At 33.1% G+C, this 144,179-nt stretch overlaps 5 protein-coding genes and 3 pseudogenes across 9 annotated transcripts; 5 read left to right on the forward strand and 3 right to left on the reverse strand.

Annotated features, from left to right (window-relative positions):
- The first annotated feature begins 4,112 nt into the window (after window positions 1–4,112).
- LOC118036723 (uncharacterized) lies at window positions 4,113–100,300 on the forward strand (annotated as a pseudogene).
- Window positions 27,246–30,458, forward strand: LOC118036689 (uncharacterized). Of its 2 annotated transcripts, XM_035042475.2 has the most exons (3): window positions 27,246–28,597; window positions 29,767–29,900; window positions 30,098–30,458. In XM_035042475.2, the coding sequence occupies exon 1, from the start codon at window positions 27,369–27,371 to the stop codon at window positions 28,473–28,475; it is 1,107 nt and encodes a 368-aa protein (XP_034898366.1). In that variant the 5' UTR covers window positions 27,246–27,368; the 3' UTR covers window positions 28,476–28,597; window positions 29,767–29,900; window positions 30,098–30,458. The 2 variants fall into 2 exon arrangements, with proteins under 2 accessions (XP_034898366.1, XP_034898367.1); XM_035042476.2 differs by lacking the exon at window positions 29,767–29,900.
- On the reverse strand, window positions 64,295–65,388 carry LOC118036690 (uncharacterized protein At5g64816-like; annotated as a pseudogene).
- LOC118036726 (small nucleolar RNA R71) lies at window positions 93,872–93,982 on the reverse strand (annotated as a pseudogene).
- Window positions 100,301–108,510: 8,210 nt separating the features above from the next.
- Window positions 108,511–111,032, reverse strand: LOC140955636 (uncharacterized). The gene is made up of 5 exons (XM_073409408.1): window positions 110,360–111,032; window positions 109,796–109,891; window positions 109,489–109,681; window positions 109,030–109,049; window positions 108,511–108,860 (listed from the first exon to the last, which is right to left on the reverse strand). Exons 1-5 carry the CDS (start codon window positions 111,030–111,032, stop codon window positions 108,511–108,513), a joined length of 1,332 nt encoding a protein of 443 aa, XP_073265509.1.
- A 9,047-nt stretch (window positions 111,033–120,079) lies between these two features.
- LOC118036691 (uncharacterized) lies at window positions 120,080–124,895 on the forward strand. 2 transcript variants are annotated; one of them, XM_035042480.2, is made up of 9 exons: window positions 120,080–120,363; window positions 120,794–120,966; window positions 121,088–121,179; window positions 121,264–121,306; window positions 121,432–121,488; window positions 121,622–121,676; window positions 123,392–123,477; window positions 124,123–124,337; window positions 124,432–124,895. In XM_035042480.2, exons 2-9 carry the CDS (start codon window positions 120,817–120,819, stop codon window positions 124,499–124,501), a joined length of 768 nt encoding a protein of 255 aa, XP_034898371.1. In that variant the 5' UTR covers window positions 120,080–120,363; window positions 120,794–120,816; the 3' UTR covers window positions 124,502–124,895. The 2 variants fall into 2 exon arrangements, with proteins under 2 accessions (XP_034898371.1, XP_034898369.1); XM_035042478.2 differs by having other exon boundaries at window positions 120,081–120,363; window positions 123,963–124,337.
- Window positions 124,896–127,754: 2,859 nt separating this feature from the next.
- Window positions 127,755–131,049, forward strand: LOC118036693 (beta carbonic anhydrase 5, chloroplastic). 3 transcript variants are annotated; one of them, XM_035042484.2, is made up of 10 exons: window positions 127,755–127,928; window positions 128,023–128,165; window positions 128,273–128,325; window positions 129,290–129,451; window positions 129,545–129,593; window positions 129,712–129,825; window positions 129,897–129,950; window positions 130,050–130,132; window positions 130,238–130,337; window positions 130,415–130,619. In XM_035042484.2, the coding sequence occupies exons 1-10, from the start codon at window positions 127,913–127,915 to the stop codon at window positions 130,421–130,423; spliced, it is 783 nt and encodes a 260-aa protein (XP_034898375.1). In that variant the 5' UTR covers window positions 127,755–127,912; the 3' UTR covers window positions 130,424–130,619. The 3 variants fall into 3 exon arrangements, with proteins under 3 accessions (XP_034898375.1, XP_034898373.1, XP_034898374.1); XM_035042482.2 differs by lacking the exon at window positions 130,415–130,619 and adding an exon at window positions 130,626–131,049 and having other exon boundaries at window positions 127,760–127,928; XM_035042483.2 differs by lacking the exon at window positions 130,415–130,619 and adding an exon at window positions 130,626–131,049 and having other exon boundaries at window positions 127,767–127,950.
- Window positions 131,050–140,623: 9,574 nt separating this feature from the next.
- Window positions 140,624–142,287, forward strand: LOC118036694 (AT-hook motif nuclear-localized protein 17-like). The gene has a single exon (XM_035042485.2). It carries the CDS (start codon window positions 141,165–141,167, stop codon window positions 142,080–142,082), a length of 918 nt encoding a protein of 305 aa, XP_034898376.1. The 5' UTR covers window positions 140,624–141,164; the 3' UTR covers window positions 142,083–142,287.
- Window positions 142,288–144,179: the final 1,892 nt, after the last annotated feature.

Genomic DNA, 144,179 nt, shown 5'->3' on the forward strand with positions numbered 1-144,179 from the left:
GATCTGAGTTTGTGAACGACTTTCCGTTTCGTGTTAAAATCGCGATTTTAACAACCATGGTCCTACACTTGGGAGAAGACATCAATCTTTTGGCCGTGTCAAGTTTTTGGCGCCGTTGCTGGGGAGGTAAATTCTTGTACAAATTAAAGTATTTATTTTATTTTCTCTTTTCACTTTTCTTGTATCTAACTTTGTTTCTTTTCTTTTGTTTCTTTTTTTTTTGTTTTCTTCTTCCTTTTATTCTTTTTCTACACGTGCATGAGTGTTTGGTCACGTACATTAAGTGGTAGACTTTGTAGGATATCATCATCATTTTCAGAAAATATGGTCGAAGAAGATAACCAGTCACTTCATAATGAGAATAACCGAGTTAGAACACTTAGAGACCACATGAATCATACAAGAACAAGTGCATCCTCATGTATAGTTTTCCCTCCTGATGCATCCTATTTTAATTTTAAGTCAGGCATTATTCAACTTTTACCTTCTTTTCATGGCTTAGATTTAGAAAATCCATACTTGCATTTGAGAAAATTTGAAGAAGTTTGTAACACCTATAATGACTTAAATTGTAGTAGGAATACCATTATATTAAAGCTTTTTCCTTTTTCATTAAAAGATAAAGCTAAAACATGGCTACAAAATCTTAGGTCAAGATCCAACCCTGGTATGAGAAACCACCCAAACTTAAGTTGGAAGAGTGATAAGAATAATGCATAAACTTCACAGCCACCGTTTCAAGCACATTATAATTTTGAAAATTCTCATGGATATGCACCTCCTTATGCTCCACCTTCTAGAAGAAATCTTGAGGAAACATTACATGCATTCATTGAAAAGCAAGAGGCAATCAACACTCAACTTGCTCAAGGCATGATAGATTTTAAAGATACTCTTGCAAAATTCACATCTGCTCTCAGTTTTCAAGAGAAAGGTAAGTTTACATCTCAACCATAGCAAAATCCAAAGGGGCAATACAATGCAAATGCAAGTAGTTCTGGAAGTCTACATATGGATCAAGTCAAATCAGTCATCACTCTTCGCAGTGGTAAGGTTATTGAAAAACCTACTTTTGAACCTTATGAGAAAGATGATGAGTCAATCTCTGAGGGTAAGGAAGGGGTTGAATTTGAACATTGTAAAGAAAAGACTGATTCTCCGCCAGCACTTCCATTTCCTTAGGCCATGACCAAATAAAGGAAAGTCAATCACAATTCTGAAATCCTTGAAACTTTCAAACAGGTAAGGATCAATATACCTTTGTTGGATGCTATTAAACAGGTACCTTCCTATGCTAAATTTTTGAAAGATCTATGCACTATGAGGAGAAAACAGAATGTGAAAAAGAAAGCATTTTTAGCCGAACAAGTAAGTGCTATTCTTCATAACAATTATGCTTTGAAATATAAAGACCCTGGTTGTCTTACAATTTCTTGTTTTATTGGAGAACATAAAATTGAAAGAGTTCTTTACTTGATCTTGAAGCTAGTGTGAATTTACTTCCATATTCGGTTTTTCAAAGTCTCAATGTAGGTGAGTTAAAACCAACTTCCGTAACTCTTTTACTTGCTGATAAATCTATAAAAGTGCCTAAAGGAATAGTTGAGGATGTGTTAGTACAAGTTGATTAATTCATATACCCTGTAGATTTTGTTGTCTTGGATACACAACCTGTTGAAGCATGTAATTCAATTCTTGTTATTTTAGGACGTCCATTTCTTGCCACTTCTAATGCATTGATTAATTGTAGGAATGGATTGATGAAGCTATCATTTGGAAACATGACATTAGAGATGGATATTTTCAACATTTGCAAGTAACCTAGAGATGATAATGATTTATAGGAAGTTGACTTTATTGAAAAATTAGTTCATGATCAATTTCAAACCACTTCCAGTGAAACTGAGATTGATGAACATGACGAGTTGCAAATGATCTATTTTCAGGAAGAAGCAAAGGCATGTAATTGGAGACCACAAATTGAAGAATGGCCATCACGATCAATTGAGTCCATAGTTCAACCACCAAAACCTAATTTGAAGCCATTACCATTCAATCTCAAATACTCATTTTTGGGAGAAAATGAAACTTTTTTGGGTTTTCAAAGTCTCAATGTAGGTGACATACCTAATGATGTTTTATAAGCAGTTCGATAAGCCCAAAGTGCATCATTAAGTCTTAAAGACCGGTCTTTCCGGGTTATTCATGAAAGTTCTTTTAAGGAATGGCGTGGGTGCTGTCCAAATGACATCAATTTTTTTTTCCTGGAAAGCTAAGAGAATTTCCTAGAAATTTCATAAGTAGATATGGTTCCAGTTCTGATGTTAGCAATGATGTTTTATTCAGACAAGAAGATAAGGATTTTCACCAAGTCAAGATGTGGCCACCCACTCAACAATTTTTCATCAAATCAATAGTTCCAAATTTTGGCCTATAAAAGAAGGCATTTGTATATTTATTTGTATAATTATGTTCTTATCTTGTTTATTTATGTTTCTTTCTTTCATTATGTTTAGCTAAATCTATTATGTTAAGGTGAAAAGGTTACAATAAAGGTGTAAGAATAAATATAGTATAAACTCAACATGGACTTTAATGCTTGATAGTAACATGTTTTATATTTATTATCTTGCTTACTCTTAATACCTTGCTTGTTAAATGGTTAGTCTAGATTTGTGTTAAACAACCTTTGGTATAACAAATGTTTGGCACTTTTATAGCCCAACTGTATGGTATAATCTACATCTGTGCTATGAAAGGAACTTGATTTGTTGTTAACATAAGTTATCACCATGAATACCTGATAATATTTACAAGTATTGGCATTACTCGAATAAGATAATTAATGTAATCATGTTAACAATTATAATCTGATTGGAACCTCCCTTGTGTGTGGTTTCTAGTTGAATAATAAGAGTTTATACTATACTTGTTTGAAATATCATTAGTGGATCCTCTAACCTTGACATTTATTTTTATTATTGTTTAATCTTTACATCAAGCTTACATCTCAAAGCTCTCTTTATTATTACTATTACTATTATTAATATTAGTACTACTACCACTACCACTACTGTTATTATTGTTGTTGTTGTTGTTGTGTTGTTGTTATTTATAATTTATATAGTTAACCTCCCTATGGTTCGACCTCAGTCTTTCTAGGTTATACACTCCTGCACTTGGGAGAAGACATCAATCTTTTGGTCGTGTCAAGTTTTTGGCGTCGTTGCCAAGGAGGTAAATTCTTGTATAAATTATAATATTTAATTTATTTTCTCTTTTCACTTTTCATTTTATCTAACTTTTGTTTCCTTTGTTTTGTTTTGTTTCCTTTTCTTCTCTTTTCTTTTCTTCCTTTTATTTTCTTCTTACACGTGCATGAGAGTTTGGTCACGTACATTAAGTGGTCGACTTTGTAGGGTATCCTCATCATTTTCAGAAAATATGGCCGAAGAAGATAATCAATCGCTTCATAATGAGAATAATGAGAATAACCGTATGAAAACACTTAGAGACCACATGAATCCCACAAGAACAAGTGCACCCTCATGCATAGTTTTCCCTCCTGATGCATCTCATTTTAATTTTAAGCCAGGTATTATTCAACTTTTACCTTCTTTTCATGGCTTAGACCTAGAAAATCCATACTTGCATTTAAGGAAATTTAAGGAAATTTAAGGAGGTCTGTAATACCTATAATGACTCAAATTGTAGCATGAACACCATTAGATTAAAGCTTTTTCCTTTTTCATTAAAAGATAAAGCTAAAGCATGGCTATAAAATTTGAGACTAAGATCTATTCATGCTTGGGATGAAATGGAACAACAATTTGTAAAGAAGTTTTTTCCGTCTCATATAACAAACTCTTTCAAAAGACAAATCATCACTTTCACTTAAAAGCCAGGAGAAACATTTTACCAATGTTGGGATAGGTATTGAGACTTGCTTAATACTTGCCCTCATCATGGTTTTGAAACATGGAGATTGGTTTCACATTTTTATGAAGGTTTAACACCTAGAGATAGGCAAATGGTTGAATTGATGTGCAATGGAACTTTTGAAGATAAAGACCCTAATGAAGCAATGGAGTACCTAGACTTGCTAGCCGAAAATGCTCAAAATTGGGACATCACAACTTATGAGGCACTAAATAAAACTCAACCTCATACATCTAGTGGAGGTATGCACAACCTTAGGGAAGATCATGACCTCCAAGGCAAGTTTGCATCTTTAGCTAGAAAAGTCGAAGCACTTAAATTGAAAAGGAGTGGTTAATTAAAATCTGTTTAAGACATTGTGTGTCAAATCTATGAAACCAAGGAACACTCAACAAATGATTGTCCAACTTTGCTTTCTTTTAGGGAATGTCTCCATGAACAAGCCCATGCTTTAAACAGTTTCCAAAGGCCCAACCATAACTCATACTCACAAACGTATAACCCTGGTTGGAGAAATTACCTAAATTTTAGTTGGAAGAGTGATAGCAATAATACACAAACTTCACAGCCACCGTTTCAAGCACACCATAATTTCCAAAATTCTCATGTATATGCACCTCCTTATGCTCCACCTTCTAGAAGAAATCTTAAGGAAACATTGCATGCATTCATTGAAAAGCAGTAGACAATCAACACTCAACTTGCTCAACACATGACATATTTTAAAGATACTCTTGCAAAATTAACATCTGCTCTTAGTTTTCAAGAGAAAGGTAAATTTCCTTCTCAACCACAGCAAAATCCAAAGGGGCAATACAATGCAAATGCAAGTAGTTCTGGAAGCCAAATATGGATCAAGTCAAATCAGTCATCACTCTTCGTAGTGGTAAGGTTATTGAAAAACCCACTCTTGAACCTTGTGAGAAATATGAGGAGTCTATCTTTGAGGGTAAGGAAGCGGTTGAACCTGAACATTGCAAAGAAAAGGTTGATTCCCCGCCAGCACTCCCATTTCCTCATGCCATGACCAAACAAAGAAAAGTCAATCACAACTTTGAAATCTTTGAAACTTTCAAACAGGTAAGGATCAATATACCTTTGTTGGATGCTATTAAACAGGTTCCTTCCTATGCTAATTTTTTGAAAGATTTGTGCACTGTGAATAGAAAACTGAATGTGAAGTGCCATTCTTCAGAACAATAATGCTTTGAAATACAAAGACCCTGGTTGTCCTATAATTTCTTGCTTTATTGGGGAACATAAAATTGAAAGAGCCTTACTTGATCTTGGAGCTAGTGTGAATTTACTTCCATATTTAGTCTTTCAAAGTCTCAATCTAGGTGAGTTAAAACCAACCTCTGTAACTCTTTTACTTGTTGATAGATTTGTAAAAGTGCCTACAGGAATATTTGAGGATGTGTTAGTACTAGATGGTAAATTCATTTACCCAATAGATTTTTTTGTATTGGATACACAACCTGTTGAAGCATGTAATTCAATTCCTATCATTTTAGGACATCCATTTCTTGCCACTTCTAATGCATTGATTAATTATAGGAATGGACTGATGAAGCTATCATTTGGAAACATGACTTTGAAAATAAATATTTTCAACATTTACAAGCAACCTGAAGATGATAATGATTTACAGGAAGTGGACTTTATTGAAAAATTAGTTCATGATCAATTTCAAACCACTTCCAGTGAAACTGAGATTAATGAATTTGATGATTTGCAAATGGTCTATTTTCAGGAAGAATTAAAGTCATGTAATTGGAGACCACAAATTGAAGAATTGCCACCACGATCAATTGAGTCCATACCTTCAAGTGTTCAACCACCAAAACATGAATTGAAGTCGTTACCATTTAATCTCAAATACTCATTTTTGGGAGAAAATGAAACTTTTCCGGTAATAATCTCTTCCAAACTTAATACACATCAAGAAGGTAAGTTATTACAGACTCTGGAAATGCATGGAAATGCATTAGGATGGACCATAGTTGACATAAAAGGAATTAGCCCTTTGATTTGCACACACAGGATTTATTTGGAGGAAAATGCTAAACCCTCTAGAGAAATACAACGAAGGTTTAATCCTAATATGAAAGAAGTAGTGAAAAATAAAGTCATTAAGCTTTTGGATAATGGAATCATTTATCCTATTTTTGACAGCAAATGGGTAAGTCCTACCCAAGTTGTACCCAAAAAGTCTGGAGTCACTGTAATAACAAATAAGAAAAATGAGTTAATTCCAACTAGGACTGTTATTGGTTGGCGCATGTGCATTAACTATAGGAAACTTAATTCAATGACTAGAAAAGATCATTTCCCTTTACCTTTCATGGACCAAATCCTAGAAATAGTTGCATGTCATGAATTTTATTGTTTCTTAGATGGCTATTTAGATTACAATCAAATTGAAATTGCATTGGAAGATCAAGAAAAGACTACTTTCATATGTCCATTTGGTACTTTTACATATCGAATGATGCCTTTTGGATTATGTAATGCACCAGCCACGTTTCAAAGATGCATGCTTAGCATATTCAGTGATATGGTTAAATGTTTTCTTGAGATTTATATGGATGATTTTTTTTGTTTTTAGTGATTCATTTGATGATTGTTTGACTAACTTAGAAAAGGTTTTGAGCAGGTGTGAAGAGAAGAATCTTGTACTGAATTGGGAAAAATGTCACGTTATGGTAACAAACGGCATTGTACTTGGTCACATTGTTTCATTGAAAGGAATTGAGGTTGATAAATCTAAAATCGAGTTAATTGCCAACTTACCAACACCAAAATCTATTAAGGATGTTAGATCATTCTTAGGACATGCTGGTTTTTACAAAAGGTTCATCAAAGAATTTAGTGTAATATCTAAGCCTTTGAGTAACCTTCTAACAAAGGATAATATTTTTGAATGGACTGAACATTGTGAAGAAGCCTTTATTAAACTTGCTTACTTCTGCTCTTGTCATTCAACCTCCTGATTGGTCATTACCTTTTGAAATAATATGTGATGCCAATGATTATGTCGTGAGTGTTGTCTTGGGACAAAGAAAAGATAAGAAACCTTATGTGATTTACTATGCAAGTAAAACTTTAAATAGTGCTCAAATGAATTACACCACCACTGAAAAAGAATTACTTGCAGTAGTATTTGCATGTGATAAATTCAGGTCTTATCTTGTTGGCTCACTTGTTGTTGTTTTTAGTGGTCATGCAGCATTGAAATATCTTTTTTCTAAGAAAGATTCTAAGGCTAGATTGGTGTGGTGGATTTTGTTACTTCAAGAATTTGATATCATAATCAAAGACAAGAAAGGCACCGAAAATGTTGTCGCAGATCATTTGTCAAGATTGACAATAGATTCGAAATCTGACATCACACCAATAGATGACTACTTTCCCGATGAATCTTTACTTTCCGCTTCTACGATGCCTTGTGACACGACCAAAAGATTGATGTTTTCTCCCAAGTGCAGGAGTGTCGAAGTAATAAATAAGTCGGCAAGACCGGGGTCAAACCACAGAGAGGTTAATTGTATAAATTATAAATAACAATACAATAATAACAAAAACAATAATAACAATAATAACAATAATAATAATAATACTTAGTACGTGGCGTTGTTATACCTGAGAATAATCTAAAAGATCGAGTCACATGTTTCCAGCCTATATACTGATTTTATGAAAAGATCAAAGAGATATATTATATAATATAAACAGAATGTAAATAATAATAATAATAATAATAATAATAATAATAGTAAAAGAAGAAGATGAAGAAATTAATGAGAACTTTGAGATGAAAGATTAATGTAAGGATTAAACAATGATAAAAACAAATGTCAAGGTTAGAGGATCCACTAATGGTATTTCAAACAAGTATAGTATAAACTCTTATTACTTAATTGAAAACCACACACGAAGGAGGTTCCAATCGGATGATTTTTCATTAATAGCTAATTATAAATTGTTAACATGATCATATTAATTATCTTATTTACATAACACCAAACTTTTAAATATTGTCAGGAATTCATGATGCTAACTGATGTTGACAACAAATTAAGTTCCTTTCATAGCATATGTGTAGGTAATACCATACGGTTGTTGATACGGTTCAGCCTTATGATACGACCCAAGTAAGGTCAGATTCAGATTTTGGCGTAAAAAGCGCAACAGTCCAGGTTCACGGAAACAATCATAATTCTCAATCCGACTGTTGGATCGGGCTAATATTTTATGTGGACTCTCCAAACATGTTCTACTACCTTGGGTTAAAAATTCAGGTCAATTGGAGTTTGGGAAAGAACCGCAATACTGGTCAACGGAAGCTGTACGAATTTTGTTGTTTACTTCCATTCGACTTGTGGGCTTCCTATTTGGTTAGGATTCTTTTCCTACAAGGATATGGCAGCTGGTTTTGGGAATTTCCTAGTTCCACAAGGATCTTTAATGAGCTGCAATATAATCTACAAGTGTGGCGGTGATTCATTAATGTTTCAGAATCCTTTTCTTATAAGGATTCCTTATTCATCCTAGCTACACAAGGAAAGAAGAGCTGGTGGTATTTAATGATAGATTAGTTATTTTTATTATTTTCTTTAATGTTTGGGCTTAATTAAAACTTTGTTTTGAGCTAGGGTCTAAAGCTTGTTTAGATCAGGTTATGGGCTTTTCAGTTTAGGGTTTTGGGCTAGTTTTGAGTGGACCTTATATAAGTCCGCATAAGTGGTCCATTAGGGTTAATTTTTCAAGAACTATTTAAACTCATGTAAGCCAAAATTTCGGCAGCTTTGATGAATATTATTCTGAATTTTTCAGTTTTAACGTGTGAGAGTGATTCTTGCATTCTTCAGTTCTTGAACGAACTGAATCTGACTTATCGAAGATTAACTGGTTTCGTGGCATCATTCTACTTATTCCAATAGTGTTGGTGCCTTGGGGCAGGTTTCCATTGTGTCACACTCTTATCAGACCTCTTTCGGCTTTCCGGGATCAAATCTCAATCTTGATTGTGGGTTACGTGACCACATGATCACGAGGTTTGCATCAGTTGGTATCAGAGCTAGGCTCCGAAACAAGGTCATATCCTTTTGTGTTTTTCAATTTTTTTTAGCGTTCCTTTAAGTTTTTCAGTGTTTTCGCCCATCTTCTTGTTCTTCGTGCCTATGTCATCTAAGAAAAAAAAAAGGTTATATTTTATCTTGTTACTGTCTCCAATCATATCAGTATATTAAAAATAAAAGAGAGAGAGAGAGAGGGATTAGTTGAAATTTGAAGGATCATTAAATTTGTGACGCAGAAACACAACTCTTGGTGAACTTTAAGCAAACCACCTCAGAATCAATTGAAACTTTATATTCCGTCTATTGGGAGTGAGATCACATCATATTTCAAAATTAGGCTTATTCTGATGTCTTTTACTTGAGGTTTTAATTCGAGATTCAATTCTACCACAAAAAACCTACTTCTAGTGAACCATAAGAAAACCATCTTGGAATCAATTGAAAGTTCATTTTCAGTATATTAGGGGTGGGATAGCATTCATATATCAAATTTTTTCTTTATTTTGATATTGTTTACTTGAGGTTTTAATTTGAGGTTCAATTCTACCACAAAAACACTACTCTTAGTGAACCATAAGCAAACCACCTTAGAATCAATTGAAACTTTATATTTTGTGTATTGGGGATTATATTGCACAACATATTAAATTTGGGCTTATTTTGATTTCGACTTCTAGAGGTTTTAAATGGAGGTTCAATTCTGCCGCAAACTAATCATACAAAGGGTTTTGGCACCTAGACATAATCTAACACCCTATAAAGTTTGATTTGTTGTTTGTTTAGTATCATAATACTAAATATCAAATTCGAGGTCAGTTGGATATCGGTTTCTTTAGGTTCCTGAATTGGGTCTTGTTTTGTCGTAACGGGTCTATTTGGTGTTATCTTGCAAAACTTGTTTTGTTTCTGTTGATTTCGTTCTTGCCATTTTACTATAATCATATTTTGATATTTGGTTGTTGTTTGAGTCATTTTCATCACTTTCACATTTGTTTGTCTTTTTTGATAAGTTCTGGTCCAAACAAAAGTCAGATTCCTAATCTCGAATCTAAATAACTATTCTTCTTGTTATAAACTCTATTCTTCTCGTCGTCTTCTCGTTGTTTTTTTTTTCCTATCTGTGTCATGTATTCACCAAGGGAGAGGGAACAAAGGAGGATTGTAGATCAACGATGCGAAAAACTAAGCCATGCTTTAGGGGTTTTAGAATGAGAAGTTGGCAAGTGTAGAAGATTATTCTATGATCTTCAAGCTTCATGGGAAAAAGAGGTACAACGCCAAAAGGATGAAAGACGAAGGAGAGTCGCTGTGGTTATCATTCAAAAGTATGTACGCAAGTGGTTAGTACGGCGTGCTTATTTGAAATTTTTGTTAGTCACTACTTCTATACAGTGTTGTTAAAGGAAGGTGTTAGCAATAAGGGGATTCCAAAGGCTTAAACAAGAGGCTACTGAAGTCGCTATTAATTATATTCAAGATTCGAGGGCGAATCTTCTTGAAGAGGGAGGGAATGATACAGTTCAGCCCTATGATAGGACCCAAGTAAGGTCAGATTTAGAATTTGGCGTAAAAAGCGCAACAGTCCAGGTTCACGGCAACAGTCATAATTCTCAATCCGACCGTTTGATCGGGCTAATATTTTATGTGGACTCTCCAAACATGGCGGTGATTCATTAATGTTTCATAATCCTTTTCTTATAAGGATTCCTTATTCATCCTAACTACACAAGGAAAGAAGGGCTGGTGGTATTTAATGACAGATTAGTTATTTTTATTATTTTCTTTAATGTTTGGGCTTAATTAAAACTTTGTTTTGAGCTAGGGTTCAAGGCTTGTTTGGATCAGGTTATGGGCTTTTCAGTTTAGGGTTTTGGGCTAGTTTTGAGTGAACCTCATATAAGTCCGCATAAGGGGTCCATTAGGGTTAATTTTTCAAGAACTATTTAAACTCATGTAAGCCAAAATTTCGGCAGCTTTGATGAATATTATTCTGAATTTTTCAGTTTTAACGTGTGAAGGTGATTCTTGCATTCTTTAATTCTTGAACGAACTGAATCTGACTTATCAAAGATTAACTGGCTTCATGGCGTCATTCTACTTATTCCAATAGTGTTGGTGCCTTGGGGCAGGTTTCCATTGTGTCACACTCTTATCAAACCTCTTTCGGCTTTTCGGGATCAGATCTCAATCTTGATTGTGGGTTGCGTGATCACGAGGTTCGCATCAGTTGTGCTATGAGAGTGACAAACATTTGTTGTACCAAGTGTTAAACAACACAAATCTAGATTAACCATTTAACAAGCAAGGTATTAAGAATTAGTAAGATAAAAAGATAAGACATGTTAATATTAAACATTAAGGTCCATATTGAGTTAACACTATACTTATTCTTACACCATTAGTGTAACCTTTTCACCTTGACATAATAAACTTAGCTAAACATAATGAATAAAAGAAACATAAATAAACAAAACAAGAACATAAATAAGATACAAGTTAACTAAGGAAAGGAAAGGAAATGAAAAGCATAAACAAGAAATTAATGAAAGCAAAACTTAAGAATTACAAAAAAAAAAATATAAAGAGAGAAATAAAGAGCATGAACTTGATATGAACAACCAATCCTCCAAATGCATGGCAAATGCCTCCTTTTATAGGCCAAAATTCGGAATTATTGATTTGATGACTAATTGGTGAGTGGGTGGCCAACTTTTGACTTTGTGAAAATCCTTATCTTCTTGTCTGAATAAAACGAAAATGCTAGAATCAGAACTGGGTCCACTTGAAAACATGAAAGTTGTAGGAAAGTGACTCAGCTTTCCAAGAAAAAAAATGAGAGGTGATTTGAACTTCTAGAACTCCAAATATGGGCCAAACACTGAATAGTATTCGGGCTGCAGGACAGATTCAGACTTCTTCGTTGTTGCTATAATTTGGACTTGCAAAAGGCCTTCTTAGATCTTGATGAAAACATGAAAGTTGTAGGCCTATGTCTTACCAAGTCTGTGGAAACATTTGAGGTCATTTGGACATCTAGAACTCAAGATATAACCCAATTACCGAACAATGTTCCATTTTGGACTGCACCAATATCTCTTTTCTAAGCTTCACCCTCTCTTTGTCCTTTCAATTTCTATACTTGAACTCATCAATCAATCCTTTGATTTATATGATAGGCTTGCATTTAAGATGAACATTTACCATATATTAAGGCATTTTATAGTATTAAACTTGTTATTATAAAGCATGCTTTAGTTAAGGAGTTATTGATACTTTAAGTGCAAAATGATGATATAAAACCTTGATAAATATGCACTTTTAAGTACTAATCACACCCTCCGACCAGCTTATTACTAGTCCCTAGTAATCAAAGCGTTAAAGTAGAAAAATAGTTTGCAAATTCCATGAAGCAAGACATTCATCATTCAACTTTAATTTATCCAGATAAACAATATCTCATTAAATTCATATATCTGCTCAATACCTCTTAAACAAGATATTACTAAACCTTTCTTTTGTGCTCAAAATATCAACATATAGTTATGGGGCTTTACTTGGAAGAAAAATAAATTTTTGTTCTAATATTTAAGGCTAACTTCCTTAGGTTGGGATTATTATTTTTTATTTATTTATTTATTTATATACACATACAACTTGAAACATAATGTATCTTTGACCCATGTAACGAGTTTTAGGCTAATGACTCTCAGACCAGTTGGTCTTAGGGCATTAGGTGTTGAGACACCCGTACGAGCTTAGCAACTCGGGTTGCAGATACTGATACGTAGATAGTGCAATGTTTGATTCCTTTAAGCTTTTCTCCTCAACCCATGTAACAAGCGTTGGGCCAATAGCTCCCAAGTTAGTTGAATTTAGGGTATTAAGTGTTAAAACACTCCTTCGGGCTTAATTACTTAGGTTAGGGAGGTTACGAAACCAAACTTATCTACCTTTTTATTATCATTGTGTTTTTTTTTGTTTTTTTTTTTTTTGCAAATTATGTACTATTCCTTTCCCTTAGTTGTTACCTTTAACAAAAAAACATAAATAATGTAATAATCTAATGTGCAACCCACAATCATATGTTAAAGTGTGTGTGTGAAAATGAAGATTTAAAAATACTTGTTAAATGAGCATATGAGCATAATCAAGTGCTAACAATACAAGAGTTTGTAAACCTGAATATTTCAAGAAGTATTATGATAGACCTTGTTAAGAATGTTTACTAAGAAGCGTCTCAAGAGTCACTTTAACAAAAGAACTCCTTTTACTCTGTCATCCTAGTAACAACAGTTTTGCAAATAGTTTATGAAATAGAAAACACATTTTTTTTTTAATATCAACTACTACCCTTTCCCCCAACCAAAATGAGACATTGTCCTCAATGTCTTAAGGTAGAAAGATAGAGTATAGAAGACATCACCTGAAATAACGAACACTGACAAACTTGAAACACACTTAAACAAATATAAGAAACAACAAAACACAATAATAAAACCAAAAGACACAAAGTTCTTACAAACGAAGGCTCAAATCCAATCTAAGCTTTTTACGGCTTTCCTTAGTTGACAAATTTATGCGACTCGTGGAGGGATTAATTATAGGGATGAAAGATTGTAATTGGTCAATCAATTGTTCAGCAATAGCAGCAGAAATTCCTGTTCCACAACATGATCAAGAAAAGATAACAACTTATCATAAAAATCATTAACATTTAACAAACCTATGGGTTTATGGTGAATGTGCAGTTGGGCCCAAGAGAAAATATGAAAATCTCTTCCAATGTGCCCAGACCACCTGGTGAGGCAATGAAGGCATCAGTATGGTTAAACATTGCATTCAGCCGATCATACATTGTGGGGACCTGTAATTCCTCTCCAATTGTTTTTCCAATGATGTCCCCTTGTGATAAAGCGTTGGGGACAACCCCCAAAACTTGACTACCTCCTAAAAATGCAGCTTTTGGCACTCCCCCCATTCACCCAAGGCTGCCTCCTTCATACACTAAATGAATCTTTCGCTCAGCTAGTACCTGACCAAGATGATTTGCTAATTCTAAAAACTCTTTTTCTTTCCCAAGACTGGATCCACCGAAAACACAAATATTGTTTATGTGATGACTTGAGGAACCTACCATTTCTACACACTTTTATATTTGATGAATGTATGGGTTGAGTAGAAATGAAGGGAAGGAAGGGAAGAATTTATAGATGAGAAATTGAAATTGCAATCATACCACCTATATGTAGGCCAACCGTAATCTCACAATCTCTCTCTCTTTATTTATTTATTTATTTTAAAAAAACATGTGTATGTACAGGTAGTTGTGATTGTGGCTCACATCTTTCCTTGGTTTTACGTCCAAGAACGGCTTAAACACCCTTTATGGGTTGGGGATAGGCTTCCCATCTAGTTTTCTTAAAAACTGGCAAACAGGGTCTTTTTTAGTCAGATTCCTAAGACTAAGTCGAGCATATTCTTTATGAAAATGGAGTCATAAGTCATGAAATGCACAATGCACATCTCCACCAGGATATGCCTCAAAAGTCAATAGAAGATTATCTAAAGATTCCTTATGTTTTGAAATGAATCCTGACTTTTGACAATTTTCACAAGTTTTGTAGAACACATATATGTCTTTGAACATGGTGGGCCAATAAAATCCACATTGTAAGATTTTTGCAGTCGTCTTTTTCGACAAGAAATGACTCCCACATGCTTTAGAATGACAAAGTTTAATGACACTACTTACCTCATTGTCAGGAATGCATCTTTGAAATTTTTTATTATGACAATATTTGAATAAATTAGGGTCATCCCAATAAAAGTTCTTCACTTCGTTCAAAAACTTTCTTTGGTCATCCTAATAAAAGTTCTTCACTTCGTTCAAAAACTTTCTTTTGTCTTCAGTACTCTAGTGAACTGGAAAATCTCCTGAAGCAAGAAAGTTGATATTTTTAGAAAACCAAAGCATTGAACTAAGACAAAGTAAGGATTCATCAAGAGAGTAATCATTGATTGGTGGGATCTCAGATATCAAATCTGTTGTCACTCTTGACAAAAGATTAGCATCAATATTTTTGATGAATTTTTCATCCGTGATTTCTTCCTGAGAATAAATCATTTGCAAATCTTTAGATTCATCCGACTCAATTTTACTCAAAGTAGATTCAAGTTGATCATGAACTAATTCTTCAAAATGATCTACTTCTTGTAAATCATTATCATCTCTAGGCTGCTTGCAAATGTTGAAAATATTCATCTCCAATGTCATTTTTCCAAAAGATAACTTCATGAGTCCATTCCTACAATTAATCAATGCATTAGAAGTTGCAAGAAATGAACGTCTTAAAATAACAGGAAATGAATTACATGCTTCAACAGGTTGCGTGTCCAAGACAATAAAATCCACTGGATAAATGAATTTATCAGTTTGTACTAACACATCTTCAATTATTCCTCTAGGCACTTTTACAGATCTATCAGCAAGTAAAAGAGTTACAAAAGTTGGTTTTAACTCACCTAGATTGAGACTCTAAAAAACTGAATATGGAAGTAAATTCACACTAGCTTCAAGATCAAGTAAGGCTCTTTTAATTTTATGTTCTCCAATAAAGTAAGAAATGGTAGGACAACCAGGGTCTTTATATTTCAAAGCATTATTGTTCTGATGAATAGCACTTACTTGTTCAGCTAAAAAGGCTTTCTTTTTCACATTCAGTTTTCTCTTCACGGTGCATAGATCTTTAAAAAATTTAGCATAGGAAGGTACCTGTTTAATAGCATCCAATAAAGGTATATTGATCCTTACCTGTTTGAAAATTTCAAGGATTTCAGAATTGTGGTTGACTTTCCTTTGTTTGGTCATGGCATGATGAAATGGAAGTGCTGGTGGAGAATCAGTCTTTTCTTCACAATGTTCAGATTCAACCCCTTCCTTACCCTCAGAGATTAACTCATCATCTTTCTCACAAGGTTCAAGAGTGGGTTTTTCAATAACTTTACCATTGCGAAGAGTGATGATTGATTTGACTTGATCCATATGTTGGCTTCCAGAACTACTCGCATTTGCATTGTATTGCCCCTTTGGATTTTGTTGTGGTTGAGATGAAAACTTACCTTTCTCTTGGAAACCGAGAGCAGATATTAACTTTGCAAAAGTATCTTTAAAATCTGTCATGCCTTAAGCAAGTTGAGTGTTGATTGCCTCTTGCTTTTCAATGAATGCATGCAATGTTTCCTCAAGATTTCTTCTAGGAGGTGGAGTATAAGGAGGTGCATATCCATGAGAATTTTGAAAATTATGGTGTGCTTGAAACGGTGGCTGCGAAGTTTGTGCATTATTGTTATCACTCTTCCAACTGAAATTTGGGTGATTTCTCCAACCAGGGTTGTATGTTTGCGAGTATGGGTTATGATTGAGCCTTTGGAAACTGTTTAAAGCATGGGCTTGTTCATGGAGGCATTCCTTGAAAGAAGGCAAAGTTGGACAGTCATTGGTTACATGTTCATTTGTTTCACAGATTTGACACAATGTTTTGAACAGATTTTAATTGACCACTCTTTTGCAATTCTAGTGCCTCGACTTTTCTAGCTAAATATGCAAACTTGGCTTGGAGGTCATGATCTTCCCTAAGGTTATACATACCTCCACTAGATGTATGAGGTTGGGTTTTACTTGGTGCCTCATAAGTACCCATAGTGTCCCAATTTTGTGTATTTTCAACTAGAAAGTCTAGGAACTCCATTGCTTCATTAGGGTCTTTATCTTTAAAAGTTCCATTGCACATCAATTCAACCATTTGCCTATCTTTAGGTGTTAAACCTTCATAAAATTGTGAAACCAATCTCCATGTTTCAAAACCATGATGAGGGAAAGTATTAAGCAAGTCTCGATACCTATCCCAACATTGGTAAAATATTTCACCTGGTTTTTGGGTGAAAGTGGTGATTTGTCTTTTGAAAGAGTTGGTTATGTGAGATGGAAAAAACTTCTTTAAAAATTGTTGTTGCATTTCATCCCAAACACGAATGGATCCTGACTTAAGATTTTGTAGCCATGTTTTAGCTTTATCTTTTAATGAAAAAGGAAAAAGCTTTAATCTAATAGTATTCATGCTACAATTTAAGTCATTATAGGTGTTACAAACTTCTTCAAATTCTCTCAGATGCAAATATGGATTTTCTAGATCTAAACCATGAAAAGAAGGTAAAAGTTGAATAATGTCTGGCTTAAAATTAAAATGGGATGCATCAGGAGGGAAAACTATGCATAAGGGTGCACTTGTTCTTGTGGGATTCATGTGGTCTCTAAGTGTCCTAACACGGTTATTCTCATTATTCTCATTATAAAGTGACTGGTTATCTTCTTCGACCATATTTTCTAAAAATGATGAGGATACCTTACAAAGTCTACCACTTAATGTACGTGTCCAAACACTCATGCACGTGTAGAAAGAGAATAAAAGGAAGAAGAAAACAAAAGAAAAAGAAACAAAAGAAAAGAAACAAAGTTAGATACAAGAAAAGTGAAAAGAGAAAACAAAATAAATACTATAATTTATACAAGAATTTACCTCCCCAGCAACGGCGTCAAAAACTTGACATGACCAAAAGATTGATGTTTTCTCCCAAGTGCAGGAGTGTCGAAGTAATAAATAACCCAGCAAGACCGGGGTCGAACCACAGAGAGGTTAATTGTATAAATTATAAATAACAATACAATGACAACAACAATAACAACAACAACAACAACAACAATAATAATAATACTCAGTATGTGGCGTTGTTATACCTGAGAATAATCTAAAAGATCGGGTCACAGGTTTCCAGCCTATATACTGATTTTATGAAAAGATTAAAGAGATATATTATATAATATAAATAGAATGTAAATAACAATAGTAATAGTAATAGTAATAGTAATAGTAATAGTAATAGTAGTAGTAGTAGTAGTAGTAGTAGTAATAATAATAATAATAATAATAGTAAAAGAAGAAGATGAAGAAATTAATGAGAACTTTGAGATGAAAGATTAATGTAAGGATTAAACAATGATAAAAACAAATGTCAAGGTTAGAGGATCCACTAATGGTATTTCAAACAAGTATAGTATAAACTCTTATTACTCAATTGAAAACCACACATGAAGGAGATTCCAATCGGATGATTTGTCATTAATAGCTCATTATAAATTGTTAACATGATCATATTAATTATCTTATTTACATAACACCAAACTTTTAAATATTGTCAGGAATTCATGATGCTAACTGATATTGAGAACAAATCAAGTTCCTTTTATAGCACATGTGTAGGTAATACCATACGGTTATGCTATGAGAGTGTCAAGCATTTGTTGTACCAAGTGTTATACAACACAAATCTAGATTAACCATTTAACATGCAAGGTATTAAGAATTAGTAAGATAAAAAGATAAGACATGTTAATATTAAACATTAAGGTCCATATTGAGTTTATACTATACTTATTCTTACACCATTAGTGTAACCTTTTTACCTTGATATAATAAACTTAGCTAAACATAATGAAGAAGAGAAACATAAATAAATAAAAAAAGAACATAAATAAGATACAAGTTAACTAAGAAAAGGAAAGGAAATGAAAAGCATAAACAAGAAATTAATGAAAGCAAAACTTAAGAATTACAAAAAAAATATAAAGAGAGAAATAAAGAGCATGAACTTGATCTGAATAAACAAGCCCCCAAATACATGGCAAATGTCTCCTTTTATAGGCCAAAATTCGGAATTATTGATTTGATGACTAATTGTTGAGTGGGTGGCCAACTTTTGACTTTGTGAAAATCCTTATCTTCTTGTCTGAATAAAACGAAAATGCTAGCATCAGAACTGGGTCCACTTGAAAACATGAAAGTTGTAGGAAATTGACTCAGCTTTCCTGGAAACAAAATGGAGGTGATTTGGACTTCTAGAACTCCAGATATGGGCCAAACACTGAACAGTATTTGGGCTGCAGGACAGATTCAGACTTCTTCGTTGTTGCTATAATTTGGACTTGTAAATGGCCTTCTTAGATCTTGATGAAAACATAAAAGTTGTAGGCCTATGTCTTACCAAGTCTATGGAAAAATTTGAGGTCATTTGGACATCTAGAACTTGAGATATGACCCAATTACCAAACAGTGTTCCATTTTGGACTGCACCAATATCTCTTTTCTAAGCTTCACCCTCTCTTTGTCCTTTCAATTTCCATACTTGAACTCATCAATCAATCCTTTGATTTATATGATAGGCCTGCATTTAAGATGAACATTTACCATATATTAAGGCATTTTATAGTATTAGACTTGTTATTATAAAACATGCTTTAGTTAAGGAGTTATTGATACTTTAAGTGCAAAATGATGATATAAAACCTTGATAAATATGCACTTTTAAGTACTAATCACCTTGGTTTGCTAATATTGTTAATTTTCTTGTTTCAGGACAATTGCCAGCTCATTGGAGTGCCCAAGACAAAAGAAAGTTCTTGAACGAAGTGAAGAACTTTTATTGGGATGACCCGTATTTATTTAAATATTGTCCTTATCAAATATTTCAAAGATGCATTCCTGACAATGAGGTAAGTAGTGTCATTAAATTTTGTCATTCTGAGGCATGTGGGGGTCATTTCTCGTCAAAAAAAGACAACTGCAAAAATCTTACAAAGTGGATTTTACTAGCCCACCATGTTCAAGGACTCACATGCATTCTACAAGGCTTGTGAAAATTGTCAAAAGTTGGGATTTATTTCAAAACGTCACATGATGCCTTTAAATCCTATTCTTGTCATTGAGATCTTTGACTGTTGCGGTATAGATTTCATGGGTCCATTTCCTCCATCATTTGGTTTCGTGTACATATTAGTTGCAGTAGATTATGTTTCAAAATGGATAGAGGCAATTCCAAGTCGAAACAATGATCATAAAATAGTGATAAAGTTTTTGAAAGACAATATTTTGAGTCGATTTGGAATCCCTCGAGCCATGATAAGTGATAGTGAAACACATTTATGCAACAAGCCATTTGATTCATTAATGAAGAAATATGGAATATCACACAAAGTTGTCATTCCTTATCACCCTCAGACCAGTGGTGAGTATTTTAACATCAGACTGGTCTTTAAGACTGAATGATGCACTTTGGGCTTATCGAACTGCTTATAAAACATCATTAGGTATGTCATCTTATAGACTAGTCTATGGAAAACCTTGTCACTTATCAGTAGAACATGAACGTAAAGCTTATTGAGCTATTAAAGCATTCAATTCAAGCCTTGATGATGCTAGTCAGTGCAAAAATTACAAATAAATGAGCTTGAGAAAATAAGAAATGATGCATATGACAATTCAAGAATTCATAAAGCAAGAATCAAAGAGTTTCATGACAAGAGAATACTAAGAAAAACATTCAATGTTGGTCAAAAAGTCTTACTTTATAATTCTCGACTCCAATTATTTCCTGTAAAACTAAGATCAAGATGGAGCGGTCCTTTTATTGTGAAACATGTGTATCCATATGGGGCCTGTGATATCAAGAATCCAAAGAATGACGATGTTTTCAAGGTAAATGGGCATCGTTTGAAAGTTTATTTTGATAATTTTTCAATTGAAAATGACTATTGAATTGAGTGATCCTGTATATAAAGATTGATTCTTTTTCTCACATTGTTTTGTGTTTTGTTTTAGTGTAACTTTTGTTTTGCTAGTCTCTCTCTCACCCCGGTCAAATGACGGATAACGATACTTCGTGACTTAAGTCAGTACTTTCAGTTTCCCATAATAACTGATATTTGTATATATTTGTACAATTCTTTGCTCTTTCTTCTTTCTTTGAATCTCCTCTCTAATTCTCTTTTGATAATGGACACCACTCTTGAAAAATTGAAAAAGTATTTTCCCGCTCTGCCTCAGAATACGATTACAAAATTTTACCGTGCTAGGTGTGAAAGATTGAGGTTGTTAATGAACCATGGAATTCTTGAAGATATTCGTTGGCTGATTGAAGCAAAGGTCCGATTATCAGGTGAGTCCTCCAATTCTTTCATTTCACACATGCCTGGAACAGGTAAAAGCACTTTTGCAAAGAAATGTCGTGCAAAACGACTGAAAGTCTGTCACAGATGTGCCAGATGGACTTGTAATGCGACATGTCATTCTTTAGGAATGGTATCTGTAAACTGTGAAGATAAAATACAATTCATAAAGGATGGCCTGAGTAAGGGGTCTTTAGATAATCTTTTGTTGACCCTTGAGACGCATCCTAGTGGAGATATGCATCATGTAATTCATGATTTATGGCCACAATTCCATAAAGAACATGATCGACTTAGTCTTGGGAATCTGACTAAAAAAGACCCTGTTTGCCAGTTTTTAAGAAAACTGGATGGGAAGTCTATCCCCGACCCATAGAGAGCGTTTAAGCCGTTCTTGGACGTAAAACCAAGGGAAGATGTGAGCCACAATCACAACTAAGGAAAGCCGTAAAAAGCTTAGATTAGATTTGAGCCTTCATCTGTGAAACCTTGTGTCTTGTGGTTTTATTAATAGCATATTATTTTGTTTTGTTACTTCTTATATTTGTTTAAGTGTGTTTCAGGTTTATCATTGTTCGCTGTTTCAGGTGATGTCTTCTATACTCTATCTTTCTACCTTAGGACATTGAGGACAATGTCTCGTTTTGGTTGGGGGGAGAGGGTAGTAGTTTAAAAAAAAAAAAACTAACTACCTAACTATTTTTGTTTTTAAAAAAACCATTTGGCAAAACTGTTATTACTAGGATGGCAGAGTAAAGAGGAATTATTCTTGAGACGCATCTTAGTAAAAATTTTCTAATGGTTACTTGCAATATTCATAACAAGGCCTATTAGAATACTTCTTGAAATATTCAGGTTTACAAACTCTCGCATTGTTATCACTTAATTATGCTCCTATACTCATTTAACAAGTATTATTAAACCTTCATTTTCACACACACACTTCAACATATGATTATGGGTTGCACATTGGATTATTACATTATTTATGTTCTTTTGTTGAAGGTAACAACTAAGGGAAAGGGATAGTATATAATTTGCAAAAAAAAAAATTGATAATATTGATGATAATAAAAGCGTAGATAAGTTTGGTTTCGTAGCCTCCCTAACCTAAACAATTAAGCCTGAAGGGGTGTTTTAACACCTAATACCCTAAAGTCAACTGACTTGGGAGCTATTGGCCCAAAGCTTGTTACATGGGTTAAGGAGAAAAGCTTAAAGGAATCAAACATTGCACTATCTACGTATCAGTATCTGCAACCCGAGTTGTTAAGCTCGTAGGGGTGTCTCAACACCTAATGCCCTAAGACCAACTGGTATGGGAGTCATTAGCCTAAAACTCGTTACATGGGTTAAAGATACATTGTGTTTTAAGTTGTATGTGTATATAAAAATTAAAAAAAAAAAAAAAGAGAAAAAAAAAGTAATAATAATAATAATCCCAACCCAAGGAAGTTCACCTTAAACATTTGAACATAATATTGTTTTCTTCCAACAAAAGCCCCATCATCTATGTTTTCATATATTAAGCACATAAAAAGAAGGTTTATTAATATCTAGTTTAAGAAGTATGAAACAGTAATATAAATTTAATGAGAGTTTGTTTATCTGGATAGATTAATGGAAGTTGAATGATGAATGCCTTGCTTTGTGAAACTTGCAAATTGTTTCTCTATTTTAACGCTTTAGATTACTAGGGACTAGTAATAAGCTGGTTGGGGGGTGATTAGTACTTAAAAGTGCATGTTTATCAAGGTTTTATATCATCATTTTGCACTTGAAGTATCAATAACTCCTTAACTAAAGCATGTTTTATAATAACAAGTTTGATACTATAAGATACCTTAATTTATGGTAAATGCTCATCTTAAATGCAGGCCTATCACATAAATAAAAGGATTGATTGATGAGTTTAAGTATTGAAAGTGAAAGGACAAAGAGATGGCCAAACTTAGAAAAGAGATGCCGGTGCAGTCCAAACCAGAACATTGCTCGGTAATTGGATTATATCTGGAGCTCTAGATCTTGGATTTAGGTCTATTTTATATGGATGGAAAGGTAAGACAAAGGCCTACAACTTTCATTAGGAGCCCAAGATTTAAAAAGGCCGTTTTGAAGTCCAAACTGAAGGAACAACGAAGAAGTCTGAAGTTGTCCTGCAGCCCAGACACTATTTAGTGTTCAACCCATATCTTGAGTTCTAGAAGTCCAAATGACCTCATCTTTTTTTTTTGTTGGAAAGCTAAGATAATTTCCTAGAACATTCTTGAGGATTCTGGGAAAATTATGATGTTAGCAATGACGTCTTGTTCAGACAAGAAGATAAGGATTGTCACCAAATCAAGATGTGGCCACCCACTCATCAAATAGTCAACAAATCAATAGTTCCAAATTTTGGCCTATAAAAGGAGGCACTTACCATGTATTGAGGCATCTTGGTTTCCAGATCAAGATCATGCTCTTGCTTTCTCTCTTTGTATTGCTTATGTTTTGCTTTCATTAATATCAAGTTTATGCACTTCATTTCCTTTCCTTTACTTAGTTAACTTCTTTCTCATTTATGTTCTTATCTTGTTCATTTATGTTTCTTTCTTTCATTATGTTTAGCTAAGTTAATTATGTCAAGGTGAAAAGGGTACACTAATGGTGTAAGAATAAGTATAATATAAACTTAACATGGACCTTAACGTTGGATACTAACATGTTTTATATTTGTTATCTTGTTCACTTATAATACTTTGCTTGTTAAATGATTAATCTAGATTTATGTTGTATAACACTTGGTACAACAAATACTTGGTACTTTCATAGCCCATACTGTATGGTATAACCGACACCTAAGTTATGAAAGGAACTTGATTTGTTGGTAACATAAGTTATAATCATGAATGTCTGCCAACATTTACAAGTATTAGCTTTATTCGAATAAGATAACTAATGTAATGATGTTAACAATTTATAATCTGATTGGAACCTCCTTTATGTGTGGTTTCCAATTGAGTAATAAGAGTTTATACTATACTTGTTTGAAGTACCATTAGTGGATCCTCTAACCTTGACATTTATTTTTATCGTTATTTAATCCTTACATTAATCTTTCATCTCAAAGTTCTCATTAATTTCTTCATCTTCTTCTTCTTTTTACTACTACTACTACTACTACTACTACTACTACTACTACTATTATTATTATTATTTACATTCTGTTTATATTATATAATATATCTCTTTGATTTTTTCATAAACTCAGTATATAGGCTGGAAACCTGTGACCCGATCTTTTAGATCATTCTCAGGTGTAACAACACCACGTACTGAGTATTATTATTATTACTATCATTGTTATTGTTGTTGTTGTTGTTGTTGTTGTTGTCTTGTTATTTATAATTTATACAATTAACCTTTCTGTGGTTCAATCCCGGTCTTGCCGGGTTATTTATTACTTCGACACTCCTACACTTGGGAGAAGACATCAAGCTTTTGGTCGTGTTACTAGGCTTTATTCTAGTAGTTTATGGACATGCCAAACACTTTGGAAGGTCGATCCATAACTTCAAATTATTTCTTTGGACAAATTGATAAAATGGTGTGAAATTTAGGACAAAATATTTATTATCATGTGTAATATTAGACTGTTTGGATATTTATTTGGTTTGATGTGTGTTTTGATTTTGAAATGATTTGATTATTTTTGTGGTGGATTTTGAGTTTACTTTCTTAGAATTATGATTTCTAATTGAACGTTAATTCTTAATTCACGATTTGTGCTTGTGTTTGTTTTGATTTATTTGAATTAGCATGCACTTTTAATATTATAGTTCATGAAGTTAACAAGACTTGATGTTTGATTTTTTTTTTTTTTGTATTGTTGGATTTCTGTTGTTGTTTAGTGTTGAATAAATAGTTTGCATGGAGTTTATACCTTCATTGAAATAGTCTGATTAAAGCACATTATTGCATTTTGCTAAACATGGTCTTAGTCTAAATTTAATATTTTTTAAAAATTTTAGAAGATCATCTTGCAATTAATGTTGAGTTTGCTATATATTTTTTATCTTTGCATATTTCATATTTGAAATTATAAACCACACGCAAGGCACCTTTTCAGTATTAGATGAATTAATTCCCTTCCACAAGAAAACAACAAAAATCTTTTTTTACAAAAAAATACAACTATATTTTAAAATGCATATGGCCAAGTTTCTCAAAAATAAAAAATATACAAGGCATGATTTAGCATCTTTAAAAATTTTAAAAATATTTTTATTGATATTTTTCATGTAGTTTTGGATTTAATCTATAAGAACTTGACACACATTTTAAAAAAACATAAAAAATATTTGGTTTTTTTTAATATACGAGATTATAAACTTTTTACTTAAAATGTATTCTCAATATTGAATAAAAAAACACTTTTTTTTGTCTATATTTTTTGACATTAGAATAGCTAGGTTTTAACGTAATAAGATATCTCATTACCGTAAATGACATTTCTTAAACCTTAGACAAACCAACAATTTGAAAACACAACAATACATCATTTTATATCAGACAAACAAACAATGAAGCTTATCTTAGATAAGGTGTACTAGGGGCGATGAATCCTCTCTATACACAACAAGTCTCCTTATGTAGTAGACTCTAAGACTAGTTAGGGTTTCTAATGATCAAAATACTAGGTGACAATTCCATCCTTGTTTTACTAATAAAAAACAAGAATTTCTTATTCTTTCCGCCCATCACCACGAAGATCTTAATACGGGAGGATGATCATCGCGATGCCGTAGATATGCAACAACATGCTTAGTATCTTTTTATCATAATTTTTTTTTTATCCCAATAGTAGAATGGCGTGGAAAGTAACCTAATAAACTCAATAAAATATAACCTTGAACTAATTGATTATGTGTGCTTATTCTATTAAAGTCTCGTATATTTATTGAGAAGTAGTTTCTTTTTAAAAAGTGATTTTTATAAGAAGTAGATTCTTATAAATTTGATAAAAAAAAAATTTATGTTTGATAATGTATTGATAAATTAATCAAAAAACACTTTCTAGTGTTTGGCTATGCTATGAAAAATAAATTGAAAAATTATCTATTAATATTTTTTTTTCAAGTTTATCTAACATATATAGAACATTAAATATAACTATTTGACTACTTATAAGAAAAAAATTATATAAAAAAAAGCGTGATGGTGGAATTGTTTTTTTTTTTATATTATATTATATTATATATTTATATATAGTTTGTTTTATAAAATATTCGAATGTATTTACTATATAATATAATATAAGTATTTTAAATATAATATTATAAACATATAGCTATTTTTTTGGTGTCCGAAGAAGATTGAAAATAAACTATTCTAGTTTTATAATATAATTTATATGATTTAAAATGTATGATTATTGTTAAATATAATATTTTTGTATTTGAATGTATTTTCTAGCAATTTTATCTAAATTAAAATATTATATGCACTAATATATTAAATTAATATACTTTTATATTGTATATTAATATATCCTAATATGTTATTTCTTATATAAATATATTTTTAATTTATTATTTTTTAATAATATTATATTTTAAAGTATTTTATTTATAATAATAATAATAATAATAATAATAATAATAATAATAATGTATCATTTTAGTTTTTAAATTTTAATGAAAAGTAATTTTATTTTTTAAATAAAAAACACTTTTTTTTCATTTAAATTTTATGTTTTCTTTTAACTAAACTAATTTTTTACAATATAATGAAATATGAAAAAGTTAAGAATTGTATTTTATAAGGGGTGTTTTGAAAGAATGATAGCGATTATTTTTTAAAGTATTTTTTATTTAAAAATAAATAAAAATAATATTTTATTATTTTTTAAAAATTATTCTTAACATCAGCATACTAAAATAATATAAAAATACTAAAAAATATTAATTTAAAATAAAAAAAATAATTTTTAAAATTTTTTTCAAATAATGTTTTTAAATAAAAAAACAAACAGCCTATACATTCAGAAAAACAAACACGGACAACTCGGTTGGTGTGATAGTTTATCTTTCTCATTGAGTTGTGAACCTTAAAAGACTAAAATACCCATGCTCATTTCCACGCCATTTCCCTATAAAACTCAATAGTCAAGCCCAATTCAGTCCAATAAAGAAAAAGCATCCAGCCATTAGCAACGAGCATGTACCTTTTCAATCTCCTCCCTCGACCATTTCCTCACCTTCCATAACAAACAGTTAAAACCAAAAACAGCATCAACTCCATCAGCCAAAATGAACGAAAATCCCAACAGAGCCGAAGCCGAGCGCCTTCTCGGAATCGCTGAGAAACTCTTACAATCACGAGATCTCAGCGGCACAAAAGACTTCGCAGTTTTAGCTCAAGAAACCGAACCCCTTTTAGAAGGCTCAGATCAGATCTTAGCCGTTGCCGATGTACTTTTATCAGCCGAAAAACGCATCAACAATCACCACGACTGGTACTCGATCCTGCAAATCAGCCAAAGAACTCACGATTCCGAACTTATAAAAAAGCAGTATCGTCGCCTCGCATTACTCCTCCATCCAGACAAGAACAGGTACCCATTCGCGGACCATGCCTTCAAGCTTGTCGCTGATGCTTGGGCTGTTTTGTCTGATACTTGTAAAAAAACGTTGTACGATAATGAATTGAGTTTGTTTTCGAAGATTGATTTGTCTACTTCAGGGAAATTACCGGTCAGGAGAAGCCAGAGACCGGTTGGCCATAAAAAGGCTGAAAATTTGAAAACTAATGTCAATAACGTGAGTAATCAACAAGAAGGGCAGGGACAGAGAGCTAAATTATCCTCGTTCTGGACCGCATGTCCGTATTGTTATATTTTGTATGAGTATCCTAGGGCCTACGAGAATTGTTGTTTGCGGTGTCAAAACTGCCAGAGAGGGTTTCATGCGGTTTTAATACCGTCACTGCCGCCTCTAGTTCCCGGGCAGGAGTCTTATTATTGTTGCTGGGGGTTCTTTCCTTTGGGGTTTACACTTGGTATTGCAGGGAGTGGGGAGAAAAATGGCGGGGGAGGTGCGGGGTTTCCCAATTGGATGCCGCCAATGTTTGGAACAGAGCAGCTGCAAGGAGGTGATAAGAATTGTATCAACGTGGCGGCAAATGTGGGCGGTAAGAGTGGTAGCGGTGGTGGCCATGGTGGCGCTGGTATGAGGAGTAATGCTGCATCTGCCACGCCAGTGAGGGTTGATGGGGAGAGTAAGGATGGAATGGTGGAGGCTTCTGGTAGGAGTGCAAAGGGAATGTCTGGGAGTGCAACGGGCATGGCTGGGAATTCAACGGGGATGGCAGGGCCCAGGAAGAGAGGAAGGCCTAGGAAATATCCTGTGCAGGCTTAGTTTGTGATGTCTGATGTGTAGTCAGTAAGTGCAATGTGGTGGAAAGGAATAGAATGTGAAGGTGATGACGGCTGAAGGATGGTAGTCTTTTTGGCAGCTGGCTAAGTTTCGGGACTTCGTAGGTATTGTTGTTGTAACCTTTTTACTTTTAGTTGTTTTGTAGAGTTCAAATGTTATGAGGCAACTGACTGCGTATAGTTGATATGTAACATTTTATGATGTGTAGCAATGTCCTTTCAGCAGTTTATGCAATGTGTCTGTAAAACTTGTTCCGTGTTTCACTAAATGTACATTTTGTACGATGGTTATCTGTTCTATGCTGAACACTTTCGGCATTTAGTTTCAAAAAATAAAATAAAAAATGCAGGCATTCTATATGAAGTCAATGATTTGTAATGTTGGAATGTGCGAGTAAATGTAGGTAAATGCTACTTGAAAGTTCAAAGTAATTAGTAATATATTTTTTCATGACTATAGATCTATATGTCTGCATGCATACTTATCCTATCATCGAACTATGCCAATACTTTTAGTTGTCATCAACATTGCTGCGTGTGTTTTAAATTTTCTCCAGATATGTCAATTGATTTACTACGGTTCTTATTCATATTAACTAGATGGTCAAGTTCCTGCTCCTATGACTGAAAGTCAACTAAACAACTGTTCTTACAGTCATCCTGTAGAAATTGGATGATCTTTTTAGTCTTCTCGTGCATTATTTTAATTGCATTTCAGGGGCACAATATACTAAAATCTTGGAGTTCAAAAGGTCTAGCATAATATTGGTTCAAATGCAAATCATTAGAAATTGTTTCTAGCTCCTTTCATCAGAATAGCTCAATATTGGCATTGTCCTTGTTTAGTAGTTGTTGGAGTCTTTCCCATGATGTCTTGGTTGGGATGTCCATCTCTAGGCACCGGGTTTTGTTTCTAACCATTTTCTGTTTATGCTGCATAAGCTCTTTTATTCTCTTTACCTGTTCATTGGGGATTGCATGCTTGTCCTCAGAATTGGCAAAGAATGTTTTTAGGTCAATCTCCAAACATGCTCTATTCTGTGTGTTTCAAACATGGTTGCTGGATCACATTGTTGGTGAAAAGCCCAAATGAAAAAGAGACTTGTTTTAGTTCAAGTGGAAATGGAAATGTAGAACTTAGGTCATCTGGCCAGATTTTAGGTTCTTCCTGATTTTCTTTTCTGTCTGAAGTAGTATGTGTAATCTTTATAATCCATCTCTGGTTACCGGATCAAAGCTGAATAGAAAAATGAAGTTAAAATTATTGTTAACAGGCATCGAAGTTGTCAATGTTCGTCGATGATGGTTAAGACTGTTTACATTATTGTCCCAGCTTGATTCACTTTGGCGTGGACAGCTTATCTGCTGTAGGGTTTTCTGACATCTTGTGATCCTGGAAGTGAAGAAGGTAGAGCTCCTACAGTGCATGTTTGGAAGTCCGATTGAACTGTCTTTTAGCTTTGATTCAATTGTGGCAGGCTTGATTTACTGATTGAATCAGAGTTACATACCGAGAATTCCCTGACTAGTTATCTCAGATATACATGGTCTCAATATTATCTGCTTTCTGTATCCGTTCATTTAAACTTGTCTATACTGCCACAGGAGACTGGGAATAAAAGGTCTAGGTGGTCTACCAACTTTCTAGGTTTGGAGCCTTTGATCGCACAACGGTTAGTTCGGGGATGGTGAAACTAGACAACAGGTGACACAAAGCAGCCAAGGCAGTCATAAATATTGAATTCTACTGCTGCCGCCTCGACTTTCTCCTCATTTACACCCCTATCGAGTGATTTAGGAACATGTCGCTTTGACAGTTTGACAAACATCAATTAGATTGAGTTTGTAACTTAATTGTAAGAATTATATTACAATTACAAAAAAAAAAACCTAGGCATAGATGTTTTCTACAGGAATTCATGGTGTTTTTTTTTTTCTTTCAATTTGGTAATCAATTTTTTTCTCATTTAATTGATTCTTTTATTGTCAAATTAGTACTCAATTGCCTCTTATTTGTTAAGAAATGGTCAAATTAAAAGCTCGAGAATCAAAGTGAAAAAATTAGGTGGTGATTTCAAAGTTGTTGTGGAATGATCATTTTGATACACAACTTCATATTTCTTAATTTTCAGTTCTTTATTTGAAAGAGGAGAAAGAGTTGTTTAGTTTTAGTAGTTGAGAAAAGACGTTGACTAGCACCAATTTCATCCAAGAAAAACGATGATTTTGGTGTTAATAGGTTCTATTCAATAAATTTTGGTTGATTTTGAGTTTTTGGATTATTTAAGGTCATGTATGAGTTTAACAAAATGCCTATAGCATTTTCTAGGTGTTTTGGTTAAAAATGAGTTGAAAATCAAAATTTAGGCTAAAAAAACCTAAAACCTGATTTTTCGACTAGTTTTTGGTCTCCAGAAACTAAGCAACAAATGACGTGGTGTCTGTGTTTTTTTTTTTTTTTTAAATTAAATGGTGGATGACACATTGTCAGCCTTTTAATATTGAAAAAAAGAAGAAGCCTAGAACGTATGTCAGACCTCTTTTCATGAGCCATGTTTTTTTTATGGGTCGTGTGTGGATAAGCCCACACACCTGGCTTATTTGTTCTTTATATATTTAGAAAAAGATATCATTTCTTTGTTATTTTTATTTGTTTTTTATTTCATGCATTACCTGGTTGGTGTATAATTAAAATAAAAAATAATTTGAAAAATAAAAGGTTGTTAAATCTAATGGGATGCATGACCCGAATCGTAAGTTTGACACAGGTTAACTTGAGTTTTTTTTTTTTAATTTAGTATTTATATTTTTAATTTCATCATTTAATATTAAGTTGATTATGAATTGAACATTATACATTTTTTTTAGTTTTTTTTTTGATAAGGTTATCATAATCTTATGATCCAGGTTGTAGATTTAGTTGATTCACTCGTATTTATCTAGTTTAATCCAATATGTTACCATTTTAATATTTTTATAAAAAATATCATTTAATTTGTGTTAGATTTTGAATTTATCATTCGTTTTTGTTTTTCTCTTAGAAAACATATTAATGATGCCTAGATATTTTTTATATGTCTAAAAAAAGATTAATTTGATTTTTTTTTTTTTTTTGCATGCTTTTTAACTATCCAATTTAATAAAAAAGTGATTCCAAGAAATAAAGTTTTTAGACTATAAAAATCAAAATTTTCTACCAATCAAATCTTGTCATGTGTTGTTTTTATTTTGTTTTTACATGAAAGGATAAAATAAAATTGAAATAAATAACATGGAAAATAAATGAGGCTTCATATATTTCTTGGCCAATGAAAAATTGACACATGAGATGAAATATTCAAGATATCTTGTCATAAATGCAAGATTCCATCAATAAAATTATGTCATGTAGCATTAGAAAATGACTTGAAATCCCTTGCAAACCTCTATAAATAGAGGGCCTCAACCTAGAAAAAGAGGGGAGGTTTCTTGGAGATACAAATTTTCTTCAAGATAAACTCTTCAAGTAAAGAAGCTCTCTTAAAAACTTTCAAGTCTCCTTCATTTACGTTTGAAGTCTACAAAGAACAAGGCTCTATTGTTCAAGCCTCAACCTAGAAAAAGAAGGGAAGTTTTTTGGAGATATGAATTTTCTTCAAGTAACTAAACTCTCCTGAAAACTTTCAAGTTTCCTTCATCTACGCTTGAAGTCTACAAAGAACAAGGCTTTATTGGATCAAGCCTAAACGCCCCCCATTAGAGTTCTTCAACAACACTTTGAAGACAAATCAAAGATATTTTTCAAAGTATCAAATCATCAAATCTTGCTTCACAATACACCTCCAAATCTATGATTTTACAAAGCACAAATCTTGGTTTGATTTTACAAATAAATCAAATCACTACATATCAAATTCAAGGGAGGAATCAGAGGATTGTTTATTCTTTTTGTAAGAATATTTTAAATAGAGATTGTACCCAATCATATATTTAATAAAATAAAATATTTTTACATGTTTGCTTTTCTAATTTCAGGTGGTCAAAATTGTGTCTACAAATTTTTGGTAACTCTACTAGGGATTTCTCTACCTCTCATCTCTTCCCTTTAAGAAATAATTTTCAACGTCCTCTCAATGTCAACTAGGAAGAACATGATCACCATTGTCGCTTCCAAAAGAAACAAGGCTACTAATTCAAGTCGTTGACATACCATTAAAGATTATTCAACCCTACCATTGAAAACAAAATCTATCGCCGGGTTGTATGCACAAACTAAATCGATTCTGAAGTTGACATCAACTTCGAATGCAAAAGACGCATGAGAGCTCGCTCCAAACTTGAAGCTACAAGTAACTCCACTACAAAAGTCAAGTGGGGCGCGTGGAATTTTCTTCAACACTCAAGATGACTACTTTGACAATTCACCCATGGAAACTTTCCCATGTCAATCATCAAAGTATGGCTTCAAGTTTTGAGACCATGTTAGTGATGACGACTGAGACTATATTTTTGAAGGATTAAGTGGCGAACTTGACAAACCTCGTCAAGGGGCTTTCAACTTCACTCAAGGAAAAAGACCATGAGATAGTAAAGTTGATGAACAAACTTAGAAGCATGAAAGAGGGAGGCCAAACTTTAGCTACCAAGGCTTTGTAAGTAGATCAACTAGATGTCATTGAAGATTTTACAATTGGAGCTACAAGAAATATATGTGGTATTACTAATGATATTTTCACCACGAATCAACTGAAAGAACTTATCAAGGAAGCCATTATGAACAAAGTAAAAAGCTTAGTTTAACCTATTTATTCTTATACAAAGTCATACACCCAAAGAATCAACCTGCTAAGGATGCCTCTGAGTTATCAATCACCAAAGTTTCAACAATTCGATGGTAAGGCAACATATAGCTCACTTTATGGAGACTTGTAACAATATTGGAAGTGATGGTGATCTCATGACAAAACAATTTGTTTGTTCCTTGAAAGGTAATGCCTTCGACTGGTACACTGACTTTGAGTCTAGTTCAATCGATAGTTAGGAGCAATTGAAATGCGAGTTTCTTAACTGCTTTTATAGCACTTTTCATGTGGTTAGCATGATTGAACTCATCAATGCATGTCAATGGAAGAAGGAGTTTGTCATCGACTACATTCATTGATGGAGAAACCTTAGCCTTAACTATAAAGATTGGCTTATAAGAACTTCCATGCTAGATATGTGAATTCAAGGGATACATTGGGGACTACATTATATTTTACAAGGCATCAAACTAAAGTATTTTAAAGCATTGGCTACTCGAGCTCATGACATAGAACTTAGTACTGCCACAGCTGAAAGCTTATTATTACCTATGTAAAAGCCCAAGAGAAATAAGCCTAAAGATCATATATTCTGAAAGAGAGCTCTAAAGATCGAGGGAAAACAGTCTATAGTAGTTAACTTTGCTGTCGTAAAGGTACCATTAGAGTTAAGAGATATGATCGTGCAACATTGATTACTTTTTACAAGGGTGAAAGAAAAAAGCGATCCTTGAAAAAGCAATAAGAAAAAGTGTATCCATTCTCAGACTTAGACATATCTAGGATGCTAAATGATCTGCTTGAGAAAAATCTCATCGAGTTAATAGAGGTAAAACATCTTAAAGAAGCAAACCAAGTAGACAATCCCAATTATTGCAAATACCATCACTTGATCAACCATTCCATAGAGAAGTGTTTTGTGCTGAAAGACAAGATCACGAGGCTACAAAAGAATAAGGATATCATTTTTTATGAAGAAATAACAACCTCTAATATCATAACCATGGTCAATTTAGGTCCACACCATTTGCCCCCTACAATGAGTTTTGGCTCCTTTGAACCTATAGAATTTGGTGTCATTTTGCCTACAAGCTTCACTGTATCCTCAAGTCAAATTTCATGTATAACCCTAGCACCTCAAGTTAGCAACTTGAAGCTCGATTCACCTGAAAATTATGACCATAAAGGATGGACTTTAATCATGTGTAGAAAAGGAAGGAAGAAGTGCTTGCAAATGACAAAGCTAACTATAATGAGAATCTCGATGGCGAGGAAGGTAATTGATGAGTTAATACATTGAAAGATTTGACAAATGTCTATTCTAGTTAGAGAGAGGGTTTTTCTAGCTCAAAGCTTAAGAAAACCCATTACACTAAATGAGTACTTGCTAGAGGAGTTGAGAAGGATGGAAAATGTATTTGTTACTTGCTATCATGTTAATGAAGAGAAAACTTCTACTGAAAATGTCATGAAAGAAAGTCATGATAACTCTCCAAACTTACCTCACGATGTATGCACAATGAAGATATCCTTTAATGATGAAGACCTATTGGTTGGATCAAAACTCTGTAATCATCCTCTTTTTATTAAAAGATATGTCGATGAAAAGATAGTGAATTGTATCTTGGTGGATAATGGTTTGATTGTCAATATACTACCTCTTAAGACCATAAAAGAGCTTGGGATTCCTATGAATGAACTCTTTCTAAGTTATTTGATGATACAAGGCTTTAATCAAGAAGGGAAAAATGTTATAGGAAAGATAATACTTGTGATACACATAGAAGATATGGAATCCAATGCACTTTTCCATGTAATAGATGTTATTGTGATGTCGTGGTCCCACAAATTAATTACCCTAGCTTAAATAAACAAGATAGTATAGAACAAGCAAGGAGTTGATTCCACGAGGAAGGTTTAGTTCAGATTTTTATGCTATATAATATGCAACTGGGAGTTTTTAAAGTTATCTATGCTATGCTATAGTAAACAGAAAGAAACAATTAATGTTAAATAAAAGAATGATCTAAAAGATCGGGTCACAAGTTTCCAGCCTATATACTGAGTTTATGAAAAGATGAAAGAGATATATTATATAATATAAACAGATTTCTGATGCGAATGAACAAGGCAAGACCAACAATGTCAGGATCCTTAATCAAACATAGAGCATACTTAACGTACATATAATATAACAAGAATGTAAATAATAATAATAATAGTAGTAGTAGTAGTAAAGAGAGCTTTGAGAGGTAAGATTGATGTAAGGATTAAACAATAATAAAAACAAATGTCAAGGTTAGAGAATCCACTAATGGTACTTCAAACAAGTATAGTATAAACTCTTATTACTCAATTAGAGACCACACATAAAGGAGGTTCTAATCAGATTATAAATTGTTAACATGATTACATTAGTTATCTTATTCAAATAATGCTAATATTTGTAAATGTTGTCAGGCATTCATGATTATAATTTATGTTAACAACAAATCAAGTTCCTTTCATAGCTCAAGTGTCGGTTATACCATACAGTATGGGCTATGAAAGTGCCAAGTATTTGTTGTACCAAGTGTTATACAATATAAATCTAGATTAACCATTTAACATGCAAAGTATTAAAAGTGAACAAGATAACAAATATAAAACATGTTAGTATCCAACATTAAGGTCCATGTTAAGTTTATGTTATACTTATTCTTACACCATTAGTGTACCATTTTCACCTTGACATAATTAACTTAGCTAAATATAATGAAAGAAAGAAACATAAATGAACAAGAATAGAACATAAATAAGAAAGAAGTTAACTAAATAAAGAAAAGGAAATGAAGTGCATAAACCTGATATTAATGAAAACAAAACATAAGCAATACAAAGAGAGAAAGCAAGATCATGATCTTGATCTGGAAACCAAGATGCCTCAATACATGGTAAATGCTTTATTTTATAGGCCAAAATTTGGAACTATTGATTTGTTGACTAATTGATGAGTGGGTGGCCACATCTTGACTTGGTGACAATCCTTATCTTCTTGTCTGAATAAAACGAAAATGCTAGCATCAAAATTGGGTCCACTTGAAAACATGAAAGTTGTAAGAAATTGACATAGCTTGGAAATGGAGGTCAAACTTGAAAATGGAGGTCATTTGGACTTCTAGAACTTCAGATATGGGCCAAACATTAAACAATGTTCGGGCTGCAGGATAGATTTGGACTTCTTCGTTATTGCTATAATTTGGACTTGAAAACGACCTTCTTAGATCTTGATGAAAATATGAAAGTTGTATGCCTATGTCTTACTGAATTTGTGTAAACATTTGAGATCATTTTGACATCTAAAACTCGAGATATGACTTAATTACTGAACAGTGTTCCAGTTTGGATTGCACCAACATCTCTTTTCTAAGTTTGGCCCTCTCTTTGTCCTTTCAATTTCCATACTTGAACTCATCAATCAATCCTTTGATTTATGTGATAGGCATGCATTTAAGATGAACATTTACCATATATTAAGGCATTTTATAGTATTAGACTTGTTATTATAAAACATGCTTTAGTTAAGGAGTTATTGATACTTTAAGTGCAAAATGATGATATAAAACCTTGATAAATATGCACTTTTAAGTACTAATCAAAGGTATCACGTAAAGCCATAGATAGTACTATGATATATCCTAGAATTAGCAAGAAAATAGGGTTAATCTTATTTTACTAAGGATAGAGAGAAGATTAACAAGCGGCTTAAAAACTTGACTTTGCTAGCTACTAATCTTGAGTTGAACAAGGTGTCAAAACCTTTATTAAAAGGGTTTGTTCATCAAACTAAATTGATGGTTAAAATCTTGAAGGACTCCTTAATAAACAGGTGAATGGCTTCGATTTTAATGATATAAGCTTTTAGCTAGGGTTGATTATAGTCATAAGAACATCAATAAGTTAGTAAAGGATGATGATATGACTCAAGCCAAAGGTAAACCAGTTTCTACAAAGACTAGGAAGGCTTGGAGAGAGAAGAAAACTTTTGGCAAAACTTTAAGGGTTGGTCTTGGATACGAGTCTTCTACAATGCTTCATTTTAAGATCAATAAAGAGGCCTCACAATACATAAGTGTGGAATAAATGAAGGACAAACAACAAAGTCAGTCTACACCTCTTAGAGCTTCAGTTTGGGATTGTCTTGGTGTAACTATGACTCTTGCTTCCATTTTGTTAGGATTGGAACCTAAACGAGTGGAAGGACACTAAAACAAACATTAGTCTTCATAAGACATTGACAGTCTAAGTCAAAAGATGACAAGCATGTACTCAATCATCCATCAAATTTGATGAAGGGTTCAAAGGATTCTCATAATAAAATACCTTCACGCATGAAGAGACAATGTGAGTGTGTGGTGAGTGCTAAGGTGACATTAAAAAGGAAAAAGCATATGATAGTGATCACAACCCCTTTTAATGAAGAGAAAGAAGATAAAATGATGTATCTCACTTCAAATAACATCACCATTGAAGAGGATGGTAATGATGAGCTTATCATCAGAGAAGATGTTGAGGAAGCTTTGCCCACCTTTGAATAAGAAATTAAACCTATAGTGGATGAGCTTAAAGAGATTAACGTAGGCATTGTTGAAAACCCATGCCCAACCTTCATCAATACAAACTTATCACTTGAAGAAGAAATGGATTACATGGAACTTTTGATGGAGTATCGAGATATCTTTGCTTGGTCCTATGATGAAATGCTAGGTTTAGACCCAATGGTTGTTGTCCATCAATTAAAAGTAAAAAATAGAGCTAGACTTGTAAAACAAGCCCAACATTGCTTTTGTTCTGAACTCATCTTATAGATTGAGGCTGAAATCAACAAACTTATCAAAGTAGGTTTCATTCGTAAGGTTAAAAATCCTACATCGATTTCAAATATTATGCTGGTAAAAAAGAAGAATGGCTAAATCCATGTTTGTGTGGATTTTCGAGACCTTAACAATGCTTGTCCTAAAGATGACTTTCCATTTCCAATCACTGAGATCATAGTTGACGCTACTATAGGCCATGAGAGATTAACCTTCATGGATGGTTCATTTGGCTATAATCAGATTTGAATGGCACCCAAAGATGAGGAGAAGATGGCTTTTTGGACTCTGAAAGGGATATATTGCTATAAAGTCATGCATTTTGGCTTGAAGAATGCAGGTGACACTTATCAAAGGTATAAGATTTTTGATGATATGCTTTATCAACATGTTGAATGCTATGATGATGGCCTCGTATGGTGAAGTGAAAAGAAAAATAAAATTATTTGCAAGATCTTCATCTAGTATTTAAACGGTTACACCGATTTCAACTAAAAATGAACTCGCTAAAATGCATATTTGGCATGTCCTTAGGCAAAATCCTAGGATTTATAATTCAACATCGAGGAATTGAGATTTACAAGTCTAAGATCGATGACATCCTAAAAATGCTGGAGCCAAGAGACATCCACGAGTTGAAGAGTCTCCAAGGAAAGTTGGCCTATATACAGAGATTCATTTCTAACTTAGTGAGTCAATGTCACCCATTCACCCATTTGATAAAGAAGGATACATCATTTTATTAGGATGAAGCTTGTATTAATGCTTCCAACGAGATTAAAAAGTACTTGCTAAATCCACCTATCCTACAAGCACTAGTACTAAGACGTCCATTTATCCTTTATATTGTATCTCGAATACATTTCTTAAAATTTTTATTGGCATAACAAAGTAATAAAGATAAAGAAAGTGTTATATATTACCTTAATAGGACGTTAAATACGGGGCTGTAATAGAGAAGAAATGTCTAGCATTAATGTTTGTGATAAAGAAGTTAAGCACATTTAGTACAACTAATCTTCTAAGCTGACCCTCTTAAATACATCATCTCAAGGCCAATACTATCGGGAATAATGGCAAAATGGGCTTTATTGCTTCAAGAATTTAAAAATGTCTATGTCTTATAAAAGGCGACCAAGGGGCAAGCACTAGTTGATTTTCTTGCTAATCATCCTATTCCCAATGAATGGAAGTTCTCTAAAGACTTGCCTAATAAAGATGTTTTGTTTATTAAAATGTCAGAACCGTGGAAAATGTTCTTTAATGGTGCAGCATGACAAAATGGAACTAGAGTTGGGGTAATATTCATCATACTAGAAGGAGAGGTCTTGCTTTTCGCATTTTCACTTACTGAATGTTATTCCAAAAACATGGTCGAATATCAAGTTTTGATTTTTGGGCTAGAAATGGCAATGAATATAAAAATGTCTCACCTTAAAGTTTTTAGAGATTCTCAATTAGTCATCAGATGACTCCTCTCACTTTATGAAGTCAAGAAGCCAGAATTCATCTCATATCACAAGTATGCATTAAAATTGATGACATCACTTGATTATGTGACTTTAAAACATGTACCATGAAAAGAGAATAAGCAAGTCGATGTCTTAGTAAATCTGGCGTTAACATTAGCATAATGTAGTGAGGAAATAAAAGTCTTTGTGTGTCAAATATAGGTCAATCCATCAATAATTCATAACGTAGAAGAGAAAGAACAAGTAGGTGCAGTTTCTATTTATGAGATTGAAAAAAAAAAAGACTGGCATTAGTCACTTATCGACGATTTGAGACACTGTAAGCTATCTAAAGACATACTCTATAAGATAGATGTGAGATGAAGAGCTTCTTTCTTCATATACTTCCAATGCACTCTTTATTGATGCTATTTTGATGGAATCCTTTGGCGTTATCTTGGAGAAGAAGCTATAAAAGAACTAGAAGAAACACACTCTAGGATCTATAGAGTGCCTTATTGGGTTATAAACTTCACTTTTGAATCAAAAGAATAGGGTACTACTAGCCTATAATGGTGAAAGACTACACAAACTAATTTGATCAACCAACCACTCGAGCCTTTACACCTAACAATTGCTTCTTGGCCTTTTGATGCATGGGGACTTGATGTGGTATGGCCATTATTGAAAAGCTTTGGGGGGCATCTTTACATAATGGTCACAAAAAATTACTTCTCAAATTAGAAGATATAGCATTAAAATAGAACAAGAAGAAGACAATTGTAAACTTTATTCGGACAAACATCACCTACCATTATGGGGGTACCGATACATATCACAACTGATAATGGAAAGGAGTTCTACAATACAACAATAAACAAGTTGTGTGCACACTTACAACATAATTCTTCTATGTATAATGCTCCAACTAATGGCTTAACGAAAGCTTTTAATAAGACATTATGCAATATTCTCAAGAAGATGGTGAATTGCTCGAAGAAGGATTGACATGATAGAATTGGAGTAGCACTATACGCTTATCGTACTACATTTTGAATGCTAAATCAAGTTACTCCATATTACTTGATATACATGGTAAAAGTTGTTCTTTCACCATAATGTCAAATTCCATCTTTAAGAATTAAAATCCAGGAAGGACTCTCAACAAAGACAATGTTCTTCTACACCTCGAAAAACTTGAATCTTTAGATGAGAAGTGTCTTGAAGCATAACAACTATTAAAATGTTATCAAGCCTGACTTTGCAAAGCTTTTAATAAGAAGGTGTGACTGTACTCATTCCAAGTTATAGATCTTGTGTTGGCAATATGATGCCCAATAATCATGTCAAAATACATGGGCAACAAGTTCCTCCTCAAATAAGATGGACCTTATGTGGTCAAGAAATCTACACCAATAGAGCATACAAAATTATCAATGTGAATAGATTAAGGATTAGGCATATCAATGACAAATTCTTAAAGAGATACTATGCTTGAAATCTAATATAGCTCTTAGCCCACACAAGCTAAAACTACAAACAACATAAAATAATAATAAAAAAATGAACTATGTTAGGACTTGATCCCTTATCCACAAAGGTACATGGGGAACTTGGAAACTTTTTCTAAGTACAATAATGCAAAAAAAAAAAAAAAAAAACCTTTAAACTATGTTATGACTTGATACTTTATCCATAAAGATACTTAGACAACTTAGAAATTCTTATATAGTCACACCACCCCTTAAAAACTATCTAGACCTATATGATTGTTCACAAAAAAAATACTTACAAAACCTTTCATACAAGAGGAAAGTTACCAAGGCATTTGTATTCGCTTGTCTTTGAGGATCAACAAGTAGGAATTATTTATGGTGAAAGACGAAGTGTTGCAATTAAGATTATAAGCCTTCATGAACAAGGTGCTTCAAAATGTTTCATTGATTAATGTAATGCCTTAAGAAGTGTAAATTATTGTGGTCTCCTAAAGATCTTCATTGCTTGTTCAACCATTGATCATCAAGAATACAACAAATTACCCTAACAAGAAAGTTGTTACAACTACTCTAAATATATGTTTAGCATTTATTTTTTTCTCTCTTCTAGTGCAAACTCTCTCTCATTAGATGTGTTGCGATAACTTTGCAGTGCTCCATGGATTTGAAGGGGATTTTCATCTAGAGAACAACAGTCTAGAAACAACTCTCTTGGAACATACTAAGGTGAAGTTAACTTGTTGTTGCTGCAACATCCAAAGCTCACCTTTGTTGGAAAAAAAGGATAGGGTGTGGTAGCTAATTTATAAGAACAAAACTAAAGAATATGAAGAAGAATGCAAGGAATAGTATTTTATTAAGAATTTTCTCAAAAGATACTTTATGCTCTTCTCTATATCTCTCTATACTTGTGTATAATGCTTAAGATTACAAGCTTATTTATAGGCCTCAAGTCCTAGATAATCAAGGAATTAAACTATTCAAAGGAAATTCTAATCTAATAAGGAATCTAGTGATTAATACTTAAAAGTGCATGTTTATCAAGGTTTTATATCATCATTTTGCACTTGAAGTATCAATAACTCCTTAACTAAAACATGTTTTATAATAACAAGTTTGATACTATAAGATACCTTAATTTATGGTAAATGCTCATCTTAAATGCAGGCCTATCACATAAATAAAAGGATTGATTGATGAGTTTAAGTATTGAAAGTGAAAGGACAAAGAGATGGCCAAACTTAGAAAAGAGATGCCGGTGCAGTCCAAACCGAAACATTGCTCGGTAATTGGATCATATCTGGAGCTCTAGATCTCGGATTTAGGTCCATTTTATATGGATGGAAAGGTAAGACAAAGGCCTACAACTTTCATGAGGAGCCCAAGATTTAAAAAGGCCGTTTTGAAGTCCAAACTGAAGGAACAACGAAGAAGTCCGAAGCTGTCCTGCAGCCCAGACACTATTTAGTGTTCAGCCCATATCTTGAGTTCTAGAAGTCCAAATGACCTCATCTTTTTTTTTTGTTGGAAAGCTGAGACAATTTCCTAGAACATTCCTGAGGATTCTAGGCAAATTATGATGTTAGCAATGACGTCTTGTTCAGACAAGAAGATAAGGATTGTCACCAAGTCAAGATGTGGCCACCCACTCATCAATTAATTAACAAATCAATAGTTCCAAATTTTGGCCTATAAAAGGAGACACTTACCATGTATTGAGGCATCTTGGTTTCCAGATCAAGATCATGCTCTTGCTTTCTCTCTTTGTATTGCTTATGTTTTGCTTTCATTAATATCAAGTTTATGCACTTCATTTCCTTTCCTTTACTTAGTTAACTTCTTTCTCATTCATGTTCTTATCTTGTTCATCTATGTTTCTTTCTTTCATTATGTTTAGCTAAGTTAATTATGTCAAGGTGAAAAGGGTACACTAATGGTGTAAGAATAAATATAATATAAACTTAACATGGACCTTAACGTTGGATACTAACATGTTTTATATTTGTTATCTTGTTCACTTTTAATACTTTGCTTGTTAAATGGTTAATCTAGATTTATGTTGTATAACACTTGGTACAACAAATACTTGGTACTTTCATAGCCCATACTGTATGGTATAATTGACACCTGAGCTATGAAAGGAACTTGATTTGTTGTTAACATAAGTTATAATCATGAATGCCTGCCAACATTTACAAGTATTAGCTTTATTCGAATAAGATAACTAATGTAATCATGTTAACAATTTATAATCTGATTGGAACCTCCTTTATGTGTGGTTTCCAATTGAGTAATAATAGTTTATACTATACTTGTTTGAAGTACCATTAGTGGATTCTCTAACCTTGACATTTATTTTTATCGTTGTTTAATCCTTACATTAATCTTTCAACTCAAAGTTCTCATTAATTTCTTCCTTCTTTTCTTTATTATTGTTGTTGTTGTTATTATTATTATTATTATATGTTCATAAATTCAGTATATAGGCTAGAAACCTGTGACCCGATCTTTTAGATCATTCTCAGGTATAACAACGCCACGTACTGAGTATTATTATTATTATTACTATTACTAGTACTACTATTGTTATTATTATCGTTATTATTGTTATTGTTGCGTTGTTATTTATAATTTATACAATTAACCTCTCTGTGGTTCGACCCCGGTCTTGCCAGGTTATTTATTACTTCGACACTCCTGCACTTGGGAGAAGACATCAAGCTTTTGGTCGTGTCATCTAGCATTCTAATTAAAAAAGAATTATAATAAACTAGTCTATTATAAATCCTTCTTCATCAAGGATTTCTACATTAATTAGGATTCCTCCTTTAACTATTATTAAAACTCTTACAAACTCTAAATCCTAGTAGCCTAAATCCTAGTTGATATTGAACTTCAACATTGCCCCTCAATATCAACTGTCATCATTTTTCATAACTCCAAGCATATCTCTCATCTTGCAAAAAAACATCATATTTGAGTGATTTTGTGAAAATATCTTATACTTGGTCTTGAGTCTTCACATACTTGACTTCAACTTCCTTATTTGCAATGCAATCTCTTGGATAATGAAATCTTGTGTCGATGTGCTTACTTTTGTCATGAAAAACTAGATTTTTAGGTAATGCAATGGATGATGAGTTGTCCATATAAATCTTTATAGGCTTCGCTTATGGAATTTGCAACTCCTTCAATAATGTTCATAGCCATATGGAATGACAAACACAACTACATATTCATTTTCACAAGTAGATAATATGAAAATAGATTGCTTCTTTGAACTCCATGTGAAAGTTATGCCTCCCATGTAAAAAATAAAACCTGTAGTGATATTTATATCATCCATATCTCTATCCCAATCACTATTACTATAACCCACAAGATCAAAGCTATTAGAATCATCATAGAATATGCCAAAATACGGTACCTTTGATATATCGTAGAATTCGTTTCAAGGCTTTGAAGTGAGTCATAGTTGGTGTCTCCATAAACCTACTCACAAGTCCTACTCAATAAAGACTATTTTGATGAGTGCATGTCAAATATCTCAAACTCCCAACTAAGTTCTTGAATGTTGTAGAGTTTATCTTCCTCTCATTATTCTTTGACATCTTCACTCCACACTCGACTAGAGTATTCACTTTTGCATAATCCTCCATTTTGAATTTCTTGATAATCCCCCTTACAAACTTCTCTTGATTCAAAAAGATTCCATCTTCTCCTTGTTTGATCTCAATCCGTAAGTAGCAGGACATGAGTCCAATATCTGTCATCTCAAACTCCTTGATCATTGCTTGCTTGAAAGTCTACAAACATCTTTGGATTATTTCCTGTAAAGATGAAGTCATTCATATACAAACATACAATAAATGTATCACCACTCTTTTTTATCTTTACATAGATAGCATATTCATGGGGGCACTTAACAAATTTATTTTTTTGGAAATAACCATCAATACGACTATACCAAGCCCTTCGAGTTTGCTTTAATCCATACAAGGCTATATTTAACTTTAAATATTATCTCTGTGTCCCTTTACTTCATAACCCATAGGTTGCTCAATATAGATCTGTTCTTCAAGAAAACCATTAAGAAAAACTGAATTGACATCCATTTGATAGATTCTCCATCTATGTTGGGTAGTAATGGCAATGATTAATCGAATGGTCTCTGTTGTTATCCAATTTTTGACCCATATTTTTGATAAATTTTTTGAAAAATCCAAACATAGTGAAAAATAATGAAAATCCAAAAAAATATATGTTTTTTTAATATATTTGCATCATTTTTAGTATTTTCAGCATCGTCTCAAAAGAATTTAAATTTTCAATTGTCTTTTGAACGTGTTCGAATTTTCACATTTCATTTTTAAAATCATTGACTTTCCTCATTGAGTTGACGTTGATATTGCTCATTTTATAAAAAAAATACAAAAAATAGGAAAAATCAAAATTTGCAAAAGAAGAAGAAGAAGAAGAAAATTTCAGGGACCAAGTTTAAGGACCCAACCACACTTCTTCTATAAATATTGTCGCACCCTCGCGGCAAAGTGTGGCGTCGCGGTGACCCTCGATTGATTTTGGTTTTTTTTTTGTGTAAAAGAGTCGCCACCTAGTATTTTGATCACTAGGAACCCTAACTGGTCTTTCAGAGATTCTAAGGCAAAGGACTGGTTGCGTAAAGAGAAGGTATTAGCCCCTCTAGTATGCCCTACCTAAGGTAAGCTGTTTGGTGTTTGGTTTGCTTTATAATTATTATGGTGTTAGTGTTTTCTAATCCCATAAGTTTTTCTAGGTTTGATTTAAACTAAAATTATTAGGATAGAAATCCAAGGAGATTCCATGTGCTTCAAAAGCTCATTTTTCTCTTAGTATTTCAAAAGTTTGCGACTCGTAAATCTCAAGGAGGAGGGACAAAAATTTAGAATCTAGGGCGCTTAAAAAAAAGAAGCTATTTTTAGTGTTTTATACTCTTATGGCTCGTAAACCGTGGAGTAATTTTTGTTTTTTGAAATGTCCTCGATTATAATCAAGGCTTATTTCAAGGAACTGTGCGGATTTATTATTCCCAATAATATTTTGGATATTCGTCCTTTAAGGATTTCTTTATCCAAACATTAGCGGTGAATAATGGATGAATTCCCTCTAAAATAAGATTTTTATATTTTTTGAAATATTAGAAAATACCCTTTGGAGTTTTACAAACATGTTGTAAAATCCAAAAATGCAAGAAAACACTTTTTTTTTTGTGTTTAAGAAATCCATGCGAAAACATATTTTTAAAACTTCCAATATTTTTTTGTATATAAAAAAAGAGCGTTCAAAACATGTTAGGGTATTGGCCGTATGTAACACGTAAGAAAACAAATTTTGATATAGATATATATTTGCCACAGTTGCGTCGAAAACCGGGTATTCTAAATACGAGATTGATATATATTTTTTTTTACAACATAAAAAAAATTCAGACTTTAAAATAAATATTCCATAAAATAAATCTCTTTCTCTTTCTTTTATTTTTTTTAAGAAAAAGAATTAGGTCCAGCCGGGTCACATGCCTCAGTAGGGGACCCCGTAGGACACAAAATTTAAACAAATTGTTGAAGTGAATTATAATTCACTTGAACAGTACCACAAAAGATTGCAAAGTAACATATATCATTAAAATGCAAAGTAAAGAGAATGCATGGACTTACCTGGCGCTGAAACAGGCAAAGGAGATGACACTGTAGTTGCTGCACCCGGTCGCTGGCTACTGATTCTGGCGCAATAAAACAATGGCCACGCTAGAGGCAAACGAAGGAGCTGCAACGCTGTTGAAGGCTGCTGGTTAGATGATCAGTGTTGTCGTCTGTTCCAGCTCTTTCTCCTTTATTCTCTATTTGTCTCCTGAGTTTTAACTTATGCAATCTTCATCCCTCTCTCTCTACCGGTTATCTGCACTTTCTTCTCCTCTGTTCTATAAATTTTATTTTGCAGAAAAGGGAGCAACCCAGCAAGCATTCCCTGCTTCTTTTCTTGTTTCTCTTCTCCTTTTTTCGCCTTGGTTTTCTTTTTTTTATGCTTTTTTTGCTGGCCATGTTAGGTCATTAAAAGGGCTTATATATAGTCTAAATATGTCTCTATTTAGGAAGGATTCAATGCATTAATCCTAGGATGCAAATCCCTACTGATTTGCAGTTAAAAAAAAAGGCAAAAAGAAAACTGCAGTATTCTGACTTTGATTTTGTGCTTACGTCTGATTTCTTTCTAGTTTTAGAGGATGGTGTGGCTCTTTTCTTTCCTTCCATAGGGCCAACTGCTCCCTTTGAAATGAGGCAACAAAAACATGGTCTTCAGCTCCAAAAATTAGGCGTGATGAGAAAGGAAAACAGCAGGGATTTGTAGAAAAAAAAAAAAGGAAAGAAATTAGATGGAGGGTGCAGCTGCAAAGTCTTATTTTCCTTATTTGGTGTGGTAAAAAATCCTATCATTTATGATGATCCAACCCCCCTCTCCATATCCTTCTTTAATTCAATCCCTCATTTTAGCACTTTTCGATTCAGTCCTTGGTCCAAAAAAAATCCTTCGAATCAGTCCCGCGAACTTGGGCTAAATCCTTCTCGCGACAGAATTCTCTACCTTCATGTTAGATATTCAAATGGGAATATCTTGAGCTTCTAATATCAAAATCAAGCAATTCAAAAGCCCAAATTTATCTACGTGTCTAGGACTACAACTTTGATGAAGGAGTCAAAGTGAGATAAAATCATTTTACATAACAGAATCTAGCAGTAATTTGGTTGGTCAAAAAATGTCTCCTGTTCTAATTCAGAAATTGACCATGCCGAGTGTCCCGATATGACTGAGAGCATGAACTAAGAACAAAAATCACAAATTTTTTTTTTTTTTATGAAAATAGAGTTTTTTTAGTGCAAACTCAGGTCAATATCCTTCTCGCAGCAGAATTCTCTACCTTCATGTTAGATATTCAAATGGGAATATCTTGAGCTTCTGATATCGAAATCAAGCGATTCAAAAGCCCAAATTTATCTACACGTCCAGGACTACATCTTTGATGAAGGAGTCGAAGTGAGATAAAATTGTTTTAGAGAAAAGAATCTTGCAGTAATCTAGATGGTCAAAAAGGTTATTGATTTGACAATGCTGAGTATCCAAATCTGACTGAGAATCTGCCCTTAGAACAATGATCCCTAGGACCTAATAAAGGTGTACATCAATTTTTTAACATGTCATGAGTGACATAATATACCTAGGATGGTCAGATATTGTATGAAACCGAGTTAGAATCAAAGCCTAAGTTGGAACAAAAAAAAATTACAACAGCAGCAGAATCATTCTTTTTTTTTTTAATGCAAATTCTGAGGGATTTATTCAAACTTAAAGACCAGATAATAATTAAAAAAAAAAGGAACGAATATAGCATTATGAAGACTCCTGATCAACCTAAGAAAACCTGATGATTTTGGTAGCAAAAGGGAAGGATAAAAAGAGCAGAAAACAACTCAAACAAGGTATACACCGTGTTTTTGTCAATCTTTTGAAAAAACAAAATATTTCTTTTTGTGCTTTTGTCAATCTTTTGGTGAATATGAGCTAAATTCCTACACTCTGTTCAAAAGAGGTATACACTATCTCCAATATGTGGGGTCCAAAATTGAGTAACAACAAATACCACTAAACCAACACATACCAAAGAGGGCTATTTTGAGAGATTGGGGGAAATACCAAAAAAGAAAACCTAAACCTAAACCCATCTATGTAGAAAAGTCGCCACCCCCTCCCTTTTGAAAAACAAGAGAACCAAGGCAGCTGCCCCTGTCCTCCTCTGCCATGTTCGGCACCTACTACCTGTGCTGGTAACCTCTCCCTGCACACAGACCTTACCCCTCTCATTTTCTCCCTCGTTGCAACCCCTCTCACATTCATTAACCAGGACTTGCCTCACACATAAAAACAAAACCATTTTCCCCTTTTTCCCAGCTCTTCCCCACACATGCTCGGCCACAACCTCCATCTTCCCTCTCTAGTTGGCTCAACTTTCTCCCCATTTCCCTACACACCAGCCTTTTCAGACCAACCAAGACAACCCCCTCACTCTCCTTTTAGTACTGTCCTCACCATCAGTCGTAGCAGCGTCGTCCTCACCGGAGTTCTAGCAGCCCACAGATCCCCATCTCTTCCCTTGTCGTCGACCATAATAGATCTTCCATCATCTACACCGACCAGTTTCCACCGAAGCCTCTTAGCTGACACCAACCTAATACCAGCCCAAGCATAGTAGCGCCCACAGACCCAGATCTATCCGCCGCCGTCTTCCTCCAGCTCCTCCCCCACAAATGTCGTCCCCTTCCTTAGCTGCCAGATATGCCGCTTGAAGAAGAAGGAAAGAACAATAAACCAAACTCGAGAGCGGATCTGGATAAAAAAAAAACTTAAAATCAACTATTGTTTGTGCGTTTTTCTTTTGTTACAGGTGACGATGATCTTCACCACTAGCAAGGAAGGGAAGAGGGGAGGAAACCATTCTAGATCTCCTTATTTCCTTGGACTTTCTCTATGGCAACACGTGGGTTCCTGCGCCCCCAATGGTGGCTGCGCATAGAGAAGACGCGCTGCTATTATTCCCGTGTCTAAAAACCTTCCAGCACTATTCCCGAGCTTTCTTCTTTTTGTAATTTCCAGACATTGATGTGTTGATTAATGTTTTTTCATTCATTTTGAATTTTTAATTTCTGTTATGTTGTAACATGTAATCATGTGTGTATGTGTAAAACATAGTAAAAGAGAATGTGTGTTCGTATTATTTTTTTATGGATGTTTTTTTTATGATAAGACCACAAAGACAACAAAAGAATTTAATGTTTTGATTTGATCACGGTTAAGGATTATGAACTTTCATGTAAGTTGATTAGTACTTAAAAGTGCATTTTTATCAAGGTTTTATATCATCATTTTGCACTTGAAGTATCAATAACTCCTTAACTAAAGCATGTTTTATAATAACATATCTAATAATATAAGATACCTTTAATTTATGGTAAATGTTCATCTTAATTGCAGGCCTATCACATAAATGAAAGGATTAATTGATGAGTTTAAATACTGAAATTGAAAGGACAAAGAGAGGGCCAAACTTAGAAAAGAGATGTTGGTACAGTCCAAACTGGAACACTGTTTGGTAATTGCATCATATCTCAAGCTGTAGATCTCGGATTTAGGTTTGCTTTATATGGATGGAAAGGTAAGACATAGGCCTACAAATTTCATGCAGAGTCTAAGATTTAAAAAGACCGTTTTCAAGTCCAAATTATAGCAACAATAGAGAAGTCCGAATTTGTCCTGCAACCAAGACACTATTCAGTGTTCAGCCCATATCTTGAGTTCTAGAAGTCCAAATGACCTCAATTTTTTTTGTTGGAAATCTAAGATAATTTCCTATAACTTTCGTAAGTATAGGTGGATCCAGTTCTGATGCTAACAATGACATTTTATTCAGACAAGAAGATAGGTATTTTCACCAAGTCAAGAGTTGGCCACCCACTCAACAATTAGTCATCAAATCAATAGTTTCAAATTTTGGCCTATAAAAAGAAGCATTTGCCATGCATTTAGGGGTTTGGTTGTTCAGATCGAGAACTTGTTCTTGCTCTCTCTCTTTATATTTTTTGTAATTCTTAAGTTTTGCTTTCATTAATATCTTGTTTATGCTTTTCATTTCCTTTTCTTTACTTAGTTAACTTGTATCTTATTTATGTTCTTATTTTGTTTATTTATGTTTCTCTTCTTCATTATGTTTAGCTAAGTTCATTATGTCAAGGTGAAAAGGTTACATTAATGGTGTAAGAATAAGCATGGTGTAAACTTAACATGGACCTTAATGTTTAATATTAACATATCTTATCTTTTTATCTTACTAATTCTTAATACCATGCTTGTTAAATTGTTAATTTAGATTTGTGTTGTATAACACTTAGTACAACAAATACTTGGCACTCTCATAGCCCAACCGTATGGTATAACCTACACCTGTGCTATTGATTAGTACTTAAAAGTTCATTTTTATCAAGGTTTTGTATCGTCATTTTGCACTTAAAGTATCAATAACTCATTAACTAAAGCATGTATTATAATAACATAGCTAATAATATAAGATACCTTTGATTTATGGTAAATATTCATCCTAAATGCAGGCCTATCACATAAAGAAGAGGATCGATTGATGAGTTTAAGTATTGAAATTGAAAGGACAAAGAGAGGGCCAAACTTAGAAAAGATATGTTGGTGCAGTCCAAACCATAACATTGTTTGGTAATTGGGTCATATCTCAAGTTCTAGATGGCCTCATTTTTTTTTCTTGGAAAGATAAGACAAGTTCCTATAACTTTTATGCATATAGGTGGTTCCAGTTCTGATGCTAGAAATGATGTTTTATTCAGACAAGAAGATAAGGATTTTCACCAAGTCAATAGTTGGCCACCCACTCAACAATTAGTTATCAAATCAATAGTTTCAAATTTTAGCCTATAAAAGGAGGCATTTGCCATGCATTTAGGGCTTGGTTGTTCAAATCAAGAACTTGCTCTTGCTCTCTCTCTTCTATTTTTTTTTTTTTGTAATTCTTAAGTTTTGCTTTCATTAATATCTTGTTTATGCTTTTAATTTCCTTTCCTTTACTTAGTTAACTTGTATCTTATTTATGTTCTTATTTTGTTTATTTATGTTTCTCTTCTTCATTATGTTTAGCTAAGTTTATTATGTCAAGGTGACAAGGTTACACTAATGGTGTAAGAATAAGTATAGTGTAAACAACTCAATATTGACCTTAATGTTTAATACTAACATGTCTTATCTTTTTATCTTACTAATTCTTAATACCTTTCTTGTTAAATGGTTAATCTAGATTTGTGTTATATAATACTTAGTACAACAAATGCTTGTCACTCTCATAGCCCAACTGTATGATATTACATACACCTGTGCTATGAAAGGAACTTGATTTGTTGTTAACATAAGTTAGCATCATGAATTCCTGACAATATTTAAAAGTTTGGTGTTACTTAAATGAGATAATTAATATGATCATGCTAACAATTTATAATGAGTTATTAATGACAAATCATCCGATCGGAACCTCCTTTGTGTGTGGTTTCTAGTTGAATAATAAGAATTTATACTATACTTGTTTGAAATACCATTAGTGGATCCTCTAACCTTGACATTTGTTTTTCTAATTGTTTAATCCTTACATTAATCTTCCATCTCAAAGTTCTCATCAACTTTTTTTTATTTATTATTATTATTATTCTTGTTGTTGTTGTTGTTGTTATTATTGTATGATTGTTGTCTATAATTTATATAATTAACCTCCCTGTGGTTCGACCCTGGTCTTGCCGGGTTATTTATTACTTCAACACTCTTAGAATTTGGAGAAGACATCAATCTTTTGGTTGTGTCAGGTATGAAAGGAACTTGATTTGTTGTTAACATAAGTTAGCATCATGAATTCCTGACAATATTTAAAAGTTTGGTGTTACTTAAATAAGATAATTAATATGATCATGTTAACAATTTATAATGAGCTATTAATGACAAATCATTCGATTGGAACCTCATTTGTGTGTGGTTTCTAGTTGAATAATAAGAGTTTATATTATACTTGTTTGAAATACCTTTAGTGGATCCTCTAACATTGACATTTGTTTTTATCATTGTTTAATCCTTACATTAATCTTCCATCTCAAAGTTCTCATCAACTTCTTCTTTTTCTTCTTTTTTATTGTTATTATTGTTATTAGTATTATTACTATTATTATTACTATTACTATTGTTGTTGTTGTTGCTGCTGTATTATTGTTGTCTATAATTTATACAATTAACCTCCCTGTGATTCGACCCGATCTTGCCAGGTTATTTATTACTTTGACACTCTTACACTTAAAATAAGACATCAATCTTTTGATCATGTCATAAGTCGTATTCCTGATATTCGATGAAAAGATAAAATCTTTAAAACTTCTTTAACATATCAAAAGCACAAAGTAGCTTACCTCAGGTAGGGTGCGCTAGGGGTGTTAATACCTTTCCTAGTTACAACCAATTCCTTACCTGTGAATCTCTTACAAGACCAATACATTAGGTTTCCTAATAACCTCTCAATGAAATACTAGGTGGTGACTCTCAAAGAACAAGCAAACGAATAAAAATCAATATGGACGCCGCGTGAGGACATACAACAGTCTCCAATCTAGCAATAAGAGCAAAAACCTCTTCATATTCAATCTCATACTTTTGACTATAGCCTTTTACCAATAACTGTACCTTGTATCTCTCAACCTCTCTTTTAACACTCTTCTTTTCTTAATAGATCCACTTGACACCTATTGACTTATTTTCATTTGGTTTATAAACCAATCTTCATGTGTCATTCTTCTCAATTGAAGCAATCTCCTCATCTATATCAATTCTCCATTTTGCATCCTTTATTGCTTCTTCAAACACTACAGTATCACATATAGCAAGATGACAATATAGTGTTACATCATTAATAAGATTAGTTACCTTATATAAGTTATCAAGGCTCCTCATCTTTCTTGGTGGACTTGGTGGAGTGCCACTACTTGAGTTTTCATTAGAAGAAAAAGAAGAAGTTTTGCTCATTGGTGTTTGTGGAGGTGTGACAATAGGTTCTTGATGATCTTCATATATTTCCTCCTCTTCATCAAGAATCGGTATAAATTCATATTTCTCACCATCATTTACCTTCTAATCCCTGCTCCTTCTTCATTGAACTCAACATCTCTACTTTTATCCTTTAGACTTTTGGTCATAACCCATAAAGATCATCTTTTTGCTTTTATCATCTAGCTTGATCTTTACTTGATCATTTACATGCACATAACCAATGCTCCTAAGAACTTTCAAGTTAGAGACACTTGGTTTTTTTCTACTCTATGCTTCTTGTGGAGTTATGTCATTCAAGCTTTTGATAAAACATCTATTTGACAAGTAGATAGCACAATCTACAGCTTCATTCCAAAACTTTTTAGGCATTTTCTAGGTTTTGAACATGTTTCTCGCCATGTTGATGATGCTTTTATTCTTTCTCTCTACCACACCATTTTGTTGTGGGGATATAAGCACCATCAAGAGTCTTTTTATACCATGATCCTTACAAAACTCATTAAATCATTCAAACAAAATTCACCCTCCCTATCTGTCCTAAGTGATTTTATAGAACAATCACTTTCCTTTTCAACTAATACCTTAAACTTCTTAAAACAACTAAACACATTAGACTTTTGTTTTAAGAAATATACCCAAGTCTTTCTACTATAATCATCAATAAAAAGTAGAAAATATAATTTTTTACCAAATGAACATCGTTTGATAGGACCACAAACATTGACATGTATTTTTTTATAAGGGTTTATTTGCTCTTGATATAGACTCCTTTGAAAAAATCTTGTAAAATTGCTTGCTCATTAAACATCTTTCACACAACTGATTTGGATATATAATGGATGGTAAACCCTTCAACATCTCCTTTTGTGCCATCATCTTCAAGCTATCAACGTTTACATGCCCAAGTTTTATATGCCAAAGTCAAGTTTCATCTTTCACACATACATTTAGGCATTTAGGCATGTCCATCTCTATATTTAGTGAAAACATTTTATTCTTTATCATGGCTACCTAAGCTACCTAAACATTCTATTCTTTTCATCATGGCTACCTAATAGACATCACCAATAAATTGATGACTTTCATCTTTCAATTTAATCAAAATTGTACATTTTCCTTTGATGGAAACCTTTAAATGATCTACAAATGTTACATTACCTCTAATTGCTTCATCAAACTCCATGAACTTATTTTTGTCTCTACACATGTGATTACTGGCTCTATTATCTAGGTACCACATGTTCTCTTTGTCTTGCATTCTCTCATTATGCACTAATAATAGAATGGCTTCCTTCTTTTCTTTATTATAAGATTTGCATTCTCCTCAACCCTTTTGGTTGGACTCTAACAGTATAATGACCTGTATTTTGACAATTATAGCATTTAACTTTTGATTTGTCAAATCTGGATCTCGGATTGCTACTACCAATTAAACCAGTTGACCGGTTCCCTTCATTCAGTCGACCATTTGATCTGTAGAGGCTTCATCGGCCTACTCTTCCAAATCTTCATTTTCCTCCTTCTCCTTGGGAATATCCAAAACCATCTTGCTTTGAAAAAAGTGTTTGTGCACTCACATCCTTTTAAATCTCATTGACTTTTTCCTCATGGGCTTGTAATTTTCCCATGAGACCTTGTAATGAAAGAAAATCCATATTTTATGACTCCTTTATTGTGACTGATTAATATTTAAAAGTGCATTTTTATCAAAGTTTTATATCATCATTTTGCACTTGAAGTATCAATAACTCCTTAACTAAATCATGTTTTATAATAACATACCTAATAATATAAGATACATTTAATTTATTATAAATGTTCATCTTAAATGTAGGCTTATCACATAAGTTAGCATCATGAATTCCTGACTATATTTAAAAGTTTGGTGCTACTTAAATAAGATAATTAATATGATCATGTTAACAATTTATAATGAGCTATTAATGACAAATCATCCGATTGGAACCTCCTTTGTGTGTGGTTTCAAGTTGAATAATAAAAGTTTATACTATACTTGTTTGAAATACCATTAGTGGATCCTCTAACCTTGACATTTGTTTTTATCATTGTTTAATTATCACATTGATCTGCCGTCTTAAAATTTTCATCAACTTCTCCCTCTTGTTCTTTATTACTACTACTACAGTACTAGTATTATTATTATTATTACTATTAATATTACTATTACTATTACTATTACTATTATTGTTATTATTGTTGTTGTTGTATTGTTATTTATAATTTATACAATTGACCTCCTTGTGGTTCGACCCTAGTCTTGCCGGGTTATTTATTACTTTGACACTCCTACACTTGGGAGAAGACATCAATCTTTTGGTTGTATGAGTGACCACAACATAATAGAACTTATTTTGCAACGAGCATAGGATCTTTTCTACCACATATGTCTCTTCCATCGTCTCCCCATATCTCTTCATTTGATTGTATATGGTCAATACTTTTGCAAAGTATTCTAAAATATTATCTTATTTAAGCATATGTAACTTTTTAAAGTAACCATGTAGTTTTTGCAGACATATCTTTCTCACATTGTCAACTCCTTAGTTTGATTCTTACAAAACTTCTCATGCTTGCTTGGCGGTGGTTACGTTGACCACTATCTCAAAGTGGTGTCATTCAGACATTAGTGGATGATTGTTAGTGCTAATTGATCCTTCCTTCATACCTTTCACACGACCTACCTTTGAGTTGAAGTCACCATTACTCTATCTATAGGCTCCTTAAAGCCTTTTTCAACTGTCTCTCATATATCTTGGAAACCTAGCCAAGCTTTTACTCGATACACTAAGTTTAATAGTTGTTTTTTGTCAACATAGGACATTGAAATTGAAAGTTTGAATTGGCCATGTTAAATAATTAAACCTAAGATTTGATATCACTTGTTGAAAAAGAAGGATAGGGTGTGGTGGATAATTGGTAAGAACAAAGCTAAAGAATAAGAAGAAAAATGAGAGGAATTATATTTTATTAAGAGTTTTCTCAAAGGATACACCTTTATAGCTTTTCTCTATCTCTCTATACTTATATATAATGCTTAAAATTATAAGTCTATTTATAGACCTCAATTCCTAGATTAACTAGGATTCTTTTTTTAGTTAATATTCAAATTCTTACCAACTTTAAATTTTATTAGCCTAAATTCTAATTGATATTCAACTTCAAAAACCTTCATTGTCATGGCAAGAACAACAAAAAGGGTTGCCTTCTAGTCATTCAGCTGCTGCTGTGCATATAAGAGAACAAATTGGTATATCATCTCGACCAAAAGACAACTTAAATATTGCTATAGGTTGGTCACCTGCACAAGTTTTTAGGAGATGTCAAGATCTTTCCTGTTTCAAAACGGGGCAAAAGCTGGAGAGATGTCTTCTGACATGTTTAAAACTACCTCAACTATGATCAGCAAGATGACCTGAAGAGCTTCAAAGAATGCTTCAAATGGCTTTCTCATTCCAAGTGGCAACTTCTTTTTACTGTGGGTGAATCTTCATATAGCAGTTTTAATGGCTTTAAATCTGGTATGGTTCCTCCAAATGTGATGCCAGGCATGCTCAAAACAGCAAGTGATATGATGAGTAAGATGTCACCAGAAAAGCTTCAGAAAATGTTTGAAATGGCATCTTCTTCGAGAGGAAACGGTTCAGTTCCAGCTATACTGCTTCAACTTTAAACACTGATGGATCAAGTCCGGGTGCTGGGGCAAAACCAACTGAAACTCGAGGAAATTTTACAGTTAATAGGAATGATGGCATCAGTGGAACTAGTTCATCAAGCTTTCCTGCCTCAACTTCTGATATGCAAGAACAAATGAGAGACCAAATGAAAGATCCAGCTATGCAGCAGATATTCACGTCAATGATGAAGAATATGAGCACAGAGATGATGACTAACATGAGTGAGCAATTTGGAATAAAACTCTCAAGAAGATGTAGCTAAAGCTCAACAGGCCATGTCATCTTTATCACGAGAGGACTTAGATAAAATGATGCGATGGGCTGATAGGATCTAAAGAGAAGCTGAAGGTGCAAAGAAGGCACAAAATGCTGATGCAACGGTTGCAGATAAAATGTTTATACTCGCTGCGGTGTCTTTGCAGGTAAAACCCACTAGTTTCTGATGCAACGTTTGTTGAATTTGCCACATGTTGAGCTTAAGCTTGAGCTTGCATAAAAAGCATTAGTGTAGATTAGCTGAGCCTGCTGCAGTGCATGCTTTGTTAACTGCTGCTGATGATGGTGATGAAGAAGAGTTGTGAGGATAACCAAGGATTGACAGAATATTTCTTCCACCAAATGGAGACGAATTTTGCACAGGCACTGAGACAGAGTTCTTGGATTGCTGAGATGATTGGCTGCCTTTGTTACTTATGCAATTGGATCTCCTGGGCTTCCACCTGCACTCTTAGAAAATTGAGGTTGTGGGGGATCCAATCACCACTAGAAGATACGAGGATTGGTTACAACTGAGATTCGGTTGCCCTTGTGGAGAAGCATATGATTATTGGCTAGCTGCAAAAGATATCTGAGTGTTACCTTGTTGGGTTCTGCCTTGCTGTTGGGGAAAGTTTTTGAGGGTCAATAAAGATGAGGCCAGAGATGAAGAACTTGAGAGGTTGTGATCCTCACGGAACTTTTCCACAGAGGAGATTGAGCTGGGCTACTGCTGCTTTGAACAAGATTTTGAGGAAATGCAAAAAATGCATTAGGGAACTTGGTGGCTATAAATGATGATGATGATGAAATATGATCTGAATAAACATTTCCTTTACTAGTTTCTAGTGTTTTACCATGAGTGGAAGCTGCAGCTACCACTGCAAATTGTTGCTGCTTCTAAAGCCCAAAGGATTTGTTGATTCCGCTGCTACTAAGAGAGACTCTTGCATTTTTTAGTTCTTAAATGAATTGATTCTAACTTATCAAATATTAATTAATTTCGAGATATCATTCAACTTCATTCTAATAGTGTTGATGCCTTGAAACATGTTTTCATTATGTCACACTCCTATCATATCTCTTTTTACTTCTCGAGATCAGATCTCAACATTGATTATGAGTTGGGTGACCACATGATCATGAGTTTCACATCATTAATAGTTATCTATCTCTCAATTTTTCAATTTAATCTATAATTATTGTTAATAACTTTTTTTAATTTATTATTACATATTACTCTCGATTTATTTAGTTAAATACATATATAAAACGTTTGATTGGCGATTATAATTTTTTCATGGTGTCAAGAAACATAATGTAAATGCTTGCACATTATTATTATTTTTATGTTAAAAACAATTAACTTGCAGCAGAGTGTGGGCAGATATACTCTACATCTCCCCTTGGAGCAAGATTTATTTTGGAAAATACCCACACGAGCTTACTGCTTGGAGGCAAATGATTAAGAAATGTAAACAATATATGTGGAAGTCTTTGAAACTCAATGAAGAACATTTGCAATAGGCACAATCAAGTTTCATTTGAGTCTTCTAGAGGAGTATGCATGCATATTGTACTACTTTTAACTTGAAAATTTTCGCCAATTAGCTGGAAACTACATATACCAATGGTGCAAATCAGTAAATGTTGTTTTTCCAATAATACGAATGTCAATCGTGCTATATCTTGTTGCAAACAATAGAGAAAGGCTAGGAAAGATAGTGATGCGGACCAGCCCAGAAACACCAGCAAGGACCCATTACATGTTCCAAATGGACCAATGACTCGGTCCAAGACAAAGACATTGAAAGACGCATTGAATGCATTGGTTTTGAAGGTTTCCACCAAGTCAGAATTGGAAGGTCCATTGGAGTATCAAAAGGAGATCCTAGTACATCTTATCCATGTGGAAGAGGGGTCCAATACAACCTTATTTGGGCCATGAGATAAGGGCTTTATTTTATTTTGTTAGCTACAGCCCAAGGCTTGTTTGGGCTTAATTCATACTTTGTTTTAAGCTAGGATCCAAGGCTTGTTTGGATTAAGTTATGGGCTTTTCATTTATGGGTTATGGGCTTTTCATTTTAGGGTTTTGGGCCAGTTTTGAGTGGACCTCATATAAGTCCACATAAAGGGTCCATTAGGGTTAACTTTTCAAGAACTATTTAAACTCATGGAGGCCAAAATTTCGGCAGCTTTGATGATTATTATTCTGAATTTTTCAGTTTTAACGTGTGAGAGTGATTCTTGCATTCTTCAGTTCTTGAACGAACTGAATCTGACTTATCGAAGATTAACTGGCTTCGTGGCGTCATTCTACTCATTCTAATAGTGTTGGTGCCTTGGGGCAGGTTTCCATTGTGTCGCACTCATATCAGACCTATTTCAGCTTTCCGGGATCAGATCTCAATCTTGATTGTGGGTTGCGTGACCACGTGATCACGAGGTTCGCATCAGATAGCTAGTCCTCTAAATATATGCCTCTATGACACTTTTGGTTGGAAATTAAGTAACCATGCATGGAAACTGACTATAAATAACTCAACCAAAATGCATTCTACAGCACAAGCAGTGGTGAAGCCATATAGGGGGAAAAAGGTAGTTGCCCTCTTAATTTTTTTAAAAATATTTTTATATTAGAATATTACTAGAATAGTTTAGTGAGGGGTTGATACACGAAAATTTATTATTGTTGACTTATATATATATAGCTTATTACCCCAAACTTTTCCCTTTTCTTTCCTTTTCTTCTACTAACTAACCGATCGAGAGCCCTTTTTTCTTTTGAGCTATTGTTCCTTGCCTCTTTCCCTTATGCAAATTCTCTTCAAGACCAGTTAAGCAAGTAACTTCTTTTGCACTATGCTTTAGGTAACTTTTCTTTATCTTTTCTATTTGTTTCATTGTCTAATTTTAGTTTTATTCTTTTATAACTAGTTATTAAAAATATTAGGGTTTATGATAATTTAGGGGTTTTGATATGAAAATGTTCAAAATAAATGTTGGAATCTACTAATTTAATCAATTAAATGTTTCTTTTCTTATTATAAAGAAATAAATTAATGTTCTTGCAAACCACTATTTTTGGTATCTCTTGCATTAGTAGAGTAGTTTATTGAAATTTAACATTTTTACATGATTTATTTGTAAGTAAAATATTAAGTAGAAAGCTTGTTTTTCAAGCATTGTTTCTCTTACACAGACACTAGGCAAACAATATGGTTTTTCATTTTGTTTTTAGCATGGTAGTCGAACTTGGATTAGAGCTTGATTTAAATTTAACTAAGGTCTCTTAATTCACTATAATCATGAATTAATTATGGTGATAAACCAAACTATAATATATTGATAGTCATTATATATCACACATGTGTTTGTAATTAGTTGTTAATGAGATGCTTGGAGTTAGGAGAAGGCATGGGTTTAAATCCTATAAGCTACACTTTTTCTTTCTCAGTATTTTCTCTTATTTGAAACTAGAGTAGTATTCAAACTTGTTTCGCATATTTGACTTAGTGAGGTCATATAGCTTTTTTTTTGTGTCTAGAAATATTTTAAATATCTAGAAATGATTAGGTATAATTTAATCAACATACTTATTATATACATATAGATATGAATAGAAACGAGTTTTGATTAATTGATGTGTATTTTTCTATGAATTTCATATGAAAGATTTAGAATTATTGTGTAACTCAACTAACTTTTGTTTAACAATAAATTATTGTGTAGTTGTGTTAATTATTATGTAGACATTAATGATAATAAAAAAAACCAACAAGTTCATCAATTAAATTAAAGTGTCACTAGACAAGTATTTCAAGCATAAATCCCTTAAGGATAAAAAGTCATTCAAAGCTTTAAGTCATGCAACTCAATCAAGTTCAAAGAAAAGTCATATTGAAATCAACCTTGACACTCTCCTTATTGACCTTGGCTTAAAAAGACCAATTTATGAATGCCATATAAATGATAGGGATGCAATACAAAGAGCTTATCTACAAAAGGGTCCTTGTAACCTTCATATTGTGATTTTTCTCAAAAACAATTTGGGAATATAACAACACTATGACATTTTAGTTCGGTTTGGTTTGGTGCATACACAACATGGTTAGAGTACAAAATAGCCAAAGATGCTGCCTTTTGCTTCTATTGTTACGTCTTCAAGTCAAAAGGGGTTGTTGATTTGTTTATGGGTGATGGGTTTTCAAATTGGAAAAAAAAAAAAGAAAAAAAGGAAAGATTTGATCTTCATATTGGACAGTCTAATAGTAGTCACAGTGTGGCTCAGATAAAATGTGAGAATTTGATGAATGAAAAACAAAGTATCATGACTTTGTTATCCGAGCAAACAGTAAAGAGTCAAAGTGATTATCAAACTTGATTGAATGCTTCAATAGAGTGTGCTCATTTTTTATTGCACCAAGGACTTCCATTTCGTGGCCATGATGAATGTGAATGTGAATGTGAATGTTTAAGCAACCAAGGAAATTATCTAGAGCTCTTGCATTTCCTTTTCAGAAATAATGAAGCTATTAAAAGAGTTACTTTTAGTGACGCTCCTAGACATAATAAATTGACTTCTCCAGATATTCAAAAAGACATTACTCAAACTGCTGCAGGGGAGATTACAAATATGATTATCAAAGATCTAGGGGACTCATTATTTTCAATTTTAATTGATGAGTCACGTGACATATCAATCAAGAACAAATGGCAATTGTTCCACGATATATAGACAACAATGAACATATAATTGAATGTTTTCTTGGCATTCAACATGTGTCAGATACAACTGCTTGTTCACTCAAGGTAGCTATTAAAGCTTTGTTTTCTAAACATGGACTAAGCATATCAAGATTGCGTGGTTAGGGATATGACAGAGCTAGTAACATGCGAGGTGAATTCAATGGCTTGAAAGCACTTATTCTAAATAGCAATCCAAGTGCATATTGTCTACATTGTTTTGCTCTCAGACTTCAATTGACTTTTGTGGTATTACAAAAAAGCATAATGAAGTTGGAGATGTCTTCAATTTCATTTCTAGCATTATAGACATAGCTAGAGCATCATGTAAAAGGATGGAGGTGATTAGAGAAAAACAATATGCTAAAATTATTGAAGGACTTGAAAATAGAGAAATGTTTAATGGATGAGACCTGAATCAAGAAACTTCTTTTAGAAGGTATGGTGATACCCGTTGGGGCTCTCACTATGTTACAATTATTCATCTATTTATAATGTTTTCATCAGTTCTTGATGTGCTTGAGATTATAAAGGAGGATGGAATGAACTCATAAAAGAGAATAAAAGTAGTCGTTTTAACAAATATTATGGAATAATTTAATTTTGTGTTCATGCTTCATTGTTTGAGAATGATACAAGCAATTACTAATGAGATCTCACAAGCATTACAAAGAAAAGATCAAGACAGAAAATGTTTTGAGTTTATTGAACACATCAAAAGAACAACTCAAAATGATGAGAGAATGATTGAGAATCTTTATTTGAAGAAGTGTCATTTTTTTGCATCACATATAATATTGATATTCTAAACATAGATGATGAGTACAAACTTCGTGGGTATTCAAGGCAAAAATCTCAAGGGATTACAAACTTACACCATTTCTGTTATGAATTGTTTAACAATATCATTGACATTACTGAGTTGGATAATCATGTTACTGAGACGAGAACATAGTTACTTCTTTGTGTGGCATGTTTAAACCCGAGTGACTCTTTCTCTACTTTCAACAAAGAAAAGCTTATTCATCTTGCTCTTTTTTATCCCAATAAATTTTCTATAATGAACCTTATGGTACTTGATGACCAACTTGATACGTATATTATTGATCTATGTGGTGATGATGAGTTTTTTGGTACTAAAGGTATTACTATTTTTGTAGAGAAAATTGTAAAAATAAAGAAGAATTTGATATTTCTATTGATATATATTTTTATCAAATTATCATTACTTCTATCAATTGCAACTACTATAGTAGAGAGTTTTTTCTGCTATGCATATTGTCGAGAATAGATTATGAAATAGGATGGGAGATAAGTGGATGAATGACATTTTGGTTGTATACATTGAAAAGGATATTTTTAATAAGATTTATAACAAAATTAATTATGAAACGGTATTAAAATGTGATAATTCAAAGAAAACAACTATAACATAAGTTTTTTTATTTTAGAAATATTTTTAAATTAATTTCACTTGATATAAATTAACATATATGTTTTGAATTAATTTCTAACATGCTATAGTATTTATTAATAATTTATTCATTCATGTAAAATAATTGCTACACCACTAAGCAAAAGTCTGGGCGTTTATCCATGGTATGATGATAAGATCAGTTGGTCATCACATAGCCTAATGGCGAAACCTCTACCTATAGATGAAAGAGCATTTCGTTAATTGTTTTTTTTTTTCTTTTCCACGTGGAGCTTATACAGTAGAAGCAATGCAAAGGCAGTTTCTACGAGGAGTACGCATATCATGTTCGGGCGAGGTCCTTCAAAGAATACAGTAACACTAGAAAACTAAAAGAAGATAATCAGAACAGAAGTACTCGATAGGAAAAGAATGGACCTAATTTTTCCTCCCATGAACCAGAATAAAAAGGAAAAGGTCCGTAGACAATTGGTCGAACAGTTCGTGAGCATGTCCAAAACTAAAGAAAATGCTAATTTCCTTTTCCTTTTCCATTTCCATTTTGAACAAAGTATTTCATCACATTCCTCGAGGAAATGTAAATTACACTAAACTTTATGTAAATCCAAGACAAACGACAGACACGGTACAAGAGCCTCTCAAGAAGTTTCAAAGGATCTGGATAGCCTAAGACACTCACTTTGGCACCTCCGAAGACAAATATCATTCCAGTTAGGCACTTGGTGTTGATTAACACAAAACAGTTCTGGCACAAGCATCGAGCTCAGAAACACCACAAACAGTCACACAAGTATCAATAGTTGGATCTTTAGATAATGCACCAACCTTCTTTAGCATCCTCTTCGAAGTGCATACCCTCTCGCAAACAAAAATTTCATCGGAGCTCTTTTCACGGCCTCTAGCACTCTTTAACCTCTGCTCATCAGCTCTTCTTTTATTCATCCTCAATGCTTGCCCTGCAATTATAGCAGGTATTGCTGCACCCAATAACGACCACCATGGGTCCACCATTACACTTTCAATACACAAGCTCTTGGAATTTATCACCAGGAAGATTTCCCCTTAACGAGGGTAGACTCCTATTTATAAACATTTGAGACATCATATTCAAAATAAGCAAAACTGATCTTAGATTAAACTGAAAAAACGTAATTTTAGAACAGAAATGAAATTTCCAACAAATTTTTCAGGAGATATAAACTGGTTGATTTATTTAAACTAATTACCCTTGATATAGTCTTTTCTTTCTTCTTTTTTATAAATGAAACTTTCGTTAATCAAGACCAAACGGGAATTTGAAACAATTATTCAAGTACAAGAAAAGAGAGAGGTGGAGAGATTACTAACCGGGAAATGGTGGTGGATCCTTGCGGGAGGAGAAAGAGTGAGGGTTTACTTCTACAGTTCTACTTTTAGATGGGGGGCTGGGTTTGACTGCAGGAGTTTTTTATCCAACGGCTAAGGATTGCTGTTTTGTGGGACCAGAGTTTTGGATCAGTCTTCGCCGTTTGTACAAGTCACGCGTTGGAATTTTGGCGGAGATAATCTTAATTCTAGCACCTTAACTTTCTATACTTCATCTTTATTTTCCTCTTCTTTTAAGTTCCCAAACTCTTCAAATTTGATTAATTATATACCTTCTTCTTTTTTTCCGAAAACATTAACAAAAACCTAAACTTGCTTAGTTTTTCGCTTCGGAGGTATTTTAATATTTTTTAAACATAATAAAATAACTAAATTAATTTTAAAAATAAAAGTTTTTAAACTAACATCTATAAATTTTTTTGTATTTTTACTTTTTAAGCACATAAAATAACTCTATTACTTTAAAAGTAAATTTTTTTTGAAATAATATCGAGAGACATTTTCATATTTTCATATTATTTTCTTAGTTATTATCGAGTTTATTAAGAGATAATTTGATATTTTAATAAATATATAAAATATTAATTAAAATAAAAATTGGCTAACACGTGCTAGCATGTGAGACATGTTTATGTCCTTCGGATAATATGTGAGGTGACATGCAGTGACCAAATAATGACGTCTAGAAAGTACTTAAATTCTTTCAACTACCCTTCCATCCTTAGATGGCAAGTGTAATCAACTAATATTTATATTTTTTATTTTATTTTTCTTTCTCGAATTCCACACATGACCCTGTAAATTCTCAAAGCAGCAATTTAATTTACTTTTCCTTCAAATTTATAAAATTGGTATTTTTTTTATTTCAATCTCTAATTTTTTTTATATTTGTTAGATTTGATTATCATTGTTTTGATTGTTATTTGTTTTATTTGAGAAAGTTTTTTAAATTAATTTTTTTTTTACAACTTCATCTTCCATTTTTTTTCTATAAGATTTGATCCTCATTCTTTTTATTACTATTTTTTTTACTTTGCAAGTTTTTTTTTTTTAAATTCTAATTTCATCCTTCAATATTAAACTGGTTAGGAATTAATCTTTGCTCGAGTCTAGGATTTTCATAGGTTGTGAGTTTGAGACATTAACCTTAGTTAAGGGGATTCGCTTAAGTTTGTTTGTTTTTTTAATAAAAAAAACTAATGGTTTTTCAATTTCATTATTCAGCATTTATTTAATTGGAGATTGGGCTATGCTATTTTTTTATTTTTATTTTTTTTTGATAGGATTTCTCACTAATTTTAAAAATGATCTGAGTTACTCATGTCTTTTTATTTGTCACTCTTTGTTAAATTTATTTTTTTAAAGAAATTTTTTAAATTAAATTAAATTAATTGATTAAATATAAGTATGAGATGTTTATTTCATGATATTTTATTTTGTTTGCTTTTCGGATTGTTGCTTTGATAGCATTCACAATCTCTTTTATTATTGTTGTATAGTGTTTTATAGTGGCATTAGAATCGTCTCAGTGAGATATATTCGGTGATGGAGTGGTGTCCATTGCAGAAAAACGGTGAGTCTTTAAAGAGTTTTTCTTTTCTTTTCCTCTCGAGTATGATATTGATAGATCAATTTTTATAGTTAATTATTTTCAATTTTTGTTCATTTAATTTAATGTCAATGCCTTATTTCTTAAGTCATATTATTAATTTAATTGAGAATATTAAATCCGCTCAAATCAATGACCCATGTTTTAAATAAAAAAATTCTTTGAAAATATTACCATCACCTAAATTTATTTTTTTTTTACCGGGAAAAACTTGGTTTCGCTAGCTTGGAACACTTATCTAATAAATATCTAAATACGTACATTTCAATGATTGATTTTTAGGGGCAAAAAAAACTTTCGGTGCAATCTTGTGATTGTTGAAACAAGCAATCGCAGTGCCTTCATCAGTCCTCTTCCAAGAACTAAATGGTTTATCCACTATAATTATTTAGAAAGTTTTTTCAGGTTATAAAGTTTGGATGTGTTTTGAGTTGCATGTAGCTTTTATATCTAATAAAATCACCATGTGTTTGTTAAATTATGTGTCTTGTCCCTCGTTTTTTTTTTTAAAAAAAAAAAGCTAATCAAAATTGATTCCTTGTTTGGAATACCTATGATTAGAATTGCAAATTAACAAGGCAAGTCTTCGTGAGCAATTTGAAACTTGACTCATTAAGGGCTCGACTCAAGCTTCTTACGGTAATGAACCATCTCAATTAAGTTTATGAGTTAGGCTCTTAAGCATGGTTGATTTTTAGTAAATAAGTAAGCTTATTTGTAAATTTAAAAAAAAAAATTGAAAGGAAAAATAATTTGTATAAGATTTTGTTAAATAAGTTAATTTCATATACAGGTGATATCGTTTTTAAGATACAAATCTTGGTAATAAATTTAGTGCTTATGTGCAGGACTTAGTTTATCTCGTGGATTTTTTTTTACAAAATATGATATTAGGTTTTCATCCGGTTTTTTAAAGGTAAAACATGTAAAATTATCCTAAACTATTATTTAAATGCATAGAGTTAACGAATTACTCAACATGATTTTAAATGTTTTGGGTCTGGTTGTGAAATAAGATCCAATATCCTTGGGTCTAGCAACTGAGTCAGATTCCATGGTCTTGGATTTGACTAGTTAAGTCTGGTTGTGAAGCTACACTTAATATCTTTGGGCTGTAAAGTCAGACTTAGGATCGGTGGGTGTGGCTGTGAGCCAGACCCAATAGCTTTGGTAGCCAGACCCAAAAACACTTTTTGACAAATAAATAGAAAAGATAATACCCTCAGATGCTACAGTGTCATCCACAGTGCAAACATTCTATGTCTACAATGCGGTCCATAGTGCAATGAGTTTATGTTCACAATACTATTACACACACACACACATTGAGATAATATTTTTTTAAAATTTTATTTTTTATATCATCACATCAAAATAATACAAAAAATCAAAAAAACATTAATTTGAAGTAAATAAAAAATTAAAAACTGAGAGCTGATGTGAATTTTGCAAGAGTATCTTTAATATCTATCATGATTTGAACAAGTTGAGTGTTGATTATCTTTTGCTTTTTAATGAATGCATACAGTGTCTCCTTAAGATTTCTTTTAGGTGGGGGAACATAAAAAGGTGCATATCCATGAGAATTTTGAAAATTATAGTGTGCTTAAAATGGTGGCTGTAAAGTTTGTACATTATTGTTACTATTATTCCAACTGAAATTTGGATGATCTCTCCAACCAAGGTTATATGTTTGCGAGTATGGATTCTGATTTGGCCTTTGGAAACTATTTAAAGCACTGGCTTGTTCATGGAGATATTCTTTGAAAGAATACAAAGTTAGACAATCATTGGTTGGGTGTTCATTAGTTTCATATATTTGACATATAATTTCTTGAACAGATTTCAATTGACCACTCCTTTTTAATTCTAGTGCCTCGACTTTTCTAGCTAAATATGCAAATTTGGCTTGGAAGTCATGATCTTCCCTAAGGTTTTACATACCTCTACTAAATGTATGAAATTGAGTTTTACTTGGTGCCTCACAAGTACTTATAGTATACCAATTTTGAGCTTTTTCAACTAACAAGTTTAGGTACTTCATTGCTTCATCAGGATCTTTATCCTCAAAAGTTTCATTGCATATCAATTCCATTATTTGCCTATCCTTAGGTGTCAACCCTTCATAAAAATGTGAAATCAATCTCCATGTTTCAATACCATGATGAGGACATGTATTAAGCAAGTCTTTATACCTATCCCAACACTGGTAAAATATTTCTCTTGGCTTTTAAGTGAATGTGGTGACTTGTCTTTTGAAAGAGTTTGTTCTATGAGAAGGGAAAAACTTCTTTAAAAACTGTTGTTGCATTTCATCCCTAGCACGAATGGATCGTGATCTAAGATTTTGTAGCCATGTTTTAGCTTTATCTTTTAATGAAAAAGGAAAAAGTTTTAATCTAATGGTGTTCATATTACAATTTAAATCATTATAGGTGTTACAGACCTCCTCAAATTTTCTCAAATGCAAGTAGGGATTTTATAGATCTAAGCCATGAAAAGTAGGTAAAAATTGAATAATGCCTAGCTTAAAATTGAAGTGGATGCATCAGGAGAGAAAATTATACTTGATGGTGCACTTGTTCTTGTAGGAGTCATGTGGTCTCTAAGTGTTCTAACTCAATTATTCTCATTATGAAGTGACTAATTATCCTTGTTGTTACCTAATTTTTGACCCATGTTTTGGTAAATTTTTAGAAAAATCCAAAAATAGTAAAAAACATCAAAAATCCAAAAAATATGTTTTTTTTAATGTATTTGTATCGTTTTTAGCATTTTTAGCGTCGTCTAAAAAGAATTTAAATTTTTTCAAAGATCTTTCGAATGCGTTCAACTTTTCACGCGTTATTTTTAAAATCATTGATTTTTTTCATTGAGTCGACATTGATATTGCTCGTTTTTAAAAAAATACAAAAACAATTAAAAAAAATCAAATTTACAAAAAGAAGTAAGTTGAGGAACCAAGTTTGGAAACCTAGCAACATTTTTACCTATAAATACTGGTCTTCAACACACACAAAAGGGGGGGCAATTTTGAAAGAAAAAAAAAAAAAAAGGGTAGACTGACACGACCAAATGCTTGATGTCTTCTCCCAAGTGCAGAAGTGTCGAAGTAATAAATAACCCGGCAAGACTGGGGTCGAACCATAAGGAGGTTAACTATATAAATTATAAATAACAACAACACAACAACAACAGTAATAGCAATAATCAATAGTAGTAGTAGTAGTAGTAGTAGTAGTAATAATAACAATAATAGTAGTAGTAGTAATGATATTAATAATAGTAATAGTAATAATAAAGAGAGCTTTGAAATGTAAGATTGATGAAAGGATTAAATAATAATAAAAAAAAATGTCAAGGTTAGAGGATCCACTAATGGTACTTGAAACAAGTATATTATAAACTCTTATTACTCAACTGGAAACCACACACAAAGAAGGTTCCAAATAGATTATAATTGTTAACATGATAACATTAATTATCTTGTTCAAATAATGTCAATACTTGTAAATATTATTAGGTATTCATGTTAATAACTTATGTTAACAACAAATTAAGTTTCTTTCATAGCACAGGTGTAGGTTATACCATATGGTTGGGCTATGAAAGTGCCAAGCATTTGTTGTCCCAAGGGTGTTCAACACAAATCTAGATTAACCATTTAACAAGGTATTAAAAGTGAGCAAGATAATAAATATAAAACATGTTAGTATCAAACATTAAAGTCCATATTGAGTTTATATTATACTTATTCTTAAGCCATTAGTGTAACCATTTCACCTTGACATAATATATTTAGCTAAACATAATGAAAGAAAGAAACATAAATAAACAAGATAAGAACATAATTATATAAATAAAGGAAAGGAAATAAAAAGCATAAACAAGAGATTAATATAACATCAAATAAAACTTAAATATTAAAAAATACAAAGAAAGAGAGCAAGAGCACGATCTTGATCTAAACACCAAGATGCCTAAATGCATGGCAAATGCTTTCTTTTATAGGCTAAAATTTGGAACTATTGATTTGATGACTAATTATTGAGTGGGTGGCCACATCTTGACTTGGTGAAAATTCTTATCTTGTCGTCTGAATAAAACATCATTGCTAACATCAAAACTGGAACTATATGTACTCATGAAAGTTTTAGAAAATTCTCTTAGCTTTCCAAGAAAAACAATTGAGGTCATTTGGACTTCTAGAACTCGAGATATGAGCTGAACACTGAACAATGTTTTGGCTGCAGGATAGATTCAGACTTCTTCGTTGTTGCTATAATTTGGACTTAAAAATGCCATTTTTAAATCTTGGCCTCCACATGAAAGTTGTAGGTCTATGTCTTACCAAATCTATGTAAAACTTTGAGATCATTTGGATAACTAGAACTTGAGATATGATTCAATTACCAAACAATGTTCTAGTTTGGACTGCACCAACATCTCTTTTCTAAGCTTCACCCTTCTTTATCTTCACAATTTCAGTAGTTGAATTCATCAATCAATCCTTTAATTTATATGATAGGCCTGTATTTAAGATGAACATTTACCATATATTAAGGCATTTTATAGTATCAGACTTGTTATTATAAAACATGCTTTAGTTAAGGAGTTATTGATACTTCAAATGCAAAATAATGATATAAAACCTTGATAAACATGCACTTTTAAGTACTAATCACACCCCCCCAACCAGCTTATTACTAGTCCCTAGTAATCAAAGCGTTAAAATAGAAATACAATTTGCAAGTTTCACAAAGTAAGGCATTCATCATTTAACTTCCATTAATCTATACAGAAAAACAAAGTCTCATTAAATTTATATTCATACTTCATATTTCTTAAACTAGATATTAATAAACCTTCTTTTTTATATGCTCAATGTATGAAAACATAGATGATGGGGCTTTTGTTAGAAGAAAACAATATTATGTTCGAATGTTTAAGGTTAACTTCCTTGGGTTGGGATTATTATTATTTTTTTCTATTTTTTTCTTTTATTTATTTATTTATTTATATACACATACAACTTAAAACACAATGTATCTTTAACCCATGTAACGAGTTTTAGGCTAATGACTCTCAGACCAGTTGGTCTTAGGGCATTAGTTGCAGATATTGATACGTAGATAGTGCAATGTTTGATTCCCTTAAGCTTTTCTCCTTAACCCATGTAACAAGTTTTGGGTCAATAGCTCCCAAGTTAGTTAACTTTAGGGTATTAGGTGTTAAAACACCCTTCGGGCTTAAATGCTAAGGTTAGGGAGGCTACGAAACCAAAACTTATCTGTTTTTATTATCATCAATATTATCAATTTTTTTTTTTTTTGCAAATTATATACTATCTCTTTCCCTTAGTTGTTACCTTCAACAAAAGAACATAATTAATATAATAATCCAATGTGCAACCCACAATCATATGTTAAAGTGTGTGTGTGTGAAAATGAAGGTTTAAGAATACTTGTTAAATGAATATATGAGTAGAATCAAGTGATAACAATGCAAGAGTTTGTAAACCTGAATATTTCAAGAAGTATTATGATAAACCTTGGTAATGATACTTACTAAGATGTGTCTCTCAAGTCAATAAAATTTCCTCCTTACTCTGCCATCCTAATAAGGATACTTACTAAGATGCATCTTAAGAGTTAATAAAACTGACTCCTTACTCTGCCATCCTAATAACAATTTTGTTAAATGGTTTTAATAAGAGCAAAAACAATTAGTAAGTTAGTTTTTTTTTTTTTTAACTACTACCCTCTCCCCCCAACCAAAACGAAACATTGTCCTCAATGTCCTAAGGTAGAAAGATAAAGGCCCTATTTGTTTGCTGGAAAGTAGTTTCCTTTTGGAAAGTGAATTCTGGGGAAAGTGAATTTCGAGAAAGCATTTTCCGATGTTTGGTAGTGTAATGGAAAATAAGTTGGAAAACATTTTATAGTGTTTGGTTATGTCATAAAAATGAGCTAGAAAATAACTTATTAATATTTTATTTTTCTTAAGTTTATTAAAATAATAAGGAACAAATCTTACAAATTAAAAAGTTGAATGAGAATGAAATTAAAAAAATATATAATTTCATAAATTATCTCAAATAAAATAAATAATAATCAAAATAATAGAGATCAAATCTAAAAAATAAAAAAAAAATGAAAGATGAAGAAATTAAAATAATAATAATCAACATTTCATAAATTATTTCAAATAAAATAAGTAACAATTGAAGTATAGAAGATATCACTTGAAATAGTGAACAATGACAAACCTGAAACACACTTAAACAAATATAAGAAGTAACAAAACAAAATAATATGCTATTAATAAAACCAAAAGACACAAGGTTTCACAAATGAAGGCTCAAATCTAATCTAAGTTTTTTACGGCTTTCCTTAGTTGACCAATTTAGGCGACTCATACAGGGATCAATGACACGGATGAAAGATTGTAGTTTGTCAATCAATTGTTCAGTAGTAGCAGCAAAGATTATGATTTGTCGTGCCGAAGATGTTATAAATTCCTGTTCCACAGCTTGATCAAGAAAGGACAACAAATTATCATAGAAACCATTAACATTTAACAAACCTATAGGTTTATAGTGAATGTGCAGTTGAGCCCAAGAGGAAATATGAAAGATCTTTTCCAATGTGCCCAAACCACCTAGTAAGGTAATGAAGGCATCAGCATGGTTAAACATGGCATTCAGTCGATCAGACATTGTGAGGAATTGTAGTTTCTTTCCAATTGTTTTTCTAATGATGTCCCCATTTGCTAAAGCTTTGGGGACAACCCCCAAAACTTAACTGCCTCCTAAAAATACAACTATGACAAAACCCCTATTATCCCAAAGTTGCCTCCCCCATACACTAAATGAATCTTTCTCTCAGCTAGTACCTTACCAAGATGATTTGTTGATTCTAAAAACTTTTTTTCTTTCCCAGGACTGGATCTACCGAAAACACAAATATTTCTTATGTGATGACTTGAGGAACCTGCCATTTTTACACACTTCTATATTTGATGAATGTATGGGTTGAGTAGAAATGAAGGGAAGGAAGAGAAGAATTTATAGATGAGAAATTGAAAATGCAATCATACCACCTATATGTAGGACAGCTGTTGTCTCACACTCTCTCTATTTATTTATTTATTTTGAAAAAGCATGTATGTACAGGTAGTTGTGATTGTGGCTCACATCTTCCATTGGTTTTACGTCCAAGAATGGCTTAAACACCCAACTCATATCCGAGTGCCTGCTTGGTAATGGTGGGTATACATGCCTTAACCATTTCTTGCAACGCCCCTATACTATCTTTACAAAGATCGTCACTAGGCAGTTATGAGACCCGTTTGAGACCAGGTAGAAAACCTACCCATGTTCACATAATGAATAGAACTTGTCCTTAGGTTGTATGTGCTATCATTATTTGCATCAAGGCAAACCCTTCTTAAAACATCTTGAACTCAAGACTTGTTGGTGACACAATGACCGTCACTCATAAAATTTTCATTGTAGAGTTTGGGTAAGAATCATGATTCTTGTTTCATCATACAAGAGTTACGACCATATGTCACCCCTCGAAGTGCGAGTTCATCATATAGATTATATTTTCATACATTTGTCATTTATGCACCAAGATGAAAAGTAGGTCCCCTACGAGTCTATAACACCCGACTTTGAGCAAAAAACATGGAAGATGAAGAGTGTGTTCACCATAATGTCCATTTTCAAGAAGAGTTGGAGTTTTTGAAGACAAGTGTGACTCGCCTCTAGCTTACTCGAGCAAATACTAAAAATATAACTTTAGGGAATTTCCTTCCAACCAACCTATCATCTTTGTTCAAAACCCAACAATGACTCAATCCGAAGAAATTGGGGGCAAACATGGTCAAGATGCCTCAACACAATCTAGCATTTCTGCAAAAAGCTTTTGTGGGAAGGCTAACCGAAGGGGAATTGCACCACTAGTGCAGAATGAAGCCTATTCTTGTTCTGCAAAAAGAAAAAAAAACCACCTTAGTTTGATCATGCCTACAAAACTTCTTGATTTTTGTTTAAACTTGTTCCAGTTTTTTGTTGGTAACTTGGCTCAAAATTCCACAACACTTTCCTTGTCAAATGAGCCTTTCTTGTTAATAAGATCATGTGTTTATAACATACCTTCATTTTTGTTGTTGTTGTTTCATACAAAGAACATATTGAGCATAACTGTTAAGCATGAAACCATTACATCAAGAATCCTTAGGTATGTTTCCCCTTTCTTCTAAAACTATGCATGATCGCACATGAGGATTTTTGGGAATTCAAAGTTTAGTACAAAACAAAAATCATATTGATGTTTGTCCAAAAACAAACGAATTCTGGAAATTCAGGTGATTCTTTAAAAAGGTAACCATACACATAGAAAACCTAAAAAAAAAAAACACAAAAAAAACACCATGAAGTGACTCCAAAAGCTGAGTTTTATTTGAATGAATAATGAGAAATCACGTTACATAGTCGCATGAAAGCAAAGCTTACCAATCCTAAGTGCATGAGTTTGAAATGAAGAAAGGCTTTCTTTGATAATCCTTTCACGAGGCTAAAATATATCATTTGCAGTCCCCTTTTGAGCCTAATGCTTTTCTTGAGATAAATAACCTTGGTTAGGATCACACCCCACACTTGGGGTAAATGCGATGACATAGAAAAAAACTGTAATGATTGAAAGTGTCCAAGCAACACTAGGGGGCATAAAATAAAATTCTCAATCATCAAAGGTACCCAAACAAAGATGGGGGCATGAAGAAAAATCCAAAGGATCCAAAAATTTTGAAAAAAAAAAAAACAATATGATGATGCTCAAAACCATATAAAGAAAACAAAAACAAAGAGAAAGAGTTCAAGCCCAACACTGGGAGGAAAATTTTGGAAAGACATTTAAATGACAAAAGGTCAAAAAACAAGCATAGGTGATCTTTAGTCTTGAAATCCCTTAAACGCCTTTTGAGCCTTCAAATATCATTTTCTTAATAACCAAGAGCCCAAGCCTACATTACGTGCCTAATCAAGCCCTTTCTGATCAAAGGCAAACAATCTGGATCGGTAGGTAGTGCTTTCTCATGGGAACCAAATCATTATTCATGCAAATAAAATGAATGTTTTCAAGACTGATTCTTTGAAACTCTTATATTAAATCTTGAACCATTTCGACCAGCCAAATGTCACTTCATATTTTTCACCAAAAGCAAAACAAAAGGTTTTCATCACTTTTGATAACCTCTCCATATGAATCACTTGAATTTCTTCAGAATGAGTTTGCTTTGAATCGATGTCAAAATGATTTCTGTGTTTGGAATAGCTTTGGAATTCCAAAAATGTAGCATGAAAACAACTCCTTATCAAACCTTCATTCACATAACCTCATCCCCAAACCCGAATTGAACACTTGGGGGTATGATTAAGTTGGGGGACAATAAAAAAATCTGGTAGGGCTAGCTTCATGATTCCCTTTTTAAGAAATTGTCGGGAAAAATTGGCAACCCTTGAGATAAAGGGGCGGAGGACAAAGAAGTATGATGATATCAAGTCTTTCCTAGGTGTCAAAATCACAAGAGATGACTCGAGTAAGCAAGAGAAAAAAAGCCATTGAAGTTCACTACCAACACTCCAACTTTTGAGAAAAGAAAGACACCATGAAGAAATGGGGACCTATTTTTCTCAAGTAAGTATATATGCATATTGACCATAATGCATTGGTTTCAACGTTGTCAGATCGGTGTTTCAGCCACCACTATTCGGGTAGTGCATTTTCTAACCCTACCTCATTTTGAGTGCGTCTTTGAGCCCTCATTTCCTTTTGAGTGCGCCTTTAAGCCTCCACATCTCGGGTAATGTGTTTTTTAACCCTACCACCTTTCGAGTGCATCTTTGAGCCCTCACCAACATTTTTTTAGGTAGGTCACCCATTACAATGCGATCAATTCTCCATGTTTTTTTTATCTGGGTGGGTCACCCATTACAATGAGACCACTCTTTCCCTTTTTTTGGGTAGGTCACCCATTAAAATGAGACCAACATTTTTCTGGGTAGGTCACACATTACAACGCGACCAATTCTCCATCTTTTTTTACTTGAGTAGGTCACCCATTATAATGAGGTCATTCTTCCACTTGGGTAGGTCACCTATCACAATGAAACCATTCTTTCCTTTTTCTTTCGGTAGGTCACCCATTACAATGAGACCACACTTCACATTTTTTTCCATCTAGGTAGGTCACCCATTACAACGAGACCGTTTTTCATATTCTTTCCACCTAGGTAGGTCACCCATTACAATAGACCACCTTGCACATATTGTTTTTGGTTTTGGTTTAATGAGGTCGCTAGATGGGATCTCATGTAGCTTTGGTTAAAGAAAATCACTAGATGAGATTTCAGGTTGATCGAGCTATGCATATTTTTTGGTTTTTATTTAATGAGGTCATCAGATGGGATCTCAGGTAGCTTTGGTTAAAGGGAATCGCTAGATGAGATCTCAGGTTGTCTGAGCTACATACATTTTTTAGTTCCAGTTGAATAAGATTGCCAGATGGGATCTCAGGTGGCTTTAGTTAAAGGGAATTGCCAGATAGGATTTCAGGTTGACCAAGCTCCACATATTTTTTAGTTGAATGAGGTCGCCAGATGGGATCTTAGGTAGCTTTGGTTAAAGGAAATCGCCAAATGGGATTTCAGGTTAACCGAGCTCCATATATTTTTTAGTTCCAGTTGAATAAGGTCGCCAGATGGGATCTCAGGTGGCTTTGGTTAAAGAGAATCGCTAGATGAGATTTTAGGTTGACCGAGTTATGCACATTCTTTTGGTTCTAGTTAGAGGAGATCGCCAGATGGGATCTCAAGTGGCTTTGGTTAAAGGGAATTGCCAAATAGAATTTTAGGTTGACCAAGCTACACACATTCTTTGGTTTTTGTAAAGGAGGTTGCCAAATGGGATCTCAGATTAACGAAAGAAAAAAGAACAGATAGAGAAAGGAAGAAAGAAGAGAAAGAAAAGAGAAAGAAACAGAAAAAGAAAAAAGTAAGGTCTTTAGATGAGTGAATATTGAGCAAGTTAGGAAGATAAGAAGACAGGTTTTCTTTACAAAGCTTATTATGCAAAACATTGAGGAGTTTTGCTTTGTAAACATTGTAAAAAAAGGGCATCTATTGCTACCCAATTTTTGACCCATGTTTTGGTAAATTTTCATAAAAATCCAAAAATAGCAAAAAACATCAAAAATCCAAAAAATGCATTTTTTTTAATATATTTGCATCGTTTTTAGCATTTTCAGCGTCGTCTAAAAAGAATTTACATTTTTTCAAAGGTCTTTCAAACGCGTTCAACTTTTCATGCGTCATTTTTAAAATCATTGATTTTCCTCATTGAGTCGACATTGAAATTGTTGGTTTTCAAAAAAATACAAAAACAATTAAAAAAAATCTAATTTACAAAAAGAAAGAAGTTGAGGGACCAAGTTTGAAAACCTAACAACATTTTTGCTTATAAATACTGGTCTTCAACACACACAAAAGGGGGGGCAATTTTGAAAGAAAAATACAAAAAAAAGGGGTAAACCTAACCCAAAAATTCATCTCTACCCAAAATGCAGCTGGACCCCCTCGGTGGCTTTGATTTTCTCTCACCGCAGCCCCCATCTCCTCGGCCATCTCTCTTCCCATTCTTCTCCCTCACCAGACACAACAACTGACCAAGACAGCCCCTCTCTCCCTTTCGGCCGCTCCTTTTTCTCCAGCCAAAGCCACCGCCCCCTATTTTCTTCCTCTAGTATTCTCTCCTCGACCTACACAAACCCGACCACAACTCCCTCTCTTCCTCTGATCTACCTCACAATAGCCACGAACCAACTCCCTCTCACTCTCTTCATCTGACCATAAGTAGCAACAACCCACACCGCCTCTCCATCTTTCCCCCTTTCTCCTCCTTTCAACAGCAGCGCCTCACTGAAACCTCCCAGCTGACACCAACCTCTGGGTGCCCACAGACCCATCGTCGTCCCTTTCCCCAGTGGCGACGCTCATAGCTTCGACCTCCAACACTCCTTCCACAACCACCAGATCTGCCGCTCGAAAAAGAAGGAAAAACAATGAACCCAAATAGAGCAGCAGAGTTGAGAATGGACTTGCATAAAAAGAAAAAAATTAAAATCAGCTGTTGTTGTGCGTTGTTTACCTTGTTGTAGGTGATGGTGACCCTCACCATCAGCGTAGGAAGACAGGGAAGAAAAAGACGTTCCTGATCTACCGGTTTTGCTGCCTTTACCAGCGACGGCGCGTGAAACCACGCGCTACCAATGGCGGTGTGTTGCGATGCCGTGGCCGCACAAATTAATTACCCTAGCTTCAAACACAACACACAAGATAGTATAGAGCAAGCAAGGGGTCGATCACACGAGGAAGGTTCAAGTTAGATTTTTATGCTAAATGATATGCAATTTGGGGGGGGGGGTTGGACGTTATCTAGGCTAAAGCAAAAGAAAACAGAAAACTATCAAACAAAATTCAATAAAATCAGAAAATTATCAAGAGAACAAACCTTGGTCGCAATCACACATCCACCTATAAAAATCAAAACTGATCATGGAAACGAAACATCAATTTATATTTTGATCTTAACATTGGTTAGTTAACGGATTCACCATATAACTAACCCTAACTATCAAACAATCACAGTGTCCACACTAGTAATTTAATTCAATGGCATCCTTAAGACCTAGATAAGTTTATTAATAAAAAAAACATAACTGTCCGTAGTCTATGTTTGATTTGATTTAATGTTCTCTCTAAGATTAATAACGTAGATCCGCCATAATTATTAAACTTAGTTGCTTCACAAGTTCATATACCACAACTCCGGTTCTGATATCAAACTTAGCAATAGATTATCTACAATAAAAACTTAAGAGTCCGCTCTAGCAATTAAAATAAACAATCATAGGAAAAATAAGCATGGGAGAACAAATATATTCATCATATAAACTAAAAAGAAAAGGTAAAATAAATCTCACAGTTCTTAAAATCCGAAGGTTTCCGTGTCCTTTCAATCAAGAAAACGAGTTTAGCCTTGCATGTTTGTTGAATAACTAATCAAAAAGATGGAAGAATGCATGATTTTGGGTTTCTTAGGGTAGGGGGCATTTTTCTCCTCTTGGCTGGCTGCCCCTCTTCTATTCTCTCATTCTTTTTAAATGCTAGGAAACCCTAGCCTCTATTTTACAAAATAGTCCTCCCTTAAGTAGACAGTTTACATTTAAGTAGTTCAATAACTATTTTCCTAAAAAGGGAGAAATAGCCTTGCATGAAATCTTTAAGCTTTGATTTAGAGAGCTAAATTGCTGAAATAAAAAATTGGATGTCGGTTTAGATGCTTCGGAACGTAATTTGAACTCGTTTCTTGACGAAACCTATTTGCTGGCAGAATTTAGTTGTCATCTTTGAAAAATCATATCTCCCTCATATGACATCATTGTTTGTTGAAATTTGGAGCGTTTATAGGTCTTTTAGTCAGGAATCCAAAAAAATTGATTTTGCATCAATTGGACTTCTGTAGCTCCATATATTCAAGTCGGATGATTAAAGGTCAACACTGGCAGATTGCAAGATTTGACTTTAAAAGCTGCAATTTCCATGCTCTTCCTTATTTTATTGTCTTGCCTTAGATTTCCAGAAAGGTATGGATGTTAACTTTTTAATGCCACTGGAATCACTTTATTTTGACCTTTCGGGCTCATGCTCTGCACAAAACATCGACTGAAGGTCAAATATGCCAATTACCTCCAATTTACTCCTTTTTGCATCTTTCATCCAAAAGTGCCTTCAAAACATAAAACAAAGAATATCAAGGAATTTTATATATAAAACATATGGAAAAAAATAGTTAAATGTGGGTGAAACTATCGAATAATATGGTTGCATCACAGTTGTGTCTGGAGCAACGCGCCGCGACTGGTCCAGCATTGTTCCTGCAGTTCTAAAAGGCTTCCCAGCACTGTTATGGATTTTTGAGGGTTTATTTTGTAATTTTCAAGTTGTTTAATGTAATATTTGTTAAGTTTGAGTTTTTATTTGTATTTTTGTAAATGTGAAAAAAGAAAAAGAAAAAAATATATAGTAAAAGTGAATGTGTGTGCTTTGTTTATTTATTTATTTATTTATGGATGTTTTGTTTATGATAAAATTGCAAAGAATAAAGAAGAATTTAATATTTTGATTTGCTCACGGTCCAAAATTATGAACTTATACGTAAGTCGTATTTCTAATATCCGATGACAAAAAACAATTATTAAAATTTCTTTAACACGTCAAAGCCATGAAGCAGCTTACCTTAGATAAGGTGCATTAGGGGTACTAATACCTTCCTAACCACAACCAGTCCTTGCCCGCGAATCTTTGACAAGACCAATACATCCGAGTTTCCTAGTATCCCTCAATTAAATACTAGGTGGGGACTCCAACAAACCAATCAAATCAAAGCAACGCATAAAGAAAAGATCGCCAACCGAAGCCGCGCGAGTGACGTGCGACAATTCTCTTTAGCCATGTTTTTTGAAAATGGTGAGGATTTTCTAGAAAGTTTATCACTTAATGTGTGTGACTAAACTCTCATGCAAGTGCAAAAGGAAAGAAAAAGAAGAAACAAAAATTAGAAAGACAATAAAAGTGAAAAGAAAAATAAAATAAAATATATAATTTATACAGTAACTTACCTCCTCGACAATGTTCCAAAAACTTGACATGATCAAAAGATTGATATATTATCCCAAGTGCAGGAGTGTCAAAGTAACAAATAACCTAGCAAGACCGAGGTCAAACCATAGGAAGGTGAACTATATAAAATTACAAATAATAAATTAAAAGGAGTTGGAGAGAACTTTTAAGATGAGATATTGATGTAAGGATTAAACAAAGATAAAATAATTGTTAAGGTTAGGGGATCCACTAATGGTATTTTAAATAGGTATAATATAAACTCCTTTTATTTCTCAACTGAAAACCACACACAAAAGAGGTTTCAAATCGGATTATAAACTATTAACATGATTATATTAATGATCTTATTTGAGTAATGCCAATACTTGTAAATGTTGTCAGGTATTCATGATGATAACTTATGTTAACAACAAATCAAGTTCTTTTCATAGCACAGGTATCGGTTATACCATACAGTTGTCTATGAAATGATCAAGTATTTGTTGTACCAAGGGTTATTCAACATAAATCTAGATTAACCATTTAACAAGCAAGGTATTAAGAGTAAGTAAAATAACAAATACAAAACATGTTAGTATTAAACATTAAAGTCCATGTTGAGTTTACACTATACTTATTCTTACACCATTAGTGTAACATTTTCACATTGACATAATAAACTTAGTTAAACATTATGAAGAAGAGAAACATAAAAAAATAAGATAAAATATAGTTATGATGAAAATAATAAACAAGAGATTAATAAAAAAAAACTTAAACATTACAAAAATTCAAAGAAAGAAAGCAAGAATATGATCTTGATCTGAAAACCAAGACGCCTAAATGCATGGCAAATGCCTCCTTTTATAGGCCAAAATTTGGAACTATTGATTTGATGACTAATTATTGAGTGGGTGGCCACCTCTTGACTTGGTGACAACCATTATCTTCTTGTCTGAACAAAACGTAGTTGCTAAAATCATAATTTGAACAGATAGTCTTCATGAACATTTTAGGAATTTGTCTCAGCTTTCCAATAAAACAAGAATGAGCTCATTTGGACTTCTAGAACTAGAGATATGGGCCGAACACTAAACAATGTCTGGGATGTAGGACATATTCTGACTTCTCTTTTGTTGCTACAGTTTGAACTTGAAAACGGCCAGTTTGAATCTTGGATTCTTCATAAAAGTTTTAAGCCTATGTCTTAGCTTTCCATCCATATAAACCAGACCTAAATCCATATTCTGCAGCTCCAATTATGATCCAATAACTTAATCATATTTTAGTTTGAATTGAACCAGCATATCTTTTTTAAGCTTATCTCTCTTTGTCTTTTCACTTTCAATAGTTAAACACATCAATCAATCCTTTAAACTATAAGATATGCCTGCATTTAAAATTAGGATTTACCATAAATTAAAGATATCTTATGTTATCAGACTTGTTATTATAAAATATGCTTAAGTTAGGGAATTTAATGATACTTTAAGTGCAATATGATGATATAAAACCTTGATAAAAATGCACTTTTAAGTATTAATCACTAATCATCACCGCAACTCGACCATCCATCTAAGATGTTATTAGTTGAAGCTAATCATCAATACAACCCGACCATCCCTCTAGGATGCTATTAGCCAAAACTAGTCATCCATTCATCTCGGCCATTCCCTTAGGGTGCCATTAGTTGAAGCTAATAATTAATTGCAACTCGATAATCCTTCTAGGATACCATTAGCCAAAAGCTAATCATCAACGCAACTCATCCATCCATCTAGGATGCCATTAGTCGAATCTAATCATCAATTCATCTTGACCATCCCCTTAGGATGCCTTTAGCTGAAGCTAATCATCAATCGCAATCCGACAATCCCTTAAGATTCCATTAGCCGAAGCTAATCATCAATTCATCCTGGCCATCCCCTTGGGATGTCATTAGCCAAAGCTAATCATCAATCATAACCCGACAATCCCTTAGGATGATATTAGCCAAAGCTAATCATCAATGCAATCCAACCATCCATCTAGGATGCCATCAACCGAAGCTAATCATCAAACTCAACCCGACCATCCACATTGGATGCCATTAGCCGAAGCTAATCAATAACTCATAAACATGTCATAATCAGTTTAACATTCATTAACAACTGAATCAATATTTCATAGTCGGTTTAACATTCATTGGCAACTTGATTAACATTTTATAGTCGGTTTAACATTTATCAACAACTCAATCAACATCTCATAGTCGGTTTAATATTCGTCCATAACTCAATCAATATTTCATAGTCGGTTTAACATCCATTGACAACTCAGTCAATAGTCAGTTTAACATTCGTCAATAACTCAATCAACATTTCATAGTCAGTTTAACATTTATTGGTGACTCAATCAACATCTCATGGTTGGTTTAACATTCATCGACAACTTAATCAGTATTTCATAGTTGGTTTAACATTCATCGGCAACTCAATCAACATCTCATAATTAGTTTAACATTTGTCCACAATTCAATCAACATTTCATAGTTGGTTTAACATCCATCGATGATTAGTACTTAAAAGTGCATATTTATCAAGGTTTTATATCATCATTTTGCACTTAAAGTATCAATAACTCTTTAACTAAAACATGTTTTATAATAACAAGTCTAATACTATTAAATGCCTTAATATACGGTAAATGTTCATCTTAAATGCAGGCCTATCATATAAATCAAAGGATTGATTGATGAGTTCAAGTATGGAAATTGAAAGGACAAAGAGAGGGCTAAACTTAGAAAAGAGATGTTGTAGCAGTCCAAACTAGAACATTGTTCGGTAATTAGGTCATATCTCGAGTTCTAGATCTTCAAATGACCTCAAATTTTTACACAGATTTGGTAAGACATAGGCCTACAACTTTCATGTTTTCATCATCTAAGAAGGCCATTTGCAAGTCCAAATTATAGCAACAACGGAGAAGTCCGAATTTGTCCTGCAGCCCGAACACTGTTCAGTGTTTGGCCCATATCTGGAGTTCTAGAAGTCCAAATCACCTCCATTTTTTTTTTCTAGAAAGCTGAGTCAATTTCCTACAACTTTTATGTTTTCAAGTGGACCCAATTCTGATGCTAGAATTTTTGTTTTATTCAGAAAAGACGATAAGGATTTTCACAAAGTCAAGAATTGGCCACCCACTCAACAATTAGTCATCAAATCAATAATTCCGAATTTTGGCCTATAAAAGGAGGCATTTGCCATGTATTTAGGAGCTTGGTTGTTCAGATCAATTTCATGCTCTTTATTTCTCTTTTTATATTTTTTGTAATTCTTAAGTTTTGCTTTCATTAATTTCTTGTTTATGCTTTTCATTTCCTTTCCTTTCCTTAGTTAACTTGTATCTTATTTATGTTCTTGTTTTGTTTATTTATGTTTCTCTTCTTCATTATGTTTAGCTAAGTTTATTATGTCAAGGTGAAAAGGTTACACTAATGGTGTAAAAACAAGTATAGTGTAAACTCAACATGGACCTTAATGTTTAATATTAACATGTCTTATCTTTTTATCTTACTAATTCTTAATACTTTGCTTGTTAAATGGTTAATCTAGATTTGTGTTGTATAACACTTGGTACAATAAATGTTTGACACTTTGATAGCCCAACCGTATGGTATTACCTACACCTGGGCTATGAAAGGAACTTGATTTGTTGTTAACATCAGTTAACATCGTGAATTCCTGACAATATTTAAAAGTTTGGTGTTATGTAAATAAGATAATTAATATGATCATGTTAATAATTTATAATGAGCTATTAATGACAAATCATCCGATTGGAACCTCCTTCGTGTGTGGTTTCCAAATTGAGTAATAAGAGTTTATACTATACTTATTTGAAATACCATTGGTGGATCCTCTAACCTTGACATTTGTTTTTATCATTGTTTAATCCTTACATTAATCTTCCATCTCAAAGTTCTCATTAATTTCTTCCTCCTCTTCTTTTTATTGTTATTATTATTATTACTACTAATATTACTACTTCTACTACTACTACTACTACTACTACTACTACTACTACTACTACTATTATTATTATTATTATTATTATTATTATTATTATTATTATTTACATTCTTGTTATATTTTATGTACGTTAAGTATGCTCTGTGTTTGATCAAGGATCCTGATATTGTTGATCTTGCCGTGTTCATTCGCATCAGAAATCTGTTTATATTATATAATATATCTCTTTGATCTTTTCATAAACTCGGTATATAGGCTGGAAACTTGTGACCCGATCTTTTAGATCCTTCTCAAGTATAACAACGCCACGTACTGAGTATTATTATTATTATTATTATTGTTGTTGTTGTTGTTGTTGTTATTGTTGTTATTACTGTTGTTGTTGTTGTCTTGTTATTTATAATTTATACAAATAACCTTTTTGTGGTTCGACCCCGGTCTTGCCGGGTTATTTATTATTTTGACACTCTTGCATTTGGGAGAAGACATCAATCTTTTGGTCGTGTCAAGTTTTTGGTGTTGTTGTCAGGGAGGTAAATTCTTGTACGAATTATAGTATTTATTTTGTTTTCTCTTTTCACTTTTCTTGTATCTAACTTTGTTTCTTTTGTTTTTTTTCTTTTTCTTTTATTTTCTTCTTCCTTTTATTCTCTTTCTACACGTGCATGAATGTTTGGTCACGTACATTAAGTGGTAGATTTTGTAGGGTATCCTCATCATTTAAAAAAAAATGGCCGAAGAAGATAACCAGTCACTTCATAATGAGAATAATGAGAATAATCGTGTTAGGACATTTAGAGACCACATGAATCCCACAAGAACAAGTGCACCCTCATGCATAGTTTTCCCTCCTGATGCATCCCATTTTAATTTTAAGCCAGACATTATTTAACTTTTACCTTCTTTTCATGGCTTAGATCTAGAAAATCCATACTTGCATTTAAGAGAATTTGAAGAAGTTTGTAACACCTATAATGACTTAAATTGTAGCATGAATACCATTAGATTAAAGCTTTTTCCTTTTTCATTAAAAGATAAAGCTAAAACATGGCTACAAAATCTTAGGTCAGGATTCATTCGTGCTTGGGATGAAATGCAGCAACAATTTTTAAAGAAGTTTTTTCCATCTCATAGAACTAACTCTTTCAAAAGACAAATGACCACTTTCACTCAAAAACCAAGTGAAACATTTTACCAATGTTAGGATAGGTATCGAGACTTGCTTAATACTTGCCATCATCATGGTTTTGAAACATGGAGATTGGTTTCATAATTTTATGAAGGGTTAACACCTAAAGATAGGCAAATGGTTGAATTGATGTGCAATGGAACTTTTGAAGATAAAGACCTTAATGAAGCAATGGAGTACCTAGACTTGCTAGCTGAAAATGCACAAAATTAGGACACTACGGGCACTTATAAGGCACCAAGTAAAACGCAACCTCATACATCTAGTGGAGGTATGTATAACCTTAGGGAAGATCATGACCTCCAAGCCAAGTTTACATCTTTAGCTAGAAAAGTCGAGGCATTAGAATTGAAAAGGAGTGGTCAATTAAAATCTATTCAAGACATTGTGTGTCAAATCTGTGAAACAAATGAACATGCAACCAATGATTGTCCAACTTTGCCTTCTTTCAAGGAATGCCTCCATGAACAAGCTCATGCTTTAAACAGTTTCGAAAGGCCCAATCATAACCCATACTTGCAAACATACAATCCTGGTTGGAGAAATCACCCAAATTTCAGTTGGAAGAGTGATAACAATAATGCACAAACTTCATAGCCACCTTTTCAAGCACACCATAATTTCCAAAATTCTCATGGATATGCACCTCCTTATGCTCCACCTCCTAGAAGAAATCTTGAGGAAACATTGCATACATTCATTGAAAAGCAAGAGACAATCAACACTCAACTTGCTCAAAGCATGACAAATTTTAAAGATGCTCTTGCAAAATTGACATCAGCTCTCAGTTTCCAAGAGAAAGGTAAGTTTCCGTCTTAACCACAGCAAAATCCAAAGGAGAAATACAATGTTAATGCAAGTAGTTCCAGAAGTCAACACATGGATCAAGTCAAATCAGACATCACTCTTCACAATGGTAAGGTTATTGAAAAACTCACTCTTGAACCTTGTGAGAAAGATGATGAATCAATCTCTGAGGGTAAGGAAGGGGTTGAATCTGAACATTGCAAAGAAAAGACTGATTTCCCACCAGCACTTCCATTTTCTTATGCCATGACCAAACAAGAAGCAATCGATGATGAAAAAGGCACCGAAAATGTTGTCACAAATCATTTGTCAAAGTTGACAATAGATTCGACATTTGACATCACACCAATCAATGATTACTTTCCTGATGAATCTTTACTTTCTCTTAGTTCAATGCCTTGGTTTGCTAAAAATAACAACTTTCTTGCTTCAGGATTTTTGCCAGCTCATTTGGATAACCAAGATAAAAGAAAGTTTTTGAGAGACATGCAAAACCTTTATTGGAATGACCTTTACTTATTCAAATATTGTCCTGATCAAATATTTCAAAGATGCATTCCCGACAATGAGGTAAGTAGTGTCATTAAATTTTGTCACTCTACAACATGTGGGATCATTTCTCGTTAAAAAAGACGACTGCAAAAATCTTACAAAGTGGATTTTACTGACCCACCATATTCAAGGACTCATATGCATTCTGCAAAACCTGTGAAAATTGTCAAAATGTAGGATTTATTTCAAAACATAGAGAGTCTTTAGATAATCTTCTATTGACTCTTAAGTCTCATCATAGTGGAGATGTGCATCGGGCAATTCATGATTTATGACCCCATTTGTATAAAGAACAAGCTCATCATAGTCTTGGGAATTTGACTATATATAAAAAAAGACCATGTTTACCAGTTTTTAAGAAAACTGGATGGGAAGCCTATCCCCAACCCATAAAGGGTGTTTAAGCCGTTCTTGGACGTAAAACCAAGGAAAGATGTGAGCCACAATCACAACTACCTGTACATACACATGTTTTTTTTAAAATAAATAAATAAATAAAGAGAGAGAGATTGTGAGATTACGGTTGGCCTACATATAGGTGGTATGATTGCAATTTCAATTTCTCATCTATAAATTCTTCCCTTCCTTCCCTTCATTTCTACTCAACCCGTACATTCATCAAATATAAAAGTGTGTAGAAATGGCAGGTTCCTCAAGTCATCAATAAACAATATTTGTGTTTTCGGTGGATCCAGTCCTGGGAAAGAAAAAGAGTTTTTAGAATCAACAAATCATCATGGTCAGGTACTAGCTGAGCGAAAGATTCATTTAGTGTATAGAGGAGGCAACCTTGGGTTAATGGGGGGAGTGTCAAAAGCTGTATTTTTAGGAGGTAGTCAAGTTTTGGGGGTTGTCCCCAAAGCTTTAGCATAAGAGGACATTATTGGAAAAACAATTGGAGAGGAATTACAGGTCCCCACAATGTCTGATCGACTGAATACAATGTTTAACCATGCCGATGCCTTCATTGCCTTACTAGGTGGTCTGGGCACATTGGAAGAGATCTTTCATATTTCCTCTTGGGCCTAACTGCACATTCACCATAAACCCATAGGTTTGTTAAATGTTAATGGTTTTTATGATAAGTTATTGTCTTTTCTTGATCATGTTGTGGAAAAGAAATTTCTAACATCTCTAACACGACAAATCATAATCTCTGTTGCTACTGCTGAACAATTAATTAACCAACTATAATCTTTCATCCCTGTAATTAATCCCTCCATGAGTCGCATAAATTGGTCAACTAAGAAAAGCCGTAAAAAGCTTAGATTGGATTTGAGCCTTTGTTTGTAAAAACTTTGTGTCTTTTGGCTTTATTATTGTGTTTTGTTGTTTCTTATATTTGTTTAAGTGTGTTTCAGGTTTGTCAGTGTTTGCTATTTCTAATGATGTCTTCTATACTCTATCTTTCTACCTTAAGACATTGAGGACAATGTCTCATTTTGGTTGGGGGGAAAGGTGATTAGTACTTAAAAGTGCATTCTCATTAAGGTTTTATATCATCGTATTGCACTAAAGTATCATTAAATTCCCTAACTACAACATGTTTTATAATAACAAGTCTGATAATATAATATATCTTTAATTTATGGTAAATGTTTATTTTGAATGCAGGTATATCTCACAATTCAAAGGATTTATTGATGTGATTAACTATTGAAAGTGAAGAGACAAAAAGAGGACTAGGCTAAGAGAAGAGATGCTGGTTCAATTCCAAACTCGAACACCATTCGGTTATTGGATCATAACTAGAGTTGTAGAACTCGGATTTAGGTCTACTTTATATGAATCGAAAAGCTAAGACATAGACCTACAACTTTCATGAAGAGTCCAAGACTCAAATCTGCCGTTTTCAAGTTCAAATCTTAGGAACAACGGAGAAGTCGGAACCTGTCCTGCAGCTCGGACACTGTTCGGTTTTCAGCTCATATCTTGAGTTCTAGAAGTCCAAATGATCTCTGGTTTTTTTTTTGTTGGAAAGCTAAGACAATTGCCCACAGCTTTAATGGAACAAAGGGCTCTAATTATGATGTTAGCAATGACGTTTTGACCAGCCAACAATATCAATAACCAGCCAATAATGTCAAGAACCAGCAGCCAACATTGTCAAAAACCAGCCACCAAATCAATGGTTGGCCACCAACTAAATAGTTTGTCAACCAATCAATAGTTCTAATTTTTAGCCTATAAAAGGAGGCATTTGCCATGTATTTAGATATATTATTTTTCAGATCAAAATCATCTTCTTGCTTTCTCTCTTTGTAATGTTCAAGTTTTCTTTCATGCTATATTAATATCTTGTTTATGCTTTTTTTCATTTCCTTTCCTATACTTAGTTAACTTATATCATGTTTATGTTCTTATATTGTTTATTTATGTTTTTCTTCTTCATTATGTTTAGCTAAGTTAATTATGTCAAGGTGAAAAGGTTTCACTAGTGGTGTTAGAATAGATATAATATAAACTCAACATGGACTTTAATGTTTATATCCAAGAAAGATTGTTATTAACATGTTTTATCTTTTTATCTTACTAATTCTTAATACCTTGCTTAATGTTTAATCTAGATTTGTGTTGTATAACACTTGGTACATCAAATGCTTGATCCTTCATAGTTTTCGACCGACATCATTATTATGATAGGAACTTGATTTGTTGTTAACATAAGCTAGCAACATGAATGCCTGATGATATTTATAAGTATGGTGTTACTTAGATAAGATAATTAATATGATCATGTTAACAATTTATAATGAGCTAATAACGATAAATCATCCGATTGGAACCTCCTTTGTGTGTGGTTTCCAGTTGAGTAATAAAAAGAGTTTATATTATATTTATTTGAAATACCATTAGTGAATCCTCTAACCTTGACATTTGTTTTTATTATTGTTTAATCCTTACATCAACCTTACCTCTCAAAGCTCTCTTTATTATTACTACTACTATTATTATTATTTACATTCTTGTTATATTATATGTACGTTAAGTATGCTCTGTGTTTGATCAAGGATCCTGACATTGTTGGTCTTGCCTTGTTCATTCGCATCAGAAATCTGTTTATATTATATAATATATCTCTTTAATATTTTCATAAACTCAGTATATAGGCTGGAAACCTGTGACCCGATCTTTTAGATCATTCTCAGGTATAACAACGCCACGTACTGAGTATTATTATTATTACTCTTAATATTACTATTATTATTGTTGTTATTGTTGTTGTTGTTATCGTGTTGTTATTTATAATTTATACAATTAACCTCCCTGTGGTTCGACCTCGGTCTTGCCGGGTTATTTATTACTTCGACACTCCTGCACTTGGGAGAAGACATCAATTGATTAGTACTTAAAAGTGCATGTTTATCAAGGTTTTATATCATCATTTTGCACTTGAAGTATCAATAACTCCTTAACTAAAGCATGTTTTATAATAACAAGTTTGATATTATAAGATACCTTAATTTATGGTAAATGCTCATTTTAAATGCAGGACTATCACATAAATAAAAGGATTGATTGATGAGTTTAAGCATTGAAAGTTAAAGGACAAAGAGATGGCCAAACTTAGAAAAGAGATGTCGGTGCAGTCCAAACCGGAACAATGCTCGGTAATTGGATCATATCTGGAGCTCTAGATCTCGGATTTAGGTCCATTTTATATGGATGGAAAGGTAAAACATAGGCCTACAACTTTCATTTGGATACCAAGATCTGAGAAGGCCGTTTTCAAGTCCAAAATATAGGAACAACGAAGAAGTCCGAAGCTGTCCTGCAGCCCAGACACTATTTAGTGTTCAGCCCATATCTTGAGTTCTAGAAGTCCAAATGACCTCATCTTTTTTTTGTTGGAAAGCTGAGACAATTTCCTAGAACATTCCTGAGTATTCTGGGCAAATTATGATGTTAGCAATGACGTCTTGTTCAGACAAGAAGATAAGGATTGTTATCAAGTCAAGATGTGGCCACCCACTCATCAATTAGTCAACAAATCAATAGTTCCAAATTTTGGCCTATAAAAGGAGGCACTTACCATGTATTGAGGCATCTTGGTTTCCAGATCAAGATCATGCTCTTGCTTTCTCTCTTTGTATTGCTTATGTCTTGCTTTCATTAATATCAAGTTTATGCACTTCATTTCCTTTCTTTTACTTAGTTAAGTTCTTTCTCATTTATGTTCTTATCTTGTTTATTTATGTTTCTTTCTTTCATTATGTTTAGTTAAGTTAATTATGTCAAGGTGAAAAGGGTACACTAATGGTGTAAGAATAAGTATAATATAAACTTAACATGGACCTTAACATTGGATACTAACATGTTTTATATTTGTTATCTTGTTCACTTTTAATACTTTGCTTGTTAAATGGTTAATCTAGATTTATGTTGTATAACACTTGGTACAACAAATACTTGGTACTTTCATAGCCCATACTGTATGGTATAACCGACACCTGAGCTATGAAAGGGACTTGATTTGTTGTTAACATAAGTTATAATCATGAATGCCTGCCAACATTTACAAGTATTAGCTTTATTCGAATAAGATAACTAATGTAATCATGTTAACAATTTATAATCTGATTGGAACCTCCTTTATGTGTGGTTTCCAATTGAGTAATAAGAGTTTATATTATACTTGTTTGAAGTACCATTAGTGGATCCTCTAACCTTGACATTCGTTTTTATCATTGTTTAATCCTTACATTAATCTTCTAACTCAAAGTTCTCATTAATTTCTTCATCTACTTCTATTACTACTACTACTACTACTATTATTTTTATTATTGTTGTTGTTGTTGTTATTTACATTCTGTAATATATCCCTTTGATCTTTTCATAAACTCAGTATATAGGCTGGAAACCTGTGACCCGATCTTTTGGATCATTCTCAGGTGTAACAACGCCACGTACTGAGTATTATAATTATTATTATTGTTATTGTTGTTGTTGTTGTTGTTGTTGTTGTTGTTATCGTCTTGTTATTTATAATTTATACAATTAACCTCTCTGTGGTTCGACCCCGGTCTTGCCGGTTTATTTATTACTTCGACACTCCTGCACTTGGGAAAAGACATCAAGCTTTTGGTCGTGTCATCAATCTTTTGGTCGTGTCAAGTTTTTGGCGACGTTGCCGGGGAAGGTAAGTATTGTATAAATTATATATTTCTTTTATTTTCTTTTGTTTTTACTTTTATTTGTTTTTCTAATTTTTGTTCTTTTTTCTTTTCTTTTCTTTGCACTTGCATGAGAGTTTGGACACGTACATTAAGTGGTAGACTTTCTAGGAAATCCTCATTTTCTTTAGAAAACATGGCCGAAGAAGATAACCAGTCAATTCATAATGAGAATAATGAGAATAATCGTGCGAGAACACTTAAAGATCACATGAATCCAATAAGAACAAGTGCACCATCATGTATTGTTTTTCCTCCTGATGCGTCTCATTTTAATTTTAAGCCAGGTATTATTCAACTTTTACCCACTTTTCATGGCTTAGAATTGGAAAATCCATACTTGCATTTAAGAGAATTTTGAAGAAGTTTGTAACACCTATAATGACTTAAATTGTAGCATGAACACCATCAGATTAAAAGCTTTTTCCTTTTTTCATTAAAAGATAAAGCTAAAACATGGCTACAAAATATTAGGTCAGGATCCATTCGTGCTTGGGATGAAATGCAACAACAGTTTTTAAAGAAGTTTTTCCCTTCTCATAGAACAAACTCTTTCAAAAGACAAATCACCACTTTCACTCAAAAACCAGGAGAAACATTTTACAAGTGTTGGGATAGATATAAAGACTTGCTTAACACCTGTCCTCATCATGGTTTTGAAAGATGGAGATTGGTTTCACAATTTTATGAAGGGTTAACACCTAAAGATAGGCAAATGGTGGAATTGATGTGCAATGGAACTTTTGAAGATAAAGACCCTGATGAAGCAATGGAGTACCTAGACTTGTTAGCTGAAAATGCTCAAAATTGGGACACCACAGGCACGTGTGAGGCACCAGGTAAAACTCAACCTCATACATCTAATGGAGGCATGTACAACCTTAGGGAAGATCATGACCTCCAAGCCAAATTTACATCTTTAGCTAAAAAAGTTGAGGCACTAGAATTAAAAAAGAGTGGTTAGTTAAAATCTGTTCAAGAAATTGTGTGTCAAATTTGTGAAACTAATGAACACTCAACCAATGATTGTCCAACTTTGCCTTCTTTTAAGGAATGTCTCCATGAACAAGCCAATGCTTTAAATAGTTTTCAAAGGCCAAGTAATAACCCATACTCACAAACATACAACCCTGGTTGGAGAAATCACCCAAATTTCAGTTGGAAGAATGGTAACAATAATGCACAAACTTCACAGCCACCATTTCAAGCACACCATAATTTTCAAAATTCTCATGGATATGCACCTCCTTTGTTCCCCCTCCTAGAAGAAATCTTGAGGAAACACTGCATACATTCATTGAAAAGCAAGAGACAATCAACACTCAAAATGCTCAAACCATGGCAGATCTAAAAGATACTCTTGCAAAGTTCACATCTGCTCTTAGTTTTCAGGAGAAAGGTAAGTTTCCATCTCAACCACAACAAAATCCCAAAGGGCAATACAATTCAAGTGCAAGTGGTTCCGGAAACCAACATATGGATCAAGTCAAATCAGTCACTACTCTCCGTAGTGGTAAGGTTATTGAAAAACCCACTCTTGAACCTTGTGAGAAAGATGAAGAGTCTATCTCTAAGGGTAAGGAAGGGGTTGAACCTGAACATTGCAAAGAAAAGGCTGATTCACCGCCAGCACTTCCATTTCCTCATGCCATGACCAAACAAAGGAAAGTCAATCATAATTCTGATATCTTTGAGACTTTCAAACAGGTAAAGATCAATATACCTTTGTTAGATGCTATTAAACAGGTACCGTCTTATGCTAAATTTTTGAAAGATCTGTGCACTGTGAAAAGAAAACTGAATGTGAAAAAGAAAGCATTTTTAGCCGAACAAGTAAGTGCCATTCTTCAAAATGATAATGCTTTGAAATATAAAGACCCTGGTTGTCCTACAATTTCTTGCTTTATTGGAGAACATAAAATTGACAGAGCTTTACTTGATCTTGGAGCTAGTGTGAATTTACTTCCATATTCGGTTTTTCAAAGTCTCAATCTAGGTGAGTTGAAACCTACTGCTGTAACTCTTTTACTTGCTGATAGATCTGTAAAAGTGCCTAGAGGAATAGTTGAAGATGTGTTAGTACAAGTTGATAAATTCATCTTTCCTGTGGATTTTATTGTGTTGGATACACAACCTGTTGAAGCATGCAATCCAATTCCTGTTATTTTAGGACGTCCATTTCTTGCAACCTCTAATGCATTAATTAATTGTAGGAATGGAGTGATGAAGTTATCTTTTGGAAACATGACATTGGAGATGAATGTTTTTAACATTTACAAGCAACCTGGAGATAATAATGATTTACAGGAAGTAGATTTTATTGAAAAATTAATCTATGATCAATTTGAAAATTCTTCCAGTGAAACTGAGTTTAATGAATCTGAAGATTTGCAAATGGTTTATTTTCAGGAAAAGTCAAAGGCAAATAGTTGGAGACCGAAAATTGAGGAATTGCCACCACGATCAATTGAGTCCATACCTTCAAGTGTTCAACCACCAAAACCCGATTTGAAGCCATTACCATTTAATCTCAAATACTCATTTTTAGGAGAAAATGAAACTTTTCCGTAATAATTTCTTCCAAACTTAATGTTCATCAAGAAGGTAAGTTATTACAAACTCTGAAAATGCACAAAAATGCATTAGGATGGACCATAGCTGACATAAAAGGAATTAGCCCTTTGATTTGCACACACAAGATTTATTTGGAGGAAAATGTTAAACCATCTAGAGAAATGCAACGAAGGCTTAATCCTAATATGAAAGAAGTAGTGAAAAAATGAAGTCATTAAGCTTCTAGATAATGGAATCATTTATCCTATTTCTGACAGCAAATGGGTAAGTCCTACCCAAGTTGTACCCAAAAAGTCTGGAGTTACTGTGGATAACAAATGAGAAGAATGAGTTTAATTCCAACTAGGACTATTACTGGTTGGCGCATGTGCATTGACTATAGGAAACTTAATTCAATGACTAGAAAAGATCATTTTCCTTTACCTTTCATGGATCAAATCCTAGAAAGAGTTGCAGGTCATGAAATTTTATTGTTTCCTAGATGGCTATTCAGGTTACAATCAAATTGAAATTGCATTTGAAGATCAAGAGAAAACTACTTTCACATGTCCATTTGGTACGTTTGCATATCGAAGGATGCCTTTTGGATTATGTAATGCACCAGCCACGTTTCAAAGATGCATGCTTAGCATATTCAGTGATATGGTTGAACGTTTTCTTGAAATTTTTATGGATGACTTTTCTGTTTTTGGTGATTCATTTGATGATTGTTTAAAATAACTTGGAAAAGGTTTTGAACAGGTGTGAAGAGAAGAATCTTGTGCTGAATTGGGAAAAATGTCATTTTATGGTAACAAATGGTATTGTTCTTGGTCACATTGTTTCATCAATAGGAATTGAGGTTGACAAATCTAAAATCGAGTTAATTGCCAACTTACCAGCACCAAAATCTATTAAAAATGTTAGATCATTCTTAGGACATGCTGGTTTTTATAGAAGGTTCATCAAAGATTTTAGTGTAATATCTAAGCCATTATGTAACCTTCTAACAAAGGATAATGTTTTTTGAATGGACTGAACATTGTGAAGAAGCCTTTGTTAAACTTAAAAGCTTGCTTACTTCTGCTCCTGTTATTCAACCTCCTGATTGGTCATTACCTTTTGAAATAATGTGTGATGCTAGTGATTATGCCGTGGGTGCTGTTTTAGGACAAAGAAAAGACAAGAAACCTTATGTGATTTACTATGCAAGTAAAACTTTAAATAGTGCTCAAATGAATTACACTACCACTGAAAAGGAATTACTTGCAGTAGTATTTGCATGTGAAAAATTCAGATCTTATCTTGTTGGCTCACCTGTTATTGTTTTTAGCGATCATGCAGCGTTGAAATATCTTCTTTCTAAGAAGGATTCTAAGGCTAGATTGGTGCGGTGGATTTTGTTACTTCAAGAATTCGATATGACAATCAAAGATAAGAAAGGCACCGAAAATGTTGTCGCAGATCATTTGTCAAGATTGACAACTGATTCAAGATCTGACATCACACCAATTAATGACTACTTTCCTGATGAATCTTTACTTTCTGTCTCTACAATGCCTTGGTTAGCTAATATTGTTAATTTTCTTTGTTTCAGGACATTTGCCAGCTCATTGGAGTACTCAAGACAAAAAGAAAGTTCTTGAACGAAGTGAAGAACTTTTATTGGGATGACCCTTACTTATTCAAATATTTGTCCTGATCAAATATTTCGAAGATGCATTCCCGACAATGAGGTAAGTAGTGTTATTAAATTTTGTCATTCTGAGGCCTGTGGGGGTCATTTTCTCATCAAGAAAGAAAAACTGCAAAAATCTTACAATGTGGATTTTATTGGCCCACCATGTTTAAAGATACGCATGCATTCTGCAAAACTTGTGAAAACTGTCAAAAAGTTAGAATCTATTTCAAAACGTCACATGATGCCTTTAAATACTATTCTTGTCATTGAAATCTTTGACTGTTGGGGTATAGATTTTATGGGTCCATTTCCTCCATCATTTGGTTTTGTTTACATATTAGTCGCAGTAGACTATGTTTCAAAATGGATAGAGGCAATTCCAAGTCGTAATAATGATCATAAAACAGTGATCAAGTTTTTTAAAAGACAATATTTTGAGTCGATTTGGAATCCCTCGGGCCATGATAAGTGATGGTGGAACACATTTCTGTAACAAGTCATTTGAGTCTTTAATGAAGAAATATGGAATTACACACAAAATATTACCACCCCTTATCACCCCCAGACAAATGGACAAGTAGAACTTGCTAATAGGGAGATCAAAACAAATCTTGGAGAAAAACTGTTAACCCTAATAAGAAAGACTGGTCTTTAAGACTTAATGATGCACTTTGGGCTTATCGAACTGCTTATAAAACATCATTAGGTATGTCACCTTATAGACTAGTTTATGGGAAACCTTGTCACTTGCCTGTGGAAATTGAACATAAAGCTTATTGGGCTATTAAAGCTTTTCAATTCAAACCTTGATGATGCTAGTCAGCTGCGAAAATTGCAAATAAATGAGCTTGAGGAAATAAGAAATGATGCATATGACAATTCAAAAATTCATAAAGCAAGAATCAAAGACTTTCATGACAAGAAAATACTGAGAAAAACATTTAATGTTGGTCAAAAAGTGTTGCTTTATAATTCTTCGACTCCATTTATTTCCTGGAAAAACTAAGATCAAGATGGAGCGGTCCTTTCATTGTGAAACATGTGTATCCATATGGGGCCTGTGATATTGAGAATCCAAAGAATGGCAATGTTTTCAAGGTAAATGGGCATCGTTTAAAAGTTTATTTTGACAATTTTTCAGTTGAAAATGACTATATTGAATTGAGTGATCCTGTATATAAAGATTGATTTTTTTTTTCTCACATTGTTTTGTGTTTTGGTATAACTTTTGTTTTTGCTAGTCTCTCTTTCACCCCGGTCAAATGGCGGATAACGGTACTCCGTGACTTAAGTCGGTTCTTTCAGTTTCCCAAATTACTGAATATTTGTATATATTTTGTACAATTCTCTGCTCTTTCTCCCTTCTTTGAATCTTTTCCCCAATTCTCATTTGAAAATGGACACCACTCTTGAAAAGTTGAAAAGGTATTTTCCCGTTCTGCCTCTAAATGCAATTACAAAAATTTACCGTGCTAGGTGTGCAAGATTGAGGTTGTTAATGAATCATGGAATTCCTGAAGATATTCGCTGGCTAATTGAAGCAAAGGTACGATTATCAGGTGAGTCCTCTAATTCTTTCATTTCACACATGCCTGGAACAGGTACAAGCACTTTTGCAAAGAAACGTCGTGCAAAACGACTGAAAGTCTGTCACAGATGTGCCAGATGGACTTGTAATGTGACATGTCGTTCTTTAGGAATGATATCTGTAAACCGTGAAGATAAGATACAATTCATTAAGGATGGCCTGAGTAAGGGGTCTTTAGATAATCTTTTGTTGACCCTTGAGACGCATCCTAGTGGAGATGTGCATCGTGTAATTCATGATTTATGGCCACAATTCCATAAAGAACATGATCGACTTAGTCTTGGGAATCTGACTAAAAAAGACCCTGTTTGCCAGTTTTTAAGAAAACTGGATGGGAAGCCTATCCCCGACCCATAGAGGGCGTTTAAGCCGTTCTTAAACGTAAAACCAAGGGAAGATGTGAGCCACAATCACAACTACCTGTACATACATGATTTGTCAACATAAATAAATAAATAAATAAAGAGCGAGAGAGAGAGAGTGTGAGACAACAACTGGCCTACATATAGGTGGTATGATTGCATTTTCAAATTCTCATCTATAAATTCTTCTTTTCCTACCCTTCATTTCTACTCAACCCATACATTCATCAAATATAGAAGTGTGTAGACATGGCAGGTTCCTCAAGTCATCCCATCAGAAATATTTGTGTTTTTCGGTGGATCCAGTCCTGGGAAAGAAAAAGAGTTTTTTTAGACTCAGCAAATCATCTTGGTCGGGGTACTAGCTGAGAGAAAGATTCATTTAGTTTATTGGGGGAGGTAGCCTTGGGTTAATGGGAGGTGTGTCAATGGCTGCATTAATGGGAGGCAGTCAAGTTTTGGGGGTTGTCCCCAAAGCTTTAGCACAAGGGGACCTCATTGGAAAAATAATTGGAGAGGAAGTACGGGTCCCCACAATGTCTTATCGGATGAATACAATGTTTAACCATGTTGACGCCTTCATTGCCTTACCAGGTGGTCTGGGCACATTGGAAGAGATCTTTCATATTTCCTCTTGGGCCCAACTGCACATTCACCATAAACCCATAGGTTTATTAAATGTTAATGGTTTTTATGATAAGTTACTGTCTTTCCTTGATCATGCTGTGGAACAGGAATTTCTAACATCTTCGGCACGACAAATCATAATCTCTGCTGCTACTACTGAATAGTTGATTGACCAACTACAATCTTTCATCCCTGTAATTGATCCCTCCATGAGTCGCCTAAATTGGTCAACTACAGAAAGCCGTAAAAAGCTTAAATTGGATTTGAGCCTTAGTTTGTAAAAACTTTGTGTCTTTTGTTTTTATTATTATGTTTTGTTATTTCTTATATTTGTTTAAGTGTGTTTCAGGTTTGTCAGTGTTTGCTGTTTCAGGTGATGTCTTCTATACTCTTTCTTTCTGCCTTAGCACATTGAGGACAATGTCTCGTTTTGGTTGGGGGGAGAGGGTAGTTGATATATTAAAAAAAAAAAATTATTAACTAACTGTGTTTTCTATTATTAAAACCATTTGACAACATTGTTATTAGGATAGCAGAGTATAGAGTCAGTTTTATTACCTCTTGAGACACATCTTAGTAAGTATCTTTATTAGGATGGTAGAGTAAGGAGGAAATTTTATTGACTCTAGAGACGCATCTTAATAAGTATCATTACCAAGGTCTATCATAATACTTCTTGAAATATTCAGGTTTACAAACTCTCACATTGTTATCACTTAATTCTGCTTATATACTAATTTAATAACTATTCTTAAACCTTCATTTTCACACACACACTTTAACATATGATTGTGGGTTGCATATTGGATTTTTACATTATTCATGTTCTTTTGTTAAAGGTAACAACTAAAGGAAAGGGATAGTATATAATAAAAAAAAAACAAACAAATTGAATATTAAAAAAAAAAAAAGTAGATAAGTTTGGTTCCATAGCCTCCTTGATTTAAGCAATTAAGCCCGAAGGGGTGTTTTAACACCTAGTACCCTAAAGTCAACTGACTTGGGAGCTATTGGCCTAGTGCTTGTTATATGGGTTGAGGAGAAAGCTTAAGGGAATCAAACATTGCACTATCTACATATCAGTATCTACAACCCGAGTTACTAAGCTCGTAGGGATGTCTCAACACCTGATGCCCTAAGACCAACTGGTCTGGGAGTCATTAGCTTAAAGCTCGCTATATGGGTTAATGATGATGCATTGTGTTTTAAAGTTATATGTATATATACCAAAAAAAAAAAGAAGGTATTAATCCCAACCCAAGGCAGTTAACCTTATAAAAACATTAGAACAGAATATTGTTTTCTTCCAATAAAAGCCCCATAATTTATGTTTTCATACATTGAGCACATAAAAGAAGGTTTATTAATATTTTGTTTAAAAAGTGTAAAGCAGATATATAAATTTAATGAGAGTTTGTTTATCTGGATAGATTAATGGAAGTTGAATGATGAATGCCTTGCTTTGTGGAACTTGCAAATTGTTTTTCTATTTTAACGCTTTGATTACTAGGGACTAGTAATAAGCTGGTTGGGGGGTGTGATTAGTACTTAAAAGTGCATTCTCATTAAGGTTTATATCATCGTATTGCACTAAAGTATCATTAAATTCCCTAACTACAACATGTTTTTATAATAACAAGTCTGATAATATAATATATCTTTAATTTATGGTAAATGTTTATTTTGAATGCAGGTATATCTCACAATTCAAAGGATTTATTGATGTGATTAACTATTGAAAGTGAAGAGACAAAAGAGGACTAGGCTAAGAGAAGAGATGCTGGTTCAATTCCAAACTCGAACACCATTCGGTTATTGGATCATAACTAGAGTTGTAGAACTCGGATTTAGGTCTACTTTATATGAATCGAAAAGCTAAGACATAGACCTACAACTTTCATGAAGAGTCCAAGACTCAAATCTGCCGTTTTCAAGTTCAAATCTTAGGAACAACGGAGAAGTCGGAACCTGTCCTGCAGCTCGGACACTGTTCGGTTTTCAGCTCATATCTTGAGTTCTAGAAGTCCAAATGATCTCTGGTTTTTTTTTGTTGGAAAGCTAAGACAATTGCCCACAGCTTTAATGGAACAAAGGGCTCTAATTATGATGTTAGCAATGACGTTTTGACCAGCCAACAATATCAATAACCAGCCAATAATGTCAAGAACCAGCAGCCAACATTGTCAAAAACCAGCCACCAAATCAATGGTTGGCCACCAACTAAATAGTTTGTCAACCAATCAATAGTTCTAATTTTTAGCCTATAAAAGGAGGCATTTGCCATGTATTTAGATATATTATTTTTCAGATCAAAATCATCTTCTTGCTTTCTCTCTTTGTAATGTTCAAGTTTTCTTTCATGCTATATTAATATCTTGTTTATGCTTTTTTTTCATTTCCTTTCCTATACTTAGTTAACTTATATCATGTTTATGTTCTTATATTGTTTATTTATGTTTTTCTTCTTCATTATGTTTAGCTAAGTTAATTATGTCAAGGTGAAAAGGTTTCACTAGTGGTGTTAGAATAGATATAATATAAACTCAACATGGACTTTAATGTTTATATCCAAGAAAGATTGTTATTAACATGTTTTATCTTTTTATCTTACTAATTCTTAATACCTTGCTTAATGTTTAATCTAGATTTTGTGTTGTATAACACTTGGTACATCAAATGCTTGATCCTTCATAGTTTTTCGACCGACATCATTATTATGATAGGAACTTGATTTGTTGTTAACATAAGCTAGCAACATGAATGCCTGATGATATTTATAAGTATGGTGTTACTTAGATAAGATAATTAATATGATCATGTTAACAATTTATAATGAGCTAATAACGATAAATCATCCAATTGGAACCTCCTTTGTGTGTGGTTTCCAGTTGAGTAATAAAAAGAGTTTATATTATATTTATTTGAAATACCATTAGTGAATCCTCTAACCTTGACATTTGTTTTTATTATTGTTTAATCCTTACATCAACCTTACCTCTCAAAGCTCTCTTTATTATTACTACTACTATTATTATTATTTACATTCTTGTTATATTATATGTACGTTAAGTATGCTCTGTGTTTGATCAAGGATCCTGATATTGTTGGTCTTGCCTTGTTCATTCGCATCAGAAATCTGTTTATATTATATAATATATCTCTTTAATATTTTCATAAACTCAGTATATATAGGCTGGAAACCTGTGACCCGATCTTTTAGATCATTCTCAGGTATAACAACGCCACGTACTGAGTATTATTATTATTACTCTTAATATTACTATTATTATTGTTGTTATTGTTGTTGTTGTTATCGTGTTGTTATTTATAATTTATACAATTAACCTCCCTGTGGTTCGACCCCGGTCATGCCGGGTTATTTATTACTTCGACACTCCTGCACTTGGGAGAAGACATCAATCTTTTGGTCGTGTCAAAAGGGTAGTAGTTGATATTAAAAAAAAAAAATTGTGTTTTCTATTTCATAAACTATTTGCAAAACTGTTGTTACTAGGATGGCAGAGTAAAAGGAGTTCTTTTGTTAAAGTGACTCTTGACACGCATTTTAGTAAACATTCTTAACAAGGTCTATCAGAATACTTCTTGAAATATTTAGGTTTACAAACTCTCGTATTGTTAGCACTTGATTCTGCTCATATGCTCATTTAACAAGTATTTTTAAATCTTCATTTTCACACACACTTTAACATATGATTGTGGGTTGCATATTGGATTATTACATTATTTATGTTCTTTTGTTAAAGGTAACAACTAAGGGAAAGGGATAGTACATAATTCACAAAAAAAAAAACAAAAAACAAATAATGATAATAAAAAGGTAGATAAGTTTGGTTTCGTAGCTTCCCTAACCTAAGCAATTAAGCCCGAAGGGGTGTTTTAACACTTAATACCATAAAGTCAACTGACTTGGGAGCTATTGGCCCAACGCTTGTTACATGGGTTGAGGAGAAAAGCTTAAGGAAATCAAACATTGCATTATTTACGTATCAGTATCTGCAACCCGAGTTGCTAAGCTCGTAGGGGTGTCTTGTTGCGATGTCGCAGTCGCACAAATTAATTACCCTAGCTTCAAACACAACACACAAGATAGTATAGAGCAAGCAAGGGATCGATCCCACGAGGAAGATTTAGTTCAGATTTTTATGCTATACGTTATGCAGTTTGGGGGGGTTTGGATGTTATCTAGGCTAAAACAAAAGAAAACAGAAAACTATCAAACGAAATTTAATAAAATCAGAAAATTATCAAGAGAACAAACCTTGGTCGCAAGCACACATCCACCTATAGAAATCAGAATTGATCCTTGAAACAAAATTCCAGTTTATATTCTGAATTTTTATCTTTTCTTAACGTTGGTTAATTAAAGGTAACAACTAAGGGAAAGGGATAGTACATAATTCACAAAAAACAAAAAAAAACAAAAAAAAACAAAAAAAAATAATGATAATAAAAAGGTAGATAAGTTTGGTTTCGTAGCCTCCATAACCTAAGCAATTAAGCCCGAAGTGGTGTTTTAACACTTAATACCATAAAGTCAACTGACTTGGGAGCTATTGGCCCAACGCTTGTTACATGGGTTGAGGAGAAAAGCTTAAGGAAATCAAACATTGCACTATCTACGTATCAGTATCTGCAACCCGAGTTGCTAAGCTCGTAGGGGTGTCTTGTTGCGATGTCGCAGTCGCACAAATTAATTACCCTAACTTCAAACACAACACACAAGATAGTATAAAGCAAGCAAGGGATCGATCCCACGAGGAAGATTTAGTTCAGATTTTTATGCTATACGTTATGCAGTTTGGGGGGGGGTTTGGATGTTATCTAGGCTAAAGCAAAAGAAAACAGAAAACTATCAAACGAAATTTAATAAAATCAGAAAATTATCAAGAGAACAAACCTTGGTCGCAAGCACACATCCACCTATAGAAATCAGAACTGATCCTTGAAACAAAATTCCACTTTATATTCTGAATTTTTATCTTTTCTTAACGTTGGTTAATTAACGGATCCGCCGTATAACTAACCCTAACCAACAAATAATCACAGTGTCCGCACTAATGATTTAATCCAATGGCAGCCTTAAGATCTAGATAAATTCATTAATCTTAACAACTAAGTTGTCTGCTTATGTTGCTTTGATCGAATGTTCTCCCTAAGATTAATAACGTAGATCCGCTACAATTATTAAACTCAGTTGCTTTATAAGTTCATATACCACAACTCCGGTTTTGATATCAAACTTAGCAATAAATTGTCTACAATAATAACTTAGAGTCCGCTCTCGCAATTAAAATAAACAATCATAGGAAAAATAAGCATAGGAGAACAAACATATTCATCATATAAACTAAAAAGAAAAGGTAAAATAGATCTCACAGTTCTTGAAATCCGAAGGTTTTCGTGTCCTTACAACCTAGAAAATGAGTTTAGCCTTGCATGTTTGTTGAACAACTAATCAAAAAGATGGAAGAATGCATGATTTAGGGTTTCTTATAGTAAGAGGGCATTTTTCTTCTCTTGGATGGTTGCCCCCCTTCTCTTCTCTCATTCTTTTTATATGCTAGGAAACCCTAATCTCTATTTTACAAAATAGTCCTCCCTTAAGTAGACAATTTACATTTAAGTAGTTCAATAACTATTTTCTTAAAAAAGAAGAAATAGCTTTGCATGAAATCTTCAACCTTTGACTTAGAGGAGCTACATTGCTGAAATAAAAACTTGGATGTCGGTTTAGATGCTTCGGAATGTAATTTGGACTCGTTTCTTCAAGAAACCTGTTTGCTAGCAGAATTCAGTTGTCATCTTTGAAAAATCATATCTCCCTCATATGACATCATTTTTTGCTGAACTTTGGAGCGTTTATAGGCCTTTGAGTCAGGAATCCAAAACAATTTAGTTTGCATCAATTGGGTTTTATAGCTCTAGATATTTAAGTCGGAATGACCAAAGGTCAACATTGGCAGATTAAGAGATTTGACTTTGAAAGCTGTGATTTCCATGTTCTTCCTTATTTTATTGTCTTGCCTTAGATGTCCAGAAAGGTATGGATGTTAGCTTTTTAATGCCACTAGAATCACTTGATTTCGACCTTTAGAGCTCGCGTTCTGCACAAAACATCGACTGAACGTCAAATCTGCCAATTACCTTCAATTTACTCATTTTTGCATCTTTCATCCAAAAGTGCCTTCAAAACATAAAACAAAGAATATCATTGCATATTATATATAAAACATAGGCAAAAAAACTAGTTAAATGTGGGTGAAACTATCGAATAATATGGTTGCATTAAATACCCCCACACTTAGCTCTTGCTCGTCCTTGAGAAAGGATAGGTAAAATCAAATTGAAGTTAAATTAAATCAAATCACTATGACTAATATCCTAATCTCCCATTAATATCCAATAATATATGCATTATAAACAAGAATAAAATCAAGAAGGATAAATAGTATAAATTTTCATGAATTTATTAACATGGAAACTTCAAAACTCAATTAATTGTCGGGATTTAAATGAAATCTATGCCATGCCAAAGTGATAGGTCCTTTTATTGATATACACTCCAACACTCACATGTTTAGGGCTTATGTGTTTAAATCTCTCAAATTCAATCAATGAATATGTTCTACCATAAGCTTGCTCTTCAATCTCATCTTCATTACTAACATATTACAAGCAATGCATGAATCAAAAGGTCTTATTTCCGGTTGTAATGGGGTTAAGGTTAAGGTGAGGTAAAAGAGAGTAAAAGAGAAGGTTCAAATCAAAGAAAGTAGAGCATTCTAAAAAATGATATTTCAAACAAGATATTCCATCAAAGCACATAAATTTTCCATCTTTAATCACCAATGCTTAACTTCTTTTGATTTCAAGCTCTTTCAACATAAAATCTTAAGAACATAAAGGAACACTTCTTTCTTTCTTTCTTTCTTTTTTCTTTTCTTTTTTTTTTCACCTTTGGCAACTTGCCCATATTTTCATCAAGCATCACTTCTTCTTTCTTTTCACATAATTTCCAACCATAATTCCATAAGATATCACAAGTATATGCTCTACTAATCCTTGGCCAGGGGAAAAGGAAAACATATAAAAAGTTAAGGCTTATACATGGATAAAGCAAAGAAAAGATAAACAAGCTCAAAAGGGGCTCACTAAGGATAATATGTTTTAGGTTGGCTTTTTGGCTCAAATGGTTAAAATTCCTAATGCCTTTATCATCTTCATGTATATATGTAATGCGAATGTAATCTTAACAAGATATGAAGCAAGTTCTAAAGATGCATATCAATGAAAGAATGCACACTCAAAGAATATAATGTTGAAGGCTCAAAAGCTTACATAGGAATAACACTATAAAGTCAACATGGCATATTCTCAAAGTCAATCCCTAAACCAATTAAACCTTAAAATTTGCATGCATACTCCTTCATTTGATTTATATCTTCATCTATCTCAATTAATTCTCATACATAATGCTCATATTCTCAAAAACCAATGAAAGTTAAAAAGATCAAACACAATTTTATTTTTTTTCAAAGAACAACAAAGAAAACTAAAACAATTTTTTTAAAAAAAAGAACAACAAAGAAAACTAAAATAAGAAAACCAAAATTCTCCCAATACCCCCACACTTAAAACACAACATTTTCCTCAATGTTGAAATAAAAGCAAAGGAACATAAGAGAATGACAGAAAATAAATTAAAAAGCAAAAAAATAAAAGATAAGGAAAAAGAAAGCAAATCTGATTATTATTTTTTTGAGCTGGGTTGCCTCCCAGGAAGCGCTTTTGTTTTATGTCATTGGCTTGACATGTGACATGCTCATTCTTCATAGATTGGTTCAGCTAACTCTACAGAAGCGGTGAGTTCTGCCGTCCACCCTTTATAAAAAGGTTTCAAACAATGTCCATTGACCTTGAGTACTTTGTTGGTTTCTAAACTTGTAATTTCAACTGTACCACAAGAAAAAACATTAGAAACAACACAGGGTCCAATCCAACAGGAGCGCAACTTTCCAGGAAAAAGTTTCAAACGCGAATGATAAAGAAGGACTTTGTCTCCAACATTAAATTCTTTTCTTATAATCATTCGGTCATGGAGACTCTTAGTCTTTTCTTTGTAAATCCTTGCATTCTCATAAGCATCATTTTGAATCTCTTCCAACTCTTGCAATTGCAACTTTCTTGCAATCCTAGCAGCATCATAATCCATGTTACATTTTTTAATGGCCCAAAAAGCTTTGTGTTCAAGCTCCACCGGTAGATGACATGCTTTTCCATAAATCATCCTATAAGGTGACATTCTTATAGGTGATTTGTAAGCAGTCCGATAAGCCTAGAGTGCATCACCAAGTCATAGACTCCAATCTCGTCGGTTGGGTTGCACTGTCTTCTCCAAAATGGACTTGATTTCTCGATTTGAAATTTCAGCTTGGCCATTTGTTTGAGGATGGTATGCTGTGGAAGTCCGATAAGTCATATGATATTTGCGTAACAATGCTTCCATTGAACGATTGCAAAAATGAGTACCACGATCACTAATGATAACTTTAGGGATTCCAAACCTGTCAAATATATGAGTCCTGATAAAATCTAAAACAACCTTAGCATTGTTAGTTCGTGTGGCTTTTGCCTCAATCCATTTGGACACATAATCAATAGTAAGAAGGATATAAAGATTGCCAAAAGAAGAAGGAAATGGACCTATAAAATCAATACCCCAAACATAAAAAATTTCACTTATAAGAATATTCATTAAAGGCATTTGATTTTTATAAGTGATATTACCTGTTTTTTAGCATTTTTCACATGATTTGCAAAAATGATATACATCCTTAAAAATAGAAGGCCAATAAAAACCACTTTCAAGTACCTTGTGGGCTGTTCTTTTTGCTCCAAAATGCCCACCACAAGAATGAGAATGACAAAAGGTAAGAATGGAATGAAATTCATCTTGTAGTACACATCTCCTAACTACTTGATCCACACAAAATTTCCACAAATAAGGAATATCCCAAAAATAATATTTAGCATCAGCATATAACTTGTCTTTTTGGGATGTAGACAAACCTGGAGGGAATTCTTTGGTGACTAAATAGTTCACCAAATCAGCATACCATGGTCATGTAGAGGAATGTAACACATACAACTGCTCATCAGGGAATGTCTCTCGTATTATTTCAGTTTGTATATCCTTAGTCCTTAGTCGGCTCAAATGATCAGCCACATGGTTTTCGACACCTTTTTTGTCTTTAATCTCAAGATCAAATTCTTGTAAAAGCAAGATCCACCTAATCAATCTTGGTTTGGACTCCTTTTTCTTTAAAGATACCTTAAAGCTGCATGGTCAGTAAAAACAATGACTTTTGTACCAAGTAGATATGACCTGAATTTTTCAAGAGCAAACACTACTGCAAAAAGTTCATTTTCAGTTGTATGGTAATTGCATTGTGCTCCGTCCAATATGCAGGAAGCATAAGCGATAACATGCAAATTCTTCTCTATTCTTTGCCCAAGGACAGCCCCTATCGCATAGTCACTCGCATCACATATTATCTCAAAAGGCTCATCCTAATTTGGTGGTTGGATGATAGGTGCAGATGTGACACGCTTTTTAAGCTCATCATGGGCATCTTTACATGCTTGATCAAACACAAAATCCACTTCTTTGGCTAATAGTTTGCATAAGGGTGATGTAATCTTCGAGAAATCTTTGATAAAACGTCGATAGAAACCTGCATGGCCAAGAAAAGAACGAATTTCCCTCACGCAGGAGGGGTAAGGCAATGATGAAATAACATCTATTTTAGCTTTATCAACCTCTAATCCACATGAAGAAACAACATGCCCAAGAACTATTCCTTGTTCTACCATAAAATAACACTTTTCATAGTTTAAGACAAGGTTGGTTTCAATGCACCTTTTCAAGATCAAAGATAAATTTTCTAGACATTTATCAAAAGAATCACCATACACTGTGAAATCATCCATGAAAACCTCAATTATTCTTTCAACATAATCAGAAAAAATACTCATCATGCATCTTTAAAAAGTTGCAGGTGCATTACACAGACCAAAGGGCATTCTCCTATATGCATATGTACTAAATGGACATGTAAATGTAGTCTTTTCTTAATCCTCAGGATTAATAACAATCTGATTGTATCCACTATATCCATCAAGAAAGCAATAAAAAGACTTACCTGTTAGGCGTTCAAGCATTTGATCCATGAATGGTAATGGGAAATGATCTTTGCGTGTAGTAAGATTTAGCTTTCTATAATCAACACACATTCTCCATCCACTCGAGATGTGAGTAGGAATGAGCTCATCCTTTTTGTTTTTCACCAACGTGATTCTGGTCTTTTTAGGCACCACATGGATTGGCGCTACCCATTTACTATCCGTGATGGGATAAATGACTCTTGCATCTAACAGTTTTAAAATTTCAGCTTTCACTACCTCCATCATAGGTGGGTTCAACCTCCTTTGCATTTCCCTTGTTGGTTTCGCATTGTCCTCCAATAGTATGTGATGCATACATATTGAGGGACTAATGCCCTTGATGTCAGCTAAAGTCCATCCAATGGCCGTCTTGTGATCACATAACAACTTCACAAGTTTTTCCTCTTGCGTATTTGTCAAACCTATTGCTATAATAACGAGAAGTGTATTGTTTTCACCAATGAATACATACTTCAAATTATCGAGCAAAGGTTTCAATTCTAACTCGGGGGCCTGTAAAATAGATGGCAAAAGCTTTTTATGTGAAAGTATTAAATCAACAAAGACATTACCATGGGGAACAGTTTGTAAAGATTGCAAATCCAATGCTGATTCGTGCACGTTTTGGGGAACACATATGTGCCTCTCCATCTTTTCTATCTCGGTAAAATCATAGCTATAGCTCAAGGCTACACTTAATCCATCCTCACACTCAAAATCAAAAACTTGCTGTACATACTTATCAACTTGGTCATAGCATGTGATAGAATAAACATTGCTATAAGGATATTTCATTGCATCATGAAAATTAAATTCAATCTTTTCATCTCCTACTTCTATAGACAAAGTATCATTACCACAATCAATCTTTGTATTGGAAGTTTTCAAGAATGGTCTCCCAAACAATTTAGGAGTGTTGTTTGATGAATCACAAGAATCATGTTCCATATCAAGAATATAAAAATCACATGGAATGATCAAACTATCAATCTTGACTAGGACATCTTCTATCACACCAAGTGGGTAAACAAAACTATGATCTGCAAGTTGTATTACAATGCTAGTTTTATTCAAAGGCTCAAGACTAAGAGAATCATAAACATGTTTGGGCATAACACTAATGGATGTACCTAAATCACACAAGGCCCTTTTGAAACTAGCATTACCAATAACACATGGGATAGTAAACGCACCTGAGTCCTTTTGCTTCAAAGGCATATTCTTTTGAACAACAGCAGATACAACTTCACCCATACTTACCATTTCATGACCTTTCAGTTTGAACGCTCTCTTGGTAGTACACAACTCCTTTAAAAATTTGGCATACTTAGGAATTTGTTTGATAGCATCAAGTAAATGAATGTTGAGTTCTACTTTCTTGAAGACCTCTAAAATCTCTTTTTCTTTGTCCTCTTTCTTTGACCTATAAGAACTCACAGGAAAGGGTGGAATTGTTTTAAAACTGGAATTCATTAAGTGAGGAGTTACCTTTGGAGTGTTGGTCTTTGTTTCAGTTTGTGGAGAAGGAGGATGTTCCTTTTTTGTACTCAATTCAGTTTCTATCTCTTCTTCTTCCTCCATCTCAATTTGTTTTAACCTTTTCTCTTCAAGTTCTTTCCCACTTCACAGCATGATCGCACTAACATTCTTTTTTGGATTCAATGCTTGAGAGGGAAATTTTCCATTCATTTGTGCTTCCAATTTCCCCACACTTGAAGCTACTTGTCCCATTTGCTTCTCCAAGTTGTGAATACTTGACCTTGTTTCCTGTTGAAAAGACATGACATTTTGTTGCAAGGTCACAATCTTAGAAGCCAAAGTTTTCATCATCTCACGAAGATCATCACTGGATGACGACCCCATAACATTGGAGTTTGTAAATGGAGGAGGTTGTCTTGCTTGATAATTATGTTGGGGCTGAAATCCATTGGGATGGAATTGTCGACCTTGATTGCCTTGTTGAGGTTGGTTCCCATACCGTAGGTTAGGATGATCTCTCCATCCAGGATTGTACGTGTGGGAAAAAAAATCATATTTACATTGGGGCTGTCCATTAAATCCTCCATCAACTGCGTTAGCTTGTTCAATGTAATCTTTTTGCATTGTTGGGCACATATCTGAAGTATGTCCTTATAAGGAGCATATGCTACAAGCTTTCACCTGTTGTACATTGCCACAAGCCAAATAACGCACAAGAGAAGTAAGATCATTAACTTTATTCTCAAGGTTAGAAATACTTACCTCATTTACTCGTTTGTTTGCGAAGTCTCCTTGCATGCCAAATTGTTTCGAGTTGGCTGCCATATTTGAGATCAATTGGCGTGCAGCCTCGGGTGTTTTATCTACTAATGCCCCTCCACTTGCAACATCAATGATACTACGGTCAGTAGGCATCAATCCTTCATAGAAATATTGAATGAGCAATTGATCAAGTATTTGATGATGAGGGCATTGAATACATAGTTGCTCAAATCTTTCCCAATACTCGGAAAGTGTCTCTCCATAAGATTGTCGAATCCCACATATTTCTTTCCTTATGTTGGCAACTCAAGATGCTGGGAAATACTTTTCAAGGAAGATCTTTTTCATGCCATTCCAAGTTCCAATTGAACCTGGGAGAATGGAGAAAAGCCATACAAGCTGCCCCTTTTAAAGAGAAAGGGAAAGCTTTCAACTTAACTTGTTCTCCGTCAACTCCATTCAGTTTCATGCCAACACAAACCATATGGAACTCCTTGAGATGAGTATGAGGATCTTCTCCTGCAAGACCATTAAATGTTGGTAGCAAATGTATAAAACCAGATTTGAGCTCAAAGTTTACACTACTGTCGATGTTTATGCACAATGGTTGATTTTCCACGTTAGGAGCAGCAAGCTCCTTGAGTGTTTGTTATTGTGCATTAGCCATGGTGTTGAGGCGAGCTTCCTTTCGTAACCTGCGTAAAGTTTTTTCTATTTCGAGATCTAACTGCACTTGACTTTGATTAGTAGAACGGGTTACTGGCATAAATCATAATAAAAAAAAATCAAAAGAAACCAACCACACAAAAGATCGAAAACAATGCAAATTGTACGAAAATCTTACGTTAGAAAACTAAAACTGCCAAAACAAACCTAGAAAATAGCGGAATTTGGCCTTCATAGGGTGGGGCTAGTGGCTTACCACTAATCCTGTTTAGAACGTTGTTTCCCTTCAGAAAAAAAAAAGTCTGATACCTAATTCCACAAACAATTCTATTTTGAACAGTACTGCTGCCGCAAGTGAACAGTACCGCCACAAGAAAAAATTATGTTTCTCTTTTTTTTTTTAGAAATATAAATAACAATCACAGCAACTAAAAATAACAGTACTAGCACAAGAATCAACTAAAATTACTTCCCCGACAACGGCGCCAAAAATCATTGCAATGTCGCGATCGCACAAATTTATTACCCTAGCTTCAAACACAACACACAAGATAGTATAGAGCAAGCAAGGGATAGATCCCACGAGGAAGATTTAGTTTAGATTTTTATGCTATATGTTATGCAGTTTGCGGGGGGTTTGGATGTTGAACAACTAATCAAAAAGATGGAAGAAAGCATGATTTAGGGTTTCTTAGAGTAGGAGGGCGTTTTTCTTCTCTTGGCTGGCTACCCCCCTTCTCTTCTCTCATTCTTTTTATATGCTAGGAAACCCTAATCTCTATTTTACAAAATAGTCCTCCCTTAAGTAGACAATTTACATTTAAGTAGTTCAATAACTATTTTCCTAAAAAAAAAAGAAATAGCTTTGCATGAAATCTTCAACCTTTGACTTAGAGGAGCTACATTGCTGAAATAAAAACTTGGATGTTGGTTTAGATGCTTCGGAATGTAATTTGGACTCGTTTCTTCACGAAACCTGTTTGCTGGCAGAATTCAGTTGTCATCTTTGAAAAATCATATCTCCCTCATATGACATCTTTTTTGGTTGGAGCGTTTATAGGCCTTTGAGTCTGAAATCCAAAACAATTGAGTTTGCATCAATTGGACTTTTGTAGCTCTAGATATTCAAGTCGGAATGACCGAAAGTCAACACTGGCAGATTACAAGATTTGACTTTGAAAGCTGCGATTTCCATGCTCTTCCTTATTTTATTGTCTTGCCTTAGATGTCCAGAAAGGTATGGATGTTAGCTTTATAATGCCACTAGAATCCCTTGATTTCGACCTTTAAAGCTCACGTTCTGCACAAAACATCAACTGAACGTCAAATCTGCCAATTACCTTCAATTTACTCTTTTTTGCATCTTTCATCCAAAAGTGCCTTCAAAACATAAAACAAAGAATATCAAGGCATTTTATATATAAAACATAGGCAAAAAACTAGTTAAATGTGGGTGAAACTATCGAATAATATGGTTGCATCATATCTCAACACCTAATGCCCTAAGACCAACTAGTTTGGGAGTCATTAGCCTAAAACTTGTTACATGGGTTAAAGATACATTGTGTTTCAAGTTGTATGTGTATATAAATAAATAAATAAAAAGAAAAAAAATAATAATCTCAACCTAAGGAAGTTAACCTTAAACATTAGAACAAAAATTTGTTTTTCTTCCAAGTAAAGCCCCATAACTATATGTTGATATTTTGAGCACAAAAGAAAGGTTTAGTAATATCTTGTTTAAGAGGTATTGAGCAGATATATGAATTTAATGAGAGTTTGTTTATTTGGATAAATTAAAGTAAGTTGAATGATGAATGCCTTGCTTTATGGAATTTGCAGATTGTTTTTTTATTTTAACGCTTTGATTACAGGGGACTAGTAATAAGCTGGTTGGGGGGTGTGATTAGTACTTAAAAGTGCATATTTATCAAGGTTTTATATCATTATTTTGCACTTAAAGTATCAATAACTCTTTAATTAAAGCATGTTTTATAATAACAAGTCTAATACTATAAAATGCCTTAATATACGGTAAATGTTCATCTTAAATACAGGCCTATCATATAAATCAAAGGATTGATTGATGAGTTCAGGTATGGAAATTGAAAGGACAAAGAAAGGGCTAAACTTAGAAAAGAGATATTGGTGTAGTCCAAACTAAAACACTGCTCGATAATTTGGTCATATCTTGAGTTCTAGATGTCCAAATAATCTCAAATTTTTACATAGATTTGGTAAGACATAGGCCTACAACTTTCATGTTTTCATCAAGATCTAAGAAGGCCGTTTGCAAGTCCAAATAATAGCAACAACGGAGAAGTCCAAATCTGTCCTGCAGCCCGAACACTATTCAGTGTTTGGCTCATATCTAGAGTTCTAGAAGTCCAAATCACCTTCATTTTTTTTTCTAGAAAGCTGAGTCAATTTCCTACAACTTTCATGTTTTTAAGTGCACCCAGTTCTGATGCTAGCATTTTCGTTTTATTCAGACAAGAAGATAAGGATTTTCACAAAATCAAGAGTTGGCCACCCACTCAACAATTAGTCATCGAATCAATAATTCTGAATTTTGGCCTATAAAAGGAGGCATTTTCCATGTATTTAGGAGCTTGGTTGTTCAGATCAAGTTCATGCTCTTTATTTCTCTCTTTATATTTTTTGTTATTCTTAAGTTTTGCTTTCATTAATTTCTTGTTTATGCTTTTCATTTCCTTTCCTTTCCTTAGTTAACTTGTATCTTATTTATGTTCTTTTTTTGTTTATTTATGTTTCTCTTCTTCATTATGTTTAGCTAAGTTTATTATGTCAAGGTGAAAAGGTTACACTAATGGTGTAAAAACAAGTATAGTGTAAACTCAACATGGACCCTAATGTTTGATATTAACATGTCTTATCTTTTTATCTTACTAATTCTTAATACCTTGCTTGTTAAATGGTTAATCTAGATTTGTGTTGTATAATACTTGGTACAATAAATGTTTAGCACTCTGATAGCCCAACCGTATGGTATTACCTACACCTAGGCTATGAAAGGAACTTGATTTGTTGTTAACATCAGTTAACATCATGAATTCCTGACAATATTTAAAAGTTTGGTGTTATGTAAATAAGATAATTAATATGATCATGTTAATAATTTATAATGAGCTATTAATGACAAATCATCCAATTGGAACCTCCTTCGTGTGTGGTTTCCAAATTGAGTAATAAGAGTTTATATTATACTTGTTTGAAATACCATTGGTGGATCCTCTAACCTTGACATTTGTTTTTATCATTGTTTAATCCTTACATTAATCTTCTATCTCAAAGTTCTCATTAATTTCTTCCTCCTCTTCTTTTTATTGTTATTATTATTATTACTACTAATATTATTACTATTACTACTACTACTACTACTACTACTATTATTATTATTATTATTATTATTATTATTATTATTATTATTTACATTCTTGTTATATTTTATGTACGTTAAGTATGCTCTGTGTTTGATCAAGAATCCTGATATTGTTGATCTTGCCTTGTTCATTCGCATCAGAAATCTATTTATATTATATAATATATCTCTTTGATCTTTTCATAAACTTTCAGTATATAGGCTGGAAACCTGTGACCCAATCTTTTAGATCATTCTCAGGTATAACAACGCCACGTACTGAGTATTATTATTATTACTACTACTACTACTACTACTACTACTACTATTACTATTATTGTTATTATTGTTATTATTGTTGTTGTTGTTGTCTTGTTATTTATAATTTATATAATTAACCTCTTTGTGGTTCGACCCCGGTCTTGTTGGGTTATTTATTACTTCGACACTCCTGCACTTAGGAGAAGACATCAATTTTTTGGTCGTGTCAATTGACAACTTAATCAATATTTCATAGTCGGTTTAACATTCATCAGCAACTCAACATCTCTTAGTCGGTTTAACATTTGTCAACAACTTAATAACATATCATCCATAACTAAATCATTTCATAACATTAACATTATACAAGAAAAAGGTGGAAACCACCTACCTGTGTCTCCCTTGGGGTTCCTTTTTCGGTCGAAGGTTCGATCCTGGTCGCACCACTTAACACATAAATGGTCACAAATCAGTACATTTGCATTCATTAATCATATATCTCATCACCATGCCTATTTCAAGAATACATATGTTCACATTCAAGTGTTTCACATACAAGTTTTCACATATTACATGATCATACAATGAAATTGTTACAAGCATTTAAGTCAATTTTGATATGGAAGTCTATTGTAGAACATCAGCAACGAAAGTTGGTTCGCTGGTGGCATAAAATTCAGCAACGAAAAATGATTCATTGGTGCAACAGAGTTCGACAGCAAAAACTGATTTGCTGGTGACACAAAATTCGACAGAAATCGCTAGCACACATAAGCTACTGCTGACTCAAAAATCATTGATGAAAACTGAGTCGCTTCCGACTCAGAAATCATTAACATAACACAGTTTCACTGCCAGCGCTGAAATCATTAGCGATATAGTTTACGGTTGATGCAGAAATTGTTAATGAAAACTGAGTTGCTACCGACTCAGAATCATCAACACAACACAGTCTCACAACTGACACTAAAATCATCAACGCATATGGTTTATGATTGACATGGAAATCATTAACAAAAATTGAGTCACTGCCAACTAAGAATCATCAACGCAACAGAATTTCATAACTAACGCTGAAATCATTAGCGCACATGGTTTACGGTTAATGCAGAAATCATTGACAAAAACTAAGTCGCTGCCGACTCGAATCGTCAACATAACATAGTTTCACAACTGACGCTGAAATCATCAACACATATGGTTTATGGCTAACACAGAAATCGTTAACACACATAACCATACCTTCAATGTTTTCAATTTCATCATGCAAAATTCTTTTACACAACCTACTAATCAATGAACATCACACAAGGATATCATTTCCATCATATGTCTTGTCCCTTTGAAGATCATACAAGGTCCCCTCATTGTTTCCCCCTTCTTCCCTTTAGTCAGGCATTGTTGTTCATTGGCCCTTAAATTACACATGGAATTTGTCATTTTTTTTATAACAAGTATAATCACAACAACATGCTACAAACACACCTTCATTCACTTGGTTCATAACCATGTAATTTCATCAATCACATAATAGAATTTGGGTATCAACATAATATGGTCTCTATTTTCAATTCTAGCATGCTTTTTAATGTTCAATGACAACATAATCATGCACATAACATCATTCTAACGTATTATCACATAATTTTATCACGCATAAGCATAATTCATGTCATTAGCACTAGTATACTTTATGTTTTGATTCCAGCATGGTCTAAGGTTCTAATAAGGTCACAATCCATACATTACATCACATTACATTTGCATTAAGTCTAACCCTTACTATGGCTAACCCTCCTTTTTAGTTTGTGTATTCAAAATCATCCATGTGTATTCATATTTCTTTTGTAAAAATATATACTTGTGTTCTTTCATTCTTTATCCTACTTTAGTCTTTTCATCTTGTTGTTGAATCTATAGTTAAAGGTGTGGGAATTCTAAGCCTTTTGTTTGAGTTTCTCTCCCCCTTCCTTTGCCCAAAATCATGGAGAAATGACCAATTAAGGAGATGATAATACCCTTACCTCATGGTTTTGGATAGATTTTTGGAAAGGTTTAGTGATTTGGTTCTTCCCTTAATCTCGATTTTCTTCTCTCCTTTTTCTATTGTCTGCCTCCAGTCGGCTCCTAGGCCCTCTCTTCTCCCATGTTTTGGTTTCCCTTTCTCCTACCCAATTCTTTACTCACTCTACAATTAAGGGGGTCTGCATGCAAGCTAGTCTAGTTTGGTTTTCTTTTTGGAAATGAGTGTGTGTTGCAATAGTAACTACTGCCAGTTTTGGGGAGAGGTCTATACTCCTTCTACTTCTATGGCTTCAGCCCCTTTGTTTTTCTCCAACTCTCCCTTCTTCTCCCATGTTCAGAGGGGTGTATGCAATAAGGTTTGTTGGCTTTGCTTTGGGAAAGTGGGAGGCTACTGTAGCCAAGGCTGCTAGCCACCCATTTGGGGGAGAGGAAGAATCATCTGTTTTTCTCCCCCTTATATTTATATCCCTCGTAAATGTGAAATGATGTTTGGGAGGTTGGTTATCCATGTCATTATTCTTATCTTAGAATTGGGTAGGTCGATTCTACCCCCTTACTTTTCCCTCAAAATAGGCCAGGTTGCTACTCCTAATTCCCTCATAGTATAAGTCGGCCTAATACAAAATTTTGTTAGGCATTACTTAGACTATAAAATAGAAATGTGAAATGTTGTAGATTCATCACACATCAAGAATTAAGAAACAATACATGTGGATGTGGTCATATATAGTTATTCCATATTAAAAAATTAAAAAACAATGCATATAGACATAAGCTATATATAAAAAAAAAAAAAAAAAAGAAGAAGAAGAAGTGAGGCATTTCCGTATAGTTTTGCTATCCTATATAAAAAAAAAAGGGTTAAGAAGCAATTCATGTGAGTGTAAACTATAAATAATTATCCCATATCGAATAATTAAAAAATATTCTATGTGGATGTATGTTATATATATAATTATCTAATGTTGAAAAATTAAAAAAACAATATATATAAATATAAACTATAAAACATACATGTGAGGCTAAGTATTTATAAATTCATAGATTAATTTTATATTTTTTTAGATATGTATGTTTATATATATATATATATATATATAAAAGCTGGGTCTTACCTAGGTTCTAGGTTGATCCAGAGGTCGAACTGTAGGGCAGGCCGGGTCTTATAACAGTGATTGCAACAACCTCCAGACAATAATTATAGTGAGTGATGCAAAAATTGGTCCTTCTTCCAGAATAAATATATAGAAATTGAAAAATTAACTAGACTGGCATAGGCAGCAGCAAAAGTAGCTCGGTATTTCCACTTCTATCGGTCCTCTCAAGCCCCACTGACTGGACTAAAGTGTTTTGCATGCGTGGATCTCGCTAGCATCTTTTGTTAAACCCAGCTCGCACTGATAATCGGTAAGTGCCAAAGTCACCGTGACTCTATTCTGATTTTGATTCAATTATCGGTAACCAAAGATAAGCTATGTAGTTTTCCGTTCTATTTTGGAGCTTGGGCTGTCTGTGTATCACATAGTGCAAGAATTTATTTGCGGTAGTTAGGGTTTGGTTGGTTGATCATTCACATAATATAATTCGTGTTCTTATCCAGGCAATCTTTGCTCTTTAGTACTTCTTAGTACCGTTGTCTGGTCCTTGCAATTAAGCTGGTTTTCTTGTTGTGTTTTATAGTGGGAATCGGTTGCAATAACAGCTCTAGTAGAAGACTTAGAACGTTTTTAAGGTTGCTGCAAAGATGCTGTTGGTTGTTTAGCTGTGTGAGAAGTTCCTATGGTTGGAAATAGTGATGTTGATTCTGAATTTTTATTTGTTTTGTTTCTGTAACTAGATTTCGAACCAAAACAACAAGCCATGAAAGGTAAACATTGCGCAAGTATTGGAAGTCATGAAAGGGATGATGAAGGGGAAGAATTAGAACCGGAGCACTTGGAAGTGGAGCATGTGCTTGGTGATGTAATGTGGGTCAGGTGTGATGATGATGGCACATGGTGGCCTGCAGTGGTATGCCATGTTATGTGTTTGCCAGTTTTACATAGCCTTTACCATGAAAGCCTCTTTATATTGTATCTTATGGAATAGCCAGACATGACTGATTACTGATTATCTGCTGATTTACTTGTAGGTTGTTAATGACAACAATATCAGTGAGACCAGTAAACCTCATAATAGGTCAATGGGAGATGTTCTTGTTAGGCTATACGGAAGCTATCAATAGTCAGTGTTCTCTCCATGCCCAACTTTTTTATGTTTTCACTGGTAAGCCTATATATATTAACTTGTTTGGTCTCCCATGTGCAGTTTTTACGCGGATCCAGTGAAATGTCGTTCCGAGTTTGAGATTGTAAGTGTCGATATATAAGTTGTCTCTAAAAGAATCCTTTTATACCCATTAGATTTCAGTATTTTGTGGTCGCAAAGGCTTTTTGATTGTTATACTATTTGTCTCTCTTATCTCTACATCCTTAGACACTCAAGGAGAACGGTGGTTGTTATAGTGAAATGTTTGTGGAAGCTTTAGAGCAGGTACCCTTTTTTAACTTTAATTCAGGCTATTCTTATCGAGCTTGTTGCTAAAGTGTAATTGTTGCTCTTCTAGAAACATAACAATACATTCTAATTGGTTATGGTTTGTCCTGCTATTTGGATATGGCTATAGGATCTTCCTCAATCAAAATCTGGCCAATCAAAGGGAAAAGGATCCAATTCTAAAGGTTTGCCTTTCTGTTTTTCATTTGGTTCATATATATTCTCTATTTCCCATAGTTTTTGAATATTACTTTTGGCGGTACAAATTGTTCGAATCAATTCTGGTGGATATGTTGAGAATCCCAGTTTTTTTTTTAATGCCAGGCATAGAGAGTGGAATGATGGATTAAGTTAAGCACAAATTTGGTTATACTTGAAAATGATGTCAAATAAAAACTATAGTAAGAAAAGGAATTTAATGTGACAAGTCCACTCTCAAAAGGGATTTATCGTTGCAGCATGCTCAATTTTATAAAGTTAATCCACTAATAACATCACCAATATTTTTTATCCAACAACTATGACATGAGCGTGTTATGTGTGGGACTTGGCATTTTGCGAGTGTGGGCTAATCGCAAACTTGAATCATACCATAATTTCTTCCCTTTTAGGCATTTAAGTGTTACTCTTAGGAGGGGGAGGGTAAAATTTGATTTTTTGTGTGGCCTTTTCTCTGTTTTGTCCAAACTCAATATCCATTTTCCCCTGTTCAGTTGCCTTTAGAGCTTGTTTGGCCCTCGTCGTGATTATTGTGCCATATTGCACCATGTTGTTGTTGTTGTTGTGAAATTATGCATATTAGACCATTTGGTAAATTGGAATTACTTGTGCATTTGGTAATCTATTAGTTTGTTTGACTTAAAATTACTATTAAGGACAACTTAAATTCAAGTTTTTTTTTTTAAGAAATTAAAATAAATTACCTTCAAACATGAATGCTTTTATTTTATTTTATTTTGAGAAAACATGAATGCTTTTGTTACTAAAAGGAAATGTTTGAAATAATATAATCATTAAAAAAAAAAAAATGAATACTATTTTATTTTATTTTTTAGAAAACATGAATACTTTTATTACTAAAATGAAATGTTTTAAATAATATAATAATGAAAAAAAGAATAAAAACATTATCTTTTCTTAAGGTAAACATGAATACAGCATAATTCAATTTAAGACCCATATAATATTGGTGTTTTTGTGATTTAAGAATTTTTAAATTATTTTTATCTTTTAAATGAGATAAGTAGCCTTGCTTCTCTTGGAATATCACTTCACATGCTTTTTTAACTTGAACCAATTTGCTCTGTGGAATCACTTTCCACTCCTAAAAATTACACAGTGGAGATTTAACATCCTTATTAAACACTTATTTGGTAGTAAGCATATAAAAGTTAAATACTAGAAAAGCAGGGGTTAAACAGGCATTTAATCATTTGGCGGCATTACTGCACGTTATTTGATGCCTTTTTAATTACATCTACTTCAAAATTTGATTTGATCTTTGTCATGATCCATTACAAAACAATTTTACTTTTCTACCAAACACTTCACAATACCTTTTACATCCTTAACAATTCACCTTTTAATATTTAAGCATTTACACTGAACCTTTATAACCTCATACCAAATGCAGCCGAAATTAGTATAATCATGAAGCAGAAATTATGCTTTACCACAAAAGTTTTATATATCAATCAAATGAAGAAATCTTACTTGTTCAGTTTGAATTTGTTGCTAGTCAGTTGATATCTGGTTTGATTATTACAGATGTGGCTGTCTCAAAACATGATGTGTTTTGTATCTAATGATATGTATTTTGATGTATTGAAATTTACTTGGTAGGATAATATGAAGCTCATGCCTATAGAAGAATTAGTTAATGTATATATGTACTATACAGGCACTTCAAATGGAAGAGCCAGTGCTTCTAAAGTCAAGAATTCCAATCAAAATCGAGAGAACTGTGAGATAGAATCCTCAAATCATGTAAGTTTCATCTTCCCCTGTGCTCCCTAGGCTGTGTTTGCTTTCTCGTTTACAAATCATAATGGCTATGTGTATGAAGTTGGCTGCAGCAAAGTAATGACCTGGGAAAAATTATGGAAAGTAGAGCTTAAACTCTTGGTTAGAACTGTGACAAAAGCAATAAAAAGAATGAAAGAGAAACTACTTAAGACATAAAATATGGAAGTAACTATCACAGAGAACAGATAAAGAATAAAATCAAATGACTGAGACACAGGAATTGAGAATTCATGTTGTTATGCATTTGGTTTGATAGTCTCCTGCAAGATATAATTATAGTCCCGTAATGATGAGCTTATGCTTAATTTTGCACTTTAAGCTCAATTAATCTTTGCTTCAGGAGGCATATTAAAAGCCTAATTTTATCTCAAAACACTTAAAAGTTTGCCCCTTTCATAGACTTTGGAGGTGTCACATGTGCTGCATGAATATTAATTTGGTAATAGGCTAGAATCTCCCCAAGGAAACAAATCAATATGAATACACCGCAAAGGAAGATGAAGGATGACAATTTTCTTTCAAAAGTTGTTGAGGAAGCCATTAGTAAGGTCTCCAATCAAGATGGGTTGGAAAAGGAACTTAAATTTGATAGCCCAAACACTGAAGGGAATTCAAAAAGAGAAACACCTAAGCAAGATGGGATGCAGAATAAACTCAAGAGGAATTTCACAAGTACCAGTGGACAAGCAAAAAATAAAACCCATGATCAGGGAGAGAAGAAAAGACTCAAGCAAAAAAGCTCAAGTGCTGCTGAAGACACTAACTATCAAAGCCCTAAGAAAGATGAGGAGCAGGAGAAACAAGAGCTTAGCCCTAGTTCTGTAAGTGTAAACAATACTTGTTATTTCCCTGCTACTAAGCAGTTCTTTTACCATATATTTTTTTTCCATTACAAAATTGAACTGCTGCTCTTAGGCTGGTGGAACATTTTTTGGAAGATTACAAGAATTGCGGAGAACAAAAGTCATGCAAACTCTTGGTCTAGTTGCACCTTCTGGGTCACCATTCAATTAAATGGAGGCATTATCTTAATATCTAACAAGTTGGTGGCAGCTTTGAAGATAATTGATGTATTTTGTATGAGCTTCAATGTGCTGAAGCTGTAGTGTTGCTGTAACTCTTAGATCTCAATTTGGGTGCGAGGTCCCTTGTACTTGATATCCTTGCATTCTTATCTTGTGAGGGCTTTTGACGCGGGCATTGAATTGTCACGAGGGATTTGTGCTGGAAGGGCACTGCAACGAATTAAAACATTAGCCGAGATTCTTGTCTTCGCACAAGCTTCAGAATGGGAGTTACTGTGGGTTCCGTCCTAAACAAGTTTATCAAATCTGGTTGCCTGTTTTCTTGAATGACAATATATTTCTCCTTTAGTCGAATCGAAGGTCACAAGTTGATAGTATCAATTTGATTTTTATCAGGATCATAATGTTCGGATTTATGTAATGACTAGGTGTGCCCTTGTCCTTTGCGGCTTTTTTTTATCAGCGAGGGCATGTAGGGTATCTAAAATCAATTATCAAATTAAGTGCTTTCTTTTTCCCCGTGAGAATGATTTTAATTTTAATTTAGAAATAAAGAATTAAGAATCAAGAAAATTTCTTTTCTTTAAATGGAGGCATTATCTTAATATCTAACAAGTTGGTGGCAGCTTTGAAGATAATTGATGTATTTTGTATGAGCTTCAATGTGCTGAAGCTGTAGTGTTGCTGTAACTCTTAGATCTCAATTTGGGTGCGAGGTCCCTTGTACTTGATATCCTTGCATTCTTATCTTGTGAGGGCTTTTGACGCGGGCATTGAATTGTCACGAGGGATTTGTGCTGGAAGGGCACTGCAACGAATTAAAACATTAGCCGAGATTCTTGTCTTCGCACAAGCTTCAGAATGGGAGTTACTGTGGGTTCCGTCCTAAACAAGTTTATCAAATCTGGTTGCCTGTTTTCTTGAATGACAATATATTTCTCCTTTAGTCGAATCGAAGGTCACAAGTTGATAGTATCAATTTGATTTTTATCAGGATCATAATGTTCGGATTTATGTAATGACTAGGTGTGCCCTTGTCCTTTGCGGCTTTTTTTTATCAGCGAGGGCATGTAGGGTATCTAAAATCAATTATCAAATTAAGTGCTTTCTTTTTCCCCGTGAGAATGATTTTAATTTTAATTTAGAAATAAAGAATTAAGAATCAAGAAAATTTCTTTTCTTGGCAGGTGACCCACTAAGGCTGGGTTTATTTTATGAAAAGTATATTTTTGAAAAATTAATTTTTAAATTTTTTTGTATTTGTTTTTTATTAGAAAAGTTAATCAACGGAAAATATTTTTTAGTCAAAGAAAAATTCGGATTGATTTTCAGGAAAGTAATTTTTTGAAAAATTTAGACGGAAAACACTTTCAGAAAGTTATGAAAAATTTAGAAATGTCATATTATTTATTAATTATATCAAATTTGATCATAAAATTTTTTATTGCTATAAGTATTTTATTTTGAATATTTATTTTTTAATTTTATCTCTTAAAATTTAATTTATATATTAACTTTGATTCTCATTTTTATAGTTGTTATTTGTTTTTTTCTTATTATTTTTTATTAAAAAATTTTATCTATTAAATTTGGTCTTTATTCTTTTGATTGTTACTTATTTTATTTGAAATAATTTACGAAATGTTAATTATTATTATTTTAATTCTTTTATCTTTTATTTTTTTAGATTTTTTAGATTTAATCTCTATTATTTTGATTATTATTTATTTTATTTTAGATAATTTATGAAATTAATTTTTTTTTTTAATTTCATTCTCATTCAACTTTTTAATTTATAAGATTTGTTTCTTATTATTTTAATAAATTCAAGAAAAATAAAATATTAATAAGTTATTTTTTCAATTCATTTTCCATGAAATAACTAAATACTGAAAAGTGTTTTCTAACTTATTTTTCATTACACTATCAAATGTCAAAAAATAATTTATTTTTCTGGAATTCACTTAAAAAAATATATTTTTTAACAAACAAATGAGACCTAAGATAATTTTAATAAAGTTTCCTCAACGAACACACTAGTATAATAATAAACAATCAGAAAGTCTCCTCCAATTACATCAATGTCATTTTATTTGAGCATTTATGATGGTGTTTTTGGCTAGACGCACCATCACTCTATTTTAAAATCTTATTAATTCAATTATCAGTAGGCGGAGAAAACAAGGTAAAAATAAATACCCTCTTGATCCGATCACAATTAACCTAGAGAATTGCAGATAAAAATTATCAACAAGAAAATAAACCTGGAATTGATCGAATTTAATAAATAAAAATTGAAAAAAAACATGTGGACTGTTGTAAATCATTTTATGTAAAATATAAAATATAAATACAGGCCCATTAGCCCAGCACAAGATGAGCCCAGGAACTAGTTCTTTCCGTCCTGCCTCATGGGCAGCGAGAAAAACAATTAACTTTTTTTATTATTATTATTGAAATGACCACTTTCATATTTTTCTTTTATTAGTAAATATTATCAAATTATTTATTTTAATTTATGATAAACAAGCCATGAAAGTCGTTTGGGTTTCTATTGACCTAAAAAAATGAGGATTTAGTAAAAAAAAAAATAGGATTAATAAAAATAAATAATATCTAAAAATGAGGATTTAGTAAAAATGTTTTCATATTTGACTAATTCTTATTATAATATCTATGAATGTTTAGCATTGGAAAGATATCCTTGTAATTTTGTATTTAATTAATGAATACTTTAGTATTTTTTATTGAAATCATTGTATAGATGATTATATAAATGCTAAAAGTAATTTTTCTTGGAACGTTTTATTGAAATTTTAAATGATTTTAAGATTTCTAGCTCCACCACTACATGTTAGTCCATATGCAATAGCTAAACCATGTTAATTCCACAGGGAACCAGGGTAATCTTTGATGAGTTTCTAGTTTTATTTCTCTTTTAGGAAAAGGTAGGAGGTTGATCTTTCTTTACCTTTTTGGTACGAGGGTATGACCTAATATGGAACCTTGGCACAAATTAAAAGCTCAGAACGTGCAAATTCTTTGTTAAAAGATTAGGCCTAGTTGCTAGAATCAGCAAGGGATGAGAATGCACGCAAAGTTGTATATCCTCCCACATAGCTTTCAGACCTTTTATTGTTTAGCCCCTCCAAGGGGCCCAGCCAAGCTTGCCCTCTCCATATCCCATCATGTTGGATAGCCATACATTATCTTCTATTTGGATAAGAATGTCTAGCTGTCTAGTGTGCTTCCCTTCACCTCTAAATAGTTTGTTTATTCATGAATCTGAATCTAATGCTGACAGGTGAAGTGTTAGAGGAAAATAACAAACACAAAAGTCGAGAATTACAAAGACACAGGCGGGAAGAGAGATGATCTGGGGAATCCGTAAGCACAAATTCATAGCCAGGTAGCATTTTCCAACTAACATAGTGATTTCAATATGTCTAATATTAGTAAGTCCTCTTCTCCCGAATTACAGGCTCGAAAACTAGTTCCATTATTACAACAATGGCCTCTCTTAGGCCTTCTTCAGTCAAAGGGGACCCCATTCAGTTCTCACCCTTTTCAGCCATCACCAATTCATTCACGGGCTTCCACAGAAATTGGCTTAGTTTGAGAACAGTGAGCTCTTTTATCTCAGCCTCTACTTATATACTTGATTATTTATTTGTGAATCTTTGATGATCAAGGATACCAGTTTTCCTGTTCTCTGACTTTTCTTTTATTAGGAGAAGCTGGGGAGAGTTGACAATACTTGGTTGCGGTTATCACCTTCACTTAAGTAAGTTCATGCTTCTACTTATTAAGGATTGTGATTGATAGAAACTAATGGTTTTTATTATATTAAAGATTTAATGTCTTGGTTATCCACTGCTTAATTAAGTGTTTACTATAAGGGTTTAGCTACCTATCAGTTTTGAATGAAATGTTCTTGTTCTCCAAATAATGAATATAACAATGACTAGGCCTGTTAATTAACTTAAAATTAGAAAACGAAACCCAAGTTTCTGAAGTTTTCCTTGGGGTTTTAGCAATTGGGACTTTTGTTTTTTACTTCAATTATTTGCATTTAGCTTCTGGTAGACAATTTTGTCAGCTTTCTTTTACCCCCAAAAAAACAAAAACAAAAAAAACTTGTCAGCTTTCTACAAATGCCAGTAAGGAATCTTAGTTATTCTGTTAGGTGTTTCACTTGTTTACTTTAACCAGGATTTAACTCATTTTGTCCTGCTCCTTCACACTATCACATATCAAACTAATTGTTTGTCCATTTTTCCTTCTCTTCTACCCCCCAAATGGTAGGGTTAATTTCCCTCTGGTTGCTGACATTGATTCTCGGTGCTTGTGACCATACAAGGTTATAGATTCCCTTCTTTCTGCTTAAAATGACTTTTTTTTATGAAACAACCAACATAAGCTTTCACAAAACTCTTGAATGTTGAAGGTATTCTTGGTCAGAGTAATATGATGACATTTTGAAGAATATCTACAACTTAAGAGTAAATAGTACACCTGCAATTTACAGATAATGTATAGATTAAGCAAGCGTAACCTTTGCTGGTGATGCCTCCATGCTCCTTCGATAAACTGCGTTGAGTTTGTTATTGTGGATCCTAACATTTATGGCACATATTTTGTGTTGAAGAACCAATTTAACCCAAAAACTTAAGCTATTGAGTGAGGCCCTTAGAATTGTCTTATATTACTCTTTTGCTATTTCAATGATCGCTTTTCTTCATTGTCAGGGAGAAATCAGTTCTGAGATTGGATGCTTCGATCATTTCTGCAGGACTTGCTCAAGAACTTAAAAGGTTTAAAATACAGAATATGTCCGAAACCGATGGCAGGGTGGACTTCTTTGACGAGATGAAACAGAGGTTTCTGAGTTTCAAGAAGCAAAAGTATTTGTAAGTATAAGATTACAAGCAATGAGTGATGTTATAGCTTTGAGAAAGTCTATTTGCTTTTTCATCCTTTTGTTGTCCTGTGTTGTTGAACAGGGGAGAAGTGGAGCATTTCAAAACTCTTGCTGAAGCGCAATCACCAAAGGTGTTAAAAACAACTTGTTTGCTCTTGGATTTTTAATGTTTTTGCTGTCCTTCATTTCTGCCATTCTTTAATGCAAGTAGAAGCTATGTAGTTATTTTCAAACTGACAAATTGAACAGTTTATGGTGATTGCTTGCGTGGACTCTAGGGTATGCCCCTCTAACATCCTTGGATTTCAACCTGGAGAAGCTTTTATGGTTCGAAATGTTGCAAATCTTGTCCCCCCTCTCGAGGTAAGGTCAACTGAGCTTAACTTCAATATTTCCTTGCAAATTTAACTGGCTTAATTTTCTGTTTTGCACAGAACGGACGGACAGAAACTAATGCTGCCCTTGAATTTGCTGTAAAAACTCTTCAAGTTAGTGCTTAGGCCATCATATAATAGTATTATCTGTTTCATATTTTTCCGCAAATGTACTTATATCTGATTATGCAAAGTGGTTGGTGCACCCTGCAGGTGCAAAATATATTCATCATTGGCCATAGTTGCTGTGCAGGAATTCAAGCGCTAATGACCATGCAAGATGATGAGAACTCCAGGTTTAACAACTCATGTTCTTTCTCCTGATGAATATGAATTTCAGATATTTTATCTTAATATATCTCGAGAATTTTTCTTCATTTTTCAACATTCATGTCCTGTAGCTTCATCGAGAAGTGGGTTGCTAATGCAAAAGTTGCAAAGTTAAGAACGAAAGAAGCAATTCACCTTAGCTTTGATCAACAATGCAAACATTGTGAGAAGGTATGCTCCTTTTCCATGATAGAACAGAATTCGAACTGCCTTGTCAGCTATTCTTACAACAGGTGCCATTTTTCCAGCCTAATTAAAATCCACTTTCTCACAAGACTTTATTGAATTGGGAGAATCCCGACTGCAATCCTAGACCTTTGAAGGGTTGTCTTGTTATCAGCATCCAATCTACTATATAGAAAAACAAGAGGGGAGAAATAATTACCTGGTGTTTCATTCTATTTAACTGTTAATTTTATCTTGGTCGCCATTAAAATGATCCTGTTTCAATTGTTACAGGAATCAATCAATTGTTCACTACTAAACTTGCTAACATATCCGTGGATTGAAGAAAGGGTGAGGAAAGGAACACTTTCTCTTCAAGGGGGATACTATGATTTTTTGAGATGCACGTTTGAGATTTGGACCCTTGATTTCAAAGAAAGCAATGTTAGCCATGGAAGCAAAATATCAGTGAAAGATCAAGCGTTTTGGTGCTAGTTATTCACATATTTTCGTCATCCCACAGAGGCATAGATCGGAGTCTCTAATGATGTATATGATCTGTGTGCTATATAACGGGAACCAGCAGTAAATATTGCTGCTCTACAGATGTAAATAAGTTGGCTGTTTAGATGGGCACTTAATTTAAAGGGAAAAAAATAAGTTAGTTGTTTGGATGAAGAATTGATTTAAATAAAAAATAAGTCATCTCTTTGGATGAGGACTTGTTTTAATAGAAAAATAAGTTAGTCACTTGGAAAAAGACTTGATTTAAATGAAAAATAGATCAACTGTTTGGAAATGTACTTGATTTAAATTAAAAAAAATAAGTCAGGTATTTGTACAGACTTGATTTAAAAAGAAAATAAGTTAGTTGTTAAGATGACAACTTGATTTAAATGAAAAAATAAGTTAATCATTTGGAAGGGAAGTGATTTGAAAGAAATGTAAGTTATTTGGATATGGATTTTATTTAAACAAAAAAATAAGTCATTTGGACTTGATTTGAGAAAAAAAAAAGTCAGTTTTTGGATGAGAACTTGATTTAAATAAAAATAATAAGTTAGTTGTTGGACACGGACTTTATTAAATAAAAAATAAGTTTGTCAACATGGACTTGGTTGGATGAATGAAAATAAATAAGTTAGTCACTAGGATAAAGACTTTTGATTTATAAAATAAAAAAGTAATAAGATATAATGATTAAATTGAGCGATAAATAAAAAATAAGTTTGTCGACATGGACTTGGTTGGATGAATGAAAGTAAATAAGTTAGCCACTAGAAAAAAAAACTTTTGATTTATGAAATAAAAAATAATAAGATATAACGATTAAATTGAGCAAATATTTGATTAAATGAATATTTAAGTCAGCCATCTAGATAAAAATAAATTTATTGTTTGTTGTTATATTTTATTGAAAAATTTAGGATTAAAATTGAGGATATTTCATTTATATAGGATAACATTAATTTTAAGGGTTGTAATATATAATTATTAGAGTTATTCTTTTTATTTATAAAATTTGAAAGTAAATATTTAGAATTTCATTTATTATTATATATGTTATATTATTTTGACCTCCTAGACAACATTGACTTTGTCCTTTTATTCATTAATTTTGTTATATGTATAAATCTTATATATAAGATATCATAATTGACACGACCAAATAGTTGATATCTTCTCTCAAGTATAGGAATGTCGAAGTAATAAATAACCTAATGAGACCAAGATCGAATCACAAGGAGATGACCTGTATAAATTACAAATAATAACAATAACAATAACAATAATAATAAGTAGTTAAAGAGGGCTTTGAGATGTAAGATTAATGTAAGGATTAAACAATGATAAAACAATTGTCAAGGTTAGAAGATCCACTAATGGTATTAAAAATAAATGTAATATAAACTCTTTTTATTACTTAACTGAAAACCACACACAAAGAAGGTTCTAATTGGATGATTTGTCATTAATAGCTCATTATAAATTGTTAACATGGTCATATTAATTATATTATTTTAGTAACACCATACTTTTAAATATTATCAGGAATTCATGATGCTAACTTATATTAACAACAAATCAAGTTTCTTTCATAGAATAGGTGTAGGTTACCATACAGTTGGCTATGAAAGTGCCAAGCATTTGTTGTACCAAGTGTTATATAACACAAATCTAGATTAACCATTTAACAAGTAAGGTATTAAGAATTAGTAAGATAAAAAGATAAGACATGTTAATAACAAACTTTCTTGGATATAAACATTAAAGTCCATGTTGAGTTTATATTATACATATTCTGACACCATTAGTGAAACTTTTTCATCTTGACATAATAAACTTAGCTAAATATAAAGAAGAAGGTAAACATAAATAAACAACATAAGAACATAAGTATAGTAAAGGAAATGAAAAGCATAAACAAGAGATTAAAGAAAATATAACATGAAATAAAACTTAAACATTACAAAAATATAAAGAAAGAAATAAAGAGCAAGATCTTGATCTGAAAATCAAGATGCCTAAATGCATGGAAAATGCCATTTTTTATAGGCCAAAATTTAGAACTATTGATTTGATGACTAATTGTTGAGTGGGTGGCCACATCTTGACTTGATGACAACCCTTATCTTCTTATCTGAACAAAAAATCATTGCTAACATCAGAATTTGAATAAATTTTTTTCATGAAAGTTCTAGGAAATTGTCTCATCTTTCCAACAAAAAAAGAATCGGTGCATTTGGACTTCTAGAACTCGAGATATGGGCTGAAAACTGAACATTATCTGGGCTGTAGAACAAATTCAAACTTCTCCGTTGTTGCTACAATTTAAACTTGAAAACGGCCTTTTTTAAATCTTGGACTCCTCATGAAAGTTTTAGGCTTATGTCTTAACTTTTCATCCATATATAGCAGACCTAAATCCAAGCTCTACAACTCTAGTTATGATCCAATAACCGAGTGGTGTTCCAGTTTGGACTAAATCAACATCTCTTTTCTAAGTTTAGCACTCTCTTTGTCTTCTCAATTTCAGTAGTTAAACTCATCAATCAATCCTTTCATTTATGTGATAGGCCTGCATTTAAGATGAACATTTACTATAAATTAAAGGCATCTTATATTAGTAGATATGTTATTATAAAACATGTTTTAGTTAAGGAGTTATTTATACTTCAAGTGTAAAATGTTGATATAAAACCTTGATAAAAATACACTTTTAAGTACTAATTACACCCCCCCCAACAAGCTTATTACTAGTCCCTAGTAATTAAAGCGTTAAAATAGAAAAATAATTTGCAAGTTCCACAAAAGCAAGGCATTCATCATTCAACTTCCATTAATCTATCTAAATAAACAAACTCTCATTAAATTTATATATCAGCTTGTTACTGTTGAAATTAATAAATATTCTTTTTATGTGCCTAATATATGAAAACATAAATGATGGGTCTTTTATTGGAAGAAAATAATATTATGTTCTAATGTTTTTTTTTATGGTTTAACTTTCTTGGATTGAGATTATTATCTTTTTTCTTTTATTTTTCTTTTTTTAAATATATATACATATAAACTAAAACATAATGCATCTTTAACCCATATAACAAGCTTTCGGCCAATGACTCCCATACTAGTTAGTCTTAGGGCATTAGGTGTTGAGACACCCGTACGAGCTTAGTAACTCGAGTTATAGATATTGATACATAGATAGTGCAATATTTGATTCCCTTAAGCTTTTCTCCTTAACCCATGTAACAAACACTAGGCCAATAGCTCCCAAGTTAGTTGACTTTAGGGTATTAGGTGTTAAAACACCTCCTCAGACTTAATTACTTAGGTTAGGGAGGCTACGAAATCAAACTTATTTACATATTTATTTATTTATTTAATTACTTTTATTATCATTTTTTTCTTTTTTTTTTTTGGAAAATTATATACTATCTATTTCCTTTAGTTGTTACCTTAAACAAAAGAACATAAATAATATAATAATCTAATATACAACCCACAATCATATGTTAAAGTGTGTGTGTGTGTGAAAACAAAGTTTTATGAATACTTGTTCAATAAGTATATGAGCATAATCAATTGATAATAATATGAGAGTTTGTAAACTTGAATATTTCAAAAGAAGTATGTGATAGACCTTATTATGAATATTACAAATAACCATTGAAAAATATTTACTAAGATGCGTATCAAGAGTCAATGAAATTCTCCCTTACTCTGTCATCCTAGTAATAATAGTTTTATCAAATGGTTTTAATAATAGCAAAAATAGTTTGTAAGTTTTTTTTTAATGTTAACTACTACCCTCTCCCCCAACTAAAATGAGACATTGTCCTTAATATCCTAAAGTAAAAAGATAGAGTATAGAAGACATCACCTGAAACAATGAACATTGACAATCCTAAAACACACTTAAATAAATATAAAAAATAACAAAACAAAATAATATGATATTAATAAAACCAAAAGACACAAGGTTTCACAAACGAAGGCTCAAATCTAATCTAAGCTTTTTATAGTTTTCCGTAGTTGACCAATTTATACGACTCATGGAGGGATCAGTTACAGGGATGAAAGATTGTAGTTGGTCAATCAATTGTTCAGCAGTAGCAGCTGGGATTATGATTTGTCATGCCGAAGATGTTAGAAATTATTGTTCCACAACTTGGTCAAGAGAAGACAACAAATTATCATAAAAACCATTAACATTTAATAAAATTATGGGTTTATGGTGAATGGCGCTGTTGAGCCCAATAGAAAATATGAGATTAAGGAAAATATAACATGAAATAAAACTTAAACATTACAAAAGTATAAAGAAAAAAATAAAGAGCATGATCTTGATCTAAAAGCTAAGATGCCTAAATGCATGGAAAATGCCTTCTTTTATAGGCCAAAATTTGGAACTATTGATTTGATGACTAATTGTTGAGTGGGTGGCCACATCTTGACTTGGTGACAATCGTTATCTTCTTTTCTGAATAAAACATCATTGCTAACGTCAAAATTTGAATAGATTTTTGTCATAAAAGTTCTAGGAATTGTCTCAACTTTCCAAAAAAAAAAAAAAGAATCGGTGCATTTGAACTTCTAGAACTCGAGATATGGGCTGAAAACTAAATAGTGTCTGGGCTGCAGAATAGATTCAGACTTCTCCGTTGTTGCTACAATTTAAACTTGAAAACAACCTTTTTGAATCTTGGACTCCTAATAAAAGTTTTAGGCCTATATCTTAGCTTTCCATCCATATATAGTAGACCAAAATCCAAGTTCTACAGGTCCAGTTATGATCCAATAACCGAGTGGTGTTCCAATTTAGACTACACCAACATCTCTTTTATAAGCTTAACCCTCTCTTTGTCTTCTCAATTTCAGTAGTTAAACTCATCAATCAAACCCTTGATTTATGTGATAGACCTGCATTTAAGATGAACATTTACCATAAATAAAAGGTATCTTATATTATTAGATATCTTGTTATAAAACATGCTCTAGCTAAGAGTTATTGATACTTCAAGTGCAAAATGATAATATAAAATCTTGATAAAAATACACTTTTAAGTACTAATCAATAATCTCATTTTTACATTTTTATTCTTATATGTAAGTTTGATGTAAAAACTCCTAAAAATCATTTTGGTACTCTTCTAAGGAATTTTTAATATATTATGTGTCATGTATGTAATTAAATTAGAAATTATAAAATTATTAGGGGACAATTATGAAATTGTTACGCATTGTCCCAAGATAATGTTGCAATATCATTAATTAGAAAAATGTTAAAATTATCGGGGTTAAGCTTGAGGTTACCTGTACAGTAATGAGTTATAATGTGATGTGGTTATATGCAAGAAATAGAAAATTCAAAAACACAATAAAAATTAATTTGTTTAGTTAATATTTGAGGTATGAAATTTATAATATAATGCATATTTCTGGTATTCAATTAAATAAATTAATAAAAAAATAAATGTTAGGAATTAATTCAAAACTTTAATTATTGAAGGTATAAAATTACACTGTGAAGTAAATCTCCAAATATTAAAAATATAAAGTAGAAATAAATACACCATTAAAATTTAGACTTTAGAATTATTAGGTTTTAGCATGATAAGATAGGGACCTCTTTACTGATGAGAACCTTTTTAACCTTAGATGGACTAATGAATAGAAACATAACTTAGAAAAACAATCAATCAATAATGCAACTTATTATAGATAGGGTGCATTAGAGGTGATACGTCTTTCTCGTATACAATTAGTCCTCGTATAAAAAATCTTGCAAACTAATATGTTTCAATCAATAATGCAACTTACCATAGGTAGGATATACTAGGGGGGATCCATCTTTTCCATGTACAATTAGTCTCTTATCTAGACTTTTGCAAACAAATAGGTTTCTTATTGATCATAATATCAGGTGGTGACTCCTGAACCTTTCAAAATTATAATTATATGATTAATCTCAACACATTCAAAACCCCCTCAATCTCAAAGGAAAACCTATCATTTGACATCGTGCACGCCATGACAATATAACAAATTCATTAGGGACTGTCTAGTTGGACTAAACTTTGTTGATTGTTTGTTTTTTGTGCCCAATTTATTTGTTAGTCTGGGTGATTTAATTTTAACATGCATTTTCCTACATATTGTTGATGCATAAATACATTCAATATGGATTCATGCCTTCATGCATTTCAATTATGTAAGTATTAAAATATTGTTGGTCACAGTCTGAGAGGGCCTCACTATTGTTGTTAGCACCGAGTGTGGCTAACTACAACCGTTGCTAAGAAGAAACGGTCTGATATTGCTCACAGTGGTTGCTACTCAAGTTACTGAAATCCTTGTTGTTGGTGTTGAGAAAAGAAGGTTGCTACTAGAAGTGCAGGAGTGTAGTTGGTGCAAGCGATTGGTGCTTTCAGTGATAAGGAAAAAATGGGTGACCTATGGCCAAGATGGAGGAACCTCTCTACTGTTGTTGGCTTGAGCTTGCTTATGGTCGCTAGAGCTGAAGTTGACACTATTGTTATGGTTGATACATGCTCACGGTGGTTGAGGAATTGTGACTGTCAATGATGGTTGCATGATGGTGCAAAACGAGGAGAAGAGAAAGGTTGGAATTGGCTTTCTGAAGGTGATGAAGGGTTGCCTCTGGTGTTTTTTTTTTTTTTTTTTTGTGAACAAGAGGAAAAGAAACATGTACGGCCGGATTGTTGATGGGACATGGTGACAGTTGATGCAATAGGAGCTAGGTTTTTTTTTTTTTTTATTGTGCTCCTCATTTTATGTATGCATTGAGATTTGTATTAATAATATAGGAGTCCCACATAACATATGAGAAATAAAATTCTAATTAAATTTATTCTCTTTTTAAAATTTACATTTGATTAGAATTTAAAATACAAAATGAAAATGAATAATTATTATTATGATCATGATGATTTTTTTAAAATTAAAGATTAGGAGAAAATGATAAAAACACATTATAGTTTCTAATTTTTACATAAGTTGTCAAATCATATTTTTAACCGAAATCCATTTCAAATTTTTTAATTTTTAATTTTAATCTTCTTAAATTTAAATTAAAAACAAATGAATGAAAATTAAGTTATAATAGCAAAATGAGTCAAATTTCTAGTCATGATTTGTTTTCCTACAAGTCTATTATCGTCAAGTGAGCTACACTACTCCCCGTCAAGTAAATCATGTGATCTCAGTTGCCAGCATATATAAACGCCCAAAACCACCAACACAAGAAATCCAGCACAACAATCAAGCAACCATTCCTTTTTATTCTCATGCTTTTATCCCCTTTTCTTTTCTTTTTACATCTCTTCTCTCCATCTTACTAGCTTAAATATTAAAGGTCCCATAACTTCAAAGAGGATTTGTTTTACATGAGAAGAGAAGAAAGCCCATACTACATCTTAGTCCACAAGTAGTTGTAAGAGCCCAGATCCATTTCAACTTTCAATGACTTCGTCACCATACATTAAAACGAAATAAATAGCGTGCAATCTTTTGTTTCTGAGATTAGGAGGAATCTTAGAAAAATGACCGCATGCGGGCAAATATTTTTCCTTTTGGAACTAACGGGTTATTCTTTATGCGTTGAAAAAATATTTTTCACAAATCCAGGTTACAAATTGAAGTTAATAGATGAGATTTCCTTTGTAACGTTTTTCATCTCTAAACAAGTGTTTTTCAAAAGAAGAAGAAATTATATAAAAATTAAAGAAATATAGTTTCAATCGTGACTAATTAAGAGCGACCCTTTTAGCCAATAGCATGTCACACGATGACTTTCCAAGCATAATAAATAATCTTTATGAACTAGAATTTCAGATGAATATAGGTCAAGTAAGTTTATACAAGTAATCCGATAATTTTAATTTATTTTTTAACAAATGCTTAGACATTAATCAGAAGTTATACAGGACTGCTCAGATACGAAAGTGCCCTCCTTGAACCCCACGATTTGCTTGTTGACCCTTACTTAACGTGGCATCCAAGTTTGGTATTTTAGCTGTGGAAAGAGGGTTGATGACAGTACCCAGGTTCCTTTTTCAGGCATCACTTTCGGCTTCTGTTGCCTATCCTGTTTCTTTGTTTCTTTTAAGCTACCTAATTTGGTAGTTCTGCTTTAAACCCAACACAAAAAAAGGCTTCTGCTTGTAATTCAAGTGCTATTGCTTTAATTTGCTGCAGCATGGATCCTGTTCAAAACGATTTTTATTCCAAGCGGTGTCCCAAGGCACTTCCACTGTCTAGTGCTTGACACTGGACATTTTCCACTTTAATGCTGTAATAACCCTCCATCCCTGGTTTCTGACGACAAATTTGGGAGACATTTTGGTGGATTTGTTTTCCTCCTAAACCAATTTGATCAAGACGAGGCTGTCTTCGACTCATAGAAGAAGGCCGCATCCATGTAGAATCATTTGTTTATCTCGTGCCCTGTTGGTATGTGCATTGCCACGACAAGGTCATGGATTCGATGGCTGATACATATAGAGAGAATTTTATCTTTCAGATTAGGGTATTTTTTATTCATGTTCATTATATATATATATATATATATATATATATATATATAATATATATATATATATATATAGGCTAGCAAGTTATGGTGGTCACATCGTTTGAAATAAAATTGTGATTTGAAATATTTATTTTATTTTCTTATAAATTGCTATCATTTTTTTATTTTAGATCATTTGTTTTCATATTTAATAGTTTTTTATATTATTTAATTTATATAAATATTATTCTTAGCATATTACTTATTAATAGTTTTTTAATCATTTAAAAAAAAATGCAAGATGCACATTACATATATAGGATGGCGAAATGTGATTGAAACTACATTTTACTCTAATTATAATTTAAAAAATATTTGACTAATTAACGCACATGAGTTCTGTTAATTTTTTTAAATCTTGGATATGAAATTAAAAGGTTATAATTTATAGCTTTTATTAAAAAAATTTAAATATTAACTATAAAAATTACCACAATATCAAATATACATTAAAATTATTATTAAAAACCAAAAATAAATTTGTTAATACAAAGAAAATAAGAGCATGCAACTCTTGGAACAACGTGGTATTTTTAATTAATACTGTGATGTAAAGTATTTTTAAACAATATTTTATGTATATATATATATTGACATGAACAAATCAATACTATAAAAAGTATATATTAATTTAAGTCGAAAACAGTTGCAAAAGCAAAAATAATCCGCGATTACTAATTGCTCGTTATATAGGCAAAGAAATTAAAAACAGCCCTGCACTTGCAGGTAGAAGAAGAAAGCGTGTGTGTCATATGTGCGAGAGGGTCCACCATGATATTTACCTTGACATTTTCATTGGTTCAAGGTAGGAGCAATCCCCATCCGACTTTGTCTTCATATTAGAGCCAACACAAATGAAAATGTGCTTGCTAAGCAAAAATGATTAGAAGCCTTGAATTCTCCTTCAACGAAGGCTTCAGGCTTCAGAAAAAAGTCTTCCATGAAGATTAACCCCATCTGTGTAGATAACGTACAGCATGAGAGGAAATCGAAGCACAGCCGTTCTTGTCAAAGTGTGTGAGCTGAGGAGTTTGAAATTTATTAATGGAGAGTGACCTTTCCTGCCCTTCCCTTTCCTTTCCAGGGCCAACTTGCTTTAGAAGACCACATGCGCTCTCTCAATTACTAGAAAGAGAAATTGGAGAGCCCATGGTTATAGAGAGAGAAAGATTGTAGAGAGAGAGTGGTAATAAACAGTGATTAGATGGATGGATACAGAAAGTTGATGCCCCCATCGCCAAAAGATAGAACATCACCAAGTCAATGTCAATCCAGTCGGTCGGGAGGCTCCCCAACTTGCAAGGCTTTTAAGACCAGAGAGAAAGAAAATACCCGAACCAAACAATTCATGGCGGTGCGTGTCTGTCTGTCCAGCCTATGTAGGGTTTAGCCGAACCATAAAAACCACCACCCCCATTCTTCTTTGACCCTCGCTCATGCGTGTATATTTCTAGTGGGCCCTACTTCCCAACCAGCGGCGCCATCAGTCTTTACTTGGTTTCCAAGCTCATCCACCTCCCTCTCTCCCCAGTATTTATCACACTATAAACGAATCCGAACACCATGCTGTTCACCTCTCCCTCTCTCCAACGCCCCTTTTCTTGCTTCGATCTCGTGTTTTTTATTCTCCTTAACAAACTAAACATCCAAATTTAAATCCCCACCAATCACAGCCCATACTCGTCCCCCCCAAGAAAATAAAAAATAAAAACCAAACTAGTTGTAAATATTAAATGAACATGAAAGGTGAATACGTAGAACGTCATCAAGCAAAGCATGAAAATACTCCAAACATGTTCTCCGAGCTCAACCCTCACCACCAACACCTTCCCTTTTCGCAACACTTTCAACTCTCTCGTGAATCCGAAGAGGAAGATACTCGTAGTACTGGTGCCGCCACAACACCAAATCCCATCCCCACCTCTCAAAAACTCAACGAATTTAACAGCAGCGGTGGCACTGACGGTGCTACTATTGAAGTAGTTCGTCGGCCCAGAGGCAGACCGCCCGGTTCAAAGAACAAACCCAAACCACCCGTTATTATAACCCGGGAACCTGAACCAGCTATGAGTCCTTACATCCTAGAAGTCCCGGGTGGAAACGACGTCGTTGAAGCACTTTCCCGTTTCTGTCGCCGAAGAAACATGGGAATCTGCGTTCTTACAGGAACCGGCACGGTCGCTAACGTCACTCTGCGTCAGCCATCAACAACACCAGGAACTACTATCACTTTTCATGGAAGATTTGATATTTTGTCAATTTCGGCGACTTTTTTGCCTCAAACAACGTCCTATCCAGTGCCTAATAGTTTTACCATTTCGCTTGCGGGTCCACAGGGGCAGATCGTCGGAGGGATTGTTGCTGGAGGTTTGGTGACTGCTGGTACTGTTTTTGTTGTAGCGGCTTCGTTTAATAATCCGAGTTATCACCGGTTGCAGGTTGAGGAGGAAGGGAGGAATTCTGGGTCTGGTGGTGGTAGTGGGGAAGGGCGATCACCTGTGTCGGGTGCAGGTGGGGGAGAAAGTGGACACGCGGCAAGTGGAGGAGGAGGAGGAGAACCTTGTGGGATGGCTATGTATAGTTGTCATTTGCCTGCTAATGATGTGATTTGGGCGCCCAGCGCCAGGCAGCCGCCACCATCGCCTTATTAATGTGAATTATCATGTAGATGATCAGGGTCAATCAATATTTTATTTCAGCTTTTAGGAAGTTTGATTATGAAGAATTTATTTTCTTTTCTTTTCTTTTTAATTTGAGTTTTTCTCTGTATATGTTAACCAAGTCGTTAAGTAGCTATTTTAGTTTCAATGGAACGAAAGAGGAACAGTGCTGCTAGTTTTCTTTCCTTTTAGCAAAGTGGTAATGTTCCTTTTTTTTCTTTTAAAGAAATGGGAAGTGAAGTGCAAAGAAACTGACTGGTGTGGTGTGAGAGGGCGGCATGCCTGTCAAAATCATGAGTAACTTCTGTTTTACATGGTGGGGTTTAACTCGGGGCCTGTTTGCTTCGAAGTTTGAGATAGTGAAGCAATTTATCTCCGCCATCTTCTGCGGTAGATATGAGCTGGTTGTTGCCTTCTGCTCTGAAGAAACTGCACCGCTGGATAAAAAGATGATGGTTCTGCTCGATTGATATTTCGCCGCTTAGGTTCTTGATTAAAATGAAGCGTATGCCAGTAGAGAAGGGGCTAGGGCTGATGCTTTTATCCAATGCTTCTTTTCTCGAAACCCACTTTAGTCTTTCTTTTCCCGTCTTTTCTTCTTTGATTCATTTGTACTTTGTTTTGTCTCTTTCTATCTGCTGGTTTTTTTTTTTAATTACCTTTTTACGAAAACAAAAATATAATGCAAGCCGAGATAGGTCTGGCTGCTCTCCCCCCCCCCTCTCGAATCCAAATTTGATGTCCTGTATGTTTAGCTGTTTCTCACCATAAACAATTGCGCTTCAACTTCTAGCCCAGATCATTGTATTAGATTAATTTAAAATAAAAATCTAAAAAAATATTTAGATGTTATTATCTTGCTTTTTATAGTGGGAAAAAAAAATTATTTTTTATCTAATCTGGTTAACTTGACAGGTCCAATAACAGCCAAGAAAATTATTAAAAATATATTTTGGTTAAAAATTTTCAAGATATGCTTTTTAAAAATATTAAAATAAAAATGTATTATATCGACCTGGATTAATGTGTCAAATCTATATCTATGATTATAAAATTGGGATAATCTTATAGAAAACAAGTCAAAATCAAATATATAAATCAATTACCAATTAAATTAATATTGAATAATAAAATTGAAAAAAATTAATTAAAAAGAATTAAAAAAACAACTCGATCAACTCGGGTTAATTTATTAAAGTTACAACTCAGGTTATGTGATTGAGATAATAACTCCATCGAAATCAAATATAAATAAATTATGAAGTTCAATTTTCAATTAATCTAATGTTGAAAGATGAAATTGAAGAAAATTTCCAATTAAAAAAAAAAAGTCACTCGAGTTAATTATTCAAAACTTGTGACTTAGGTAATAAGACTAAGATAATCCATATAAAAAGCCAAAAAAAAATTATAAAATCTAAATCAATCAAATATTGAATGATGAAATTGAGAAAAAAAATTAAACTAAAAAAGAGATTAAAAAAAAACCTGAGTAAACCTGCGACTCAGGATAAAAAATCTTATTGTTGAAAGGATGAAATTAAAAAAATAAAAAATAAATGATATAAGTTAACTTACCAAGCTTGCGACTCAGTTAATGAGACCATGATTAATTTATAAAAAGCAAAATAATAAAATAATATGAAGCTTAATTTCAAATCAACCAAATTTAAAGAATAAAATTTTAAAAAAATAAATTTAAAAATAAAAAAATTTTTGATTTAGTTTAACCTGCAAAACTCGTGATTCAAATCATGAAATCAAGATAAAGTCATAGACAGTGAATAAAAAATGACCCGAGTCAACCCGGATTAACCTACCAAATCAATGATCAAGGTCATGAGATTGTGATAATCTTATACAAAGTAAATGAAAACAAATAATGAAGTTCAATTTTCAATAAAATCATGGTTGAGTGTTGAAATTAAAAAAAAAATCAATCTAAAAACTAAACACAATAAAACGATCTCGGTCCATGTGAGTTAACTTGCAAAACACGTAACCTGAGTCATAAGGCTATGATAACCTTATAAAAAGTAAACTAAAATAAATCATGAAATTTAATTCATAATCAATTCAATGTTGAAA

This window comes from Populus alba, chromosome 5, assembly GCF_005239225.2.
Source record: "Populus alba chromosome 5, ASM523922v2, whole genome shotgun sequence".
NCBI lineage: Eukaryota > Viridiplantae > Streptophyta > Magnoliopsida > Malpighiales > Salicaceae > Populus > Populus alba.

What these genes read in the sequence shown, in the direction of transcription:
- LOC118036694 (XM_035042485.2), top strand. Translation starts at nt 141,165, where the DNA reads ATGAACATGAAAGGTGAATACGTAGAACGTCATCAAGCAAAGCATGAA.
- LOC118036693 (XM_035042482.2), top strand. An exon ending in TTCAAGAAGCAAAAGTATTT is followed by an intron (nt 129,452 to 129,544) that starts GTAAGTATAAGA and finishes GTTGTTGAACAG; the next exon opens with GGGAGAAGTGGAGCATTTCA. An exon ending in CAAGATGATGAGAACTCCAG is followed by an intron (nt 130,133 to 130,237) that starts GTTTAACAACTC and finishes CATGTCCTGTAG; the next exon opens with CTTCATCGAGAAGTGGGTTG.
- LOC118036691 (XM_035042478.2), top strand. Translation starts at nt 120,817, where the DNA reads ATGAAAGGTAAACATTGCGCAAGTATTGGAAGTCATGAAAGGGATGAT. An exon ending in CTATACGGAAGCTATCAATA is followed by an intron (nt 121,180 to 121,263) that starts GTCAGTGTTCTC and finishes TCCCATGTGCAG; the next exon opens with TTTTTACGCGGATCCAGTGA. An exon ending in GTCGTTCCGAGTTTGAGATT is followed by an intron (nt 121,307 to 121,431) that starts GTAAGTGTCGAT and finishes CTACATCCTTAG; the next exon opens with ACACTCAAGGAGAACGGTGG.
- LOC140955636 (XM_073409408.1), bottom strand. Translation starts at nt 111,032, where the DNA reads ATGGAGAGGCACATATGTGTTCCCCAAAACGTGCACGAATCAGCATTG. An exon ending in TTTTGTGTTTGATCAAGCAT is followed by an intron (nt 109,682 to 109,795) that starts GTAAAGATGCCC and finishes ACTATGCGATAG; the next exon opens with GGGCTGTCCTTGGGCAAAGA. An exon ending in CAAAAAGAACAGCCCACAAG is followed by an intron (nt 108,861 to 109,029) that starts GTACTTGAAAGT and finishes TTGATTTTATAG; the next exon opens with GTCCATTTCCTTCTTCTTTT.
- LOC118036689 (XM_035042475.2), top strand. Translation starts at nt 27,369, where the DNA reads ATGAACGAAAATCCCAACAGAGCCGAAGCCGAGCGCCTTCTCGGAATC.